Source organism: Lepidochelys olivacea (assembly GCF_965140295.1).
Source record: "Lepidochelys olivacea isolate rLepOli2 genome assembly, chromosome: 2".
NCBI classification, from domain to species: domain Eukaryota; kingdom Metazoa; phylum Chordata; order Testudines; family Cheloniidae; genus Lepidochelys; species Lepidochelys olivacea.
Genome location: NC_140412.1, coordinates 47,241,152 through 47,385,330, shown reverse-complemented (window position 1 = coordinate 47,385,330; position 144,179 = coordinate 47,241,152). Strand labels below are relative to the sequence as shown.

At 41.9% G+C, this 144,179-nt stretch overlaps 3 protein-coding genes across 4 annotated transcripts; 2 read left to right on the top strand and 1 right to left on the bottom strand.

The window, feature by feature from the left end:
• The first annotated feature begins 39,459 nt into the window (after positions 1-39,459).
• RIPK2 (receptor interacting serine/threonine kinase 2) lies at positions 39,460-78,022 on the top strand. The gene is made up of 11 exons (XM_084619822.1): positions 39,460-39,769; positions 45,140-45,293; positions 54,969-55,124; positions 59,633-59,790; positions 67,324-67,373; positions 67,577-67,738; positions 72,639-72,724; positions 72,883-72,978; positions 73,701-73,806; positions 76,036-76,215; positions 77,309-78,022. The coding sequence occupies exons 1-11, from the start codon at positions 39,591-39,593 to the stop codon at positions 77,659-77,661; spliced, it is 1,680 nt and encodes a 559-aa protein (XP_084475948.1). The 5' UTR covers positions 39,460-39,590; the 3' UTR covers positions 77,662-78,022.
• A 10,938-nt stretch (positions 78,023-88,960) lies between these two features.
• Positions 88,961-129,298, top strand: LOC311515872 (Y+L amino acid transporter 2-like). The gene is made up of 10 exons (XM_084619320.1): positions 88,961-89,044; positions 94,659-95,166; positions 100,582-100,707; positions 106,098-106,242; positions 107,142-107,265; positions 108,083-108,186; positions 117,463-117,559; positions 123,147-123,296; positions 125,897-126,080; positions 127,283-129,298. The coding sequence occupies exons 2-10, from the start codon at positions 94,662-94,664 to the stop codon at positions 127,372-127,374; spliced, it is 1,527 nt and encodes a 508-aa protein (XP_084475446.1). The 5' UTR covers positions 88,961-89,044; positions 94,659-94,661; the 3' UTR covers positions 127,375-129,298.
• LOC311515873 (uncharacterized protein) lies at positions 111,587-114,674 on the bottom strand. 2 transcript variants are annotated; one of them, XM_084619322.1, is made up of 5 exons: positions 114,500-114,674; positions 114,096-114,183; positions 113,252-113,350; positions 112,747-113,155; positions 111,587-112,165 (listed from the first exon to the last, which is right to left on the bottom strand). In XM_084619322.1, exons 2-5 carry the CDS (start codon positions 114,132-114,134, stop codon positions 112,083-112,085), a joined length of 630 nt encoding a protein of 209 aa, XP_084475448.1. In that variant the 5' UTR covers positions 114,135-114,183; positions 114,500-114,674; the 3' UTR covers positions 111,587-112,082. The 2 variants fall into 2 exon arrangements, with proteins under 2 accessions (XP_084475448.1, XP_084475447.1); XM_084619321.1 differs by lacking the exons at positions 114,096-114,183; positions 114,500-114,674 and having other exon boundaries at positions 112,747-113,762.
• Positions 129,299-144,179: the final 14,881 nt, after the last annotated feature.

Genomic DNA, 144,179 nt, shown 5'->3' with positions numbered 1-144,179 from the left:
CGAGCCTCTGATAGTGTGGCTGATGTTATTAGGCCCTGTGATGGTGTCCCCCGAATAGATATGTGGGCACAGTTGGCAACGGGCTTTGTTGCAAGGATAGGTTCGTGGGTTAGTGGTTCTGTTGTGTGGTATGTAGTTGCTGGTGAGTATTCGCTTCAGGTTGGGGGGCTGTCTGTAGGCAAGGACTGGCCTGTCTCCCAAGATTTGTGAGAGTGTTGGGTCATCCTTCAGGATAGGTTGTAGATCCTTGATAATGTGTTGGAGGGGTTTTAGTTGAGGGCTGAAGGTGACGGCTAGTGGCGTTCTGTTATTTTCTTTGTTAGGCCTGTCCTGTAGTAGGTGACTTCTGGGAACTCTTCTGGCTCTATCAATCTGTTTCTTCACTTCTGCAGGTGGGTATTGTAGTTGTAAGAATACTTGATAGAGATCTTGTAGGTGTTTGTCTCTGTCTGAGGGGTTGGAGCAAATGCGGTTGTATCGCAGATCTTGGCTGTAGACAATGGATCGTGTGGTGTGGTCAGGGTGAAAGCTGGAGGCATCGTGGTCAGTAGGTTTCCGGTATAGGGTGGTGTTCATGTGACCATTGTTTATTAGCACTGTAGTGTCCAGGAAGTGGATCTCTTGGGTGGACTGGACCAGGCTGCGGTTGATGGTGGGATGGAAATTGTTGAAATCATGGTGGAATTCCTCAAGAGCTTCTTTTCCATGGGTCCCGATGATGAAGATGTCATCAATATAGCGCAAATAGAATAGGGATATTAGGGGACGAAAGCTGAGGAAGCGTTGTTCTAAGTCAGCCATAAAAATGTTGGCATATTGTGGGGCCATGCGGGTACCCATAGCAGTGCTGCTGATTTGAAGGTATACATTGTCCCCAAATGTAAAATAGTTATGGGTAAGGACAAACTCACGAACTTCAGCCACCAGGTTAGCCGTGACATTATCAGGGATAGTGTTCTTGACGGCTTGTAGTCCATCTTTGTGTGGAATGTTGGTGTAGAGGGCTTCTACATCCATAGTGGCCAGGATGGTGTTATCAGGAAGATCACCGATGGATTGTAGTTTTCTCAGGAAGTCAGTGGTGTCTCGAAGGTAGCTGGGAGTGCTGGTAGCATAGGGCCTGAGGAGGGAGTCTACATAGCCAGACAATCCTGCTGTCAGGGTGCCAATGCCTGAGATGATGGGGCGCCCAGGATTTCCAGGTTTATGGATGTTGGGTAGTAGACAGAATATCCCAGGTCGGGGTTCCAGGGGTGTGACTGTGCGGATTTGATCTTGTACTTTTTCAGGGAGTTTCTTGAGCAAACGCTGTAGTTTCTTTTGGTAACTCTCAGTGGGATCAGAGGGTAATGGCTTGTATAAAGTGGTGTTGGAGAGCTGCCGAGCAGCTTCTTGTTCATATTCCGACCTATTCATGATGACAACAGCACCTCCTTTGTCAGCCTTTTTGATTATGATATCAGAGTTGTTTCTGGGGCTGTGGATGGCATTGTGTTCTGCATGGCTGAGATTGTGGGGCAAGTGATGCTGCTTTTCCACAATTTCTGCCCGTGCACATCGGCAGAAGCACTCTATGTAGAAGTCCAGTCTGCTGTCTCAACCTTCAGGAGGAGTCCACCTAGAATCCTTCTTTTTGTAGTGTTGGTAGGGAGGTCTCTGTGGATTAGTATGTTGTTCAGAGGTGTGTTGGAAATATTCCTTGAGTCGGAGACGTCGAAAATAGGATTCTAGGTCACCACAGAACTGTATCATGTTCGTGATGAGAGAAGGAGAGGCCCCGGGATAGGAAAGCTGCTTCTGCTGGGCTAAGAGTATAGTTGGATAGGTTAACAATATTGCTGGGTGGGTTGAGGGAACCACTGCTGTGGCCCCTTGTGGAATGTAGTAGTTTAGAAAGTTTAGTGTTGTTTTTCTTTTGTAGAGAAGCAAAGTGTGTGTTGTAAATGGCTTGTCTAGTTTTAGTAAAGTCCAGCCACGAGGAAGTTTGTGTGGAAGGTTGTTTTTTATGAGAGTATCCATTTTTGAGAGCTCATTCTTTATCTTTCCCTGTTTGCTGTAGAGGATGTTGATCAAGTGGTTCTGCAGTTTCTTTGCGAGCGTGTGGCACAAGTTGTCAGCATAGTCTGTGAATAGAGACTGGGAGTGGCTAAGTCATTACGCAAGGTAACCTATTTCCCCTTGTATTCCTAACCCCACACACACACACACACCCTCCTCAGATGTTTTGTTAAACCCTGGATTTGTGTTGGAAATGGCCCACCTTGATTATCATACACATTGTAAAGAGAGTGATCACTTTAGATAAGCTATTACCAACAGAAGAGTGGGTTTGTTTGGAGGGGGGGGGGGATAAAACCTGGATTTGTGCTGGAAATGGCCCACCTTGATTATCATACACATTGTAAGAAGAGTGATCACTTTAGATACGCTATTACCAGCAGGAGAGTGGGGTGGGGGGAGAGAAAACCTTTTGTAGTGATAAACACCCGTTTTTTCATGATTTGTGTGTATAAAAACAAACATCTTCTGTATTTTCCACAGCATGCATCCGATGAAGTGAGCTGTAGCTCACGAAAGCTTATGCTCAAATAAATTGGTTAGTCTCTAAGGTGCCACAAGGACTCCTTTTCTTTTTGCGAATACAGACTAACACGGCTGTTACTCTGAAACCTGTCATTATGCAAGGCACTGCATTTAGCCGAATGGAGTGGAAATCTATCAACTGCATGAAAAAACTTGTACAGATACAGACAGACATCATCTTCCTTTCCAAATGCAAACAGATGGACATCGTACCAAAAGGACTGAAGGTAAAAAATCCATTACAATCCACATACCACATAGACTATGCTGACAGGTTTTTCTAAGTAATCTAGCCATTCCCCTGTATAAAAACTAGTCTGCTCTGTAGCTACCATTCATGCTCTTCTATGCCTTGCATGACATCAGAACAGCACCCTACCTCCTCATAGGTTGAAACTTACTAAGAACATTTATTTGAAAATAAAACAAAAAAAGTATAATTTGCTGCTCTAAAATGTAGAAAAGAATCACTTTTATATAATAAATGTGTGTGAGAACCGTACTCCTATGGGTATCACATCCCTGACTTATGCTGGTATAACTGCGTTGCTCAGGGGTGTGCACCTAACTCCCAGTATAGACAGAACTATGTTGACAAGAGGGTTGGGGGGCGAGGAGAGGGTTTCTGGCTTTTCCCATCAACATAGGCAGCATCTTCACTAAGCACTACAGCAATTTAGAAAGGTTTTGAACTATCAAATTGCACATATAGCTAGCACATGATGTTGCTGTTCCCTTTATCTTCCGTTCCTCCTTTTGCTCCTATTCTTTGTCACTCTCACTTGTCTTAAATTAGATTGAGAGCACTTTAGGGAAGGGAGCATATCTTTCTCTGAGTTTTTTGTACTGTGTTGAGTATATAGGTCCGTAAGTCCAACTGGAGCCTTTGAATACTACAAATAATAAGTGTTTAGAAACATTTCAAAACTAGTAGCTGTAGAGAAAGATCAAAACAAACATGGAATCTGAAGTCCCATCACCCCAAGATTTCAGGGTGGAAGTTAGCTTCAAATGTCTGATCTGAATCCACCTCCTAAGGTTTTGGTCAAAATGCTAACTGTTTTCTGGTTCTAGTTCAGAAAGGGTCCCAGGTTGCCAAAAAAAAGTCTCATGAGAATTTCTGATCTTATAAGATTTAAAGCATTCCAAGATGAATGATGACATCAGCATTCTTTCAAGATCTATCATTTGGAGTGAACATCTCATGACACCAACTCACAGAATTTCAGTGTCACTGAATCAAAGCCATTGACCTTGAACCTGAACAATGGATTTAATTCTATTACAGATCTAACAGGTCCTAGGGAATTTTTTGTTGTGTTTTTTTAATTTGGAGGGATTTATACCTGCAGATTTTATCTGCTACTCCTTTCATGTTTTGCCTTTCTTTAACAGCACAAAGATTGCTATAGCATATCTTGTATCATGAGAATAGATTGCAGGTCTAAACTAATCCTGATTTGATATGGAAAACATCTAAGGTTTTAAGAATCTTGCTGGAATCTGACCATGTTTAAGTTTTTCACGTTTCATATGTCCCTAGATGTAATTTTTATTGCATAATCTTTCCTGTATGTCGAGTGTGATAAATGGAATATGCCTCATTTTAGTTAATAACCACAAGGTGGCATGCAATACGTATAGAAATACTTACCAGGAAGAACACAGTACAAATGGTTGATGGTATGTATTTCCCCTACAGTGACTGGAAGTTTAAAGAATTTTGTAATATTAAGTCTAAGTACGTCAAGCTAAGTATCTTGGGAGTGTCAGCCTATTCCAGTCCTACTTTCTCAAATAAGACAAGGAATAAAATGGACTGTATACCTCTTAGCATGGTTTTATATTCTCACTCACTTAATCACCACAGTCAGATCAGAAGTTTTAAAAAAACCTTTAAAAGTTTTAAAATACACAGAGAAACTGTTTCAAACAGAAACCAAGCTTCTACAGCAGCTCTTTGTATGTAGTGGAAATCCCTGTGGCAAACTTAGAACTTTTAAAAGCTTCCTTTTAATAAAAAATGGTACTTTGTGTATTCTAACCCAGCCACAGGGATTTGTTCTACTCAGATAGATGGAGTTCAGAACAGTCAATGGAAACCCCAGAAAATTTCTCCTGTATGGCCCACAGAACTACAACAATTTTAGCTGCCTTGCTCTGCATGATATATGCACCTGTGATTGGTGACCCTCCAATTTAGTTTAAACTACTAATCTCCATTGCAAACTTTTTAAATTAAACCTAAAGCATTCCCCTTTTTCATACAAATGTAGTTGATATGACAGGTGTGTACTATTGTTGCCTAGCATCTGAGGCCTGAGTCCATTCATGCTGAAGACCACACATGGAGAAAGTGAGTTTGAATATTTCTGCATTTTTTCAGTTGAAGGTGGTTACAGGAAAGCTTAACTTAAAGCCGATCTCTATTCTTATGAAGTATTCAATGACCCTATGACAGGAGGTTCGGGGCTTTGGTGGCCTAGTAGTTAACACACACAACTTCCAGGCCTTTGCCTCTCTGTCAGGGTTGTAGAGGCTTTGGCTTTCTACTTGCATCTAGGCCTTGGCCATCAAGGGGGTATTGTTGGGGACCTGGGCCTTCCCTCTCCATCAGGTCCCAGCCCAGGGACCTGTGGGAAGGAACACAGGCAGGGTCTTTCCTGCAGCAAATCTAAGTTTGTTTCTCTGGGCTACTTCCTACCTTTTCTGTTTGGGGCATGGTCCATATAGTCCAAACACTCAGTCACTCAACAACAACAAAGGGAGTCCAAAGGAGGTTCTCAAAGGGGGGACGATGGCTAGAGAAGGTACTGCCCAAGAGTCTTACTCACCCTGTAATCCCCTCTCAGGCATCAGCCTCCTGTCTGACTTCCTGGAGAAGGCTTCCTCTCTGCTGCAACCTGTCCACCACCCTTTTCCTGGACTTCTGAGCCCCCCCTTTAATCAGCTCCTCCAGTCAGAGCATGCTTGGCAGGCCCAGACAGGTGGAGCTATGTGGGCCTAGTATTGCCCCCTTACCGCTTGGGGCACCATGGGGTTTGTATACCCATCACAGATCTTACGATATCTCACCACTTAGTTGTGCGAGAGGTATGGGATCATAGTAGAAAATGTGTGGCCAGTGGTTTTAAATCTCTGAATGCAGCATTCTTCAGATTTTCTGAATCTGGGACCAGTTGGGGTCCACTTGTCCAAAAAATATCTAACCTCATATAGATAGTGACCTAGACTTATGTTTATTCCCTGCAATACTATTCACCAAAAAATATTCCTATTTCTACTTGTTTTTTCTCAGGATCTTTTATTGAATGTACCCTAATCAAAACAGTTATGCTGTAAATGCTGAAAACATCATCTACAGATGACAAGGCATTAATTATACTTGCATATGACAAGAAGAGATAACTATGCTTGTCTTTTGAAAACCAAAGAAACAGTTAACACCGTTGCTTAATGTCGGTTGACTGAAAATTCCTTAACATTAAGGAGAAGTGCTAATTGCTAAAATTCTTAGATGTATTACATATTATTAAAGTCCAAAATGACCTACATCTAAATTAATGAGGATGAACTACAATAAAAAGATAAAATTGCTAATGAGATTGTGAAAGGCAGGGTTATCAAAATATATGTTAATGCATAGGGTTGACAGCAAACACCTGTATAGTTGTCATGTTTAAAAAAGTAAATTTTGACACACAAACCTTATTATATATAGTGCAGCAACAGAGTAAATGATATCCCACTATATAAGAGGGTTTCTGTAGAGATGGCCCTGAGTCACAAAGTTGGGACCAGATCTGAACTTCCTTGAAGTTTGAAGGGGTACAAATCCAAAGTTCCAGTGTGAGACCCACAGTCTCATCAGGGGCTCAGTCCTGCAAGGTGCTAAGTACCCCCAACTCCCACAGAAGCAAACAGGCATTGAGGGTATTGAGTGCCTCACAGGATCAGTTCCAAGTAGTCTTACCCCTGCAGTTCATACTTGTTAATTTAGATGTAGGCCATATTGGAGTTTAACATCATGGCACATAGACCTATAGGTTTTGGTAACTAAACTCTAGTTTCTGATGACATTATAAATTATAAAATGAAGAATGAATAGTTTGTACATGTCACTAGATTTCAGCCTCCAATGATAAAAATATAGCGAGAGTTTGGTCGTGCTTTATTTTTTAAATAATTAAGTGCCAATATAAAACATGGAAAGCAAATATGAATGCTTATTAACATTTGTGTCCCATACCTCACCTTTTGTCTTAATGTACTTGTTTTATTATCTAGACATTTTCCCACTAGACTTGTGATAATATGGCAAAAAATAATGTTTTACATCACATCCACAACAATTCTGCTCCATTGGGGTAACAAATTAAGAGAGAGAGAGAGAGATTGGACTGAAAAGATGTTTTAGCGCATCCCTAATGGGAAATTTTCTGTCCAGGCTAATACTGGCTTAATTTAAAATCAAGTTATCAGCCTCCTCGGATGTGATGTTATAAAAGCAATGGCATTTTAGAGATTTAAAATATAGAGGGTCACATTACCCACCCCAGGTTGAACACTGTGGGGGGCGGGGGGACACCCCTGTGCACAGATCTAGTGGGGGGCCAATCTGGTCCATAGATATCAAAATGATTAAAATGCAGGATGGCTTTGTTATGAACTATCACAACTGATGAGACACAATTACTGGAGTTTCAGAGAGCCACCAACTAGCCATGATACTCTATTGTGATATTTGTATTATGATGTATCATCAGAACTTAGCATCATCACAGTGCAAAACAATGTAACCCAATGTTAGGATGTAGTACTGAGAATATTATGTGACTCAAGTCTGCTAAACACATTACCTTCTCCTTTTCTCCTCTCCTCCTCTCACTTCATCACTACTGGATAGGAGCCTGGCAACTTTGGCCTGTTTATTCAGTGCTTTCTGTGGTGCCGTTGTGTTGCAATAGTTGAATACATATATATTCATTCATGTCTGCTAACAATGTTTCAAATGTAAAAGAACACTCACCAAAACATTATGAAGACTTCAGGTAATTCCTAAAAGATCTTAGGTCTTTAAAAACCATGTAGTGATTTGGGACAAGTATAGTCTTGCTCCTATGTACCTCATGCTAATTAAAAAAGAAGCTGTACCAAGGAGTACTTTAGGCACACAGGTTAATGAGGCAGCCTCTTAGGGTTCCAATTTTCACCAAATTCCACTGTTGTAGCTGCCATTGTCCAAACAAACCAGATTTGTGTGTGTGTTTCCTCACGATACAACTGCTGAAGTTTAAGCCAGAGTTTAAGCCAGGGGATGAATGCGGCAAACATGGAGAGGTTACTCACCTTGTATAGTAACTTGAGATCTTCAAGATGTGTCCCTCTATAGGTGCTCTACCTGAGCAGGATATGCACTCACCTGAGCAATCTTAATCAAAATTTTTTTGTCAGCAGTGTACGTGGGTCCGCACCTGCACCCTAGACACCCTCGTAACCTTCATATCAGGTATATAGACAGGGGACGGACCCACCAGCACTCCAGTTCCTTCTCAACCTCAAAGTCCCATGAAAGAGACTCTGAGGCAGAGGGGAGGAAGGTGAGTAATGGAGGACCCATAGGGATACACACCTTGAAGAACTCCAGTTACTGTCCTTCTTTGAGTAGCGTCCCTATGGGCACTCCAGGTCAGGAGATGCACAAGCAGTACCTCTACCATGGAGGAGGGTGCCAAGGAGGCGGATTCTGTACAGATTGTAGGATAGTATCTCCGAAGGCCACATCAGTCCTGGAAGTGGGCATGCCGGTAAAACATGTGCAGCAAAACCAGGTGCCTACCCTGCAGATGTTTGAGATGGGTACATTTTTGAGAAGTGTTACTGAGATAGATTGATCCCTGGTGGAATAAGCAATAACTCTTGAAGGGGAATGAACCCCTGCCCTGAGGCTTCAAAGCATGGCAGGACACAACCTGCAATCCATTTGGACAGTCTGTGGGTGGAGATTGGATGTCCCTTCATTTGTTCTGCAATAAAGATGAAGAGTCTAAGGGAAACCCAAAAGGGCCTACACTCCTGTTGAGGTAAAAATCAAGAGCTCTTTTAATATCCAGTGCATGGAGGCTTGCTGTCAGGCTCTGTGTTCTAGATGGTCAGGCCTGGTGGTTGGATCAGTGGTCAAAGCCAGAGGTAGGGTTGGAGCGGGCCGAGGTGGGGGACAATGCTGAAACCAGGCTACATTTCATAACCAGGGTTAGACTCCATGGACAAGCCAAATCAGGATTGAATTCAGAATCAGGTAGAAGACAGGTTGGCATAAGTCCAAGAGTGCGGGGGTCAAGAGTTGGGTGCAAAGTTGGAGAGGGTCAGGAACAGGGCTGGGGCAGGAGCAGGATAGGGCAAAGACAAGGCAGAAGTGGGCTGGAACCAATCTTGGCCAAGGCTGGGGCAGGCACAGGAAATGGATCAAGGGCAGGCTGGAACCCTAGGAAGTCTGACACTGTTAGGCAGAAGGAGTATTTCTGGCCAAGCAGTGCTGTTGCTCAGACTAACTTGCAACTCTTGAAGGGTCAGTGAAATACCTGTACCTCAGGGTAATCTGATGCAGGCCCTGCTCAGGGATAGGCTGCTGCAGCATGACTGAGGACTGAGTCACTCAGACTCTGCTGGAGAGATGAGTCATGGCAGCTGAGTGAGCAGCCCTGGTCTAGCTGTGGTCCAACCTCACACTTCTTCTCTAGAAAAGGGAGGTGTGGGGTAAAATACTGGCAGGCGACTCTCCTGATTAATGTGGAATTCAGAAGATACTTTAGGAAGGAGGAAAGGATGTGGATGTAGAGTCTCAGAATCTCAGACTTTAAGGCCAGAAGGAAACATCGTGATCATCTAGTCTGACTTCCTGCACATCACAGACCACAGAACCTTACCCACGCTCTCCTGTAATAGACCCATAACCTCTGGCTGAGTAACTGAAGACCTCAAATCATGATTTAAAGACTTCAGGTTACAGAGACTCCACCATTTACACTAGTTTAAACCTGCAAGTGACCCAGGGTGCACATTATAGAGGAAGGTGAAAAATCCCCCAAAACAGGTTATCTGCCAATCTGACCTGGAGGAAAACTCCTTTCTGAACCCAAATATGGTAGCCAGCTGAACCTTGAGTATGTTAGCAAGAACCACCAGCCACACACCTGGGAAATAATTCTCTGTGGTAACTCTCAGCCCTCCCTATCTAGTTCCCCATCTACAGCCGTTGGGGATTTTTGCTACTAGCAGTCACAGATGGGCCACATGCCATGGTAGGCAGTCTCCTCATACCATCCTCTCCATAAACTTATCAAGCTCAGTCTTGAAACAAGTAAGGTTTTTTGCCCCCACTGCACCTCTTGGAAGGTTGTTCCAGAACTTCACTCTTCTGATGATTAGAAATCTTCATCTAATTTCATGCCTAAACTTGTTGATGGCTAGTTTATATCCATTTGTTCCCATGTCAACATTGGTACTTAACTTAAATAACTCTCCCTCCCTGGTATTTATCCCTCTTATGTATTTACAGAGAGCAATCATATCTCCCCTGAGCCTTCTTTTGGTTAAGTTAAACAAGCCAAACTCTCTGAGTCTCCTCTCAAAAGGTACGTTTTCTATTCCTCAGATCATCCTAGTAGCCCTTCTCTGCACCTGTTTCAGTTTGAATTCGTCTTTCTTAAACATGGGAGACCAGAACTGCATACAGTATTCCAGACGAGGTCTCACCAGTGCCTTGTATAATGGCAATAACAATTCCCTATTTTTACTGGAAATACCTCGCCTGATTCATCCGAGGATTGCATTAGCCTTTTTCATAGCCACATCACAGTGGCGGCTCATAGTCATCCTGAGATCAGTCGATACACCAATTCTTTCTCCTCCTCTGTTGCTTCCAACTGATACATCCCCAGCTTATATCAAATATTCTTTTTGATAATCCCTAAGTGAATGACCTTGCACTGTGCACTTGTCAGGGTTCCTTCCCCACTCTGAACTCTAGGGTACAGATGTGGGGACCCGCATGAAAGACCCCCTAAGCTTACTCTTACCAGCTTAGGTTAAAAACTTCTCCAAGGCACAAACTTTGCCTTGGCCTTGAACAGTATGCTGCCACCACCAACTGTTTTAAACGAAGAACAGGGAAAGAGACCACTTGGAGACGTCTTTCCCCAAAATATCCCCCCCCAAGCCCTACACACCCCCTTTCCTGGGGAGGCTTGAGAATAATCCTCACTACTTTGTACAGGTGAACACAGACCCAAACCCTTGGATCTTAAGAACAATGAAAAATCAATCAGGTTCTTAAAAGAAGAATTTTAATTACAGAAAAGGTAAAAGAATCGCCTTTGTAAAATCAGGATGAAAAATACTACAAGGTATTCAGATTCAAAACACAGAGAGTCCCCCTCTGGGCAAAACCTTAAAGTTACAAAAAAACAGGAATAAACCTCCCTCTTAACACAGGGAAAATTCACATAAAACAAAAGATAAACTAATCTGCCTGGCCTGGCTTACCTATACTGGTTGCAATATTGGAGACTTGGATTAGGATGGGTGGAAAAAGATGGATTTCAGTCTGGCCTCTCTCAGTCCCAAGAGAGAACAAAAATGTAAACAAAGAGCACAAACAAAAGCCTTTACCCCCCAAGATTTGAAAGTATCTTGTTCCCTTATTGGTCCTTTGGGTCAGGTGCCAGCCAGGTTAGCGGAGCTTCTTAACCTTTTACAGGTAACAGGATGTTGCCTCTGGCCAGGAGGGATTTTATAGCACTGTATACAGAAAGGTGGTTACCCTTCTCTTTATATTTATGATAGCACTATTAAATTTCATCCCATTTCTATTACTTCAGTTTTCAAGGTCTACCAGATCTTTTTCTATGATATTCCGGTCCTCCTCTGCATTGGTAATATATCCCAACTTTGTCGCATCTGCAGATTTTATAAACACACTCCCACTTTTTGTGCCAAGGTCACCTTATCTTGGTAGAACACAGTGTATGGTGGGTCCACCCTCAATGGTGCAAGCTCCCTTACTCTTCTGACTGAAGTAATGGCTACAAGGAATGATGTTTTAAGTGACAAATGAAGGAGGGAACAACACCCTATAAGTTTAAATGGGGGATTCCTCAGAGCACTGTGAACTAATGTGAGGTCCCATGGTGGAGTTCATTCCTTGATAAGAGGGAAGAGCTTGAATAAGCCTTTGGTAAATCTTGCAATAGTGTGGTGGGAAATGACTGAACCCCTCTGTGGAAGGGTAAAAATCTGTGAGGCAGCTAGTTGAACTTTGATGGAGCTCAGCAATAAGCCGGTGGTCTTTGAATTCAGCAGATAATTGAGGATGTGACCCAAAGAGGATTTGAGAGGAAACATAGCTTGATGGTTGCCCCAAGCCGGGAAGCATTTCCGCTTCTGCAGGTAAGTTTTCCTACTTGTTGTCTTTCTGCTATTGAGTAGTCCCCTTTGACCTTCTGGAGAACAGACTTGTTCTATACCACAGAGCCTTTGAGTAGCCATGCCTTGAAATGAAATACAGCAAGAGTTGGGTGGATGACTAATCCTGATACCTGGGTAAGCAGAGTCAGGGATCAGAGGAAGGTGGAGAGGAGGCTGCAGGGACATGCAAATCAGCTCTGGGAATCACGCCTATTTTAGCCGCAATGGTGCTATGAGAATAGCTATTAGCTCATCTTGTCTCAAGTTGATTAGAAACTTGAGCAGTAGAAGCACTGGGGGATAAGCATATACCAGGACTTAAGGCCATGCAATGATTAGGGCATCTCCCAAGGAGCTGAGGCCATGTCAAGGTTCCTCCCCCACTCTGAACTCTAGGGTACAGATGTGGGGACCTGCATGAAAAACCTCCTAAGCTTATCTTTACCAGCTTCGGTCAAAACTTCCCCAAGGTACAAAATATTACACCCGTTATCCTTGGACTGGCCGCTACCACCACCAAACTAATACTGGTTACTGGGGAAGAGCTGTTTGGACGCGTCCTTCCCCCCAAAATACTTCCCAAAACCTTGCACCCCACTTCCTGGACAAGGTTTGGTAAAAAGCCTCACCAATTTGCCTAGGTGACTACAGACCCAGACCCTTGGATCTTAAGAACAATGAACAATCCTCCCAACACTTGCACCCCCCCTTTCCTGGGAAATGTTGGATAAAAAGCCTCACCAATTTGCATAGGTGACCACAGACCCAAACCCTTGGATCTGAGAACAATGAAAAAGCATTCAGTGTTTTACAAGAAGACTTTTAATAAAAAATAGAAGTAAATAGAAATAAAGAAATCCCCCCTGTAAAATCAGGATGGTAGATATCTTACAGGGTAATTAGATTCAAAAACATAGAGAACCCCTCTAGGCAAAACCTTAAGTTAAAAAAAAGATACACAGACAGAAATAGTTATTCTATTCAGCACAATTCTTTTCTCAGCCATTTAAAGAAATCATAATCTAACACATACCTAGCTAGATTACTTACTAAAAGTTCTAAGACTCCATTCCTGCTCTATCCCCAACAAAAGCAGCATATGGACAGCCACATAGACCCTTTGTTTCTTTCCCTCCTCCCAGCTTTTGAAAGTATCTTGTCTCCTCATTGGTCATTTTGGTCAGGTGCCAGCGAGGTTACCTTTAGCTTCTTAACCCTTTACAAGTGAGAGGAGCTTTCCCCTGGCCAGGAGGGATTTCAAAGGGGTTTACCCTTCCCTTTATATTTATGACACGCCCCCCAAATCTCAGCTAGGGTGAAACACTGGCTGGGATTTCTTCCTGGAGCTCTAGGAAAACAGAGTTAATAAGACACATGCATCTCTAAATATACTACCAAGTACATAAAGACTAACAATATTTTCCACATCTCAAGGACGATTTTAACCAGTTGATTCTGGGAAACTTTCACGGGAGAGTGCATCAGCCACTTTGTTAGAAGCTCCTGAGATGTGTTGGATGTCGAAATCAAAATCTTGGAGAGCTAAACTCCACCGAAGAAGTTTTTTGTTAGTTTCTTTGACGGTGTGAAGCCACTTTAGTGCAGCATGGTCGGTTTGCAGGTGGAAACGCCGTCCCCAAACATATGGGCGTAGCTTTTCCAGAGCGTAGACAATGGCATAACATTCTTTTTCAGTGACTGACCAGTTGCTTTCCCTCTCAGACAGTTTTTTGCTGAGAAACACTACAGGGTGGAATTCTTGATCAGGTCCTTTCTGCATTAAAACTGCTCCCACACCACGCTCGGATGCATCTGTGGTTACTAGGAACGGTTTGTCAAAGTCTGGGGCCCTTAGTACAGGGTCAGACATGAGTGTCGCTTTAAGCTTGTTAAAGGCCTTCTGACACTTTCCGGTCCACTGAACAGCATTTGGCTGTTTCTTTTTGGTTAGGTCTGTCAGTGGGGCAGCGATTTGGCCGTAGTGCGGTACAAATCGTCTGTAATAACCAGCCAAGCCTAAGAAGGATTGAACCTGTTTCTTTGACTTTGGGACAGGCCACTTTTGGATAGCATCCACTTTGGCCTGTAGGGGGCTGATAGTTCCTTGACCCACCTGGTGTCCAAGGTAAGTCACTCTGTTTAGGCCTATTTGACACTTCTTAGCCTTAACAGTTAGTCCTGCCTCCCTTATGCGCTCAAGGACTTTTTGTAGATGTTCCAGGTGGTCTGCCCAGGAATCCGAAAATATGGCCACATCGTCAAGGTAGGCGACTGCATATTCTCCTAATCCCGCTAGGAGACCATCTACAAGTCTTTGGAAAGTGGCGGGTGCATTTCGCAGCCCGAAAGGGAGTACATTAAATTCATACAGCCCGAGATGTGTGATGAAGGCTGACCTTTCCTTGGAGATTCATCTAGCGGTACCTGCCAGTACCCCTTGGTTAAGTCCAAGGTAGAGATGAACTGGGCCCGTCCCAGTTTCTCTAATAGTTCATCTGTGCGTGGCATGGGATAGTTGTCTGGGCGAGTTACAGCATTTAGCTTACGGTAGTCCACGCAAAAACGTATTTCCCCATCTGGTTTGGGAACTAGAACCACTGGAGATGCCCATGCACTTTCAGAGGGGCGGATTACACCCATCTGTAACATATCCTGGATCTCCCGTTCTATAGCAGTTTTAGCTTGAGGAGACACCCGGTAAGGTTGGACCCTAATTGGGTGAGCATTACCTGTGTCAATGGAGTGGTATGCCCGTTCAGTCAGTCCTGGGGTGGCTGAGAACGTTGGCGCATAGCTAGTGCACAGCTCCTGGATCTGCTGTCGCTGCATACGCCCAAGGGTCATGGAGAGGTTCACCTCTTCCACACCACCAGCACATTTCCCTTCGTAGTAAACACCTTCAGGCCACTCAGCGTCGTCTCCTCCCTGGGCTGTAAACTGACAAACCTTTAATTCTCTGGAATAAAAGGGCTTTAGAGAATTAATATGGTACACCTTAGGCTTTCGGTTGGAGGTGGGGAATGCTACGAGATAATTAACAGCTCCCAGGCGCTCCTGGACCGTGAATGGCCCTTCCCACGATGCTTCCATTTTATGGACCTGGAGCGCCTTTAAGACCATGACCTGGTCCCCTACTTTGAAGGAATGCTCTCTGGCATGTTTATCATACCAGGCTTTTTGCTCTTTTTGAGCATCCTGTAAGTTTTCTTTAGCAAGGGCTAAAGAGGTTCAGAGGGTGTTTTGTAGGTTGGTTACAAAGTCCAGAATATTAGTTCCTGGAGAAGGTGTAAATCCCTCCCATTGCTGCTTTACCAACTGCAATGGCCCCTTAACCTCACGGCCATATACAAGTTCAAATGGGGAAAACCCTAAACTGGGATGTGGTACAGCTCTGTAGGCAAAGAGCAACTGCTGCAACACTAGGTCCCAATCATTGGAGTGCTCATTTACGAATTTACGTATCATGGCCCCCAAAGTTCCATTAAACTTCTCCACCATGCCATTTGTTTGATGGTGGTAAGGAGTGGCAACCAAGTGATTTACCCCATGAGCTTCCCAAAGGTTTTTCATAGTTCCTGCCAGGAAATTAGTCCCTGCATCTGTGAGGATGTCAGAGGGCCAACCTACCCTGGCAAAAATGTCTGCTAGTGCCTGGCACACACTTTTAGCCCTGGTGTTGCTTAGAGCTACTGCTTCCGGCCATCGGGTGGCAAAATCCATGAAAGTCAGTATGTACTGCTTTCCTCTGGGTGTCTTTTTCGGAAAAGGACCCAGAATATCCACAGCTACTCGCTGAAATGGAACTTCAATGATGGGGAGTGGCTGGAGAGGGGCTTTGACCTGGTCTTGGGGTTTTCCCACTCTTTGGCACACCTCACAAGACTGGACATAGGTAGAAACATCCTTGCCCATTCCCTCCCAGTGGAATGACCCCCCGAAACGGTCTTTGGTCCTGTTCACCCCAGCATGGCCACTAGGGTGATCGTGGGCTAAGCTCAAGAGCTTGGCCCGGTATTTAGTTGGAACTACCAACTGTCTCTGAGGATGCCAGTCTTCCTGGTGTCCACCAGAAAGAGTTTCCTTGTATAAAAGTCCTCTTTCTACAACAATCCTGGATCGATTAGAAGAGCTGAGAGGCGGTGGGTTGCTCCGTGCCGCCGTCCAAGCTCTCTGGAGGCTTTCATCTGCTTCCTGTTCGGTCTGGAACTGTTCCCTTGATGTTGGAGACATCAGTTCCTCATTGGATTGTGGACCTAGGCTTGGTCCCTCTGGAAGTGATATAGAGGATGGAGCTGTTTCTGTTGACTGTGAACCGCTCTCCGCTGGTGCACTATGTTGGGATTCAGGCTCCGGCTGAGCCTCTTGGGTAGGGTTATCGGCTGCTGCCAGTTCAGGTTCAGTGGGGCCCTCTGGTGTTGAGGTTGCAAGTACTGGATTCAGTGCTGACACGGGGTCTGGTGTTGGTTGTTCGGCTGGTTCCGGTTCTGGGACTGGTTCCGTCTGGGTCTCTGGGACTGGATCCACTACTGCTGTTGCAGACATTGGCCTGGGGTCCGGGTCCATCACCTCTGACCGGGCCCTGATAGAAGTTTCCGGAACAGAGCTAGGCCTCACGGCTTGTTTAGCCTGGCTGCGGGTGACCGTTCCCGCCCTCTTGGCCTGCTTCACATGCTTGGCCAAGTCTTCCCCCAACAGCATGGGGATGGGATAATCATCATAGACTGCAAAAGTCCACATTCCTGACCAGCCCTTGTACTGGACAGGCAACTTGGCTGTAGGCAAATTGAAAGAGTTGGACTTGAAGGGTTGAATCGTCACTTGGATCTCTGGGTTGATTAAATTGGGGTCCACTAAGGAAGCATGGATAGCTGACACTTGTGCTCCGGTGTCCCTCCACGCGGTGACCTTCTTCCCGCCCACACTCACAGTTTCCCTCCGCTCCAAGGGTATCTGGGAGGTATCTGGGCCTGTGGACCTCTGGTGTGATTCTGGTGCAATGAACTGTAATCTGTTGGGGTTCTTGGGGCAGTTGGCCTTTACATGCCCCAGCTCGTTACATTTAAAACATCGTCCAGCTGACGGGTCACCGGGGCGAGGTGGGTTGCTGGAGAACGGGGTGGTGGGACGATAAGGGGTCTGGAGGGTTCTTTGGGAGGTAGGTGGGGCTTTGGGCGGCCCCCGGTAATAGGGTGTGGTCTGGGGTGGTCCCTTCTGGTCTCCGCTCCAACTGCGACCAGTTTTCTTCTTCTCTGCCACCTCCACCCATCTGGCTCCAATCTCTCCTGCCTCGATTACAGTTTTGGGTTTCCCATCTAGGATGTATCTTTCTATTTCCTCAGGAACACCCTCTAAGAATTGTTCCATTTGCATTAGGAAGGGCAAATTTACTGGAGATTCAACACTTGCTCCTGATATCCAGGCATCCCAATGTTTCACAATGTGGTAGGCATGTCGGGTAAATGACATGTCTGGTTTCCACCTTAGGGCTCGGAACCTCCGATGAGACTGCTCGGGTGTTATCCCCATTCTGACTCTCACCTTGGATTTAAACAGTTCATACTTGTTCATGTGTTCTTTAGGCATTTCAGCTGCCACCTCAGCAAAGGGTCCACTGAGCTGCGGCCTCAGCTCTACCATGTATTGGTCAGTAGAGATGTTGTACCCAAGGCAGGCCCTTTCGAAGTTTTCTAAGAAGGCCTCAGTATCATCACCTGCCTTGTAGGTGGGGAACTTTCTGGGATGGGAAGTGGTACCTGGAGAAGGATTGCTAGGGTTTGTTGGTATATTCTGCTGGGCCTTTATCCTCTCCACCTCCTCCACATGCTTCCTCTCTTTTTCCTTCTCCTCCCCCACATGCTTCCTCTCTTTTTCCTTCTCCTCCCCCACATGCTTCCTCTCTTTTTCCTTCTCCTCCCCCACATGCTTCCTCTCTTTTTCCTTCTCCTCCCCCACATGCTTCCTTGCCTCCATTTCCCTCTTGTGGGCAGCCTCCTGTACCTCCTTCTCCAGCCGCATGAGTTCTATCTGTCTTTCATGTTCCCTTTGTTTTTCCTCAGCCTGAAATTTGGCTAATTCCAGCTGTAGTCGAGCTGAGGATTTGGTCATTCTAACCTCTCTGTTTTTAACTAACTTTACACCCGAGGTTTAGAAATAAACAAACAAAACTTGGCTGTAAAATTTTGCTGTGCTGGAATAGAATACCTATTCTCTGATAGTGATTGTCAGCCTACAGAAAAAGACAATTCCCTTGTCTCTGCTCTGGGCCCAAATTAAAGCAAAAAACCTCCAACTACTTGGAAACCTGCTTACCCAGCCCAAAGAAAAAGCAAATGGGTAGAACACACACCCCCTATTTACTTTTAGGAAGAAAAGAAAAAAAAAACCTCTGGGTTGGAAGACTGTGAATTTCCCTGCAGGAGTTAAGTACCCTGCCTCCAGGCAAAGAAAACCTGCAATTCACAAGATAATCCCCTTTTGTCTCTGCTTGGCCACAAAGCAAAGAGAAACCAAGCTGCTTTCAGTTTCAAAGCTGCTTTCTGGACTTCCTAAAAATTCCTTTTTAAAATCTGTATTTCTAGTTCAAAAAATCTCAACTGGATCTCAAAATGATTTCAGGTTAATCCCACCACTGTGCCACCATGTCAAGGTTCCTCCCCCACTCTGAACTCTAGGGTACAGATGTGGGGACCTGCATGAAAAACCTCCTAAGCTTATCTTTACCAGCTTAGGTCAAAACTTCCCCAAGGTACAAAATATTACACCCGTTATCCTTGGACTGGCCGCTACCACCACCAAACTAATACTGGTTACTGGGGAAGAGCTGTTTGGACGCGTCCTTCCCCCCAAAATACTTCCCAAAACCTTGCACCCCACTTCCTGGACAAGGTTTGGTAAAAAGCCTCACCAATTTGCCTAGGTGACTACAGACCCAGACCCTTGGATCTTAAGAACAATGAACAATCCTCCCAACACTTGCACCCCCCCCTTTCCTGGGAAATGTTGGATAAAAAGCCTCACCAATTTGCATAGGTGACCACAGACCCAAACCCTTGGATCTGAGAACAATGAAAAAGCATTCAGTGTTTTACAAGAAGACTTTTAATAAAAAATAGAAGTAAATAGAAATAAAGAAATCCCCCCTGTAAAATCAGGATGGTAGATATCTTACAGGGTAATTAGATTCAAAAACATAGAGAACCCCTCTAGGCAAAACCTTAAGTTACAAAAAAGATACACAGACAGAAATAGTTATTCTATTCAGCAAAATTCTTTTCTCAGCCATTTAAAGAAATCATAATCTAACACATACCTAGCTAGATTACTTACTAAAAGTTCTAAGACTCCATTCCTGTTCTGTCCCTGGCCAAGACGACTACAGACAGACACAGACCCTTTGTTTCTCTCCCTCCTCCCAGCTTTTGAAAGTATCTTGTCTCCTCATTGGTCATTTTGGTCAGGTGCCAGCGAGGTTACCTTTAGCTTCTTAACCCTTTACAGGTGAGAGGAGCTTTCCCCTGGCCAGGAGGGATTTCAAAGGGGTTTACCCTTCCCTTTATATTTATGACAGGCCATATTTTCCCCTCAAACAGAATCATCTGCACTTTGCACTGGATGGAGTTGTAAAGAGATCTACCTGTGCATGGCCCCAGGTAAGATATCTCTTAGAACACTTTGTTGTTCAATTCTCACTCATGGTCAATGCTGAAATGTCTGCTGGGGGAATCCGCCATTGTGTTCTATAGTCCCAGTAGATAAAACCACTGAGATCTATATGTGGTATGATATGCACCTGTTCCATAGTTTCATGGCTTCAGCACATAAGGACCAGGATCTTGCTCCTCCTTGTGGATTGATATAATACATTGTTGCTCTGTTGTCCAGAATTATTTTGATTGAGTGGTTCTGTTACCCGCACAAAATTCTCTGTTACTCACACACTCAGGGGCACCCACCTTTACCCAGTTCTTAGGGGTCAAGGCGTAACCCTCTTAATTTAGGCACCCCCACCCTTTCCCAGTTCCTAGGGCTGCAGGCGAAAAGCACCTAACTTTACCCCTCCGTGGGCTACGGGCTCTACTCCTCCGTGGGATCCAGGAAAATACCCTTTCCCTGTGGACTCAGGGCTTAATCTTTTGCAGATTTACTGGGTCTTTTCCCAGTGAAAGAGCCTTACACAGTAATATACTACGTAACCACTACTTATTAACATCACCAACCACAGAATGCACATGCTACACAAACAGTGCTCACCACTCCCAATAAGACAGATAAACTTTTCTTGATGGCCAGTCAGGATCAGGTCCATCTGGGGGACTCCAGTTTCTGCACGGTGTCATTGGCAGAGTGTTGAGGCCTGGCAGCTCTGATCTTTGGGGCTGTGTCCTGGAGTTGTTTCCCAAAGAACTCCCTTTTGGACCCCAGTTTATATAGTGAAATTTGAGTCCTTTTTAACTATACCTTAACCAATCGTTATACTAAAATTTTACTAACCAATCCTACGCTAGTTTAACAAAATTCTTTAACCAATCCTACCCCACCACCTTAATTAATTTACACCTAGCAAAATTAATTATGTAACAGACAAAAACAATTAAAGAACCAGAGACCATACAGATAAACAATTGGGAAATAGGGACCATAATGACAAAATAATGAAGAAATGAGGATTTCACATTATGATAAGTGATTTCTTGACAGACAGAATGCTATCAAACTAAGTTTTCTTTAACCATCTTAAGATCTGTTTCTTTATCTGGTGATAGTGGGTGCCATTAGGATGGGGTCTCCTTCTTAACAGCCTGATATTACATTGTTTTAATGTAATTTAGATGGAATGTGAGGATGTGACTTCCTGCTTCTCATAATGGCTACTGGTTGGTTGCTCTTTTAATCTGGCTGCACATGAAGGCCTTATCCTTACAGTTCTTGATGTGTGATAGGAAGTGTGGACAAGTGTCGCTGGCTGTTCTGAGCTCCAATATGTTGATATAAACATTGTCTCCTGAAGGGTCCATTTTCCCTGAGCTATGAAGTTTTGGAAGCATGCACCCCAACCTATTAGAAAGGCATCTGTAATCCTTGTGGGAAGAGGTTGTACAAATGGAACTCCCATGCACTTTGGGGGTCCTTCCACCAGTTCAGAAAGAATCGAGGCTCCTCAGAGGTACGGTTACCTGCTTGGATAGATAGCGTCTGTTAGGCGTGTAGAACTGTAGACTGTTCTCAACCATGTTTGAAGACTTCCAAGAGTGAAGTCTTGCTAGGGAAGTCACAAACGTACAGGCTGCCATATGGCCCATATGCCATATGGTTGTAGGCAAGCCCTTGCAGTGGCTTGTGGACTCTGTTGGTTGTTGAAACAGCGCTTGACACTGTGGTGAATCTATCCCTGTGCTGTGGCAGAAGAGGAATACCAGAGTGGCACCAATGAAGTCTATACACTGTGTGCATTTTAGGGTAAACTTCTCCACATTAATGTGGAGACCCAGAGAATGAAACAAAGACAAGACCTTATTGGTTGCTGGCTGTGCTTCAGAAGTGAGCAGCCTTGCAGGAGCAAGTCATCCAAGTAGGGAAAGATGATAATGCCAGTCTGGCAAAGATAAGCTGCTGCGGTTGACCAAACTTTGATAAAGACCCTTGGGGCAATGGAAATGGCTCTACTTGGCTTCTCAATGCACAACATGGTCTTCTTAGTTGGTACCATGGTTATGGTACCAAAAGGAATGGGAGCCTCAGCAGTACCCATATTAGGACATGAGGTCTCCTGAGACCCAGATCAAGGAGATGACTTTCCCTATTTCTTTTCTCATTCCAGCGAATGGGGTCTCTTCTTCTTGTAGGGGCTGGAGAGTACCCCAGAGCCTCCAGGTCGTTGCTTACCATGGAAGCAGAGGTGGTCAACAGAACCAAAGGGCCTCAGAGTGCACTCCACAAGTAGGAGTTCAACTCATATTTTTAGATCTTCTTTTAAATCCTAAGTAGATCTTACATCTAGAAGGAGTATGGGTTTCTTCTAAGCAGCAGAGGCAGTGTGAATGTCTGTTGCTGAGAGGAAAAGACCTGTGGCAGGTCTGGCAGGGTTTGAAGCCCAGGGTCTTGGGCATAACCTGCACTTGATGCTGCCACAAACCTGGGGTTAGCACAGCGGAATCCACAAGCCAAGAAGAAATAAAAGGGATAAACCTAATCACATCTTCCTAGACATTTCCTGATTTACTTACATATCTGGGGTTTTAAATGAGTAGTTTCTAGGTATGATACTGATGATATTTTTTTATACCTGGCCCAAGCTTCTTACAGCATCTTACAGGTGCTGCCCTGTCTGCCTCTCCCCAGGAGAAGAACAACAGACAGACAAAAGGGAGTCTTTTCTTAATTTTAAGAAGTTGTGGCCTTCCCACTGGCTTTTTTGGCAGGTGCCCACTCCCTTCCTTTTACCTATGCATAGCAATGAGACTTTTTAACCCTTTTCAGGTAGAACAATTAGAGAACAGCTACTAAGAGGGATTTTATAGCTACTGGCTGGCTGGGTTTCCATAAAAGGGAACTCCCCCCCCTTCATTTATCATAGTGTACATTTAGGGTGGGGCATAATGATTTCCCAAATATTCTTCCTTCAATTTAACAGAAAAAACAACTTTCATACTTTTAACAGAAAAAGAAGTCTTACCTCTAGAAAATTCAATATATGAAGCTAAACAGTCTTACAAATCAAAATGCATCATTCAGATGTAGCTTGATAATATCCAGGTGAGTATGCCAATATGTACATTTCACCAAACCAGTCTGGCTACTTCATCTGATCTGAGGTTTGTACAAATCTGAAACACATGCGTAGGCTGTTCCCTGGGAATTCCCTACACCAGCAGAAGTGGTATAAAAACTAGACGAAATATATGCACATACAAACTCTTGTCTTTCACTTGCTGTATAATCCCAACTGCACCCCATACAGGTAAGTAACTGAATAGCAAACAAAAAGCCACATGGTCCTCTTTGTAATAAAAAAAAGTACAGCAAGGGCAAAGAGCCCCAAAATTATATTGCAGAGAATAGCTGCATCTGTATCATATGATACAGTCATGAGAACAAAATGTAGCAAACAATGGGTGTGACTAAAAACACCCACTGAAGAAATTTTAAAGAAAACCTTTTAGACTATGTGTTGGAGAAGATACAGAGAACTGCTCTGGAACTGAGCATATAGTTCATAATATGACAAATAACTGGTTCAATTTCATATCTTTTTCTGTTCCCTTAACAGGCAGATTGTGAAATTCTTCAATTTCATTAACATTTTTGCCTATTTGATAGTCTAGCAAAACAGTTCATTGCAAATATTTAAACCCTGAAGAAATTTATGCTGTGTTAATTAGCTATATAAAGTATGTTCTATGATTGGATTATTATCTAACAGACATGAATTTTGATTATAACTGAAAATACAAATTGAAATTTGCTTACCATGAATTTTTGAACACTTAAACTTAACATTCTCTTTCCATTGATATGTGTTAGTTAAGCTCAAAAGTTCATGGAGAGCAAACACAAAAGAATTGCAGTCATGGTCAAACTTAACATATTTTCAGATTTAATAGATAAGAGTCAGGTCAGTCTTCCATCTACCAGTAAAATTGGTGTTATAAGCATCAGCAGCTTAATACAGAAGAGGGCTGTGTTCTGAGTGCTTGACATACTTTGGTGATGCCTCATATGCTCTTGTAAATAGTCTTATCTAGATGAGCTAGATTAGCTGCATTTAAGAATAACATTTGTTTATTCTTATGTTAGTCATAAGTCGTAAATCGTGATAAAGATTACTTGAGTTTACATATTTAATATAAAGTTTATTTAGCAGTAAATTATTTTAACAAAATACAACCACCTTTACCACTTGATTTTAATCACTGAGTCATGAAGTTCCTGAGTGATATGCCAAAACTGTAGCAGTTTACTATACGGTCTGCCACAAAATTCTACACACAAGCTAAAAATTCTCAGTTATTGTACTGTCATACCAAAGTCCAGCACAAAAATGATTCCACTCAGAATACTTCCAAAACATCTGCAAACTCCACAAAAGAAGGTGTGGTTCAAAGAAACGTGGGAGGAGTCAGGACAAAGCCAAAGTACTGAGAGCCTGATTCTGCTCATTATTTTGATAATTATAGTTTAGTTTTAATTATTTATAATATCTTTGTAGATTCATAGATTTTAAGGTCAGAAGGGACCTTTATGATCATCTGCTTTGACCTCTTGCATAACGTAGGCCACAGAATTTCAGTAAGTGATTACTTCATCAAGCTCACACCTTCTGGTGAAACTAGAGCATATTTTATAGAAAAACATCCAATCTTGTGTGCTGTAAAATTAATAAAATCTTGTCTGTGACATCCTTAAGTTTGCAGTTACTAAATTTTTGTGGAGAGGAGGAGCAAGGTTGTCAGTTCTGTGGGCTTATTAGTGAAGTATGGATCAGCAAAGTTTCTACCATGAATTATTAAAGGAAAGTGACAGCCTTGCTATCAGCAGAAAGATGTATGTCAGAGTGCCAAAATGTAAGTGTCAGTAGATGCCTAAGCATACAGATGACACCAGTGGACTGAAAGCATGTGTGTAACCAGTCTCCGACTTCAGGGTACTCAGAAAAGGACATTACACATTTCCATATTGTGTGCCCTCTTTCTACCATATGAGTAGTTACTTAATTAAATGGGAAACCTAACAGGTCTTTGAAGTTCACATTGCTCATAGGGAAGGATGTCAGGAGTGACACTGACCTGAATTCTTACTTATGTGACTGCAGTAATGGGAAACTTCTGAAAACCTTAGTTGTTATTATATTTATTAATGATCATGTAGAGAGAGATATAACGTGTGCACTCCATTTTGAATATTGATTTCATGACATACTGAGAATATAATAGCTGTCCTGCATGACCTCACAAGCTTAAGGCATGCCTAGGAACAGTGCTATATATTATTTATAATATGAACAACTGCCAGGTAAACAATCACAGAATAGGCGGGTAGTCAGCACAGGTGAAAGTGCTTCTCAGAATAGTTCATTTCTGTGATGGTTTGGGGAAACTGCCCAATTTATTAATTCTGGGTGGTGTTTATGAAGTTATGAAATACTGTATTTTTAGTGCTTCTGTGTGAATGCGGAATCCATGATTTGCTGACAAGACCTGTAGCATGTACCCATCAGACTAGGGACAACAGAGAGTGATTAAAATTGGCAACTGCGCTCTCCACCAAACAATGAGTATGCTAAGGAGGGTAACTGAGTTGGGAAACCAATGTGACCAAAAAGAAAAGGAGTACTTGTGGCACCTTAGAGACTAACCAATTTATTTGAGCATAAGCTTTTGTGCTCACGAAAGCTTATGCTCAAATAAATTGGTTAGTCTCTAAGGTGCCACAAGTACTCCTTTTCTTTTTGCGAATACAGACTAACACAGCTGTTACTCTGAAACCTGTGTGGTATGTGTTACACTTACATCATGCCCCTGAAGAGGAAACTGTAAACCCAAAGGCTGTGTTTAAGCTACAGGAGAGTTGAGGGGTCAGCACTAGTCTCAGAGGCTAGGCAATTGGACCATATGGTTTAAGATCTCAGGGGGTGATGCTCGAGAGAGGATCTAAGCTCGCAGGAAGGGGTGCTAGACAGAGGATCTGCACATTTATTAGTATAAAGGGTTAATTTACTGGATGTGGTTTATCTTCTCTACCGCAAAGTTTAATAGTCTGTGTTTTGCCAGAAGTTTTAGTTGGACATTTATAAAGCTGGGCTGCTCTAACTTGTGCTTGAGGCCAGGCCCAGGATCAGAGAGTGGACATAAAGCCACTTTTGTCCTTGTTCAGTTTTTGCACTCAGCATAATTCAACATAATCCAAGGATTGGGGACCAAGTCTCATGCTGCTGGGCTAAAAGCATGTGCATGTTCCCTTACATCAGAAATAATCAGGCGACGGTCAGATCCTACTGAAATGAGGGGTAGGGAAAGCTAAGCTTTTATTTTAAGTATTGAAATATTTCCAGAGGAAGTTTGTATGAGATCAAACATCTAACAAGTTGCTTGCTTGCAGCTTTAAGACCTTCTGAAACTTTAACTCCTCACTTTGATGTCTGAAAGCAGTTTCCTAAAATTAGGAAATTCCAGTTCCTTGAAACACAAATAAGTTTTAACTAAGAAAGCAAAATTTCTTATTAGCAATATCACATAGGCACCAAGTTACCCCAGGGATGGGAATTTGACTAGCTATCACCTCAAGCACTCACTAGCTCTTGTAATCCAGGCTGGTTACTTTGCACTTCTGATTAGAGCCATTGACTTGGGAAGTCTAATGCCTACTATCCACTCATAAGGTATTTATATTCCCGTACAGTGTGACCCAAGTTTGAAAACAAAGGCTGCACTGCTGCTGTTGAACAAAACGACAGAAGTATGGATTCTTGCATGCAAAGTTTTGGACAGGAACACCCAATTTTGCAGGTGTTCTTCAGCCTTTAAAATTCCAAAGAGCAGAATCATTTCTAGTCAGCTTAGTAAGAAAATCAGTTGTTACTGATCACCACTGAATCTAGTATTTACTTTTTGCTGCAGGTGGTTTTGCACCTACTATAGCTCAATGATCCTTCTTACAGTAAAAACAATCAAAGAGAATTTAAGTAAATCTGGGGGCCTTAAAAGCTAAGTGTTTCTCACATGTGAAATGTTTGAGACAGATAATGAATGAGGAAAGAACAAATGAATATCAATGGAATTCTCAATTGATGATCAAAAGAAGGAGGATTTTAAAAAGCCCCAACATTAACAGATGTTGTGATGTGGCATACCAGTCTTTCAGATCTTGTTGCAATTACTATTAGGAAAGACAGACAACATAGTCATCATAAATGTTTGGATAGCAGGGATTTGTTTGATTGGAGGATTGTTACGAAAGGCTGTAATATCCTGTATTAGCTATATGCAATTAAGTTTACTGGTATATACAAAAATATACAGGTGTGTGTATAATTCAGGGTTTTTCCCCTTTTGTGCCTTAAATTATACAGATACATAATTGAAAAAAAAATAACACAATGTATTATTTAATATGCCATAATCTTTCAATATAAGACCAGTATTTACCACTATTTATAAGTACAATATTTAAATACAAACTTAGCAACTTATCTTGTCCACTCCACTCAAATACATTTGTCAACACTTCCCCCCATCCACCCCTTATGCTCTGAGCCCTATCTTGTAATATGATATTTGAGGACACTCATCTCCTCATAAGATTAGGTCCTTGCTCAAAGTTTGTTTCTGCTCAACTTGCCCAAGACACTATTGCTTTCTCTGCACTTGCATTTTTCTTCTAATTTCCCATTGTTGCCCTGTCACCTGTGCAGCCAGTGATAGCAATGGTGGGAGCACCAGTGTAGACAGGCTGACAGTAGTTGCTGACATCATCAGACAGTCTAGACCTCTTTGAGCAGCATCATACAGGATGGTGGGTAACACATGGGACTGTCTATGCTGGTGCTCCCTCTATTTTTATCACAAGTAGTGCAGTGCTAGAAAATTTTGAGGAACAATACTCGGGTGGACACAGCCTATGGGCCCAATTCTGTCCTGATATACACTGTGCAATTCTGCTGAATTTGAATGGGTTCCATGAGCATAACTGCAGTCAAAATTTAGCAGTGTGCCACATTCCTGCATAATGTGAAATCCTGGCTCCATTGATGCTAATAGCAAAACTCATTGATTTTGATGAGTCCAGGATTTCACCTATTATTTTGAATGGTGACTCTCACAAAACTGACAATGTCCTTTAATATCACAGTCCACCCAGAACATATCCTCAATCTTTGCTGCTTAGACTTTGCAAAAATAGGTGTCAGCATTAATGGTGTCTTGAAACAAAATATTTTAAAAATTCAGTTTGCAGCATTCCGTAACTTCTTGGATGCAAAACTAATCACTTTGTTTTCCAGCAGCAGTTAATGCCACACATCTTAAATTTACAGTGATGTGAAACCCAAAGCCTTTCAAATTACTTGGTATGATGCCAAATAAAATACCAAAGAAGGATAGGATTTTCCACAGATTCACAGTTGCAGATTCTTCTAAATTTTCCCTGTGTAACCAGACATTACTCACTCCTGCCTGGGGAATTCCCACTACATTACAAAACTTTTTTTTTTCTCTTTTTAAAATACATTTAAATATGAATTGAACTGTTGGTTTCAGTTCATCAAATAAAATACATAGCTACTGCCACAGAACTTGAATCAAATGGAAAAACTGCTTTCCTTCCGTCTTATATTTTAACAAGCGGAAGTGCTATTTGGTTCAAGCCCGAATTGTCATTTAAAAAAAAAAAAAAAATTGTAGTCAGCAGCAACTGGCTACTGCTTCCTATCACCCATTTGTTTTCCTTTTATTTATTGTTACCAAAGTGGGGCAAATTCTGCTCACACCCAACAGGCAGGAGTTGGGAAGGCTATCATTGACTTCAGTGGATTTTGGATCAGGCTCTAAGTGTACTGTACTTCTGGAGTAAAATCCTGGCTCCTTTGAAGTCAATGGGAGTTTGACACCCAGGATAAAACTCTCATTGGCTTCAGCTTGGCCAAGATTTCATCTCTGGTTAACAAAACAGGTATGCAGCATGTTTTACACAGCCTTACAAACTGTGAAAATAATCTATAATATTAACAGACTTCAGACCATAGTGCTATTGTACAGTAAGTGCTGAGCCATTGTGAAGAATATTTTTCTGCTACTCTACTGTTTCTTTTTTGTTTGTTTGTTTTAAAATGTAATGCTCTTTTGCCACCTTTAATCTCTATCGTTTTGCAAGTTTACATTTTACATAACACAAAAATATCAATACAAAAAATACCAAGATATATAATATACTTTTTTGTATGGACTCCATAAATCTTCAAAAGTGATATTTATAATTTGTGGTGAACAGTTATAATGGGTGCCATTAAAACTGTACATTTACCACTTAGTGTGGTTAAATTTATCACAGTATTTGAAATAGTTCCCATTCTAAGTATAACAAGTATAACAAATACCAGCATAACAGTAAATACTGCAATGTAGTAAAGGCACATTTTTAATAGTTCCCACTGTATATTTTCATTATTAAAATATTACTCTTTTACATATTATGAGCCAGGTGAAACCTTGTTATGGGTAGAGTTAACACTGATGCATAAACACGCCCTTCAATTAACATAAATGTAAGGATAATTGCCCACCTAGAAACAAAAGGAGTATGTGAATCTGCCCTGGCTGAGTATTGTTTGTTTGTGTGTGAGAGAGAAGGCAGAACACAGAGGACCAGACAGAAACGCGAACAGCCAGAGGGAGCAGCTGAAAGCATGGAGTCTGACCCTGAAAAAAATTTGAAGGAGAGGTTTTTGGGTCAGGGCGCAGGATGAAAACATGCAAATAAGAAGGACTGTATATGCAAAAACATGCACACCTCATGGCAAATTGCATCCTTCTGGGAAAACCAAAGTGTTCTTAAACAACAGATGAAAGTGAAAGCTGAAATTAGGGGAAGCTCAGAATTACTCTATTACTTCTACAGGTTACTATGTACAATATAGTATTGAAACACGGGAAGTGAACCCTCTGAAACTCAAGAACAGCAAGGTTGCAGGTGGCAAATGCACAGAGTGAACAGAGATAGATCTAATATGGCATCTAAACAGAGAGCTGCAAATAACTGTCATGCATCACAATGTTGCAACAGTGTATAGTATAATTTTATTGCAATTTATCATCAAGTATAGATGCAATGTCAGTATCTGAAAATTTAGCATCCTCATCTTCTCTTCCGACCTCCACTGGCTGCTGGAAGTAAAGGGATGGACAGAAGGTATAATCACACTCCTTATTCTCTCTTGGCCATAGGTTCCATTTATGAAAGAAGGCTAGGCATTTCCCTTATTCACATTGTCCATTTGCTTAGCACTCCACTTTTTGATTAACTTGCATGAAGTCTTGCAAACACCAGTTTACTTGCTTTGTTCAGGATGAAGTAGAGCTAGTGGGACACAGAATGTATTGAAAAATTACATGTACAGCTTTGAAGAGTTGCATTCATAAGAACCACAGGTCCAGCATAATTGATCTGGACATTTTAGTCTTACTCCAATGTCCCCATCTACTTCTAGATTCTCTCTCATGAAATATAGAGTAGTTAATTCTTTCTAGATCATTAAGTTAATATAGTATGACTGAAAAAAGCACCTAAGGGGGTTAGGAGCATGAGCATCAGTGAAAGTTGACTTGCTCAAACCAAATTCTGATTGGCAAGTTGAGCCTTTTTGAATCGGTTACATCTTTGTAAGTCCCAATGGTACACTGCTGGGGCATTACTAAAGAACAAAGAAACCCGTTTATCTGTTAAGTAAAGTAAGTGTTAACGCGGAAGAAAGATAGTACAGTCTGAGAGGCCTTATCTACACTATAGAGTTTTGTCGACAAAACAGTGGATGCATATACACTACAATGTGACTTTGGGCATAAAAAATGCCCTGTTTTGGTGACAAAATAAAACCACCTCGATGAGAAACATAAGACTTTTTGCACAAAAGTTTTGTTGACAAAGTGCCAGTGTAGACTTTGTGCTTGATTTTATCACTTTAATTGGCCCCCAGAAGGCGTCCCACAATGCCCATCCTGACCTCTCTGGTCAGCAGTTTGAACTCTGCTGCCCTGCAGCCAGGTAAACAACCATCTGCCCCTCCCGCTTTAAAGCCCCAGGAATTTTTGAAATTCCATTTCCTGTTTGCTTGGCATGGAGAGGTCTCATCACATCTTCCCAGGTGACCATGGCAGCCTCACCCGCCAAACACTCTCACTTGGACCACTGTGGAGCTGTTGGCTCTGCTCAGTATTTGGGGACAGGAGACTGTGCAGTCCCAGCTGCACTTCAGCCATAGGAATTTCTATATCTACAGGCAGATTTCTCGAGATTTGTGCAAAAAGGGGTATGACTGGGACACAGTGCGGTACAGAGTGAAGATAAAGAAGCTGAGACTGGGGTACGAGAAAGTGAGGGAGGCAAACTGTGGCTCTGGTGCGGCACCGAAGACCTGCCAGTTTTATAAGGAGCTGGATGCTATCCTCAGCAGCGACCCCACCTCCACCACTAAAAATCCCATGGATATTTCGGCGGGCCTGGAGGTGGCTGCAGAAAGAAGACCTAACCCAGAGGACAAAGTTGTTGATGAAGAGTTGGAGTTAGACAATGATTTGGAGCCCATGGCGGGATCACCCAGTGGGGAAGACAGCCAGGAACTGTTCAGCACTCCAGAAGAGACTAGCCAGTCTCAGCAGTTGCTCTCCAGCAAGCAAGAAGCAGGAGAGGAGACACCAGGAAAGTGGCTTTGCTTTGTGTATTGCAGAGGTGGGTTCAGGGTATAGAAATATACAAGGCTTGCTGTGTTTCTGTGTGTTGGACATTTCCCTGTGCAGCTAATCAGCACAGTGGAACAGAGTGTTGATGCATGCCAAGAGCTGTAGAAAACTTTCTTGGAGGTACTTGGCAATCCTCTGCCGAAGGTTGCTGGGCAGAGCTGCTTTATTCCTTCTTTCATCATAGGAAACTTTCCCATGCCACTCAGCAATCACTTGTGCAGGGACCAAAGCAGCAAAGAGGCAAGCAACATACGGACCAGGGCGGAAACCACAAGCATGTAGTAGATAACCCTTGCTTCCCACAGCAGTGAGATATCTGCTACAATGAACCCCACCTGTGGAAAAGTGTGGGAGATTTAGAATTTTGTCCATAGTTGGCTGCACCATGACCCTTCCAGAGTGCTATTCCCCAGGTAGAGCGCCCCCACCCCAGCCAACTCGCACCGTGCTTGGGGTGTTCACCAAGATTTGTGCTTGCCAAAGGTCAGTGAGAAAGTGATTTGTTATGTTACCAGAGCTATATTTTACTGAAATGTTTCAATGCTGTGAGTGAACTTAACAATCATGCTTCTGTGTATTGTTTGTTGTGTTTATGCAGATGTGGCCTTCGGGGCACCCCCTACACACTGGCGGAGGGTCTCCGCCAGATAGAAAGCACCCAAGATGGAGCAAAGACAACCTGTTCAGGAGGTACTGCAGTGCTCCAATGCAGAGAAAAGGGAACACAGAGAGTGGAGGGAAGCTGAAAGGCAGGACAGAAAAGAAAATCAGGAGTTCATTAAGGATGCTACTGTGCAGATGATTAAAGTCATGGAGAAAACGCAAATGCTGAAGTCCTTAATAATGTTGCAGATACATGCCTGCCCACCCTCCCCTGCAGCACATTCAGAACTGTTTTCCGTGCCTGTCCCCAACCTCCACCCATACATTCCTTTCCACTTTTTGGAACTTCTCAGTTTCCCATTCACTCCACCCCTCGGACAACTTTCAAAACGATAGCTGGACCTACACACAGCTCTGAAGTCTGCCCTTCCCTGGTACCTCCTTTCCCACCACCCATGTTTGTGTGTTTTCTTTTTCTTTACTTATCATGCAAAAACTTTGCTTTTAATCTTTATCTGTTTCCTACAAATTGAGATAGCAGGCACTATCAAGACACACACAGGCAGTTTAATCATTTGTTTACTGGAATTTAAGGCCCCAAAACATACAATTGCTTTCTAGGATAACTAGAAGTAATATAACACTGCAGTACCAAGCGCAGGGATATACATTACTGGTTCTCATTTTCAAAGTGTTGCCTCAAAGCCTCTCTGATTCAAATTGCCCCCCTCTGTGCCCCTCTGATAACCCAGATATTTGGCTGCTCAAAATCAGCAGCCAGGCAGTCTGCCTCAGCATTCCACCCCTGAGCAAACCCTTAGCTTTACAAATATTATGCAATGTACAACACACGGCTATGACTATAGGAATATTATCCTTATTGAGGCCTAGCCTGCCATAAAAGCATCGCCAGCGCACCTTTAATCTGCCAAAGGCATATTCCATAGTCATCCGACATCTACTCAGCCTGTTGTTGAACCGCTCCTTACTGGTATCAAGGTTTCCCATGTAAGGTTTCATGAGCCATGGCTATAAAGGAGTAAGCTGGGTCTCCCAGGATCACTATGGGCATTTCAACAATCCCCACTGTAATCTTCTGGACTGGAAAGAAAATCCCCACTTGCAGCTTTCTGTACAGGCTGGAGTTACTGAAGATGCATGCATGCATGACTCATCCAGGACCACCACACGTTGATGTCAGTGAAACATCCATGGTGATCCACAAGTGCCTGCAACACCATGAAGAAGTACCCCCTTCCTATTGATGTACTCTGTCACAAAGTGGTCTGATGCCAAAATTGGAATGTGTGTGCCATCTATCACCCTGCTGCAGTTATGGAAACCCATTTCTGCAAAGCTGTCCACTATTTCACGCACATTTCCCAGAGTCATGGTCTTTCATAGCAGGATGTGATTAATGGCCCTGCACACTTGCATTAACGCAGACCCAACAGTTGACTTCCCAACTCCAAAGTGATTCACAACCGACTGGTAGTAGTCTGGAGTTGCCAACTTCCACACTGCGATCACCATGCGCTTCTCTACTGATAGGGCAGTTCTCATTTTGGTGTCCTTGCACTGCACTGCTGGGGTGAGCTCTGCACACAGTTCCTGAAAGGTGGCTTTCCACATCCGGAAGTTCTGTAGCCACTACTCTTCATCCCAGACCTGCATGACAATACAATCCCACCACTCAGTGCTTGTTTCCTGAGTCCAAAAGTGATGGTCCACCTTATGCAGCTGTTCCTTGAATATCAAAGGAAATCTAAAGTTCCTTCTATCCATATCATAGGAGGTCAGGCAACTGGGAGTCTGGGAGTCCTGTTCAGTTAGAAACTTTATAATTAACTGAACTGCCATCCATGATGTGTTAATGACAATAATCAGAGCATGGGAGAGCAGTGAGGGATCCATCCCTTCACACAGAGATGCCAGGGTGCCCAGCAAACAAGGGCAATTGAAAAATGCCACAAAAGAAAGCCGGAAGCCCGTGGAATCCTGGGATAGAAAATAATGCCTCATGGGACTTTGAACACAGTCCCAAGATGTGTCGCAATCTGCTCCGCCTTCCTACAAGATCTAGCGGCAGTAGGTGTTGAGCTGGACTGTGGGATAGGTACCCACAGTACACTGCTCACACTGTCAATGTTAGTGCTCCAAATGTGAATGGGCTCTGCCAACAGAGGAAGCATAGTGTGAACATGAAATACCGATTTTTATTACAGCACTTCTTGAGTGTTGACATAACATTAGTCAACAAAACTCTGTAGTATAGACAAGACCGGAAGGAGAGAGGGAAGAGAGGTAGCTGAGGCTGTCGGACTAGAAAAGAAAGCAATAGTTTTTAAACTGATTCTCTTCCTCCAAAGTGACACACTGCCTTTTCAGTAGCAGTTTGTAGCTCTACAGCCCCTTTTAGCTCACTTTCTGTTTTAAAGACTATAGTAGGGATTATTAAATATTCCAAATTTACTTCCTTTAATAGAAAATGAAAGCATTTATTACAAACTGTAGCTGAAAGGGCAGCCAAACTTCTTGGGGCACAGAAACACAACAAGGAGATACAAATAATCCAATGGATCAACAGAGGACCAGGGCGGTGGGGGGAGTTGAAAAATATTGAGCAGATATTAAAAACAGCACTTTTTGTCATCTATTTATTCGAAACCACTTTTCATAGGAGGACACTTAGAATCTCTCTCCTCTTCCTTTACCTCAACTTCCCAGCTTCTTGAAGTTTTAGGGATAGGGTTGCCAACTTTCTAACTGCAGAAAACCAAACACCCTTGCCCCTCCCTCTACCCCACCCCTTCCCCGAGGCCCTGTCTATTCTCCAAGGCCCTGCCCTTGCTCACTCCATACCCCCGCCCCCCGTTCCATCGCTTGCTCTCCCCCACCTTCACTCATTTTCACTGGGCTGGGTCACGGGGTTCGGGCATGTGATGGAGTGAGAGCTCTGAGTTGGGGCCAGGGATGAAGGGTTTGGGGTGTTGGATCATATTAAAGAAGTTCTGTATTAAAATCACAAATGAGTTTGATTCCCCATAGTTTCAATTCCAGGGTATTACTAATGAAGAGGTCTCTTGGTTTTTGGTGCTGTTTCTCTCCCTCTATGTGTGAAACTTGCAAGCTGCTAATTGCGTTAGTACATTCTAAGACAGAGTCTGTTCTCAAAGCAATTCACAGAGAGAGAGACTCAAAGCAATACTCTAACAACAGAAACAGCACCCAGAGACTCCCCGCCCTTTTGTTGTATTAACAATTGTGATTAAAATAGAGATAGAGGATGTATGTGGATGGATGCTTGGCATGGATAATAACTGAATGATCAGGGAGGTGCCAGCCTAAGAATCCAGTGTCCATCGGCTGAAGAAGGCGTCAAGTGGAAATAACCAGAGGACCCCCCGGAGGGCAGACTGGAACCCACCCAACAGCCTCAAGAATGGGAGAACCAAAGAACAAGATAACATCTTGGAGCCGTCAGGAATGTGCTATCTGCTGATTGATTCAGCAACAGCATGATGAAGCAATTCCCATAGACTGGCATAGGAAGAAATTCCTATAAAAATAGACTCTAAAAAGTGAGAACTTTGGGGTCTGACTCTGCAAACCAACTTCCAGGAGCATCAGATGAGCATCTGACAAGGCCCTGCTCCCTCCTCATGTCCAGGCCACCTGGCCAGTGGCTTGGCATGAGCAACTCTAAGGCTGGTAACTATGATAACAACCTTGCAGAACCTGTGTGTGTGGGTGTTTGTATGAATGAATGTGTGAATAAATATGAGATTGAATGGAATGTTATAGCTATAACTAACTGCTTACTATGATTCTTTCTGTATTCACAATAAATGTGGTATTTTGCCTTTTTCCCTTTAATAAGATCCTGCTGGTTTTTATTTTATTGGTACAACAGGGGTGCAAGAGGGGCTGAAGGGTTCAGAGTGTGGGAGGGCACTGCAGGCTGGGGCAGGAGGTTGCGAGGGTGAGACCTCTGTCTGCGGGTGTCGGTGCTGGGTGGGGCCAAGAATGAGGGACTTGGGGTGCAGGAGGGGGCTCCGGGCTGAGGAAGGGGGTTGGGGGTGCAGGCTCCTGGAGTTTAGGTGCAGAAGGGGTGCCAAGCTGGGACAGGGGGTTGGGGCACAGAAAGGGGTTCGGGGTGCAGGCTCCAGGGAGCACTGACCTCAGACGGCTCCCAGGAAGTGGCGAAATGTCCCTCCAGCTCCTAGGCAGAGAGGCAGCCAGGGGTCTTCGCATGCCGCCCCCACCCACAGGCACCATCCCCGTAGCTACCATTGGCCGTGGTTCCCAGCTGGCATTCAGGGTGGGGGCAGCATACACAGCCCCTGGCTCTGCCTAGGACCCAGACAGACATGCCAGCCACTTCCTGGGAGCTGTGCAGAGCCAGTCAGGGAGCCTGCCAGCCCCACTGCACTGCCAACTGGACTTTTAACGGCCCGGTCAGCGCTGCTGACTGGAGTCTCCAGGGTCCCTTTTTGACTGGGTGTTCTGGTAAAAACTGGATACCTGGCAACACTATGTAAGGATCTTTTTAAAATGAAATTGAAATATAATGGTCCTTTAATGGAAATAAAACCACAACAGGAGAAATGAAGTAAATAGTAGGCTAGTGCCATATTCTCCAGATGGTGTTGCATATGGCCTTCAGTTTCAACATGTGACAGATAGGCCTATGATCATGACTTAATTGAGTGTCTGTCAATTTTGTTTGAAAAATTATATTTTAAACTTTAAACTTCTTCATCACAATAGAAGAACTATATCTGGTAAATATGCAAATACTGGTCCTAATCCTACAATGATGTACACAGGAGTCAAGTTAAGCATCTGTATAAAGAGAATCAGGTAAATAAATTTTTGCAGAGTTGGGGCCACTGGGAGTTAACTAATTGCTACTTTTAAAATAGCAGTACAGAGAAAAATCCCTAAGAAACAAAAATCTAAATAATACAAGAGATGCCATATTGGCAAATATCATTTTAATCTGGTCTATCTACCCTGGTACTTTATGTCAGAGAGAAAAATATAAGTGGAAGTGAGATTCAGAAAAAGCCAACAACCCACAGCTTTCAATTACTGGATTCATTTCTCACTATTTACATAGTAGAAATGAAGATTCTATTCTGTTGATGTTCTTATACCACACCCATTACCATACCTGAGCAACTGAAGGGGGCAAAGGGAAGAACTTTTAGTATTAGGAAACTCAGCACATGTTACTTAGGGCTTGGCTACACTTGCAAGTTAAAGTGCATTACAGCAGTCCCGGGCGCTCTAGCTCACTGCCCATCCACACTGGCAAGACACATAGAGCACTCTGACTCCGTGGCTAGAGTGCTCCTGGTACTCCACCTCGGTGAGAAGATTAACGCTTGGTGTGCCTTGGCTGAAACACCCAGGCGTCAGTGTGAACGGGGTGTTGCATTACTGCACTCTGATCAGCCTCTGGAAACGTCCCATAATCCCCTTAAATCAAGTGGCCACTCTTGTCATGGTTTTGGAATCGCTGTAAGAATGCAGATATGCCCTTTGAAACCTCCATTTCTGACAGCTGGCTTATCTGCTCTGAGACAAAGCAACCATTAGTGTGGAATGCTATGTGTGTGTGTGTGAGAGAGAGAGAGAGGCGGGGGGGGGGAGAGGGAGTCTGCTGCTGTCTGAACTTACAAGATAGCATGCTGACATGCTCTCAGCCCCCCCAAAACCCACTCTCTCTCCCCCCACATACACACAACACACTCCCTGTCACACTCCACCCCATCCCCACCTCCCATTTGAAAAGCAGGTTGCAGCCACTTGCATGCAGGGATAGCTACCACAATGCATTGTTTTCTGTGGCCCTTGCAAGAGCTGCTAATGTGGCCAAGCCAGTGAACTTGCAGCAGGCAGTATGGACAGACTGCAGCGCCTTCCCTACTGCTCTCTATGAAGGCTGGTTTAACTCAAAGCACTCTACACCTGCAAGTGTAGCCATGCTCCTAATAAGGTTACTGAGCTTGATGTTTGCAGCAGCTCAACATGCAGGAAGTAGCTGAACGTTACAAGGAAGAGTTCACGCTCCTGGTTCCTGGATTCACTGACTCTTCCCAAACGCATCACCTCTAAAGTCACTTTGAAAGTAAGCACTTACCCGATTTTTCATGTTCTAAAGCCCACTTGCAAGGCAACAAGGGTAACAAAAAAAAAAAATCTGTCAAGGAAAAACGGCAAATTATGAACTGCGTTTATAGAGAAAGAAATGCGAAGTCTTTAAAAGCTTTATTTTAATGTTTCCTTCCAAACAGCGCACTCCTCCCTTGCTTGGCATTTACACGTGATCAAAACTCGTTACAAGACAGTAACACCCTTGCCACTGAGACTTGTGACAGTTACCAAAGCGTTGCTACTATAATGACGCACTCGAGCTGCAGTGCTCACCTCGCTTGTACTCCGAGAAAGGACGTGGGAAAGCAGAGACACCACCAGCGAACACTCTGCGGACACTGCTCCCCTCCCGCAAGCCACCGCTCCCAGCCCCAGCCCGCCGGGGTTTCACGCACCGCTCTGCTTCGGACTTTCCTGATTGCAAGCTGCGATTTCCCGGAAGGGGTGGGTGAGGTCTGACGCCTCCACGTCCGCCAGGAGCAGCTGAGATTGGACGCTGCCTGTGCGTGCGGCTCCCTGGAGGAGGCGGCTAGGCTGGGCGCGGCGCTCTTGGCAGGAGCTGGGCTCTGCTTACTTTTGATCTTTGAGGCTCGGGTGTGCGCGCCTGCCCCCCTCCCTCACCCCAGGCTGGTAGGAGGCTCCCCGAGGGGAGCGGGGCGGGAGGCCCGTCCGCCGCCGCGTGCGACGATGCTTCCGGGGGGCTCTTTTGGCTGCAAGACCAAGCGCCCGGAGACGGGGAAGCGGGGGGACGAGTCCTAGCCTCTGGCGGCTAAGCCCGGAGCCGGGAAGGAGCTGAAACCGCAGCCGCGCTTTGTCGCTGGACGCGGGTTTAGCGGGCTGTGGGGAGATCCCGGCGGCTGGAGGGGGGGCTTAGGGGGGTGTGGGGGTCCACGTGGCTGGAGGGGGGGCTGGAGGGAGGTCCACGTGGCTGGAAGGGGGGTTCAAGGGGCTGGGGGAGATCCCGGCGGCTGGAGGGGGGGTGTGGGGGTCCACGTGGCTGGAGGGGGGGCTGGAGGGAGGTCCACGTGGCTGGAAGGGGGGTTCAAGGGGCTGGGGGAGGTCCCGGTGGCTGGAGGGGGGGTTAAGGAGCTGGGGGGGAGGTCCTGGCGGCTGGAGGGAGGCGGTCCCTAGACAGGGATTTTAGGGGGACCCCCTGACGAGGCTGGTGACGCGGGGCTAGGGGTGGGGGGGGAGAGGCGAGGCCGGCCGGGGGGCGCTCTGGACACGTCCCCCCGCCCTTCGCCGGTGCGTGGGGGTAGGGAGAGGCCGGAGCCAGCCAACGCGGAACCCGGCTTCCTGCGAGTCCCTCGGGCGGCCTCCCAGAGCGCCAGCATGAGCAGCGGCGGCTTGTCCGGCAGCATTAACTGCGCGCTGCCCACCATCCCCTCCAGCAAGCTGCCCGACCTGCGCTTCCTCAGCCGGGGCGCCTACGGCACCGTGTCCTCAGCGCGACACGCCGACTGGAGGGTCCCGGTGGCCGTCAAGTGCCTGCAGGGGCCGCTGCTAGACAGGTAACTGGGGGGCGCGGGCCGGGCCGGCTCCAGGGGAGTTTTGCTCCTGACTCTTCAGCCCCCGGAACGGGGCCTTCCCGCCCCCCACAGGGATCCCCTCCCCCCCCCCCCAGTCTGGTCCAGGGAGCTTCGCTGGGGCTGCCAGTCCCCCTGCACCCATGGCCCTCCTGATCCTTCTCCCGGGCTCGGGGTGCCCATGGGGTACCAGCAGGTGCTGCTCGCAGACTCGCCCCTGGCAGCTGATCCTATCTTAATCTTTCCGTGGCTTTGGCCCACTTCAAAGGTCTGGCTTGTTGCCCAGGTTCCCTGTGAAGGGCAATGGGAGCTAGTGGCTACTCTTCGAGGGCCCAGGTCTGTTAGGTGATGAGCGCTTTTTCGGCCCCAGTGAGGTCCAGAGCAAGGATCAGGGTGAGATGGAGGGTGTATAGTGCGAGCAGATGATCCTGCCAGTGTGCCCAGTCTGACCTACAGAACCCCAGCTTCTTTCAGCCCTCCACTTTTTCTTAATAATTACCATGTACAGAGAAGTAGCACATGGAGGCCTACGTCTTCCCCATTGTTCCAAGCACTGTCAAACACACAGTGACAAGCAAAGAAAGCCCTGCCCCAAATCGATTACAGTCTGGTTTAATCAGAAGTGAGTATGCTGGCTGTATTGAATTTATTGGTGGAGTTTGTGATTTGAAGTTTCAGAGTGATAGCTGTGTTAGTCTACAGCAGCAAAAATAACAAGGAATCCTTGTGGCACCTTAGAGCCTAACACATTTATTTGGGCATAAGCTTCTGTGGGCTAACACCCACTTCATCAGATGCATGGAGTGAAAAATACAGAAAGAAGAACATATATGATAGCACATGAAAAGATGGGAGTTGCCTTACCAAGTGGGGGGTCAGTGCTAACAAGCCAATTCAATTAAGGTGGAAGTGGCCTATTCTCAATAGTTGACAAGAAGGGGTGAATACCAAGGGAGGTAAAATTACTTTTGTAGTGCTAACGAGGCCAATGCAATCAAGGTGGCCCATTTCCAGAAGTTGACAAGAAGGTGTGAGTATCAGCAGTGGGAAAATTACTTTTTGTAGTGACCCATCCACTCCCAGCCTTTATTCAGGCCAAATTTGATGGTGTCCAGTTTGCAAATTAACTCCAGTTCTGCAGTTTCTCATTGGAGTCTGTTTTTGAAGTTTTTTTGTTGAAGAATTGCCACTTTTAAGTCTGTTATTGCGTGTCCAGAGAGATTGAAGTGTTCTCCTACCGGTTTTTGAACATTACAATTCTTGATGTCTCATTTGTGTCCATTTATTCTTTTGCGTAGAGACCGTTTGGCCAATGTACATGGCACAGGGGCATTGCTGGCACATTGGTAGATGTGCAGGTGAACGTGCTCCTGATGGTGTGGCTGATGTGGTTAGGTCCTATTATGGTGTCCCTTGAATAGATATGTGGACAGAGTTGGCAATGGGGTTTGTTGCAGGGATTGGTTCCTGGGTTAGTGTTTTTTTTATGTGGTGTGTGGTTGCTGGTGAGTATTTGCTTCAGGTTGGGGGGCTGTCTGTAAGCAAGGACTGGCCTGTCTCCCAAGATCTCTGAGAGTGAGGGATCGTCCTTCAGGATAGATTGTAGATCCTTGATGATGCGCTGGAGAGGTTTTGGTTGGGGACTGTAGGTGACAGCTAATGGCATTCTGTTACTTTCTCTGTTGGGCCTGTCCTGTAGTAGATGACTTCTGGGTACCCTTCTGGCTCTGTCAATCTGTTTCTTCACTTCAGCAGGTGGGTATTGTAGTTTTAAGAACGCTTGATAGAGATCCTGTAGGTGTTTGTCTCTGTCTGAGGGATTGGAGCAAATGTGGTTGTATCTTAGAGCTTGGCTATAGACAATGGATCATACGATGTGGTCTGGATGAAAGCTGGAGGCATGTAGGTAAGTATAGCAGTTAGTAGGTTTCCAGTGTCGGGTGGTGTTTATGTGACCATCGCTTATTTGCACTGTAGTGTCCAGGAAGTGGATCTCTTGTGTGGACTGGTCAAGGCTGAGGTTGATGGTGGGGTGGAAATTGTTGAAATCCTGGTGGAATTCCTCAAGGGCCCTCCTTCTCATGGGTCCAGATGATAAGATGTAATCTATGTAGTGCAAGTAGAGTAGGGGCACTAGGGGACGAGAGCTGAGGAAGTGGTGTTCAAAGTCAGCCATAAAAATGTTGGCATACTCTGGGGCCATGCAGGTACCCAGAGCAGTGCCGCTGACTTGAAGGTATAAATTGTTCCCAAATCTGAAATAGTTGTGGGTGAGGACAAAGTTCAGCCACCAGGTTTGCTGTGACATTATTGGGGATACTGTTCCTGACGGCTTGTAGTCCATCTTTGTGTGGAATGTTGGTGTAGAGAGCTTCTACATCCATAGTGGTTAGGATTGTGTTTTCTGGAAGATCACCAATGATGACACAGTTACTTGCTAATAGGAGGTCATCAAATCCATTTTCATTTGTATATCAACCTCCCCTGTGTTCCAGATGCATTCATAGGCTGACAGTATATCCTCATGAACTTTTAAGATAGTGTTTTCACATACGATGAAGTTGTGATTTTTAGCACTGGAAAACAAATTCCAAAGGGTGACAACCCCGAATATTTCAGGGTAGCTCTCTTAATCAGAAGTTGATCGGAGTAATGATCATTGTCTTTGACAACAGAACTTTGACCAAGATATGGCAAAAAAGCCAGTCGGTTTATTATTTTTTAAAATTGAATTGCCAAATTCAAAATATTGATCTTTGAGTTTTTCCTATTTCAGCTACTGAAGAGTAGTGGCTACCAAGAGAAGGTGTTTACTGGTGTTAGTCTTAGCATCCGCAAGAGTAAATGTAAGGCTTTCAAAAAGATGAGAAATCCTTCTGCTGAAATTAGATAAAATTTAGCAAAGAAGGGAACTCCAAATGCTGCTAAGTAATATGGTAAATTTTAAAATATAAGGACAAGTTGTTTAGTGTCTTTTGCTTCTCATCCACCAGGTGTAAATATGTTTTATTGTTGCCTTGGAAAACTTACCGCCATGAAGCATCAGATTCTCAACCAATTTTGTGGCAGACTCTTATTCATGTCTTCATCCTTTCTACCTGACCACTACAATTCTCTTCTTTTTAATGTCTTCTTCAATTCCAGATCATCCAGAATGAGCTGTCTCATCCTGTCAACTTTCCTAGAAAAAAGTACACATCACTTCCTCCCTCTAGAAATTTACACTGATTTCCTGTTTACATCAGAGTGCAGTAAGGCATGAATATTCCTTATGGAGTTAGGCTGGGTAAACCCCTACTCATATCGCTCTCAGATTTAGTCATTTATGGATTTTCCAGATTTTTCCCCATACTTCAAACTGCTTTTTAATTCTCATTTTCTGTAGTGTCTAGTAGCAAGATCCTGCCTTCTTGCAACATCAGGAACAACTCCTCCTTCTCTATACCTATTTGACTTCAAGGTCTGATGGCTACACTTCTTTTCTAAAGACCCTATTTTGTCTCACAGGCCTATAGAGTCTAACCTTCTCTGTAATAAAATAAAATAAACTAATCTTAGTTTCCAAAACACTCCCTTCTCCCCACCTCCACCCCCGAACCTAATGGGCTCTTACCCTTTAGTTCTCTCAACCTTTCCAGACTACTGTACCCCTTTCAGGAGTCTGATTTGTCTTGCATACCCCCAAATTTCACCACACTTAAACTAGTTGCTTTCAAAATTAGACATAAAAATACAAAAGTGTCCCATCACACTATTACTGAAAAATTGCTTACTTTCTCATTTTTACCATATAATTATAAAATAAATGAATTAGAATGTAAATATTTTACTTACATTTCAGCATATAGTATATAGAGGAGTATAAACAAGTCATTATCTGTATGAAATTTTCATTTCTACTGACTTTGCTAGTACTTTTTATGTAGCCTGTTGTAAAACTAGGCAAATATCTAGATGAGTTGATGTATCCCCTGGAAGATCTCTGCATATGCCCAACAATACACTTACCCCTGGTTGAGAACCATTGCTTTAGGGTTCCAAATCCTGCAGTCAGATATCATGGGAAGATCCTTGCGCTTGTGCAGAGCCCCATTGACCTAGAGTCTGGGTTTAGTTTCTTTTCATTGCTCTAGCTATGTAAACACTACAGTTTACGTTGGTATAAGTTATGTCTCAGTCAGTGTTGCCACAGGTTTTTTAATATTTTAATACTTTTTTAAAGAGATCAGCCTCCAAAAATTGATTTGTTTTAAATATTATGATATTGAAAACAACCTCCTCCCATATTTTGGGTTTTTTACCCTCTACCTCTTTTTTTTAAAAAAATGTAGGTCCACTCAGATCACATTATCAAGCTTTTCCCTGCAATCTTGAAGGCAAGAAACTTAGTTTTCTTAATATTGTTCCCTGGAATTAAAAACCAATATTAAACTGTAATGCCTCTTCCAAACAGCACAGACAGTATATCTCCAGCCTAAAAACGTATCTTCACATACAGCTGAAAAGTGTCTCCTGTGCGGGGTGTTGCTTTTGATGTCTTTCAGGGCCATAACCAGTCTTGAGTGATATTTTTTTATTTGATAAGCAAGATTGGAAGACTTTTCTTGATAATCAAAAATAGTTAATTTGAGCCATTTCTCTTTCCCCTCTTTGGATAATTATATTTTCACTGGATGTATTTATCTTAACTTGTATTTTCCTAGGGTGCACTGGTGTCTGCTCAGTCAAAGACGCTAGAAACCTTTTGAATGCCATTAGCTCTGGCTCATGAGATGGATATGGAAATTCCCCACTTTACACTAAACAAGGAGTGGATATAATTGAAAATTCCCATTTGTAGTTATGGTGGTATCACAATATACCAAAAATACAAGGAGATACTAATTGTCACTAGAGTGATAAATTTGGAAATGTTAATGGCACCCATTATATTACCCATGTTTCAAGTATTCTAGTAATATGCCCAAGAGTATAAATACCAGAAAAACAACCTGCCACAGCAAGGCCCAATTATTCTTGCTGAAAAATTGAATTCCTGTTGTGGCATATCTATCAATGCTACTGTGTAGTAAAACGTAACCTGTGTGGTTTACATGTGTTTGCATCTATATATAGTAAGTAATCTGTTGTGAAGCATTTCGTGATAATTGTATAAAACAGTCCAGTAAAAAATAAATTGTAGTGTTGTCAATGTTTTCGTATAGTGAGATCTTAATTTTGTGAAGCTAATTCAGTGCACCTTTCATCTGTGTTTCTTTTCTTACCTTAAAAGTAAACATAATACATTTAAATGAACTAAATCATAATTGCAGGCTTCTTAGCACTGATTTAGTCATTTAATTTTTTTTCTTGCAGTGAAAGAACCAATCTCTTAAAAGAAGCAGAGATTTTACACAAAGCCAGGTTCAGTTACATTCTACCAATTTTGGGAATTTGCAATGAGCCTGAGTTTCTGGGAATAGTGACTGAATACATGACAAATGGATCATTAAACCAACTTTTACATGGGGTAAGTATATAGTGTTTTTCTAAAGCCTTTTGTTTGTCACTTCTAGTTGTTGCCGTTAAATGGTCTGTTTTGCGTGCATGAGGAAATCAAGTAGTAACCATTTTTTTAATGGAAAAAAGTATTGGGCCCTAGCCTGCAATTTACTCTGCTCAGGCAGACTGCTATATCTTTGAAGAGCCTCTTTGAAGTCAGTGGGGCCTTGTCTGGGAGCAGCAGCCTACCCCCATTAAGACCGTTGCAATATTTGGGGCTTTAGAGAAATTACAGGGAAATGTTTTTAACTCACCATTCAATCAGCTGTGATTTGCAAATAATTAGAAACTCAATGAGAGCTCAAATAGTTGAACTCATTTCTGTACTGGTTTCAGAATCTTTGGTCTTTACTGTGCATGCATGCATTTATTCATTACTCCTAGGGGAATCCTGCGCCACTGCGCATGTGCAGAATTCATGCCCTCGTCTCCCCTCCCTCCCCCCATCAGATTTTTTATCTCCGCAGAATATAGATTCTGCCGGAGAGGCTCTGCAGTTATGCCTTTTGCCCACCAGGCGCTGCTTCGGCACCAGAAGAGAGGGCAATCGGCTGGCAGGTGAGGGCAGTTCTTTACCGCGACGCCAGGAGGCACGGGCAGGACAGAGCACGGCACACAGGGTTGCTGGAGGTCACAGACTGGGGTTCAGAAGGGCTAATGGGGCGGGGTAGGAAACAGACTGGGACGCAGGCTTAGGAGCTAGTATAGTGACAGCTTTGAGCCAGGGAATGAATGGGAGGGAGGCTGCAGGGCCACATGAGGATGAGGCATGGGGATTGCATGGCCACATGGGGACAGGACGTAGGGGACGTACAGGGACAGGCAGATGTGCCTGACTGATTGGGAGAGGCTAGGGGTCAGCCAGGGTCTGCATGGGGGAGGCTCCTAACAATCTCCCCCCCCCCCCCCCCCCGGCAAAAAAAACAGTACTTCTACCACCACACCCAACAACCTTCCAGGTTCACTCCCAGGCTCTTTCCCACTCTCTCAGCTCCTCCATTACCCCTGACTTCTTTGTCAACCCTTTGCACTGCTTCAGAGGGATGTGGGAAATACGTTTCTGTAGTCTAGTTTAAATGAATTACTCAAAGTTCTGTTTTTATATGCCTAGTAAGGAATCTACTGGTAAAAAAAAAACATTTCCTAAATTTTGTTGTTGTTGTCTGTATTGTTACAGACATGCTTCCTGAGAGGTATTTTGACATAAATTACCAAAATAATTGAAACCGGTGTAGTTATATTGTGTTGTTTTGACAAAATAAAATATCCAGAATTTTAAAATATTGTGCGCAGAGTTTAATTTTTCGGTGTGGAATTTAATTAATTTTTTGACAGGAGTAATTCATTCATGTGAATAATTTGCATTCATTTTCTTTTTACTGTGAATAGTCTTTTAAAAGAAGATTATGACTCAAACTGATAAGTCAGAAATTGCAAAACTAAAACAGGCACGCAGTTGTGCTTTTTTAAAATGAAGGACTGAACTTTCATATTCAGTTTGTGAAACATACCCACAAAAGCTGAGAAATTCAATCATAACATTTTTAAAAGATAGTGTTTGTGTTTAGTTTTAGTGTAATCTAGCATCACTGGGAGGCAGTATTGTCTGGTGGACAGGGCATTCGATTGGGACTTAGAGGACCTTGATTCTCTTTTTGCAACTGCCAGTGGACTGCTGGGTGACCTTGGACATGTCATTTTGTCTGTGTGTTCCTCTGTTTTCCCATTTGTAAAATGGGGATATTATGCTTGCCTTTACGAGGAGGACATCTCTTCTTGGGATATTATGTATTATTTTCTGTAGCCACAAGTAGAAATTTTCTTTTTCCTCTTGGCTAGCTTGATTTGTTGGAACACAAAACATTGAATAATGGACACTTTCTGGAACTTTGGTGTAAATAGTACTGTTATCATCCTTTCCAGAACTTGTGCCCATTCTGTCATGCTTTTGGTTGCCTTCTTTTGATAATATAAAACCTTTGCCATCTCTGTGTATGTCACTGGCATTTGGTAGCTCAGAATGTAATAAGATGTGTTCAATTGACAAAAGATATTTGTCCTAATGTTGCCTAACTCATTTCCCTTAGACCTAGTATATCTAGTTTATATCTGTCAAGTTCTGTTATTTGGATCACTTTTCTAGGCTTATATAGTGTCCACATATAGGAGGGGTAGCACTCCCTAGACACATTTTCCCTCCTCCTCCAGGTCCCACTGTCCTTCGTTTACTCTCTCTACTTCCCCCAGTGGATGCACTTAGGGGAGTTTTCTGGGAGTAATTGCTCCCTGGCAGAGGGCTGGTTCTTCTTTCTCCCTGCCCCTTGTTAGAGGAGGGTCTGGCTGAAACAGTGGTCAGCCTCTCAGACCGTCCCTGGATAGGTCTTTACAGGCTCAGTTTCTGAAAGTTTATTGCGCCTACATAGGGTTTACATCCCCCTTCCTTCTTTCTGGAGTGAGTTACTTGGCTGTCAGCTGGGGCTGCTCTGGAAGCAGTGTGTTCTGTGGCTGTCTGTTCCTCACCTGGCCTGCCTCAGTTATTCATAGCCTCTTCCTGGTCACCGCCCCTTCTTATGGTATGCTTCCCCAAATAAGCTCCTTCTCCTCTAGGAGGAACAGGGGTACCTCATTAGTGCTGCACAGGCCCAGAGTAGCTTGTTAGCCTCCTTGCAGCTGGTGGAAGGGCATGTCCCTTCACACCGCATATTCTGCATACCAATTTAGGAGACAGCAAATTCATCAGCAGAGTAGCTTCCTTGTGTGTTTGGCCATTTCCCATCATCATCTCTCATAAGTCTATTTGAATGGAGTTGAGTTGGATTGAGTTTTTGAACTGCGGGGTAGTGCAGATTTCCCTAACAACTTTGTTTCTTACAGTAGTGGCTTACTAGCAGGTGGGCCAGTGGACTGCCTTAAGTCTGGCTCCTACCCTTTGACCTAGACATGGATGCTAAAGTAGGGAGCAATAACACTGTCAGGGAAACTATTATAGGGAAACAAGGCATCAATGGAAAGAAAGTGGTAAAATGTTTGCTGATTTTTGTGGAACAAATGGCCTGATCATTGGAGGAAATATCTTCCTTCACCGTAGTATTCCTAAGATAACTTGGAGGTCACCAGGTCACAGAACAGGAAAACAAATGTATCACATCATAGTGTGGCTCAAATGAAGAAGAACATTTGAAGATGTACATAGAAGGAACGGGGCAGATATAGGGACAGACAGTGCATTAATGGTAGATATTTTGAGAATAAAAATAAAGATGACTGAACAACAGAGATGCCTACATTGTAACATCACCAATCTAACACAGATGACAATGCAATCAGAGTTTAGAATTGCATTTACAGGTGCTTGAAGATGATGGAACAGTAGAAGGCAAATGGAAATGGGAAAAGGAAGCTATCACTAAAACTTCTGAAGAAATGCTGGGATTCAGGAAGAAACACCACAGTGAATGGTTATTTGAGGATATATGACAGGAAATAAAAGATACCAAATTAAATAAACTAAATCAAGCAAGACCAAGAAAACAGACACATTCTCTCTCTCTCTCTCTCTCTCTCTCTCTCTCTCTGTCTGTCTCTCTCTCTCTGTCTCTCTCAGGAATATACCATAAAGAGTACAGGGGCCAAAATGAGTGCTATGAAAGACCAATCAGAACTTATAGATAAAGTGGCAATTGATGCACAGACCACTACAGCAGAAAATGATATGAAGACAGTATACCAACCGACCAATTCAAGACAGCAAGGGCAACATAATGATAAAGACATCAAAACAATTAAATATATAGAGGCAGTATTTTATTCAACTACTGAATGGAAAGCCAGTGGACATTCCCCCCGGATATAAAGGAAGGAGAAGATCTGGACATCAAACTAGAACCTGTCACCAGTGTAGAAGTAGAGAGGGCAGTCAATCAGTTAAAAACGGAAAAGCACCAGGTCCAGGTAACATTCCAACAGAGGTTCTTAAGGCAGACTTGAGGAAAACAGTAGACATTTTGATAGGCCCTTTACAAAATATATGGAAAGAAGAAAAGTTACCAAATCAGTGGAAAAGGAGTCATGTAGTGAAGCTGCCAAAGAAAGAAGACTTCAGTCAGTGTAAAAACTGGAGGGGCATAGAACAGATGTCTCTTGCAGGTAAGGTGTTTACAAGTATTATTCTAGGCAAAATCAAGAAATCCGTGCATAAGAACAGCCATACTGGGTTAGACCAATGGTTCATCTAGCTTAGTATCCTGTTTTCCAACAGTGGCCAATGCCAGATGTTTAAGAGGGAATGAACAGAACAGGCAATAATTCATCCCCTGTCATCCACTCCCTCCTTCTGACAATCAGATGCTAATAATACCCAGAGCATGGGATTGCATCATTGGCCATCTTGGCTAATAGCCATTGATGGACCCATACTCCATGAATTTATCTAGTTCTTTTTGAACTTAATTATAGTTTTAGACTTCACAACGTCCCCTGGCAAGGAGTTCCACAGGTTGATTCTGTGTTGTGTGAAGTACTTCCTTGTTTGTTTGTTTTTAAACCTCCTGCTTATCAATTTCATTGGGTGACCGCTGGTTTTTGTGTTATGTGAAGGGATAAATAACATTTCGTTATTCACTTTCTCCACAGTCACGATTTCATAGACCTTGATCATATCCCCCCTCAGTCGTCTCTTTTCCGAGCTAAAAAGTCCCAGTCTTTTTAATCTCTCTTCATATGGAAACTGTTCCATACCCCTCATCATTTTTGTTGCCTTTCTCTGTACCTTTTCCAATTCTAATATATCTTTTTGAGATGGGGTGACCAGAACTACAGGCAGTATTCAAGGACTGGATGTATCATGGATTTAAATAGTGGCATTATGATTTCGTGTTTTATTATCTGTCCCTTTCGCAATGGTCCCTAACATTCTGTTAGTTTTTTGTTTTGTTTTGTTTTTTTTGACTGAGGCTGCCATTAAGCAGATGTTTTCAGAGAACTATCCACGATGGCTCCAAGATCTTTATTGAGTGTAACAGCTAATTTAGACACCACCGTTTTGTATGTGTTCTTAGGGTTGTTTTCTAATGTTCATTATTTTGCATTTATCAATGCTGAATTTCATCTGCCATTTTGTTACCCAGTCACCCAGTTCTGTGAGGTCCCTTTATAACTCTTCACAGTCTGCTTTGGACTTGAGTAATTTTGTATCATCTGCAAAATTTGCCACCTCCCCGTTTTACCACCTTTTCCAGATCATTTATGAATATGTTGAGCAGCGCTGGATCCTTAGAGAACACTTCTATTTACCTCTCTCCATTCTGACATCTGTCCATTTATTCCTACCCTTTGTTTTCTATATTTTAACCAGTTACTGATCCATAAGAGGACCTTCCCTCTTATCCCATGACTGCTTACTTTGCTTAAGAGCCTTTGGTGAGGGGCCTTGTCAAAGGCTTTCTGAAAATCTAAATGCACTATATCCACTAGATCCCTCTTGTCCACATGCTTGATGACCCCCTCAAAGAGTTCTAGTTGATTGGTGAGGCATGACTTCCCTTTACAAAAGCCATGTTGACTCTCCTCAACAAAGTGTATTTATGTATGTCTGATAATTCGGTTATTTACTATAGTTTCACTCAATTTGTGAGATACTGAATTTAGACTTACCGGCTTGTAATTGCCAGGATAGCCTCTGGAGCCTTTTTTTTTAAAATTGGTGTAACGTTACTATCCTCCTGTCATCTGGTACAGAAACTGATTTAAATGATAGGTTACATCCCACAGTTAGTAGTTCTGCAATTTCGTATTTCAGTTCCTTCAAAACTTTTGGGTGAATACTATCTCATTCTGGCAACTTACTATTTTATAGAGCTATCCATTAATCACAGTTAACTCAAGCAATTAATTCAAAACAAATTAACTCACTGAAAAATTTAATCGCACTATTAAACCATAATAGAATGCCAACTGGTTTTTTATAAATATTTTTCTACATTTTCAAATATATTGATTTCAGTTACAACACAGAATACAAAGTGTACAGTGATAATTTTATATTTTTAATCATAAATATTTGCACTGTAAAAGAAACAAATTATATTTTTGAATTCACCTCATACAAGTACTCTAGTGCAATCTCTATCGTGAATGTGCAATTTACAAATGTAGAATTGTTACATAACTGCACTCAAAAACTCCTAAAATTTTAGAGTTTACAAGTCCTCTCAATCCTGCTTCTTGTTCAGTCAATCACTAAGACAAACAAGATTGTTTATATTTATGGGAGATAATGCTGCCTGCTTCTTATTTACAATGTCACCTGAAAGTGAGAACAGGTATTCACATGGCACTTTTGTAGCCGGTATTGAAAGGTATTTACATGTCAGATATGCTAAACGTTTGTATGCCCTTTCATGCTTTGACCACCATTCCAAAGGACATGCTTCCATGCTGATGACTCTCATTAAAAAAATAATGCATTAATTAAATTTGTGACTGAACTCTTTGGGGGAGAATTGTATGTCTCCTACTCCATGATTTTGCCTGCATTCTGCCATATATTTCATGTTATGCCAGTCTCGGGTGATGACCCAACGTATGTTGTTCGATTTAAGAACACTTTCATTGCAGATTTGACAAAACGCAAAGATGGTATCAATATGAGATTTCTAAAGATAGCTATAGCACTCAACCCAAAGTTTAAGAATCTGAAGTGCCTTCCAAAAATCTGAGAGAGACGAAGTGCAGAACATGCTGTCAGAAGTCTTAAAAGAGCAACACTTCGATTTGGAAACTACAAAACCAGAACTACCAAAAAAGAAAAATCAACCTTCAATTGGTGGCATTTGATTCAGATGATGAAAATGAACGTGCATTGGTCCGTACTGCTTTGGATTGTTATCAAGCAGAACCTGTCAACAGCATGGTAGTGTCCTCTGGAATGGTAGTTGAAGCAGGAAGGGGCATGGGACTGTTTAGCAAATCTGGCATGTAAATACCTTGCAATGCTGGCTACAATAATACACTTTGTATTCTGTGTTGTAATTTAAATCGATATATTTGAAAATGCAGAAAACATCCACAAATATTTAAATAAATGATATTCTATTATTTAACAGTGTGATTAAAACTGCGATTAATCACAATTTTGTTTTAATCTTGGTTAATTGAGATTTTTTTAAATCATTTGACAGCTCTACTATTTAATTTATCAATCTGTTCCAAAACCTCCTCTATTGACATCTGGGACAGTTCTGCAGATTTGTCACCTAAAAGCTGACATCCTCTGTAGATTCAAGATATAGGCACGGTTCAGACAGGATAAATCAGTTACATATCAAATAATAATCTTATGTATCAACATAGAACTGTTGATTGTATGACAGTCACCACTTTATATGAATTTTTTAGATTTCCAAAAATCTTTTGGTATAATGGATAGAACTGTTTTATGAACATGATTACACCACTATGGAATCCTTCCAAAATTTGTGGGGATCGTTCAGAGCTTCTATGAAAATATGAGGTGCCAAGTAGTACGTAATAGTGAACTGACTAAACCATTCAAAGTCACTCTGGGCATCAGGCGAGGATTTCTTATGTCACCCAGGATCTTTTTACAGATAGTGGATTGGGTAGTGAGAGGGAGCACAGAACAATGAAAGGACGTACAGTGAATTTTCAAACAGAAATTAGACCAACTTGACTTTGTGCATGACATCAACATGCTATCACTTACCCATAGAGACATGAAAGCCAAAACAAATGATCTCCAGGCTTATGCACAATTAATAAGGTTGAAAATCAACACTAAGAAAACTTCAACCGTAAGAATCAACACACAACACCAATAACATTTTCTGGGCCTGACACAAAAGAGGTCCGATATTTCACATATCTTGACAGCATTGTAAATACAACATGCGACGGACTGACAGTATCCTGCACAATCCTTATGGAATTAGGATAAGGTTTAACTTAATTCTGTAAACTTTATTGAATTAGGTTTAATACTTTGGGGGTCCATTGTATTAAAAATGCAGTTGTGCATGTTTATTATGTAATTGTAGGTCACTCCTCTAGGAGGATGGGGATGCTATTGTAATTCCTCAGGTTATGAGCCCCTTTGAAGTCGCCCCTTAGTGAGATCTGTATATATTAGTTCAAAATGGATTCTCCATGGACTAACAGACAAAGAAAAGACTTTTGGATGACTATCCTGGTGCAGGTCCTTCTTGCTGGCCCAGCAGATGGACAGGATCTCTGGTCCATAGAGGCCCCGTCCTTTATGGAAGGATTAGATGGACTTCGCCTACTGAGGTCCCATAAGACTGTGGGCTTGTTCTGAGCTGAAGCTATGATGAACTTGAAACAAAAGGGAAACCGCTTTGGGGGGTTGGTGAATGCCAGAACCCATGTTAGGGTGATCTCTGGTAATTGTATTAGCATGCATGTAGTTGTATTATTAACATATTCTCTGTAATGTTTTTTTACCTTAAGAATAAAATATCCTTGCTTAAAAAGAACTGTGTGGTAAATTACAACCACGGGCAGTCACTCTGCTGGGAATAACACAGCTAAGGCAGGGAACTTCTCAGCGTGGAAATACCCAAGTGAGAAGAGAGTGAGATATAGGTCTCCACCCAAGAAAGGCAGTGGCTGGGGAGCTGCAAGCCTGACAGTGGGTACCCTGGCTGGACCACTGAGAGGGAACAGGGAAATGCCCTGATCTGTGACACAACAAAGTAGAGCAGATGAAAACATTAAAATCAGAGTACCAAAAGCCAGACATGCCTTTGAAACTCTAAAGCCAATCTGGAGAAACAGAAATCTTGCTTCCAAACTAAAAACTTTGAATATTTAACACTGTTCTAAAGTTGGTCTTACTATATTGTGCTGAAACTTGGAGACTCAAGACTTCACTATCTAAACTCCAAGTTTTAATAAACAGCTGACAGAATAATCCTCAGTATGTGATGGCTGGGGGAAAAAGAGTCACAAATAAAGAATTCTGGAGAAGGATAAAACAGAAGCCACTAGGACAAGAAATTCTGGAACGAAAGTGGAGATAGCTAGTAGTATATAGAGTTAGAAAACTAAATGACGTAAGACAGGAATTGGATTGGAACCCCTAGGGCAAGAGGCAGGCAATAAGGTAGACCAACGATAACACTGAACTACATAATATAAGCAGAATTGAAAACTAAGACTGCAGGAGAAGACCAGCAAAGATGAAAGGTAGTGGTGAAGACCCTGTGTTCTGCAATGGAATAGACAGGGTTAAGAAGATACTTGCCCGCTTTTGTAAAGCACTCTGAGTCTGTTGATGATAATAACTAAATCTTATCTAGAACTTTATCATCACAAGGTCATAAAGTATGTGTATTAGTAACAGCCTATATAATGATCATGAATTGATAGAGTATAATTGCTAAAGAACAGGAGCATAGTAATGAGTGATTAAACAGTTCGTAATGTTAAAACAAATACATAAATTAACACCAATCACAATGATTTGTCACTTTTTAAATTTGTGAATACAAGATGTAAAAAAACCTCTTCTCAAACTATGTCTCCTCTAACTCATAGATTTTTGTTAGAATATTTAAATGGATGATGATATTGTGATTTTTTTCTGGTTTTCTTTTTTCTTTGGTAGAAAAATGTGTATCCTGACATTGCGTGGTCACTGCGATTCCGGGTTTTGTATGAAATTGCTTTGGGAGTGAATTATCTGCACAACATGAGTCCTCCATTGCTGCACCATGATTTGAAGACCCAAAATATTTTACTGGATAGCGAGTTTCATGTTAAGGTAAGGTCCTGGTTATTTTAGTCCCTATATTCCTCTTCAGCGAGCACATGTAAGCAGGGGAATGGTTTCACCATTGTGGGGAACTTTCCTAGCTTATACACTATCCTGGTGAACTGGGCTAGCGAAAGGATCTGAGTCCTCACTCCCACTTCCTTTACCTGGAGGTCTGCCTGACCTCAAGGGCTCCCCTCCACTCTCCTGTCTGGCAGAGTCCTCGTAACCCCAACAAGGCTGGGCCTAGGATTCCTGGGGGGCTCAACCCCCAACCTTGTTGTGGTCACTTAGGGCAGGAGCTGGGTGTCCCCACTCCGGGGTGCTCTCTCTGCACTGGATGCTTCCCTAACCCATAGATCATTACATACAGTTCAAAGCAAATACAATGTATTAAACAGCAATCAATTTAAAAAAATAAGGAAAAAATGGGAAAGGTTAAAGGAAAACACATCACCCCACTCTGTGGGATGGGGACACACAACCAGCATCTCTGGAATGTAAGGGAAGTTCAGTCTGTTCCTCACAAGTCCCAGGCCTCCTTGTGAGGCCTGGCTGTGCTACAGGAATGCTGCGGGTCGGACACTTGTTTTGGCGGTGGCCGCAGCTCAGGCTTTAGGTGGCAGGACCCTTCTTCCTAGCGTTGCCCCCGGCCCGTCAGGGTTACGATCCCCCTCCAAGTCTGTCCTGTAAGGCGTCTTGGCTGGGGGCGTCTCCCTGCGCTGGGCCCGCTGCCCAGGGTCCCGCTCGCTCTCTGCAGCTACTCGCTGTATCTTGCTCCAGACTGTTCCAGCTCCACTCTGTCTGACCCAGGCAATTCCAGCTCACACAAAGGATGGGATCCCCTGGCTTCCTGACTCCCTGATTAGCCTGCCCGCCCTGTCGATCAGGCTGACCTGGAGCACTGGCCTCTCCCCATTGTTCCTGGGGACTGTCAGTCTCAGGGTCCTGATTTCCCATCGACCCTTCCCCTTACCTTTAGTACTGGGAGCTAGCCAACCAAAACACTCCCACTGAGTTCTAGTAAGGGGACAAGAGTCCCCTTACACATTGCAGAACTGAAGTGTGTTTAATATTTCAGACAAGGAGTGGGGATAGGAAGGGACAAACTTATACTTCTGTTCTGCAGTTGTGTCTTTGCAGGCAGAGCCCCATCTTCTTCAGTGAGGTTCCACACAGAAACAGGGATTGACTTGCACCAATCCAATTGCAGATTCCTGGCCTTTAGCAGCATACTGGCTTTTCATAATGTTGACCTATGCAGTATGCCATACAGATGAAATAAATCAAAGTTAGTAGATAAGAAATTCAACTGAGATGAACCTGTGGATATCTGAAGGCATTATACCTAGGGAAGAAAACCAAATTCTCAGCAAAATTAACATAAAAGTAGTTGTGATTTCACAGGTTTAGTTACAGAGAAGGGGGGTTAGAGGTACTATGATAAGATAGTGTTAAGATAAGCATAATGTTAGTTCATGGTAACAAAATAGAGAGGAATTAGAGAAGTAATTAGGCAGTGCAAGAAATAAAAGCAGTGGCTAATATTCAGAAGTGGCAAAACTTTCTTATGAAAGTCCTTGAGGATAACCCTTAATGTGGTCCTTTCAGAGTAGAAACTCCTTCTAAAAACTACTCAAGCTCTGAAATCAGAGGAACTCAAGTAGGCCCTGGTGGGTTTCCCATTCCCAACAACAGTGTAATATATGATGTACTGTCTTGCATCCAAATTGTCATTCTTCACTCAGCAATACTTAATGTAGCCTTAGAACATCTCTTCAAATATGCACGCTCTGGGTTTGGATAGTATGGGAAGGCAAGAAACCTACCTGGCAGATAATTCCTGAAGGAGAATTGATGAGGGAATTATCAAAGCCTTGGTTGCCTGTTAGGCTTTATATTCACCTTAAAATAGAACAAAACACACGTGAAATTGTTTCTCAGCCATCTTAACTTTAATGGTTTATTATGGACCTTTAATTCAGAGGCAAAGAAGAGGAAGTATTGGTGATGAAGAATCCATTTGTTAAGAAAACTGTTAGTCACTTTTAGAATTTGAATAGAAATAAAAACAGTTTGATAAAGTTTTGTTTCCTTTCATCAACAGTTTTAAAATTTGAAATGGAGGTTATGGAATATTTAGTATTACAGTAGTTGAGGGAGATGCTTTGCATTAAATTTGGATGGTTAATGCTTTAAGATTAATTTTTTACAGATGCTTTACATGGGGGTTAATTGCTCATTGCTTATTAACTAGCTCTCTAATTATTTGAGCTGCCTTTGGGTGGAGTGAAATGAAGATTTTGATAACTGGCAAAAAATGGAAGGAGCAATATTGGATACATCTGCTGTGTATTATAAAAAAGGAAGCAGTGAATATATGTAAAATATGCAGTCATACAGTGTGTCTGATTGCATCAGAAATCTGCTAAATGAGTAAGATTTCTAAAGGGTTGAATTACAATGAGACCAAACACACACAAGTGCAGTATGCAGATTGGTTTTAAAAGCAGTCCCTCCTCCCCCAATGACCTCAAAAGCTAGTCAGGAGAAAGCACTTGCAGACAGGCCATGTACTCCATGACACAATGAAATCAAGTGCATTACAAGCACCTTATTTTATTCTGTTCTCATGAAATATTCTTCCTTCACTTCCACCTGTCCTACGTAAATACACACAACTATGGCCCAGTCAGTGACATAACATGAGTCAATAATTATTTTTGACTTTTGTTTTCATGTATTCTCCAGGAGGCTCATATCCATAGATCTTAATTGTTGCAATGTTGTCCAGGCAGCCTTGCTCAGAACCCTTTTTTCCTCTCTTGTGTGTACCAGGAAAGTGGAGAGTTTATAGTTCGCTTCATCTCCTTGGATTCCCACCCATTGGCCACTGTGAGGAATTCTAGGCATCCCAACTGGCCAGCCTACACTTCTGGTTCCCTCTCCCCCATTCTGGAAGCTAGATTCCAGCTTTTGCTCCCTGATCCCCTGCTGCCTGGTTCCATGGAACAGTGTGGGATGCTGTGACAGGTTGCTATACTCACTGCTGGATGATGCCACCTCTTAGCGGTTCTGGGGATTACCTTGGTCACTGAAACGCCCATTCTAGTGGTTAAACCCCATCAGTTTCTCCTCTGCAGCTGTTCTTGCTCTCAAGAGCTGCAGCTGTCCTCTCTGTGATTCGGCCTCTGACCAGGTCGCTCAGCATTCCCCCCTTCTGGGGTATAGTCCTTCAAAGTCTCTGTTACTCCCATAGTGACCAAGGCAGTCTTCCATTTCAGTACCCTGCCAGTGCCACTTTCCCAGTGTCAGGTAGAAGAACATGGGCCTACTCTCTACTCCGGGTTCCAGCCTAGGGACCCTACAACATGCAGCCAAGGTCTGTTCAGTCCCCAACCTTGCTGCTTATTCCCTGAGCTGCTTCCAATCCTGGCATTCCCCCACTCTCTGGGGTTTGTCAGTCTCTCTACTCCCTCTCCCTCCTCCCAGGGAACAATAGTGGGCTACTTGTCCCACTTGTCGATAGCCCCCCAACACATCTCCCTTCTCCCATGGAGTGACTGTAGACTCCCTCCCTGCAGTCCTTCCTGCTATCAGCTCCCTGGCTTTAGAACCCCTGCCTGTTCCCACACAGGTTCACTTTCCTCTCAGACTAAAAGGTTATTTGGCCCATCTGGCTTCCATTAACCCCTTCAGGGAAAGTGTGGAGGGTAGAAACCCCATCACAGGTGCATGCATTGCAAACCAATTAACTCTTAGCTTGTAGGGAAGGACAGAGAGTAAGAAGCAATTTCAGACACATCCCAGCCAGACATGGAAACAGCAAACAAAATATTGGATGCCTGTCTGCAGCAAAATGGCAAATTTCACAGCCAAAATTATGAATTCTATGGCATCTTGGAAAAACACTAGATTCCATAGCTGGGGAATTGTAAGGTCCAAGGAGCTCTGATTGAGATGATATGAACTGCATCAGTCTCTGAGTTGTTGTTTTTGGATAGTGCTGCATCGTTTTACACTTAATTAATGTTTTCAAGATTTTTGTTCCCAACCATAAGGGCTAGAAACATAAGTGTTTGGTCTTTGGAAATGAAAGCTAATATTCTGAAATGCGGTTTTTTTAGCAAGGGTGAATCCACAGCCAAATCTCAGACTACATGGGGGTGTTTCCCACAGGGAGCAATGGGAGGGAACATCTTTTTATTCTATTTATTTTGTACACCACCTATCACAGTGAGGTCCTGGTCCATAACTAGGGCCATTAAGTGCTATGTTAATTCAAATAATAATAATAATGTGCGTGACAACATGAACCCTGATTTGGGAACATTTTCTGAATCAAGGTTGATGTTTTTTGTAGCTAGCAGAACACCATAGCTGCTTTCATTTCAAGTGGGATGGAGGGTTTTAAACAAACTCTTCATTCAGTTCTATTTTTGACAACTTGCACTAACATCAGTGCATAGATGGGACCTGTTGTTTTCTCAGAATGACAGATTTTTGTTCTTTACCAGATTGCGGATTTTGGTTTATCGAAATGGCGCATGGTGTCCACATCACAATCACGAGGTGACAAATCCCTGCCAGAGGGAGGGACTATTATCTACATGCCACCCGAAGACTATAATCCCAATCAGAAAACCCGTGCAAGTATAAAGCATGATATATACAGGTACTGCCTGTTATCCTACAGTGAGCATTGCAAACTGAAAAGTAAAAATTGTCAAAGAAACTCGATTATAATGAATCAGAACACGTTATTTTGGGGCACTAAATGGATAAAGTAAAATTTTTGAAAACCTCTTTCCCTAGCAAACATTAGGACAAATATAATGCCCTAGAAATTAGGGGAAAACCAGGATAACTAGACAAAGGGGATTGGTTGGAGTTAACCCAACGTTGTTTAATTTTGTGAACATCCCACAAATCAGGCTTGCAGGGAATAGAATTACCCTGCTGAAAACAGGATGGATGGGGGGAGAGAGAGAATAGGTAGCAAAACAAAGTGCAAGCATCCAGATGAACAAACTGTACACACCTACTTGAAAGATCTCTGTTGCTAATGTCCAGAGATTAATGTAATTTGCAAGACAAACATGGAGTGAGAGAAGAAGCATTAACTTAGAAAAGGTCAGGAGAAAAGACAGGCAAAAACAGAGTATACATCAAATAGAAATTAATATAGGAGTATACATCAAATAGGGACAGGCAAAAACAGAGTATACATCATATAGAAATCCAGGGAGAGCTACTCCAGTAAGCTCTTGAATGGCACATATAGAGGAATGGCACATATAGAGTAATAGTACCTATAAAAGAAACAACAGAAGTTGCTATCTACGTGTAAGAGATACAGTAACTCCTCGCTTAACATTGTAGTTATGTTCCTGAAAAGTGTGACTTTAAGCGAAATGATATTAAGCAAATCCAATTTCCCCATAAGAATTAATGTAAATGGGGGGGTTAGGTTCCAGGAAAAAAATTTTCACCAGACAAAAGATTATATATGTATGTATATACGCAATATAAGTTTTAAATAAACAATTTAATATTGTACACAGTAATGATGATTGTGCAGCTTGGTTGAGGTGGTGAAGTAAGAGGGTGGGATGTTTCCCAGGGAATGCCTTTCTGCGAAATGATGAACTAGCACTCAGCTGAGCCCTCAAGGGTTAACACGTTGTTAATGTAGCCTCACACTCTACAAGGCAACACAAATGGAGGGAGGGGAGACAGCGTGGCAGACAGAGACACACACCCTGTGTGTGAGAGAGATGTGCATTGCTCCTTTAAGTACGCTGACCGACTCAAGTACATTGCCTCTTTAAGTAGATCAGCAAGTTGAGACAGAAGGTGCTGCCAGCAAGCTCTCTCCTTCCTGAGCCCTGTTGTGTCTTGGTTGTTCGTCCCTCCCCCCCCGCCCCCCTTCCCCGCTCTATGGAGATGGAGTAAGTGGGGAGGCAGGAGCAGAGGGGAGGGGGACACCTTGACATTAGCCCCCCTCTTCCCCCACCCCTGCACAGCAAGCAGGAGCGTCCCAGGAGCAGCACATGGCTGTGCGGGGGAGGGACAGCTGAACTGCCAGCAACTGATAGCCTGCTGGGCAGCTGCTGCACAGGGAACTTACATGAGCGGGGAGCTGATAGGGGGGCTGCCGGTCCAAGCTCCCACCAGCTAGCTCCAATGGACTGTTTTTTCTGTGAGCAGTGGACAAAGCAGGCAGTTGCCAAACAATGTTATAAGGGAGCATTGTGCGACTTTAAACGAGCGTGTTCTTTAATTGATCAGCAATGTAACAATGTTAACCAGGACAACTTTAAGTGAGGAGTTACTGTACGGAACAAGCTAGCAGAGAAGGGTACCACCTTAAAACCTGCCTAAACAATCAAGGAGGGGATTGAGTGGAGGAAGTGGATGGATAACAGTTGACAGAAGGCCTATTACAGTCAAGCGTAGTTTTTAAAAATATCTATTAAGGTTGCATTTTTGCTACTTGAGTCATGGATTCCATGATTTTCATATATTTTAAAAATATCTAGGAGTTCTGACACTTTGGGACTCCTACATGTAGGTGTCAGAGTAGCAGCCATGTTAGTCTATATCCGCAAAAAGAACAGGAGTACTTGTGTCACCTTAAAGACTAACAAATTTATTTGAGCATAAGCTTTTGTGGGCTGCAGCCCACTTCATCGGATGCATAGAATGGAACATAAAAGAAAAAGATTGATATATATATATACACACACACATACAGAGAAGGTGGAAGTTGCCATACAAACTGTAAGAGACTAATTAAGATCAGCTATTATCAGCAGGAGAAAAAAACTTTTGTAGTGATAATCAAGATGGCCCATTTGGACAGTAGACAAAAAGACAGTAGACAAAATTGAGGATACTTAACTTAGGGAAATAGATTCAATATGTGTAATGACCCAGCCACTCTGTCTCTATTCAAACCCAAGTTAATGGTATCTAGTTTGCATATTAATTCAAGCTCTGCAGTTTCTCGCTGGAGTCTGTTTTGGGGGCTTTTCTGTTGCAAAATTGCCACTCTTAAATCTTTTACTGAGTGGCCAGAGAGGTTGAAGTGTTCTCCTACCAGTTTTTGAATGTTACAATTCTTGCTGTCAGATTTGTGTCTATTTATTCTTTTGCGTAGAGATGGTTTGGCCAATGTACACGGCAGAGGGGCATTGCTGGCACATGATGGCATATATCACATTGGTAGATGTGCAGGTGAACGAGCCCCTGATGGCGTGGCTAATGTGATGAGGCCCTATGATGGTGTCATTTGAATAAATATGTGGACAGAGTTGGCATTAGGCTTTGTTTCAAAGATAGGTTCCTGGGTTAGTGTTTTTGTTCTGTGGTGTGTGGTTGCTGGAGACTATTTGCTTCAGGTTGTGGAGCTGTCTATAAGCAAGGACTGGTCTGTCTCGCAAGATCTCTGAGAGAGTGAGGGATCATTTTTCAGGATAGGTTGTAGATCTTTGATGATGCGCTGGAGAGGTTTTAGTTGGGGACTGAAGGTGACAGGTAGTGGCGTTCTGTTATTTTCTTTGTTGGGCCTGTCCTGTAGTAGGTGACTTCTGGGTACTCTTCTGGCTCTGTCAATCTGTTTTTTCACTTTGACGGTGGTGTCAAGGTTCCTTCCCCACTCTGAACTCTAGGGTACAAATGCGGGGACCTGCATGAAAACCCCCTAAGCTTATTTTTACCAGCTTAGATTAAAATTTCCCCAAGGAACAAACTATTTTCCTTTTTTCCTTGGACTTTATTGCCGCTACCACCAAGCGTCTAACAGATCTATAACTGGGAAAGAACCCGCTTGGAAATGTCTTTCCCCAAACCCTACACCCCCTTTCCTGGAGAAGGCTAAATAAAAATCCTCACCAATTTGCATAGGTGAACACAGACCCAAACCCTTGGATCTTAAGAACAATGAAAAAGCAATCAGGTTCTTAAAGGAAGAATTTTAATTGAAGAAAAAAAGTAAAAGAATCACCTCTGTAAAATCAGGATGGTAAATACCTTACAGGGTAATCAGATTCAAAACATAGAGAATCCCTCTCGGCAAAACCTTAAGTTACAAAAAGTCACAAAAACAGGAATCTACATTCCATTCAGCACAGCTTATTTTTTTAGCCATTTAAACAAAACAGAATGTAACGCATATCTAGCTAGATTACTTTCTAAGCTTTAAGATTCCATTTCTGTTCTGTCCCCAGCAAAAGCATCACACAGACACAGAGAACCTTTGTTTCTTCACCCCCCCCACCCCCCACCAGCTTTGAAAGTATCTTGTCTCCTCATTGGTCATTTTGGTCAGGTGCCAGGGAGGTTATCCTAGCTTCTTAACCCTTTACAGGTGAAAAGGTTTTTCCTCTGGCCAGGAGGGATTTTAAAGGTGTTTACCCTTCCCTTTATATTTATGACAGGTGGGTATTGTAGTTTTAAGAATGCTTGATAGAGATCTTGTAGGTGTTTGTCTCTGTCTGAGGGATTGGAGCAAATGCAGTTGTATCTTAGAGCTTGGCTATAGACAATGGATCGTGCAGTGTGTCCTGGATGGAAGCTGGAGGCATGTAGGTAAGTATAGTGGTCAGTAGATTTCTGGTATAGGGTGGTGGTTATGTGACCATCGCTTATTAGCACAGTAGTGTCCAGGAAATGGACCGCTTGTGTGGATTGGTCCAGGCGGAGGTTGATGGTAGGATGGAAATGCTATGGGTACCCGCATGGCCTCACAGTATGCCAACATTTTTATGGCTGACTTAGAACAACGCTTCCTCAGCTCTCATCCCCTAATGCCCCTACTCTACTTGCGCTACATTTATGACATCTTCATCATCTGGACCCATGGAAAAGAAGCCCTTGAGGAATTCAACCATGATTTCAACAATTTCCATCCCACCATCAGCCTGTCCTTGCAACAAAGCCCGATGTCTCTACGCAAAAGAATAAATGGACACAAATCTGACATCAAGAATTGTAACATTCAAAAACCGGTAGGAGAACACTTCAACCTCTCTGGCCACTCAGTAAAAGACATAAGGGTGGCAATTTTGCAACAGAAAAGCTTCAAAAACAGACCAGCGAGAAACTGCAGAGCTTGAATTAATATGCAAACTAGATACCATTACCTTGGGTTTGAACAGAGACTGGGAATGGCTGGGTCATTACACATATTGAATCTATTTCCCCATGTTAAGTATCCTCACACCTTCTTGTCAACTGTCTGAATGGGCCATCTTGATTATCACTACAAAAGTTTTTTTCTCCTGCTGATAATAGCTCATCTTAATTAATTAGCCTCTTGCAGTTTGTATGGAAACTTCCAACTTCCACCTTCCCTCTGTGTGTGTGTGTATACACACACACACACACACACATCTTCTTACTATATGTTCCATTCTATGCATCCGATGAAGTGGGCTGAAGCCCACAAAAGCTTATGCGCTAATAAATTTGTTAGTCTCTAAGGTGCCACAAGTACTCCTGTTCTTATTACATATAGGTGTATGGATGCAGTGGTAGGAAATGAACCAGTTTCAGAGACTTAGATGCCAAGCCGAAGCCTGGGCTTCCAGGAAGAGAGAAAGCACTAACTTCTATAATTAGCTCTTCCCCTTGAGGTGCAGAGGAAGCACCTGGCATTCCTAGCAAGAGGTCAGGGAGAGAGAATGTCCCTGTGACTCTCACCTTTTGAGAGGTGTGACTGGGTGGGGCAAGAAAGAAAAATCAGGAGCTCCTCCATTGGAGGAGCAGGAGAGGGAGTGAATATTGCAGCAGGCCCAATCTATGCCTATGGTTTTTAGAAGGATGTGGCAGTATTGGTTAGGAGTGGGGAAGAGCCGGAAGAAGTTGGTTAGGAGAGATAGGAGAGAGAGAGAAAGAAAGAGTAAGTTTAGAGGGAAACTGGACTGAAAAAGAGGTTTGGAATGAGGGAACAAGGAAAGAGGGAGAGATTGTCCAGAAAGAAAGGAAGAAGAAATTGAGAACATGGGTGGAAAGAAGGGAGAGAACCCAAAGCAAAGGAGGAGAGAAGAAGACAGATGAAGGGAGAAAGAAGACAGGAGAAGAGAACATCCATTGAAAAAGAGAGGCAAGGTGGAGGAAGTAATATTTTATTGGACCAACTTCTGCTGGTGAGAGAGACAAGTTTTCCAACTACAAAGAGCTCTTCTTTGGGTCTGAGAAAGGTCCTCTGAGCGTCACAGCTAAATAAATAAACAAACAACAGATTGTTTAGCATAGGTAGGTAGTAGTTAAACAATCTGTTCCACTTTGTATTTAGCTATGATGCTCAGAGTACCTTTTCCAGACATGAAGAAGAGCTCTGTGTAGCTCGAAAGCTTGTCTCTCTCACCAACAGAAGTTGGTCCAATAAAAGATATTCCCTCACACACCTTATCTTTCTAATATCCTGGGCCCAACACAGCTACAACGCTGCATACTAAAGAAGAAAACAGAAGCAAATCAAGCTATACAATGGAAGGAAAGAGAAAGGTGTGGTGAGGGAAAGAAGAACATGAGCCAAAGGAAAACAAATAAGAAGTTGCAGACTACAATGTCACAGAAGAGATGATAGTGTTTAATTATATCATATCTCAGATTGAATGGGAGAGTGATGTTGGGGGTTTCCCAGGCTCTGGCAGAGTTCATTCACCTCTGTGAATGCTCTTAGGCCTTCCTGTCAGGGATGAGTCTTTGTGACTTCTGTACCAGTTTGACTCAGTTACTCTTGTTGAAAAGCAGAATTTTTGCCTTTAAAATCCACTGCTTTGTACCAAATGTCCGGGACAGCGAACTCTCTCTTAAGTCACTACTCAGGGGACCAACAACAAAGGGTTGCTGCATATAAGTAGTGTTCTGCTCCACCTTTATTAAAACTGTAGTTATGAACCTATTTCTGCTCCCATTGAGATTAGTGGGAAAAGACCCATTGATTTATATATTAACACGATTAGGTTTAGTAAATTTGGAGTTATTTCCACATGGTCTCCTGAAGATTCTTCTCTGCAGAGTGAATATGGCATGTATGACACCTAACCCAACCAATCTCTGTTTATGTTCAGAGTCCCAACAGCCATACTTTATGGACAAAAATATTTATTGAATTACTTTTCACTCCTGTTAGCGCTGCACCGGTAACACAGCTCTGGAGAGGGAGCTAGATTCTATTTTGACTTACCCATAATTAATAGAATTATTAACTGAGTTCCAATTGCAGGACCACATTTTTTCCCTTGTTTACCCTTCACAGTCTGTTTAAAGGCTTTGCACAGATGTAACTAAGGATAGATGGTGGCCTGCTGAACTAATATTACTTTAGGCATGTCTGTGCTACAAAATTAAGTCAACTTATGTTAGGTCAGCCTACAGCCACCGTGGTAATTAAATCTGCTCTTCCTGTCCACACTATACTCCTTCTGTTGGTGTGCATCCTCGCCAGCAGCGCATGCACCAACTTAAGTGGAGCACTGTGGGGCAATGAAAGCCAGATCCCCAGTCCCGCCGCCCCGAGGCCTGACCCCCCAAGCTGTGAGCCCCACCACCCTGGGGCAGCAGGACTCTGACAGTCAGCCCTGGGTCGGCGGGGATCCAGCTACCAAAGACAGCAACAAGCGATGTAAGCAACTCAGTGTCTACATGGACACTGCGTCGATCTAACTACATCAGCCTAATCACTATGCCTCTCCTGGAGGTGAAGTTATTAGGTTGGCCTAGTGCGTGAGTTAAATCAGCAGGAGGAACATTGTAGTGTAGACGCTTCTTTAGTTAGGTTGACGTAAGCTGGCTTATGTGGACCTACTCAGAGGTGTAGACCGGGCCTGTGAAAGAAAGCCCTCTTAACACTGAGAGCCCAGGATGAGAAGGGCTAGCCGTTAGAAAAAAACTCTCGACTTATAAACGGATTTTTTTTATGTGAAATCAGTGAGGTCCTTAACATAGAACCCCAGTTCTTTGGTTTTTCAAAGGCACATATGGCCACCATAAATAAAGTTAGCTCTAGCACGTTGTTCTTTACTCAGTACTTTCCCTGTTGTTGGTTTTCATAACATGTATGAAGGGGCACATCACTATAGTCAGCCGTTTAAGTTGGTGTTGTGCAAGTTTATTTTAATGTTTTGTATGATGCTGAGTGCATTGTCAGCATAAATCATAAAGTGTTCTAAAGTAATGCACATTTTTACTTTAATAGCTATGCCATTATTATGTGGGAAGTGATGTCAAGAAAACAGCCCTTTGAAGGTGAGAATGTGTTCTTTAGTTTTCTTTTATAGCCTTATTTACATTTAGCTAAAGCCTATGTACAGTAATCTGAAAACAATTATTTTGGCATAATTACAACATCCCTAATTATTGTCTGCGATTTTAATGTATCCTCCTATAGTAAACAATAACTATTTATAGTACATATATTTATAATAAATGCTTGATATCTATTTTGACAGAAGTTATAAACCCCTTGCAGATTATGTATAGTGTGTCACAAGGACAGCGACCAGACACTAGTGAAGAAACTTTATCAATAGACATACCCCACCGAGTGCTGATAGTAAAATTAATGGCAAGTGGATGGGCACAAAATCCAGATGAAAGACCTTCTTTTTCAAGTGAGTTTACTTGCTTTGTATAGATTAAGTGAAAAACCATACCCCCAAAAATACCTGTATGTTAATACAATATTGAGATTGCTTAGTTGCAAACACAAAAAGGAAATGTGAACAGCTGTATCCAAAACAGCTTTAACTCAGCCTTGTCAAATATCCTATAGAATTTACAGTTTACATTTAACAGCATATACAGTAACGTTAAGCTACTCATGCGAGAAGTCAAACTGTAATAAAAAATGGAACATGTACAATGCTGCCAGGTTTATATAGTAGTTGGAATCTTCAATTTTATATTTCCTGTCTTTTTGTGATTAATTGTACAACCTTAATATTTATTTGCACTTAATTTACTGTTTGTTTTTGAAGGGGTGGGAGTTTTAAAGAGGAAAATAATTAGAGAAAAACAGATAAAATAAGGCTAGTGGAACTTGTAAGCAATCAGAGGTGTTTTGTTTGCTGAACTAACAGTGAGCCCTGGATTATAAATTCCTCTTGAACAAAACTGAACCAGCCTTTTACAAATAAACTTTTAACCTTTCATAAACAAATGTGTGTGTGCCTGGAACACACCCATGTTCGGGGGAAGCCATGTGAAAACACTGCCCCACCTTCCAGAATGAGGGGCTGCTGTTGCAAAAACCTGTTCAGCCCACTTCACATCTAGCTCATCAGCTCCATTGCACAGTAGTTCTGCTGCCAGTGGGATTTCATGGCTGTGGAATTGGCAGCTGGTTCTGCCCCTAAGTGCACCCATAGAATTAAAAATGTCTATTATGCAGGCTCAGTACACAACTCCCAAAGTCTTAGTTTTTGCTAAATGTAAACCAGTTTGTTACAGTTCATGCAAGACACTAGTGCCAACTTTCAGACCACCAGCATATTGCTACGGCAGTGTTCAAAAAGTTGTGGCTAGATTTATTATATTTTTAAAACACTGGAAACAATGCTTTCTGGGTTTCCCCCCTCCTCCCTCACTCATTTTGCTTATACATTTCCCTCCAAATCACCATTAGGTAGAGAGCTGAGACTAAGTGCAAATGAGCCTAAAAGGTGAATATTATGTGGAGAAATATAGGAAACTGTAATGTAAAAACATGTTGTAGTCTTTACTAGATCAGTCCCTACCACCAATTGCAGTGATAATCGGAAACTAATTGTATATTTAAGACTTAAAGTGGCATTTGACAGATGTTAAATGTTTATCAAACTGACTAGATGACTCACTCTAGTTATAAATATCTTCTATGCTTCTCCCTATAATGCTGTCAGGTTTTACTATGAAATCCTATCTTAATGCTTTTAGCTCTTTTACAGTGAGTCCTATAACCTGGAACACTGCATTCAGAAGGCAAACATGACATTAAACATCTATCTATCTATCTATCTATCTATCTATCTATATATATATATTAGAGAGGGACAAAGCGAGGAGGAGTTTGGTTTTGATTTTGCAAATCCTTGTTTATCAGGCTTCTATCTTACAAAAAAAAAAAAGGTCAGGGGGATGGGGGGAGTTATACCTGGGTCCCATTTTATCCATTATCATCTCAGTTCAACATAGAGTTCTTCCCCCACACACATTTTTAGTTTTAGCCCATTCCTAACATTGATTACAGCCAGATTGTGTAATTACATGCGTACTTGTATCACCTGACTGTCCATCTTGTGAATGTGAAAGCTGAGGGCACACTTTTAACTCCCATCTTTGGAAAATCTGATCCTAAATGTCCAAGGGAGATGCCAGATTATCTTGTAAAAGCTTAAAAGTAGCAATCTTTAATTGTTCAAAATTTAAAAGCCTTGATGCTTTTCTTCTCCCCTCCCAATTGGTGTTGTAGAATGAAGACGGTAAGATTGTGCTGGGGTAGAAAATTGTGTTTTAGAGGCTCTGTGACAGTTTACATGCCTAGACTTGCAGTTTTCCTTTAAAAAAAAAAAAAAGTGCTTTCTTTTTTAAAACTTCCCCAATATGAAACTCTAAACCTTTCTCTCTCAAACTGAGGGTTGCAGCAAATTTAACATTTCAATTTCTAGGGTGGTTGGGTTGCACAGTTGCTTCATTTCTCTAAAAGTGTTGCTGGTTCTGTTCTTTTGAGCTGGAAAGTGTTTAGAAAGTTCCTTTCCAAAGAGCTCAGAAAGCAGACTGTTTTGACAATTTCAGTTCCTTCATTGAAGCTGGCAGGAGAGAAAAATGAGGCATACTTATGTCCTTAATCTGAACACACACACGCAGCATACTAGTGGATGGTTCAATGGGTAACTCAGTCTAGTATTTGGGATTTACAACCCTTTGTTTGGATTATAGACAAGTCTTTGAATGGTCTTTTAATATTGGTGGATGTTTTGAAATTAAATGTCTGTTTTAGACAGAGTCCAGTTTGGGGCCTGTGAACTTTTACCTTGTCTCTTGTTTTAACCCAAAACAAGAAATACGTCATATCACAGCTTTTTATAAAAGCAGAGAAATGTTTCTGTGCTTTTATACTACTTGGGTATTCTTATTTTGTAATGAATTGCATCAGCTAAAATGTAGTTTGTAGTGTTAGCACAATGTTAGAACTGTAAGGGTTGTTTAATTAATGTTATAATTATATTTATCTAGGTTACATAATCAAAGTAGTATGTATCTTATGTGCCTTCATAACAATAAGTAACCTCACTTTGTTTTGTAATAAAAGGAAGAAAACAGGTGGTTTTATTTAAGGGGAAAGCTTTTTCTGCTGTCTTATGGTAAAAGCAGAATTTTCTGCCCAGTTTACTTTTACTTCCCTTCATTTTGGATTGATCCTTGTAAGTGTTGAAATGTCTACTTTTTTACTTCCTCTTTATATTTCTGTCATACTCATTGATAGTAAATTTGGAGAATTAGTGATGCCTAGATAATTGGTTACCTTTTCTCTGACTGCATCCTCACCATTTTTAAAGTATCTTGCTCGGTTTCTGGAAAGTGCTTTTCAGTTTGAAAGAGAAAATTGAGAAGCAATTTTGCTCATAATCTATCTGTAATATGTGGGGATGTATTTTTTGTTCACTCATTATGTTTTCCTCTTAGTGCATCCTTGTAATGCTCACTATTGTTCATAGGAATTGTGTGTGCATCAAATATCATATCTCTTTGTTTCTACAAATTCCTGCCTTAAAACACAGTGTGCATGATCAGAAATAGCTTCTTATCTTCCTTATTTTAACTTTTAAATGATTCTATGGATCATTTTGCAAGTTTTCTGTAAAATATTTTTCTCTATTGATCTATAATTGTTTTGAAATATTGATAATTATATGCTGTCAAATGGACTCTGAGTTTTGACATGTTATATCATGAATGCCCTGAAGGGATACAGTAGTTTAAACTCAAAATTTGACCCACCTTGAAGCTTTTGATAAGGAATATCTCCAAATTCTAAATATCTTTGTTGTTCTAGATTAGAGAGTTCACCACACTATTGCAAAGGAGGTGAAGGGTTGTTTTGTTTTAAACCAGCTACTGTTTACATTATGTTGGCCTTATACCAGAGAGGCACTTCATGATGTTTTACTCCCTCTGGCGACTGTTCAGAAGCAGTCAACTACAGAACGTTATTCTTGAGAGTGCCATTGCTCAAGGAAGGAAATATTTTTTTAAAAAATGTAAATTTGGTCTCCATTAGAAAAGCCGGGGGGAAAGTAAAAGACATAATAATTAGAGGGGAAAATTGGTTGTAAGCTTTCAACAAGTATCACCAAAAAAATAGAGACTAAATTAGAAAAGACAAAGAGCTAGATTATCAGTGTAAATCAGCACAGCAGTGTCAGTTAGGTTTTGCTTAGTCATGCCAGTTGAGGATCTGGTTCCAAGTATTTAATAGTTCCCTTTTAACAAAATTATGCAGAATATTGTAAGATGGTTGTAGAAGTTGTGGGGTTTCTCAGGCCCTTCTGTTTGCTTTTTGTAGCCGAGCTCAACTTAAATTAGACATTTCTACAAGTAACAGTCATCCAGAAATTTTAAAAATAAGTTACGTAAGCCTTACATCAACACACACATGCTGGGATGGAGTAGTTGAACTTCCTGCCATTTAATTATTAAAATGACACAAAATCACTAGATAAATAGGTGGCATTAATCTCCTAGGGATGTCAATCTACCACTTTTTAATGAGCATGAGAAAAATAGCAGATGGATATGTTGGATGTTGTGGGACGTTACATTCATTATGTTACATTCCTTTCTGGTCTGGCTTCAGAGCCACCAATCTCTGCATAGGGGAAAGAAAAGGTAACGGTGGGGAAAGAATCAGCATTTTGTTGTGGGTGATGTGCCAACCCTAAAACTTTCACCCTTTAGAATCTGATCATTGTTTCTTCCTTCTTGCACCTCACCCACTCTCTATATTATTGTAAATAGGGTCTCCCTTCATAGGATCTCCTAACTTATTTTGGATACTGCTGATTTCATTCTAGACTTCTCAGTGGTGGTCTAAGGATAGAGTTGTTTCTCCAGTGGAGTGGGGAGGCAGCATTCTTCTCCAAGGCCAGTGCTGCTTCATGGCCCAGCTAGTAAATTATGCCCTGGGATGAACGCTCCACGCTAGAACTATGTCTTGTTTTTAAGGGTGTGATCTCCACATTCCAGGGATCCCAAGACTCTGTCTCTCTCTGAGTCAGGTCTCCCTTGATAGAGCATTCAGTGTTGGTGCTGCCAATCCTCTAGGCCACACTGAAAATTGTTTTTAATAGATTAACTTTTTTTTTTTTTAATGATTGCAAGAAGTGTTTCTTTAGCAGCCTAAATTCTCTAATTACTGTGTGTTGGTGGAAGCAATATTTTCATAATTGCAAGATAAGTAGCTCAAACAACTTAAAAATTGTAATTACTGTTATTAAAAGTTAATGTTTAATTGAGTATTCTTTTCTTATTTAGAATGCTTAATAGATCTTGAACCAGTGCTGAGAACATTTGATGAGATATCTATGCTTGAAGCCGTAATGCTCTTGAAGAGAGATAAGGTAAATAGCTTTTATTACAATATGAATGTAATATGAAAATACACTGAAATGGCAACTTGTGCTTGTCCCAGTGTAACTAACCTAAGAATTAAGTCCCTACTGTCCTGGCCTGGTAGATTTATAATGCACAACTAATAAGAATACCAATGTTTTTTCAGTCACGATATGAGTCACAGTGTATTCGCGTCAGTCACAAGACATCCGATGTGGAGCTGACATCTGTAAATATACCTCTGAATCTTAGTCCACAGGAGGTAAATCTTTTTCTTTTTAATTTTGAATTCAAGTTCTTTTCCAAATGTGTTGGGATAACTAAAACATTTTGAAACAGTTTTTAGTTCAGGATGGGGAAAACTTTTCTCCCGCTCCTCTTCTGCAGTTGCACAGCCATGAATGCAATGGAATGAGCAGTGGGGCACACAGCAGCAGGGAAGTCTGTTTCTATCTTCTGCACATCAGAGTGCAGTGCTTTTCAGCATTTGCATAAAAGTATGGATGGAGTTAGTTGTGGGTGGCCCACATGAGCTGGATGACATGACCATATTATCTACTGAATACAGGGAGCACACACATACCTGTACAGAGAGTGTAGCAGACCACAAATGCTGCAGCAGACTGTTGTTTGCCACACAATGGGTGCTTTCGGGGTTGGAAGAGAGGATTTCATCCCCCACTCCCACTGATGTTGCTTATGGAAAGTACTGTGGATTTTTTTTTTTTTTAAATTACTGTGTCCCTTAGTGCTGCTGCTTTTCATTCTCTCTACTAATAATTAAAATAGCACATAAAATCTTGGTCAGATGGTGGAATAACATTTTCATTTGGTTTTTAACTTTTTAATGTCTGTCTTATTTTAATTGTGAAGTAACTTGAGCATCTTAGTAACAAGGAAAAGACAACAAAAGGAAAGAACTTTAGAAATTACTAACCCATTCCAAAAATGTACATCTTCACTATATAACTGAATTCATTTCAGGAAACGTGTGCTCCCTTCCTACAAAGTCATGTACTCCCACTCCGGAGCATGTCACCTGAATTATCAAGACTCAAGTCTATACCAAAGTATAATATCCTCTCAACAGGTATGTAACCTTGCTGCACAGTATTGATTCACGATACTTAGTTATTATTGAACTGCAGCTTTACTCTCTATTTGTGGTACTACATTTGTACAGGAGTACTCACCCTACACTGAGATTCCCTCTCTATTTAAGTAGTCCTCTGCAGCAGGAGTAAATCACTCTAACTCCATGACACCCCATAGGGACAACTAATTGCCCTCTACGTGGCCGGATCATGGGCAAGGGTGAGGAATAGCTGCTAGGTCACTGGCCATACTGAGCCACGACAGTCCATTTATGAATACTTTCAGAGTAGAAACAAAAGAGATGGAGAAGGATTGTTTAGAGTGATACAAAGTAGTTTAGCTAGAAGTATGTGGTGAAACTGACATGGGAAAATTAGGCTGAGTATGAAGGATGGGTATGAATGTGACTGGATAAGACACCGGTGAGTCTCAAAACCTCTTGACATTGACTATGTACTACCATGTATAGAATCTCCCACTGTGGGGAATGTTCATTGGTGATGGTATGTGGAGTCTTCTGTCAGACTTCAAGCTTCCATCTATAGGACGGAAGCTCTGCTGTTTACATTGGCCAATGATATTCATCTAGCCATGAAGATTAAATGCCAGTAATGATTCCTTTGGCTCTGTTCTCTGTCACACAGCTGACTGTGTTCTCTTTGGGGTGTGTATGAAGTCTTCCAAGTGGCTCTGATCCTTTCTTTGTGAAAAGTCACAGAAGATAGTTTTGAACAATTATTATTTATTCTGTTAGTACCCAGAGGCACTGGTCTGGATCAGAGTCGGATTGTGTTAGGTACCAGGCAAACATAGAAGTAGGAACAGTGTCAGGCGTGAAAATCTGACAATCTACGAAGACAAGAAACGTGGTGGGGAGACAATCAAATATACTTTATAAACACATCAAAAATAAAAATTGACTTCCACCAGCTGCCCTTAAATGTTAGCTGATCTATTTTAGGAAGCACAGCAGAAAGATGATGTTAGTCCTTGGCTGCCATGAGCAAGTAATTCTGCCAATGTGGTTTTTGTTTTTGTTTTTTTTAAGTGTTGCACATAAAACATGCAGCTATTTTACTGCTTTCCCCTGATTGAGTAGTCAATACAGACTGTGTTTTAACCTTTTCTATGTGATCAATTTCAACTCTCAGGTTTTCATGCACTGGCACAATGTTGCAAGTATTTGGGTTTTGTTCTATTTGTACAGTGCCTAGCAAAAGGGGACCCTGGTCCATAACTAGAGTTCCTAGGCACTGTGTATATTATTATACAAATAATAAAATACAAACACTGCAGGCAATGTTTGTGTTAAGACTGTTTCTTTTTGAAATTACACTTTCGTTAAAAAATGGAAACCTATCTGTTGTTTTGGGTTTTGTCAAAATGTGTCTGGGTACAAACTTGGCCAAAAGGGTCTTTTAGGTGACATACAGTTTTAGGCTTACACTGTTAATGTGTCCATATAAATTCTATGATTTTATTGTCTATCAGGCCCTGTATCAAGGTAAATCTATTACCATACTGCTGCATCTCTTTCACAATGTCATTTGTTCTTCTATTCAGTCAGTTCTGCAGTTGAATGAATTGTCTATCCATGAATTAAGTTAGACATAGTTAGTATTCAAACCTCTATTGCCACATAAGAAGATTTCATTTGAAATTTTTATTAAAGCTATAGGGAATCCTCACAAGAGATAGCTAATAGAACAGATAAGAAAGCAGCATTTTCCATTGGACTTCCAATAAAGATCACTATTAGTCTTCGAGATGCTTCCGTTCTACTTGAGTCTCTTTTAGGAAGATTTAGCCCCTTCACATTTGTTGTGCTAAAATAAATAAAAGGCACTAAAATAAATTTGATAAGAAATAATTGACAACATGAAAGTTGGAAGTCAGAGCTCTGGTTGGTCCTGCCACTTTGGAATTTTCTTTTGCTTAAGACTTTTTAAAGTTGGAACAGACCAAACCTGGTTTTCTCAACCATGTTTTGCCAAAAAATAAATAAATAAATAAAAAATCCTCCAAAGCTGACAGAAAATAAGAAAAAATGTAAAAGTGCTGTGAACCTCACCTTCATGAGAAATCTGCATGTTGTTTGTACAGAGCAGACATGAAAGGCATGCAACTAACAACTTTTTTGTAAAGGTGCTGTAAATAATTTCTAACATGTTTTTGTTTCTTTCCTGAACCCGAAAGTAATGTGATTCTTCATCTTTTATTTAAGGTAAAGACAACAGTTCTGAAGGACCATGCTCTCTTGTTAGCATGGATGAAAATATCTCTCCAACCCAGAGTGCTAAATTGTATGTGCCCTACCACAGCTACCCTTCCTCATTTGGTGCAGATCATTCAGATGCATCAAATCCTATGACACACATGCTGCAGTCATCAGCACTTACTTCAGGTACAACATAAACTGATGGAGTTTTCCATCACAGGGAAACAATGAATGGTCATTGAGATGCCTACTGTTAGGTTTATTCACAATCTTGATATATGTGCAACTACCAATTTGTGTGTGTGTCTGAAGGGAAGACTAGGCCTATTTTTATTTACTAAGCACTAACAAAGCAATACAAAACACCAATATGTAGGCAATAGTGCTCTGAAGAATTTACAGTTTAGGGTAAGGAATATTGCACATACAGTGTGACTGTGGTGTGTATGATGGTTCTGCTTCGGTGTGGTATTCGTTAAAGAGGTATTACGATGCAGAATGGTACAATTACAAACACTTACCAGGGATGGTCAAGGTATAACTAATCCTGTCTTTCTCCTACAGACATAGGGTAGGAGAAAGGAAATGTTATATTTCTATTCTGCAAATGAGGAATTGAGGCACTGAGAAATTGTGTCTTGCCCAAGATTACACAGGAAGTCTGTGGCAGAGCTTGAGTTTGAACGCTGGTCTTGAATCCCAGTCCAGTGCCTTAACCAAATATTATTCTTCTGTCTGTAGTGTGGTAGTTTTGATCCTAATATAGCCGTGTTAATTGTAAGCAAAGCCAACTTTGAGTATAAGAAACATAAGAAGGGGATAAGAGGGCAAGCCAGAAAAGGTGAGAGGAATGACATTGTTTTAATAGGGAAAAAAAGCATCATCACAGCTTGTGATCCATGCCTGCAGCTGTTTCCGAAGGAGGTGGGTTTGTGTGGGACGGAAGCATTGATGGTGGGGATGGTTGAAAGGATTGAGTTTGTTTCAGAATAATGGCATTTTAGGGAGAGCAGCTGTATTTGTAATTTTTATTTCCCCTAAGAAATAAAGACCCAGCATTAGAATAACTAAAGAGAAATATTTTAAATAATAATTAGTACAGTTAACAGAGTTTTAATCTGGATTAATGTAGCAACATTTTGGCAGAGTGTTACGAGGCTGTCATTTTAACTACAGGTATGGTTTTGGACCATTCTTTCTCAACTCACTCTTCATTTTATAGCACTATAAATTCACTTTAACTATGATACTAGATTTTTTAATCTTTCTTCAATTCTAGATTTTGCTGTGGAATCCATACAACAGGATGTAGCTCACCAGTGGATCCAAATTAGGAGAGAGGACATTGTCAGCCAGATGACTGAAGCATGTCTGAACCAGTCTCTGGATGCCCTCCTATCAAGGGATTTAATCATGAAAGAAGACTATGAACTTATCAGCACCAAACCTACAAGGACATCAAAAGTCCGACAACTGCTTGATACTACTGACAGCCAAGGAGAGGAGTTTGCTAAAGTTATAATACAAAAGTTGAAAGACAATAAACAGATGGGCCTTCAGCCTTACCCAGATATGTCATCTGCTTCTAAGACTGCATCTTTAAATTTATCATATCAATATAAAGCCATGTAAATGTTTCCTTACTAGTAGGTTCCTGTTTCTGAAAGGTTACTTTATATCTTTATTGCTTTGGTCTTTATTGCACTTATATAAGGCTGGTAAGCCAAAGAATTAGATGTAACTAAGGTTACATTGTAAGGTTAAAACTAGTCATTTTGAAGAGCAACTGGAAAGTCAAATACTTCATTAGAGTGTATTTAAGTATTTTGTTTATACATAGAAAGAGAAAATGTTCCCTATTTTCTATTTTAAATAATCATAATTATTCCATTTATAAATATCCTTTAAGTTGTAACTGTCTTAAAATGATGGGGATGCTGCTTACTCACTGTCATGGTAGGATTGATATAAAAGGAAAAACCCTACAACAAAACCTGTAGAGTTGTGCCAATGTTTATTTCTGTTGTAAGCTATTTTCACATTACCCTTCTGGGTAGATTTGTTCCTTCCTAAAGAACATGCCATATGCCTGTATTTAGATTTTAATTTTGCCTCTCCACTCAAGTAGCTAGTAGTGGTAAATGTAATGATACAAGAACTGCACCTGCTCCCATTTCAGTCAAAGGGAGTGTGACGGGATCCACAGACCAGCATGTGATCTGGTACAACATTGCTGTCTAACTCATCTCTTACCTCCACAAGCTTGATACACAATCACATCTGAAATGTAAAATGTTGCATTTGATCCATCAAGCTTCTAATTCCAGTTCATTTTTAATGTCTACATAACCTGCAGTAAGCACTGATTTTATGTGGTGTATAAAGATCAAGTATATGCTGCCCAGGTGAGTTAGCAGTAACACAAAAAACACACATGACCTCCTTTGACACGCAAGCACTGAGAGAGCTAATGTCCTTACTTCCTGGAGGAAAAGTGTGGTGTGCTGATCTGTAGCAATCCCCTTTGGACAGAGTAAATATCAGCACTGAAAACAGTGGCGTTCAGCACTTCTGTAGCTGAGAGGGCAGCTCCAGTCAGGCCAATGGGGCCGTGCGGGTGGTGGTGGGGATTCTGTGCCTGCTTGAGGCTTTCAGTTTGGCGGGCAATGCCCCTTCTTACCCCCATTTCCCCTCAAACAACACCCTTGATGTTCTGCCTTTCTTGTCTGAGGGAAGGCCATTGTTGAGGGAGTGTGGCCAGTCTGACAGGAGGAATCTGATTTTTGTTTTAATTCTCTTTAGCACATTTAATACAGTGAACAGTTATAAATCCAATTTATAGCTTTTTAATTTTCTTGGGTGCAGCATATACACACCATCTACATTTTACAGCAGTAAGAAGTTGAGTTCAGTTATGCTGTGCACTGAATGCCATTGGCACTAATAAGAATTTTGCAATTGAAAATCCCACCTCCCCATCCACGAGGGTTACAAGTATCATGAGTAGTTTCCTGCCCTTGTCATAAAAGCCAAATCAATTAAGAATCCAAATTATTGATATTTGAAAATCTTGGAGGATGAGCCAGGGACTGATCCATTTCAAACTAGTTCAAGGTTTAAATTGCACATCACTGCTTGCCTATGTGTTTAAACATTGCAGTGATATTTTAGTATCTGTCTTAACTTGTTTTGTGAACTCAGTCACTAGAATGTGATGCATAATTTACTGTAAGCTTTTGCAGACTTTACTAGGTAAATTCACATTTTTGCAGTAAATTGGAATTTTGCATTTCAACCCTGTTTCTGTGCAGATATTTAAACTTGTTACCAATGTAAAAGTTCTAACTGGCGCACAGACAGCACATCACAGGACAATGCCAAGCTCCCATGTGCATGCTTTTTATAGAATAGATTTGAAGATGACCTGGTGGAATATGGCCATAGTGAGCTCTGCCAGTCTTGCGTAGTGATGCCAGACGTACATAATGTCCATGCAATGTGCTTTTTTTTAAATGCAAGACAGTTGTACTAATAATTGCAAATCCTCTTTTTTTAGGTTCATCCTATACCAGGGGTAGGCAACCTATGGCACGCATGCCAAAGGCGGCACGTGAGCAGATTTTCAGTGGCACTCTCACTGCCCGGGTCCTGGCCACCGGTCTGGGGGGCTCTGCATTTTAATTTAATTTTAAATGAAGCCTCTTAAACATTTTAAAAACCTTATTTACTTTACATACAATAATAGTTTAGTTATATATTACAGACTTATAGAAAGAGACCTTCTAAAAACTTTAAAATGTATTACTGGCACGCGAAACCTTAAATTAGAGTGAAAAAATGAAGACTTGGCACACCACTTCTGAAAGACTGCCAACCCCTGTCCTATACTATAAAATTGTGATAGGGACCCAGCAGCACTTCAGACACAGAGATGAGCAGTGCCAAATATCTAGAAAAATCAGTAATTGACTGTACCGGATATATTGCATTCAAATTCAAGAGCAAGGTTGAGGACAGTGCTAAATGATAATGAGTAAATTCAAAGTGGACTGGAACAGTAAAGTGAGAAAAGAAATATTGTAACCCTAGGTGTCACCTGCATGCCTGGATATTGCTTCCATTTTTCCATCCCCGGCTCCTTCCCATTCATTCGTTAATGGTTTTACCTCTGGGTCTCAGTCTTGTCCTCTGAAATGATGCAGGATGTCTTGATTTTTATAAAATAAATTCCATGAATGGGCATTGCTAAATAAATGGTAAAAACAGTATCTGCTTATGGGATTGTGTTCTCTTGTGGCACATTAATACAGAAGTACCTTAATGTACCTTTTACAATACTATATAAGTATTCACTGTGAAAATATGGATGACATGTTCATATTTGGGGGAGAGGAAAAGAATTTAATTTATAACTACCCATTTATGGCAGATTCTACTTGTGTGGGTCTGTGGATCTACATTCATCTTGTTCATGGGTTTTGCTGAAAGGGAATAAATGGGGAAGAGTCTTAAAAACCCTGCTGGGCACATTTCCTGACAAAGGAACTAGTCCTGGCCCCTGTGACAGACAAGAACTTCACTCTAGGGCATTTCTAGAACCAAAGTAAACTAGGGTGCCACTTGCAAACTTTGTAACTTTTTCCCCCTTTTAATTCTTAACTATATATTTTAATGCATAAAAGGAAATGAATTGCACAGAGTAGCTAGGAGTCTATGATCTTGTAATCAGTAGTCTGATATACTATGTGACACATGGACAGGAGAAGTTTCAGGTACAGCTCTTGTCCTACTGTGAAGTTATACTGGAGCAGCCTGAGTGTACCAAACTGGGAAGTAGGTACTCATTTATTGCTGCTGACCTGTTCTTTCAAATGTCAGCTTCTTTTCATGAGAAGGCTGGTAACTAATGAGTCATCAAAAGTAACCAATACAAAATTTCCAGCTCTTGACTGAAAATTGAATATGCAAAGAGAGGCATGTAGTCAGCTGTGCAGTGATGAAATAACTGGTAATCCAGTTAACCATCCAAATAGGAATCCAAATAACCATCTTCCTGATGCTCCCAAAATCCCAGGCCTGGCCCTGTGCAAATGGGATTCTGTTGTCTAGAATATAAAGGTCCTAAAAAATAATTAAACACCAAGACCAGCTCTTCAGGTGAGCATTTGTCAGCCTCAAGGACAACAAAGAGGACAGAGGGCTGTGAGGAAAGCTCCTAGGAGTTTGGAAAGCATCCAGAACAAGGGTAGTACTGCCATAAACTCTGCAAATGATCATTTTAATTGAGGTTTGTAAAATAGATTTTTCTCATAAACCAAAGCCGGAGCTGTGATGGAATTAGAGCTGCTCTGTAAAAAAAAAAAAAAATTATGAATTCGGTATGTTGACCTGGTTATTGGTATGTTTATTGTATGAGTATATTGATTTGGTTTAATAGGGGCCTATAAGGAAAAATAAGCAGGAAGGGGAAAAGCATGGCTCAAGATAAGCCACTTCTCCACAGACACTTGAGGATTGTTAAGAGACAATGTCAGGATAGGAAAAAGCGTAGGCAGAGAACTGTCAAGTTTAAAAAGAAACCCCTCTCAAGGTTAGGGCAGTTGTTAGGAGGAATAAGTCTGAGATACAGGCACTCATTGTGGGGGGGTCTGAAGAAGTCTGGCCTGTCTAGGGTATCATTAAGGAATGGTAAGTCTTTGGGTAAGATAGACATGTAAACTCTGGTGTGGAAGTCCTTTTTTCTCTAAATGTTTTTTTCCTACTGTGAAAATAAACAATACTTTGGTTTGAAGAAGGCTGTTTTGTCACTGGATACCACTGGTCACAGACTCCCAAAGGGAAGAATTGCAGATGCTGAACTCAGTTGGACCCACTAGGTAAGCATGATTATTGCCCAGGGGCTGTGCAGAGAGTGGCAGGATTGTGAACCCTGCTCCAGGAGAGGTAAAAGCCCAAGACGTGACACATGAGGGGGTGTCCTCAGAGACGCACAGGAGCTCTCAGTTGGCATCACCTATTGCTCAGCATCTTGAAAATAAGAGACCATTAGGCTATGCCACACTTATGCTGAGGGGTAAAGTACAGGTACATGGCTACATGCTGCAGTGTAAAGCAGGCTGCATGCTCACTTGTCACTACGGGGTGTGGCTACATGTGGCAGTGAAAGACTCCAGCAGCTCCATGGTGCCAGAGTCTTTCCTCGCTACCTCACCTCCTGCTTGGGCCTTTACCTGCAGCAGAGAAAGGCTTGGTTAGTGGGGAGACAGCCTGATGCTGCGCTGCTAAAAATAGTACTGTTTACCTGGGAGCTACTGCTTGGGCTGTAGAGAGCCATAGCCTGGGCAGTCAGACATGTAGGGCACTCTGTTCTACTCTACTCAAGCTGTGCTTCACTGTCTACCCTGCTGTGTGTACCCATGCTAGCTGGGTGAGCAGTGCCTGTACTCTATACGCTGCCACCAGGGTAGACCTATTTTAAGATGCTGTTGCAATGCTTCCTGGGGTATCCAGGGCTTTGAGGCACTCATTACCATCTGCCCTCAGAGGAAGCTGTGTCTGTGCCTGCCAGGGGTTGGCTCCCCAACACCACTGGCCACAGGCAGCCCAAGCACTCCCATCTAGCCCTATACAGGTCCCGCCCTCTCTACAAGTTAGTCATATTGGGATCCAGGAAGTGGGCGGGCAAAGCCCGCCCACTGCTAAAGGATCCCCCCCCCCCCGTCTAAGGGGAGGTCCACAGGACCTGGAAAGCCAAATAATTACGTGGGACAACTAATGAACAACAGGGACAGGAGTGCGGTCAAAGGGTCAAACGAAGGGAACCGGACGGGGACACTGAGCAGAGAACCCCGGACAGTGCCCACTGCTCCTCAAAGGCATCAAGGGAGTCAGTGGACGCCGCCCAGAGGAACCTTGCCCGGAGGCGTGAACGGACGGAGGATCAGAAATAGGCCCCACAGTCACAGGAGATTCCATTGGCCAACCTCCTCACCCTGCTTTTATAGATGGCCACTTTAGCCAGGGCCAGGAGGAGGTTGACCAGGAGGTCCCGCGACTTAGTGGGGCCACAGACAGGGAGTGCATAGATAAAGAGGTGAGGGGAAAAGTGCAACCAAAATCTTAACAAAATACTCGTGAGGAGCTGGAGTAGGGGCTGCAGCCTGGCACACTCCAGGTAGATGAGCGCCAGGGTTTCCCTCACGCTGCAGAAGGGGCAAGTGTCCAGGATTGGGGTGAACAGCGCCAAGTACACGTCCATGCTCACGGCCCCGTGAAGGAGCCACCAACTGATATCCCCGGAGGGCCTCGGAGCCAAGGTGGAATATAGGCCAGCCCATCGGGGCTCCTCACCCTCTAGAGGTGGCAGGAGGTCCTGCCACTTTGTGTCAGGGCGGGATGCGAGGGTGAGGATGTGAAGGGTGTGGAGCACAAGCATATATAGATGTTTCCTTGGCACGGTCTGAAAACGGACCGGCTGCAGCTTGTGTAGCCGGCTCACGGTGAAGGGGCGGGGGGTCTACAAGTTAGCAATAGGCACGCTCCAACGCCCAAGTCCTCCAATCATCTCCCTGAAGGCCACTGTATTTGCAGATTCACTGCTGCCAAAGAAGCCGTACTTCCCAGCTTACCAGTTACACCTGTGATGGGGCAAGGCCAGATGGCTATAGAAAAGTAGTGGGAGATAAATATATTAGCTCCAGGCTAAACAAATCCTTGGTACCAGGATAAGTGAAATGGCAGATGCTCCAGGTCAATTAAGACACCTGGGGCCAATTAAGAACTTTCCAGAAGGAAGGGAGAATACTAGGTTGATTGGGACACCTGAAGTCAATCAGGGGCTGGCTGAAACTAGTTAAAAGCCTCCCAGTTAGTCAGGTGGGTGTGCATGTCAGGAACTGTGGGAGGAAGTTGTGCTGTTGGAGAGACTGAGTAGTACACACCATATCAGGCACAAAAAAGGAGGCCCTGAGGTAAGGGTGAAGTGGAGCTTGAGGAAGTGAGGGCTGCTGTGGGGGAAGTAGCCCAGGGAATTGTACATGTCATGTTTTTAAAAGGTCAGCTACCATAGCTGATACTATTAGGGTCCCTGGGCTGGAGCCCGGAGTAGAGGGTAGGCCTGGGCTCCCACCCCTTTGCCCCCTGATTAATCACTGAGACTGGGAGACAACAGAGACTGTGCAAGGAAGGATAGCTTCTCCTCACCTCCCTCGCTTATGATGAAAATGGCTCAGTTGACTGTGACCCTTGTCTCTAGAGAGAGAAGGGTTACGTAGAAGATCACAGTGAGCCTCTGAAGTTAGTGAAATCTGCCAGGAAACGCGGGACCCACAGAGGCAAGGACAGAGCTTTGTCACAAACCTCAGATCACTGCTCCACTTAACACATAGCACTTAGATATGTTTATAGTGAAACAAGTGAAAGTTTCCTTAAAGTACAGATATTCAAGTAATGGCAAGTAAAAATATTGTAAACAAATAATTACATATAAAATCATAAGATGCATTCTAGAACCTAGACTTATTTAACTTGATGCTTTCATATTTTAGTAGAGCAATGCTCACCCAAAGTCCCTCCAATGTTTGACAGCCAGGCAGTGACCCTCCATTCATAAGACAGATGCATAGATACTAAGGTCAGAAGGGACCATTATGATCATCTAGTCTGACCTGCACAACACAAGCCACAGAATCTCACCCACCCACTCCTGCGAAAAACCTCTCACCTATGTCTGAGCTATTGAAGTCCTCAAATTGTGATTTAAAGACTTCAAGGAGCAGAGAATCCTCCAGCAAGTGACCCGTGCCCCATGCTACAGAGGAAGGTGAAAAACCTCCAGGGCTTCTTCCAATCTGCCCTGGAGGAAAATTCCTTCCCTACCCCAAATATGGCGATCAGCTAAACCCTGAACATATGGGCAAGATTCACCACCCAGATACCCAGGAAAGAATTTTCTGTAGCAACTCCGATCCCCTCCCATCACAGGCCATTGGGCCTATTTACCATGAATATTTAAAGATCAATTAATTACCAAAATTATGTTATCCCATCATATCATCTCCTCCATAAACTTATCGAGTTTAATCTTAAAGCCAGATAGGTCTTTTGCCCCCACTGCTTCCCTTGGAAGGCCTCCTCAGTGAAGGAGCTGGGCGTAGGGGGGGGACGTGAGCCCCCAGATATACCCCAAAAATCCATTGTCTTTAAACAGAACCCCAGATATACCCCAACGATCCATCGTTTTTACTCTAAAGGCAGGATCCCCTCCGGCTGTTCATTTCTTCCTGTAAATGTCCTCTTTTGAAGATTTCACAAACACTTTATTAGTATTTGGCTCACTGTGCAAACAGGCATCTGCTGAGTCAGACAATGCCCGATGCCCCCATGATCAGACAGAGCAATAAACTTCTATTACCTCCTGCTTGAAAGGAACCTGTCCAAGATACGTCACCTTCTGGTTACTTGCCTTAAGGATATAATTTTCAGTATAAACATGTAACTTCTTAAATATTATATGTACATGTATTTTTGCAGTAATTATGATGGGATACTGGCTCTAGGTAGCGACCTCATCCTTTAGTGAATTATTATGCATACATCCAGTCCAAGGAATTCCTGTAAAATGCTATGCACCTCTGTGCTCTCTGCCAGTTGGCACAAAGAGGTTCGTGAGTCACAGCTGTCTTGAAAATGTAACATTTTAAAAAATATTGCTCATGTAACAAAGCCAGCACAGTATAATGTAAGATAGGTGAGGGGTTACCTTTTTGTTATATATTTTGAAAATACCTGGGAGAACAAGTTGATAGCAGGTTTTTAGCTTGGATATTCAATGTCTTATATTTCTCCTGGCTCTTAAATTAAAAATCCTGAATAACCTGGAAGAGATACTAGGATTTTATTCCCCCTCCTCTTCTTCCTTGGAATGTGCTCTCGTAATGTTCTAGCACGAAACAGTACCAGATAACATTTGGTGACTTTCCTAAATGAAGATCTGAAATCTCTGGTAACTAACTGCTCTGGAGCCAAACCCTGATATTCTCACTAAAACAAAACTTCTATTGACATCTGTGGGTGCTTGCTATGAGATATTGTTGATTCAGTGGGACTGGGATCAAAAGAACAACTTATTCCTGCACTTTTCATTCAGACCACTACCACTAACATCCTGGGGAGATAGGCCTTGTCTGCTCCATTGGGGCTAATCCTGAATGCAGTTGGCACAGCTGCAGTGGTGCTGACCCCGAAGGTAAACAAGGACATCTTGATAAATGCAATCCCTGGCTTGCTGTTGTCTACACTTTAGACGTAAGCACTGGTGCAAATACATCACTTGCACCAAAGCTCTGATTCAGCATAGGGACAAGGCCATAGACACACAAGGAGAGCAATGTGACCTGAGAACTCTTGGCTCCAGAAGCAGAGTATAAAAAGAGCCCTTCTGAGTAGTACAAGGAGGAGAATAGAAAATGTGGGGGCAGGGGGGAATAGTTTTTAATTCAGACAGGTATTATTCTCTCCCTCATCCCTCCAAAATCAAATACATATTTGTGTAGCTATAACGCACAGAAGAATAGCGAAGTGCATTCTTCTGGCATGGGAGAAACGTGTTCTAGAACTATCAGTTTATCCATCAAATTCTGCAGACCTGTAAACGAATGAGGAAAACATATACATTATTAAGGAACTCTACATACTGATTTACAATCTCCTTTCTAACCCCCACACTCCTTATGTCTGTGGGGGGATGGAGAAATACAGAAAATGAGTATGAGCTAAACAAAATGTCAAATAAACCCTCTCCCCCTTTTTTCAAATGAATTATAAATGGATTCTTGTTCCTTGGCAAACTGTGAACAATTGCTTAAGATTTTGAGATCGTGCAGCATCACAGACCCCTATGATATTAGTATGATCATCAACTGTGTGTCTGACTGAACTTGCTGGATTATTGCTGGTTGCAAATACAAGGGAAATAGTCTTGTCTTACATTCTTTATTGTTTGATTTTATTTTCTCTCCATGTTGACCTAAGCACTTTTCCTTGTAGATATTTGTGAAATTTTGACTACTGTTTGAGCTGGAATGTTCTAATAGTAATATAAAAGACATTTTTACTGAGTCAAAATGGAAGGCAGAATTTGGCTCATGGTATTGATATTTGGCTCATGGTATGGTATGAGCAATTAATATTTTCCAGCTAAATATGCAAAAAGTACCTACACAGGAATAAGAATCTGATAATAGAGGGCTCTTTAACCTAGCAGACAGTGGCATAACAAGATCCAGGGGCTGCAAGCTAAAGTTAGACAAATTCAAAGTGGAAATTAGGTGCAATTTAAAAAAAAATAATAAGAATAGTTAATTGTTCTTTAAATCAAGAACAGGGGGCCTGTTTCTCAGTTACACTTAGGCCCATTTACACTTGTACTATGGAGTACAACAGCATGGAAAGGCCTTTAAGTGACCATAAGGGTCTGTCTGGAGTCCAGGCTCTGGGGTTCTTCCCCATTGCAGGGTACCAGAGTTCAGGCTCCAGCCTGAGCCCAAAGGGCTACACTGCAATTTTACAGCCCCACAGCCGGAGCCAGCTGACATGGGCCAGTTGCAGGTGTTTAACTGCAGTATAGGCATACCGTAAATATAACAAGAGTTTTGCCTGATTGAGGCATGCAAGGCAGGACCTATCGTACTTTCAAACAGAGTAACATGCCTTCAGAACAATTTTGTTGCCAAGAAGCTTCTTGATATGTTATAATTTACCTAATCACAGATTTGTGTAACTCTAAAGAGATGCAGCCAGCTAACGTTGTACAGTGACATTTTAATACTATGTTGCAACTTGCTTTCCTTGGGTCTGGGATCAGTGGAGGAATGGGAAAACATCCATATTAATTAAACATATTTTTATCTTTTTGACTAGTTGCTTTCCTATTAAGTCCCATTGTCAGATGTCTTGACACAGTCCAGTGGCCAAAGACTCTTGACCTGCTTGATCAGATCTTTCGACACACCCTTTGATTTCTGAGCGTAAACTCTTTTACTCACAATGGCCTCTTATTTCATTTCATTGCACATCATGGAAAACAAGGATGCTAAATTAGTGTTCTTGCATTCATTAACTTATTTTTATGCTCTCCAGAGATTATTTCCTAGTTTGCCCTCTTTGGCTCGATATTGTACCTTGCTTCATCCTGGCCTTTGTTTTCCAAGAGCACTTTATAAAGAGGGTACTATATAATTTCAGAAGTCAAATTCAAGCACCTTGGTAAGTCCTCCTTTGCTTTACTTATTTTTAAATCTTAGTTGAAACAAAAGCACATACAATTGAAATAAGATTTACACAGATTGCCAGCATGTTTTTCAAATAATGAATAACTGTTATAAACTGTTAGGTGGACTACAGAGATACTTTTCTGCATCAGAAAAGTAACAGGATAGCTAAATATAAATAAATGTACTTGGAGTAAAGTGAGATCTGTTGTTTTCATTTAACCAGCTGTCTTGTGCTAGTTAGCAAAGTGGCTCATGTTGTGATCATTGCAGTGATGTGGAGATTACATTTGTTTTGAAAATGTTTACTTGTCACCTGGGACACTATCTTTGAGTTCAATAGTGGCTGTGGATAAATGCATTAAAATAAGTAAACAAACTTCCATTGGTCTAGACAAACATGCCTTTCTAAGATATTGTAATAGGGCTTCTGACTTTTGCACTGTCTCTTCCAGTTCACTTGGGTTGTTTGGAGACACCCGATTTCACGGAAGCCTCAGATCCTCTTTTTTGGTAGCTGCTGTTGGTTTTTATATTCCTACTAAAAATAGCAGCTGACAGCAAAGCTAAATTGAACCTCTGGGAGACAGAGAGAGAGAGAGGGTTATGCATATTCATATTCATATCACTTACCATTCCTAGTGAACCAGCTGCTTGTTTATCTAGACACAGAAGGAAGTTAAAGGGTCACTGTTCAGCTGCTTAAGTTACGGCAGCCTTTCTCCTAAAAGAAGCAGTGTCAACTGGTAAGCTTCTACTTTCTCTTTTTAATACCACTCTTAAATTTGGAGTACAGTAGCTTCTTCTTTTATTTCATCAGTAATGACATGCTTTATGGTGGTAACGATAAACTGTGGGACTGAGTGTGTCTGTAATATAGGAACCCACAAACATTTTGAGCACAGTAACCAAGCAGACCAACACTAGGTATTATTTTGCTGCATATTTTTAAAAACATAAAAGTAAGAACAACAATCTGTGGGACTGATAAGTTTCTGTTGAATAATTATTTATTCCCTTCACAGAAGATAAAGTTTTGCTTCACAGCAAAGTGTTTTCATTGCTGTTGCTTCTTCACAGTGCATAATCTTGTTTTGGTCGCCTGGCCCGTTCTTGCACTGGAATGTGTTCAGTGGCATGATCATGCCATAAGTGCTCTATTTAGAGTCTGCTGTAGCTCCTGATCAGTGTCAGTCTTCTGAAGCTTGAGCCACACAGCAGGATTTCCTAAGGTACAATGGTGACCTTCGGCTCATTTGTTCTTTGCACATCCAACCAAGCATATTCATCTAAATGTGTGTGCCTTAAAGATGCGTTGCTATTTTTTTCAATCATTGCCTCTACTGTAAATATGTTGTTACTGTTTGTTTACTTTAAGGACAGAATGTGATGGATGATAGTCCTTAAAACAGCTTTTTAAACTTGCATTTGTTCCTGATCATCACAGGGGAAATGTGAAAATAGATTTCTTTTTTAAATGGCATTTGTCTTCATTGACACCACTCCCTTTATGTGTGAAACTGGAAAGCCCTTGTTTACAATGATTCTAGTTCATGGGCGCTGGATTCAGTGATGATGACATAGCAGAAGTCTCTGATCTGGGACTCCATGATGGTGGGCAGCTGATCGTCCCATGTAAGAGATTTTTCCCCCAAATGGCCTAAAATACAAGAATAAGACTGATGCATGTTCGATGCATTTCATCTGTATTTCATCTTTATTAAGGTCTGACCTTCCAAGGTGCTTGTGCTCTCAATTTCCACTAAAGTCAATAGGAGCTGGGGGTTCTCAACACCTCATAGGAAGTACTCAGCATCTTAATCTTTATTTAGTATTGTCTGCATAAAAGGCTGGGGATTTCGAAGGTCCCTAAGGAGTTAAGTTAGTAACTCCCATTGAACCAAACTTTCAAGGCCCTTTGAAAATTCCAGGCTGAATGATTAGCTCTTAGCTGAAAAGTTCACACCTTTTAAACCCCCTGGCCGAGCATTGCTTATCACTTGGCACTTGTTGAATATGTCTCCATGATGCAAGTTATAATTTATTGTTATATAGGGTAAATCTACACAACAAAGAGAGGCGTGACTGCATCACATGTAGACATACCTTTGGATTGAGCTAGCTCAGACAACAATGGGTATGTCTACCCTGGAGTTGGAGGTGTAATTTCCAGATCCAGTACACCCAGCTGTACTAGTTGTGATCAAGCTAATACATTAAAAGAAAATGTGAGGACCGCTCCAAGTGTATATCTAGGGTTTCAGGTGGGATTGTACTCAGGCTAGTCCATTCCACCACCCATGCAGCTGTGGCTACATAGCTATTTTTAGATTGCTAGCTCAATCAAAGCTAGCATGGGTATTTCTCCTGGAGATGGAATTCCACCTCCTGGATTGCACTGTAGAGAGAGTCAGTAGGATGATAACCTTAGCGTTGGGGTGTCCAGCATTTAGAGATGAGGGGGAATCATTCACACCTGGTCAAAGATGAAAACTGGCCCACCCCAAACTGAAATGTCCTGGAACAAATTAGGCCAGGCACAGCAAGAAGGGTAAAGACAGTGAGGGAATGCGTATTTAGCCCTTGATACACCTAATATAAAATATTACATCCATAAAAGCTACAGTAAAAGAACATTAAGTTTGCAAAGTCAAGCATTCAAATGTTAGGAGATGCCAGAATTAAGGTTGCCTGTGCAACCTCAATTTGATGCTCTTGTGCATATACATTATGAGGCTTTTTTTTAAACAACTAACAAAATCATCCAAAGCTCAGGACTTGGTGGTGATGGGGGATTTCAACTGCCCAGACATCTGTTGGGAAAATAACACAACAGGGCACAGATTATCCAACAAGTTCTTGGAATATATTGGAGACAATTTTTTGTTTCAGAAGGTGGAGAAAACTACTAGGGGGGCTGTTCTAGATTTGACAAATAGGGAAGAACTGGTTGAGAATTTGAAAGTGGAAGGCAACTTGGGTGAAAGTGATCATAAAATGGTAGAGTTCACGATTCTAAGGAGGGAGAACAGCACAATAAAAACAATGGATTTCAAGAAGGCAGACTTCAGCAAACTCAGGGAGTTGGTAGATAAAATCCCATGGGAAGCAAGTCTAAGGGGAAAAACAATTGAAGACAGTTGGCAGTTTTTCAAAGAGACATTATTAAGGGCACAAGAGTAAACTATCCCACTGTGTAGGAAAGATAGGAAGTATGGCAAGAGACCACCCTGGCTTAACCAGGAGATCTTCAGTGATCTAAAACTCAAAAAAAGAGTCCTACAAAAAGTAGAAACTCAGTCAAATTACAAAGGATGGATATAAACAAATATGTAGGGACAAAATTAGAAAAGTCAAGGCACAAAATGAAATCAAACTAGCTAGGGACATAAAAGGAAACAAGAAAACATTCTACAAATACATTAGAAGCAAGAGAAAGACCAAGGACAGAGTAGGCCCATTACTCAATGATGGGGGGGGGGGAACAATAACAGAAAATGTGGAAATGACAGAGGTGCTTAATGACTTCTTTGCTTCGGTTTTCACCAAGAAGGTTGGTGACGAGTGGATGTCTAACATAGTGAATGCCAGTGAAAATCTGATAAGATCAGAGTCTAAAATAGGGAAAGAACAAATCAAAAATTACTTAGACAAGTTAGACATCTTCAAATCACCACGGCCTGATAAAATGCATGCTACTCAACTCAACTCAAGGAGCTGACTGATGAATTATCTTTGAAAACTCATGGAAGATGGGAGACCTTCCAGAAGACTGGAAAAGGGCAAATATAGTGCCCAACTATAAAAAGGGAAATAAGGACAACCCAGGAAATTACAGACCAGTCAGCTTAACTTCTATACCCGGAAAGATAATGGAGCAAATAATAAAGCAATCAATTTGCAAACACCAAGAAGATAATAAGGTGAAAAATAACAGTCAGCATGGAATTGTCAAGAACAAATCGTGTCAAACCAAACTGATAGCTTTTTTTGACAGGGTAACAAGCCTTGTGGATGGGGGGAAGCAGTAAATATGGTATATCTTGACTTTAGTAAGGCTTTTGATACTGTCTCGCATAACCTTCTCATAAACAAACTACAGGTTTCAGAGTAGCAGCCGTGTTAGTCTGTATCTGCAAAAAGAACAGGAGTACTTGTGGCACCTTAGAGACGAACAAATTTATTAGAGAATAAGCTTTCATGGGCTACAGCCCACTTCATCGGATGCATAGAATGGAACATAAAGTAAGAAGATCTATCTATCTATCTATATCTATATCTATATACGTACAAATAAGTTGGAAGTAGCCATACAAATTGTGAGAAGCTAATTAGTTAAGATGAGCTATTATCAGCAGGAGAAAAAAACTTTTGTAGTGATAATCAAGATGGCCCATTTAGACAGTTGACAAGAAGGTGTGAGGATACTTAACATGGGGAAATAGATTCAATATGTGTAATGACCCAGTCACTCCCAGTCTGTATTCAAACCCAAGTTAACGGTATCTAGTTTGCATATTAATTCAAGCTCAGCAGTTTCTCGTTGGAGTCTGTTTTTGAAGCTTTTCTGTTGCAAAATTGCCACCCTTAAATCTTTTACTGAGTGGCCAGAGAGGTTGAAGTGTTCTCCTACCGGTTTTTGAATGCTATGATTCCTGATGTCAGATTTGTATCCATTTATTCTTTTGCATAGAGACTGTCCGGTTTGGCCAATGTACATGGCAGAGGATAATTGCTGGCACATGATGGCATATACCACGCTGGTAGATCTGCAGGTGAACGAGCCCCTGATGGCATAGCTAATGTGATTAGGTCCTATGATGGTGTCATTTAAATAAATATGTGGACAGAGTTGGCACTGGGCTTTGTTACAAGGATAGATTCCTGGGTTAGTGTTTTTGTTGTGTGATGTGTGGTTGTTGGAGAGTATTTGCTTCAGGTTGGGGGACTGTCTGTAAGCAAGGACTGGCCTGTCTCCCAAGATCTGGGAGAGTGAGGGATCATTTTTCAGGATAGGTTGTAAATCTTTGATGATGCTCTGGAGAGGTTTTAGTTGGGGGCTGAAGGTGATGGCTAGTGGCGTTCTGTTATTTTCTTTGTTGGGCCTGTCCTGTAGTAGGTGACTTCTGGATACTCTTCTGGCTCTGTCAATCTGTTTTTTCACTTCAGCAGGTGGGTATTGTAGTTTTAAGAATGCTTGATAGAGATCTTGTAGGTGTTTGTCTCTGTCTGAGGGATTGGAGCAAAAGTGGTTGTATCGTAGAGCTTGGCAGTAGACAATGGATCGTGTGGTGTGTCCTGGATGGAAGCTGGAGGCATGTAGGTAAGTATAGTCATCAGTAGGTTTCCTGTATAGGGTGGTGTTTATGTGACCATTGCTTATTAGCACAGTAGTGTCCAGGAAATGGACCGCTTGTGTGGATTGGTCCAGGCTGAGGTTGATGGTGAGATGCAAATTGTTGAAATCATGGTGGAGTTCCTCAAGGGCTTCTTTTCCATGGGGCTCGTTCACCTGCACATCTACCAATGTGATATATGCCATCATGTGCCAGCAATGATCCTCTGCCATGTTTATTGGCCAAACCGGACAGTCTCTATGCAAAAGAATAAATGGACACAAATCTGACATCAGGAATCATAACATTGAAAAACCGGTAGGAGAACACTTCAACCTCTCTGGCCACTCAGTAAAAGATTTAAGGGTGGCAATTTTATTTTAACACAGGCCAAACAATTGTTTGTTTTTTGTTTACTTAATTTCATTCTCAGAAACAATTGTACTTTTTAGCTGAAACTTTCCAGAAATCAGAGTGAGTCAGGCACCCGACATGGAAAATTTTAGCCCAAATGTTTGAAGTTTGACAAAATTATAAGCAACTGAAGATAGGATCTTATAACAGAAAGTGTTTAGGCATCTTCAGTATAGGCAAAGCAACCCTCTCCACCTATATTTGTCAACTTACAAGTCAATAGACATTGACAGTCTTGAGCAGCATAACACGTATATATGTAATTAAATCTTGGTGGGAGCACTTTCAAAAAAGCCAGGAGCTCTGCATTTTCTGATAGCAATCAAAAGCTCTGGTCATTTTATCAGATTATGCTGTGCAAAACTAGTAAATATATTATTGAAGTGGCACTGTGTTGCTGATGGAAGAGAGACAGAATCTGAAATTTCACAGTGTTGTAATTGTTGGAGTCCTACCAATAAGGTAGATTTTGTTTTTTAATCAAAATTAGCCAACCAATAAGGCCCTATCAATCAGTACTGATCATGATGGTGGAGTCTGTTAATCACACAGTTAATCCCATATGTGATAGGCATTAAAAAACTGTCTCTTTCTCATTACACATTTTCAGGTAATGTCAGGCTCCTGCATCATATGCTGTAATAAAAAAAACTCATCCAAGAATGGAGTACATGAAACGGACACAGCGGCTGAAAATGTGCAAGAAAAAATGAAGATGAAACAACAAATTACTTTGCTTAATGGCGTTTCTTTAATAGTAGGGAACATGATTGGTTCTGGGATATTTGTGTCACCCAAAGGTGTTTTGATGTATAGTGCCTCCTATGGACTCTCACTATTCATTTGGGCCCTTGGTGGGATCTTTTCGTTGTTTGGAGCTTTGTGTTATGCTGAACTTGGAACATCCATTATTAAATCAGGAGCTAGCTATGCCTATATACTGGAAGCTTTTGGTGGATTCACAGCCTTTATCAGACTGTGGTCTTCCTTGCTAATTATTGAACCAACAACTCAGGCTGTAATAGCAATTACATTTGCTAATTATATTGTTCAACCAATTTTTCCATCCTGTGAGCCGCCATATGAAGCAGTCAGGTTAATTGCAGCTGGTTGCATCTGTAAGTAAAGTTGTGATTGGTAGAAATTAATTAATTTAATGCATGTACTCATAAAAGCCTTGTCAGATTACCCTCCCCCTTAATTTTCTGTGAAAATAACAATTTTTTACCTACGACAAATTCATAAGAATGTATTCTCTCTCTTCCAGATTGCATTTTTGTGGGATGAGGGAGTGGTAGTGGGAGCTGGAGGGTGGGGAGGGAGGGTTTCCAACATTTTGACTGAGAGACACTATGATTGGTGATAGAAAAGAAAACATTTTTCTATGGATCAAGAGCCTAACCCAAAGCCTGCATTGAAGTCCATGGGAAAATTCCCTTTGGCTTCAATGGGCTTTTAAATGTTCACATATCCTCAGATAAATCAGTAACTGCTTGTGAGTGAAAACTGCTGAAACACTGACATTCCTTCCTTAACCCCTATCAACCAACCAAAGAAATAATAAAATGTTAAAAAAAGAAAAAATCAAAACCAAAAGCTCTACCTCAAGCAGAGTTTTGACCCCCAAAAGGTAGAAGTGCCGGACACTCCATGAAGTCCACTAGGGCCTTTGCTGTTGCTATGGATTTTACGTGGAAGCCTGGAAGGTAAATGTAAGTACATAGGGCTGGAAGGGACCAGCATTGAGTCCTGTCCTCTGCTATCCAGGTGCTCAGATACTACAGTGGTGGATGGCGGTATAAAACCTAATGACCCACATACACAGAACTGTGTATAATCTTTGTGCTGTTCTTGGTATATGCAACAGCATGATTAATTGTCCATGAGGCAAGATATAGCATTCCCTAAAAGACACCTGACACAGCTAGTGTATCCTGAGTAGTGAGTATAACAGAGTAGTATATACTGTGAATTCTGAGAAAATGTCTCCTCTGTAATTAATCCTGTTTATACTTCTAACATTCCCCACTGAGGCAGACAGGAAGTTAACTTCTGAAAAACAGAGACCATGATTTAAACTGCCGTCCTCATCATTCTGCAGTATTCTAAACATCTAATGTATTAAAAAGTAGATCAATTCTAATATATTTTAGTAGCTTAACTGTGATTTAGATCATCTCCCTACTTGCATATACATGGAATCTATTTCTCTCTCCCCAGCTGACCTGGTATTGTTCCATAAACTACTAAACTTCGGAGGGAATGGCGTTTAATTACAGCAGTTTCTTTAAGCATTCATTTTGGAGTCTGTCTGAGTGATTTTTGCTGTGTTCCTCATGTGGATCAGTTGCTTTGTTTTGTAACACCATTAGTTACAATGTGCTGCTATCTCACACTCTGCATGGGTTTTAAATAAAATATAAGATCCTGAAAGTGAAAGGATACATCAACAATCCAAAATCAAATATTTTTCAGTGGTAAAATAATTTCAAGTCGGGGGGTGGGGGGTGGGCGGAGAAGACTCTTTAGTCACTTGAGCTAACTCAAAAAGCTACAATTTTTCACCTAGAGCAGCCTCCTTTTTCCTTTTTGGGCAATTACGTTCATAGGAATCTACAGCTCTGCCTCTCAGTGCTAGAGGGTATTAAAAGAATGAGAAGGCTCTAATTGTTTTCTCTGCTGAAACAAAGGGAGATGGTAAAGGAATAAAATTTATTTTCTAGATCTTTCCCAAAACAGTTGTATTAGAGTAGGTGGCTTTCACAGTATTTAATCTGTCCATATGCAAATATAGGACCCTGGAATTTAAATTATGTCCCAGATACTAAGGCCCTGTTGCAATGCCCATTGAAGCCAATGGGAGTTCATCCATTCACTTCATCCAACATTGGATCAGTTCAAAATGAGGAATTCATTTTTTAAAATAGCAAAACTTTGGGGGTTCAGTTCCTTACTCTGAAAATTTTCATACCCTGATCAAGTAGAGTTTCTGATTCCACTCATTTACAGACATAAAAAGGGAGAACATAATGTGTGAAAGCGTTATATTTGGATCTAAAATACGGGACAGTTGAGAGGGATGTTTGGTTTGGCAGTTGAAATATATAATTTGACGCTTGGCATTGTCATGGTCTTAGCTACAAACTCTGACAAAGCAAATGTTCTCTTCTAGGAATAAGGAATACTGTAAGTTACCAGTGCCTAGATGGTGATTTTAGATTATAGAGAATGGAATCTTATTTTAATGTGCACACCACATTTGTTAATAGAGTGGGCTTTATAGAAATCACTCAGATAGCAGATACATTTCAAATGAGACCCTACTCTGATATTAAAAAGGTGTTTGTCTTAGAACAATTCACTGTAAAATCTAATATTTTTTAGACCAAGAGCCTGTTACCACTGCATTACTCCAGTTGTGTGCTAATGTGTAACACCACTGATTTCATTGATATCACAGTGGTATATAAAAGAGAAATGCCATGGTGTATCAAGCCTCAAAGGGCACAGTAGTCCCACTGAAATCAACGGGACTACTCACAGTAATAAAGGTAAGCATGTGTGTAAGTGTTTGCAGGATTGGAGTCTTATATATTGGATACTATTTTCACCATTGTAAAGAATAATTTTTAAGTTGCAGTATAATTTAAATGGCTGTAATAGCTTTTTCCCCATTTAAAACTAAAGAAAAGTGAGGTGTGGATGAAAGGGTAAAACCCTGGAGCAAAGCCCAAATGAGAGAGATTTTCTGTGAGCAAATTGTGTCAAAAAAGGCCTACTAAAGGCTACAGAGAAAGGAGTCCTTGTCCCTAGCCAGTGCTCAGGGCACTTTACACCTCATAGCCAGCCGCTGTTGAGTTGAGGAAAGAGTCAGTTAGCCCTGCTGCTTTGCTGATTTATGCAGTGTGCCCACATCCCCTACTGGTCTCCATTTTGCAGCACTGAGTTGTACAGTGCGACCACCTCTATTTCTGTGCGTTCTCTTGGGGGTAAGTTATGTTGGCAGAGTCCCCCCTCCACTGCGTGAGCTTCTAGTGCTGCTGACATGTGGCAGCTGATGGACTAGTCTATCACCTCATTAGGTTTTAACTTCCCTGACTAAACGGGCTATTTTCATCAGCACAAGGGTATCAAGGCTCAGTGGAGATCCAGTTTAGCAATAAAAAGAAAAGGAGTACTTGTGGCACCTTAGAGACTAACCAATTTATTTGAGCATGAGCTTTCGTGAGCTACAGCTCACTTCATCGGATGCATGCCGTGGAAACTGCAGCAGGCTTTATTTATACACAGAGAATATGAAAAAATACCTCCTCCCACCCCGCTGTCCTGCTGGTAATAGCTTATCTAAAGTGATCATCAGGTGGGCCATTTCCATTTCCATTTCCGTTTAAACCTGGATTTGTGCTGGAAATGGCCCACCTGATGATCACTTTAGATAAGCTATTACCAGCAGGACAGCGGGGTGGGAGGAGGTATTTTTTCATATTCTCTGTGTATAAGTAAAGCCTGCTGCAGTTTCCACGGCATGCATCCGATGAAGTGAGCTGTAGCTCACGAAAGCTCATGCTCAAATAAATTGGTTAGTCTCTAAGGTGCCACAAGTACTCCTTTTCTTTTTGCGAATACAGACTAACACGGCTGTTACTCTGGAACCTGTCATTTAGCAATAAAGTGACTTTACACTGTGTCAGGGACAGGAACAGACCAGGGAACAAAGTGTGACCCAAGGAGTCACACACTGTTCCTTGTTCTGAGAAGAAAGTAGGTTACTAAGTTTCTAATAGGACTTGCCAGCTAATAGCTTCTAAATGATCTTTGGATATTGCTACAGCAGGTTACTCCTTCCTGAGATCCAGTCTGAAGTTCTAAGGACCAAATGCTTTGCTGACTTGCAACTTCAGACACTCCCCACACAGTCCATGTGGTTGCACAAGTCAGTGTAGAATCTGACCCCAAAGGAGAAGCATTTCCATGTTGTAGTTTCTTTTTTCCTTCCCTCTGTAAATGTAAGGTGAGCATTAGGAAAAGCATCCTAACAGTGCGATCTGTTATATTATGAAAATCTCTCTCAAAGGAAGTGAGGGCAGTCCCATTGTTCATCTAATTTTAAATGTCTCAAGCAAAGAATTGGAGAACATACTGCAGTGGAAAATTCTGCATTGACAAGCACCGACTGGATGAGTTAAATGGATGACCTAATAGGTAACTGCACATCCACCCACCCACCTCACAAATATTGTGTCTCTGATCTCTGCCTCCTTCCTAGATCATTGTCCCAGATGGTAGGTTGGCCATAGTGCTGAGGTCAAGCTGGAGGGTTGGAGGAAAGATGGTCAGGGCTGAATAAGGCAGGACAAGGGGATGTTTCCCAAAAAGGAGTGTGCACATTCGCTCTCCATCTGAAATTCCTAGGCACTGGCGAGTAGAGCTGACAGGAGGACAGTTCCATTTCCTGGCAACATTTGAGATTTCAAATTTTGTTTTTGTTCTGCATTGGAATGAAAACAAAACCTTCTGAATGTTTTCACAAAAACCACTGGAGTACACGTGTAGGCTGGTGGTTAAGGCCCTGTTCTGGGAGACCAAACTCACTGTTTAGAGTAGAGTTTTTCATCCCAGATCACTCCAAACAGGTAGAGTAAAGACTTAAACCCCCTTCTTTCCGCTTCAAGGCTAATACCCTAGCCAACAGGCTACTGAGTCTCTCTCTTTGCTCAGCCTCAACTTGGACCAGGAATGTTTTGGCTTTGACAAAACAGCATATTTTGGGGTGAAAATGTTCCAACCAGCCCTACTGGCTAGCAACAAAGAAATACAAAGTGAGGGCCCAAAAGAAGAAAATTGGACTTGTGATTAAGGATGAGTTAAATGGATGACCTAATAGAGGAGTGGATGTGGAATGTGGATTCAAATCCACTCAGGGAATGTGGATTCAAATCCCAACTCTGCTACAGGCTTTCTTGTATGACCATGGAACAGCAACATAATTTCAGTTCTCCTTGTGCAAAATGTAGTTTCCTTTCTTGCATTCTTTGTCTATTTAGACTGCAAAGTCTTTGAGGCAGGGACTGTCTCAGAGCCTATCACAATGGAGCCTTAATCTCCATTGTGGACTTTAGGCACTACTGTAATCCAAATAAATAATATTAAGAATCCTGCCTGCCTTATATGAGTAGCCCCACTGAAATCAATGAGATTACTCAAATATAATAAACACTGGTTGGTCCTAAAATCAAAACCCAGTGCTTTCCACTGATTTCAAAGCAGAATGTCTTCCTTCCTCTCCTAATTTCTCTTTCTTCCAGCCTATTACCAGAAAATGGCAGCCTCCATGCAGTAAGTTTTACTTCATTTTAAAATATAAAAAATAAAAACTGACAAAAATTAATGATAGAGTCAATTTCTATTGCTTTCAGTAAAAGTCTAGATAATTCTGAAGTATTGACAGAGTTTTTCTGTACTGGTAACTTTCATTTTCTTGAAAGATGTATTTAAGAAAGCACCTATCTCATTTGTATTCCTTTTCTCAATAGGCACCTTAACATTTATTAACTGTGTCAATGTGAAGTGGGGAACCAGAGTACAAGATCTGTTCACATATGCAAAAGTTATGGCCCTTATCATGATCATCTCGGTGGGTCTTTACAGAATTAGTAAAGGTAAGAATATAGTTCATTTTACAGACTTTTTTTAAAAAACTGAACAGTATCTGAGAGTCAAAATACAGAAGTATCAGAATCCACAGCACTTTAATATAAAATGTTATGCACTGGGAAATAGCTGTTAACGTCCTGAAAAAGAGGTGACAGCTATATTGCTTTGTAGGACGCTTTAAGCTCCATCTACACTGCAATAAAAGACCCTCGGCACACCTGGACACTGGTCTGCAGGGCTATAAAATGTCAGTGTAGACATTTGCGCCACCCAAATGTAAACCCAGGGTTCAAACTCAAGTTCAAGGCTAGCCCCCTTCCTTCTACACACAAATCACACTAACCCAGGGCTTGGACCCAGTGTCTCAATAGTTCGCAATAAGGGGCCAAATATTTTCATGAGAACAGGACATGTTTTCAGTGCCCGCAAATCTGAACCCTAGTCTTCATACAACCTTGAAACCACACCTTAGCCTAAACTGCCTTAGTCTACCCTTGTCCATTTTTAGCTGTAGAGGATGAATAGGGGTTACAACATGGTTATACTCTAATAAATTAGGTTTCAGAGTAACAGCCGTGTTAGTCTGTATTCGCAAAAAGAAAAGGAGTACTTGTGGCACCTTAGAGACTAACCAATTTATTTGAGCATGAGCTTTCGTGAGCTACAGCTCACTTCATCGGATGCATACACACACACAAACCCACTCTCTTGCTAGCGAGTGGGTTTGTGTGGGGGGGGGGAGAAAACCTGGATTTGTGCTGGAAATGGCCCAACTTAATTATCATACACATTGTAAGGAGAGTGATCACTTTAGATAAGCTATTACCAGCAGGAGAGTGGGGTGGGGGGAGGTATTTTTTCATGCTTTGTGTGTATAAAAGGATCTTCTACACTTTCCACAGTATGCATCCAATGAAGTGAGCTGTAGCTCACGAAAGTTTATACTCAAATAAATTGGTTAGTCTTTAAGGTGCCACAAGTACTTCTTTTCTTTTAACTAAATGCTGTTTGCAGAATCTTTACTGCTAGTGATGATGTGTGAATCAGAAAGAGGACTGCTCAAATTTCAGATCCCAGGTTCATTTTGCAGACTTGCTGTCACACAGATAAAACTCTACAATGCTAACAAATGTAAAAAAAAATAGTAAAAATTATTTTTGTCAGAAAAGTAAGCAGCCATAAATTTGTCAATATTAGGGCTGTCAAGTGATTAAAAAAATTAATCGTGATTAATTGCACAATTAAAAAACTTAATTGCAATTAATTGTGTGATTAATCCACTGTTAAACAATAATAGAATACCATTTATTTAACTATTTTTGAGTGTTTTCTACATTTTCAAATATATTGATTTCAATTACAACACAGAATACAAAGTGTACAGTTCTCACTTTATATTTATTTTTGATTACAAGTATTTGCCCTGTAAAAAAACCAAACAAATGTATTTTTAAATTCACCTAATACAAGTACTGTAGTTCAATTGATTTATCATGAAAGTTTAACTTACAAATATAGAATTATGTAAAAAAAAACTGCATTCAAAAATAAAACAATGTAAAATTTTAGAGCCTGCAAGTCCACTCAGTCCCATTTCTTGTTCAGCCAAATTGCTCAGACAAACAAGTTTGTTTATATTTGTGGGAGTTAATGCTGCCCTCTTCTTGTTTACAATGACACCTGAAAGTGAGAACAGCCATTCTCATGGCACTGCTGTAGCCAGTGTTGCAAGATATTTACATGCCAGATGTGCTAAAGATTCATATGTCCCTTCATGCTGATGATGGGTTCTGCTCAATAACAATCCAAAGCAGTGCAGACCAACACGTGTTCACTTTCATTATCTGAGTCAGATGCCACCAGCAGAAGGTTGATTTTCTTTTTTGATGGTTTGGGTTCAGTAGTTTCCACATTGGAAAGTTGTTCTTTTAAGATTTCTGAAAGCATGCTCCACACCTCATCCCACTCAGATTTTGGAAGGCACTTCAGGTTCTTAATCCTTGGATTGAGTGCTGTAGCTATCTTTAGAAATCTTACACTGGTACCTTCTTTGCGTTTTGTCAAATCTGCTGTGAAAATGTTCTTAAAACGAACAACATGTGCTGGGTCATCATCCGAGACTGCTATAACATGAAATATATGGCAGAATGCACGTAAAATAGCAGGGGACATACAGTTCTCCCCCAAGGAGTTCAGTCATAAATTTAATTACCTCATTATATTTTAGCATTATTTTTTTAACAAACGTCATCAGCATGGAAGCATGTCCTCTGGAATGGTGGCCAAAGCATGAAGGGGCATATGAATGTTTAGCATATCTGGCTCTTAAATACCTTGCAGTGCCAGCTACAAAAGTGCTATGTGAACGTCTGTTCTCACTTTCAGGTGACACTGTAAATAAGAAGCGGGCAGCATTATCTCCTATAAATGTAAACTTAGCAATTGGCTAAACAAGAAGTAGGACTACGTGGACTTGTAGGCTTTGAAGTTTTACATTGTTTTGTTTTTGAGTGCAGGTATGTAACAAAATTCTACATTTGTAAATTGCACTTTCATGAGAAAGAGACTGCGCTATATTTCTTGTATGAGGTGAATTGAAAAATCCTATTTCTTTTGTTTATCATGTTTGCAGTGCAAATATTTGTAATAAAAATAATATACACTTTGATTTCAATTACAACACAGAATACAATATATATGAAAATGTAGAAAAACATCCAAAATATTTAACAAATTTCAAGTGGTATGCTACTGTTTGACAGTGCAATTCAAACTGTGATTAATTGTGATGAAATTTTTTAATCATAATTAACCTTTTTGAGTTAATTGCATGAGTTAACTGCGATTAATCGACAGCCCTAGTCAATATGTACAAGGAACAATCTTGTGGGATATATAGGGACCATTTTATGTGGTCACTTTTTTGACCATAATGTAGTTAGGACTGAGGAGTTTCAGTTTAATAGAAGAGAAAATGCTATTGGAGAGAAGCCTATAGTAAAGACAGGGTTTAGGATGGTATTTTATTGTCTGTATTCTGGGAGAACCAGGGTCCAACCAGGATTATAAACTCCATTGTGCTCGCCACTGCATTACCACATAATAAAAGACAGTCTCACTCTTGAAGAGCTAGTACTCTAAAAGACAAGGCAGACTAATAAAAATAGATAGGCAATAAATAAGTAATTCATTGTTCCTGTTCATAAATAAGCTACACTGGCATAAACACCTTTATACTGATATTACTGTGCCCATCCTCAGGGAGCTATACTATTTATACCAGTATAGGAAAAATAGTATAGCTTTTGTGTGTAAACAGGCCTTAGTAGGTCAGATCATGTGAGTTGTCTGTGACCTGTCAGCTCTGATCAGAAGCAAACTGCTGAACATAGCGATAAGGACAAGGAGTGAGAATGGGGGAGTAGAACATTGCTGATTGTCATTCTCTATTATATTTTCTAATCTGGCTAGGAAAACAGAGATGGAGGGGTGGCAAATGTTTATATTGTGAATGAAGACTGCTAAGAGCTTTCAGTGGGAGTCAAGTCATCTGATAAGCCCTAGTCTATGCTATGAACTTATGTCTGTATAACTATGGTCGCTCAAGGGTATGGAAAATCCACACACCTGAGCGATGCATTATACCGGCCAAACTCCCAGTGTAGACAGCGCTATGTCGATGGAAGGGCGTATCCTGTCGATATAGCTACTGCCTCTCAGGAAGGTGGAGTACCTACACCAACAGGAGATACTCCCATAGGAGTAGGTAGCATCTTCACTAATCACTGCAACTGCTGCAGTGCTGTAAGTGTAGACAAGCCCTAAACTAGTAGGGGATAAGCGCAACCTAATCTGTATTATATTTAAATAGATTCAGGGTATTAAAATGGGGAAGCAATAGGAAGCTGGGGAGAAGGATGAAGGAAACTCAGAGGAATTTTTGATCGGGTTAGGGTGACCAGATGTCCTGATTTTATAGGGACCGTCCCAATTTTTGCGTCTTTTTCTTATGTAGGCTCCTATTACCCTCCACTCCCTGTCCTGATTTTTCTCATTTGCTGTCTGGTCACCCTAGATCGGGTCAACACTCTTTCACTCAGCAGTTATTTTACTGAGAACAGTTATGTTTTTCCCTAGCTTCAGTATTCCTGATATAGTCAAATGTGTTTATTTTTTGGACATTATGAATGCTTGTGATTTTGAAACCATGCTGTTTTTAGAAGGTAAGTTTCTCAGCCCTGTCACTCTGTTTTGATACCACTAAAGTCAGAGGTGTCTCTCTTTGTCAGCACAGACCCCCATCTGCAGTCCCTCTCCATGGAGTGTAGATGGATCCTATGATTTAACTTCACCTATCCCAATTCTAACAGTAACTGGGTATGAGATTTTGTTACAAAGGTGAAACACTAGTAGCTGCAAACTTTACGCTGTCAGTCTCCATAGCTTACTGCTTGTGTGTAACCCATGAATTCCCCATATTTAACTACCTTCTTCATGTCCAGGGTGACTTTATAAAGAAGTCCTCCCTTTGTTCATAACTGAGTAAAGTGTCTGAATGCTCATCTCACTCATAATACATAATTCCATTTCTATTTATAAGTGATTTTTCAATTTCCTTCTGCATATCTGGTCATTTTAAAAGTCTTTCCTCCACTTCCACTTTCCTTGCATATTTGAGGTAAACATTTTTATTCAAATCAGTTTCTTTAGCATGCTAATGAAAACCTGGATCCCAGGAGTTCTTCCCCTGCTGGATACTTAAAGAAATCTACACAGATACCTGTAGATAATTAGAATTACATCATATCAGATTTCACATTAATAAATGCATTACAGAAATTAACTTATAAAAATGACAATATTATGCTTTTATATAGCAATTTTATCCCTAGAATTCAAAGTGCTTTAAAAAAGAAAGTAACTATAATTAACCCCATTTTATAAATGGGGAAACTGCCATGACGTGAGTTGCACAGCAAGTCAGAGAAGGAGCCAGGAATAGAACTCTAGCCTCCTGATTCCCATCCAATCCACTGGTCACACTCTCCTGGGCTTTTAACAGAGGGTGTGGATGGTCCCACTGAAGTCAATGGCAGTACCTTATTAATCAAGTCAGAACTAGTCCCATAATAGTCAGACAACAAATATGGAAAAACATTACTTACATGTGTAGTTCCATATCACAATTTGTGAATGTACTGATGTCTCTAACTGACTAAGCTTTTTTATATCTCCAATGCTATGAAAATATCTATATATTTTAAAAAGGTTTTATTATGGTCTGAGAACAGTAGCTTTTGTTTTATTTTGTTTAGCTGAAGTGTATATACTTAAATTAGATAAGACCGAAAAACATTTAAACATAACTTATAACTGCGTTATAATATTTACATAGGAGAAACAGAAAATCTTAAAACTCCATTTGAAGGTTCAACAACTGATATAGGATGTATAGCACTTGCTCTGTATTCAGCCCTCTTTTCCTACTCTGGATGGGATACCCTGAATTATGTCACTGAGGAGATGAGGAATCCTGAAAGGTTTGTGCATACTCTCAAATCCTCCAAAGTGTTACAAAGATTATGAAAACATGACCATGTGACAAGATAGATTGTTCAATGACCCACTGGATGAGTTCAGTTTGTTGTGGGGGTCGGGGTTGTCCTAATTTTGAAATTAATCAAACTACTATCCATAAAAAAATTCTAGCTTTTGAAAAGACCTACTAAGCACCTTACCCCTATGTGATTTCCCTTTTTCTCTTCAGATTATTATATCAAAAAGTCAATAGCTCCATATGTGACATTATTTTCTTTACTTTTTAGGATGGGATTTTCAAAGGCACCTAAGGAATTAGGGCATCCAACTTCCACTGAAAATGAATAGGATCTGGGTGCCTAACTTCCACAGGCCCTTTCAAATTCCCACTTTTTTTTTTTTTTTTTTTGTGGTCAGCCAGTGCTGTATTTTACCTTCGAGGAAATGAGCCAAAATCAAGGGTAATAATAAACTGGGGCAAAAGTGAGAGACAAGGGAGTTATACTAGTGTTCTGGAAACATGTTCATTTCCAAGGCCTGGTCTACACCTAACAGTTAAAAGGTTCAAATTCTTAGGGGTAATATTCGATACTAAATTACTTTGGAAAGTGTAGATGTAGCCTCAATCAGCATGGAGAGGCACATACATTGACAGGAGCCAAATTTAAGTGAAGGCACTTCCGGAGCTAGGTTGACAGCTTATATCGACCTAACCCTGTAATGTAGAGCAGGCCTGAATAAGTTCCCACACCTGCAGAAAAGTTCTGTGTAAGCACGAAAGCTTGTCCCCTTCACCAACAGAAGCTGGGCCAATAAAAGATATTACCCCACGCACTTGTATTTGGGAGGAGCATTTCTCATTTCAATATGATGCAATACCATTTTCTCTCTCTCTTTGTAGGAATCTACCCCTCTCAATTGCAATTTCAATGCCTATTGTGACCATTATTTACTTGCTGACTAACATAGCATACTATGTAGTGTTGGACATGCCAGCTCTCCTAACAAGCAACGCAGTGGCAGTGGTAAGTTGTGTGAAGTTTATTAAGGCAAATGTTTACAATATATATAATTCTGTGGAAGATTCTCATGTAGTCCCTTTACAGCAGATTTCTTACCCTACCAATTAAAGTATTTCCTCTGTATGTGTGTTTAATAGCAATAACTACTTGTTCCTGTGTAATACCACCAGTACACTGTGATGACTCAGGCATAATGCATATCTCTGTGAACTGATGCTTATTAAACCATTTAATAATCTCTGCAAATACTGATCCTAACAATGACCTAGATGTAGCGTTTTTTTTAAATAAACCCAGAGAATAAGGAGTAGAAAGTTTGGATTGCTTTAGGGTCCAATTTTGCTGTAGTTCTACTTCATGGTGTTCAGTATTGTCACTGCACACTCTATACTGACAAAAATAGGTTTGAGACAAATTTTTGCTGAACCCTGCTCAAACTTTTATTAGCATTTCACCCCCCCAAAATACAAACAAATATAGTCAGCATATTATACAATATGGAAAGTCTATAGTTATTAACACACAATTCAACCATAGATTTATATATCCTAATCTGCATGACAACCACTATTTCAAACCCAATTTACAGAAATTAACAAAAATCCAGTTTTGATTTAATGCAAATGTAGGACTTATCTTAGCATTGATCAGCCTTTCAAAATTCCAATCACCCGCTCAGCAGGAGTAATTTTCATTATCATCATGGTAAAGAATGGGCTAAGAGACTCTGTGCTTGGACTGATAAATTTTCCTGACAGTTTTGCAGACTGTCATTGTATATTTAATGTAATTAGCCTCATGCTCTTTCTTTCTATTGCAGACATTTGGTAATGAAACCCTTAGTTATGCTAAGTGGATAATTCCTATTGCAGTGGCCATGTCTTGTTATGGTGGCTTAAACTCATCAACTATTGCAGCTTCCAGGTATGAAACATCAAATATGTCAAAAGCAGCCGGTACTCCAAGGGCAATCAATAGCACTTCGTAGTAAGTGGCATCATTTAATAATACATTGCAGTGGGACTTGCTGAAGTTAAGAATCTGTGACTATCTCCCTTTCAGGTGTTTAGTATTGTAGGATAAATAATACATTCTATAATGTTAAGAATGCAGTCTAAAGGTAGCAGTAGAATGTTAACAGGAGTGACTGTTGAGTTTCTTTGGTCTAACTTGACTGGCAGACTTGCTACAAGAAGATGTGGCTGGTCTAGGAAGTGAGGGTCTAAGACGCCCATGCATGGTTGACACGGATTGCATTCCTGGTGCACAAAGAATGTTCCCTATTAGTGCCACCTGGGGAATGAACCATCCCAAAAGAAATGAGGAATGATAGGGAGAAGGCCTTGTAAAATTGTAGATCTGTGTATACTGCCCCTCCTAGTTAGTGACACAGCAGATTCACTACCCCTTCCTGGTGGGGTGCTTTGGGAGGCATTGTATGAGGTACACTTGTGTCTTGGCACAATGTTTCCAGAACAGCTCAGCACGGCCTCCTTTGCCAAGCAGTAATTAGCTGCCATAGTGTGGCCCTATGATTGTAGGCCACTCAGGGCTTGCGCCTCGCTTCTTTTATTTGTAGGTAAAACCCAATGCAAAACTCTGTGCCTCAGAAAGCTTGTAGGGTAAAATCTGAGTAAATAAAACAAAGGGTATGTCTACACTACGAAATTAGGTCGAATTTATAGAAGTTGGTTTTTTTAGAAATTGGTTTTATATATTCAAATGTGTGTCCCCCCACAGAAAATGCTCTAAGTGCATTAACTTGGCGGAGTGCTTCCACAGTACCAAGGCTAGAGTCGACTTCCGGGGTGTTGCACTGTGGGTAGCTATCCCACAGTTCCCGCAGTCTCCACCGCCCACTGGAATTCTGGGTTGAGATCCCAATGCCTGATGGGGCTAAAACATTGTCGCAGGTGGTTCTGGGTACATATCGTCAGGCCCCCGTTCCCTCCCCCCGTCCATGAAAGCAAGGGCAGACAATCGTTCCGCGCCTTTTTTCCTGAGTTACCTGTGCAGACGCCATACCACGGCAAGCATGGAGCCCGCTCAGGTAACCATCACTGTATATCTCCTGGGTGCTGGCAGACGTGGTACTGCATTGCTACACAGCAGCAGCAACCCATTGCCTTGTGGCAGCAGATGGTACAGTACGACTGGTAGCCATCATCATCATGTCCAAGGTGCTCCTGGCCGCAGGGACTAAATTTGGAGTGACTTGACCAGGTCATTCTCTTTAGTCCTGCAGTCAGTCCTATTGAACCATCTTATGGTGAGCAGGCAGGCGATACGGATTTCTAGCAGTCCTACTGTACCATCTTCTGCCAGGCAGGCAAGAGATAAGGATGGCTAGCAGTCCTACTGCACCGTCTTCTGCCAAGCAGCCATGAGATGTGGATGGCTTGCAGTCCTTCTGCACCGTCTGCTGCCAGCCAAAGATGTAAAAGATTGATGGAGTGGATCAAAACAAGAAATAGACCAGATTTGTTTTGTACTCATTTTCTTCCCCCTCTCCCCCGTCTAGGGGACTCATTCCTCTAGGTCACACTGCAGTCACTCACAGAGAAGGTGCAGTGAGGTAAATCTAGCCACGTATCAATCAGAGGCCAGACCAACCTGCTTGTTCCAATAAGAACAATTACTTAGGTGCACCATTTCTTATTTGAACCCTCCGTGAAGTCCTGCCTGAAATACTCCTTGATGTAAAGCCACCCCCTTTGTTGATTTTAATTCCCTGTAAGCCAACCCTGTAAGCCATGTCGTCAGTCGCCCCTCGCTCCGTCAGAGCAACGGCAGACAATCGTTCCGCCCCTTTTTTCTGTGCGGAGCCATACCAAGGCAAGCATGGAGGCCGCTCAGCTCACTTTGGCAATTAGGAGCACATTAAACACCACACGCATTATCCAGCAGTATATGCAGCACCAGAACCTGGCAGAGCGATACCGGGCGAGGAGGCGACGTCAGTGAGGTCACGTGAGTGATCAGGACATGGACACAGATTTCTCTGAAAGCATGGGCCCTGCCAATGCATGCATCATGGTGCTAATAGGGCAGGTTCATGCCATGGAACGCCGATTCTGGGCTCGGGAAACAAGCACAGACTGGTGGGACCGCATAGTGTTGCAGGTCTGGGACGATTCCCAGTGGCTGCGAAACTTTCGCATGCGTAAGGGCACTTTCATGGAACTTTGTGACTTGATTTCCCCTGCCCTGAAGCACATGAATACCAAGATGAGAGCAGCCCTCATAGTTGAGAAGCGAGTGGTGATAGCCCTGGGGAAGCTTGTAACACCAGACAGCTACCGGTCAGTTGAGAATCAATTTGGAGTGGGCAAATCTACTGTGGGGGCTGCTGTGATGCAAGTAGCCCACGCAATCAAAGATCTGCTGATATCAAGGATAGTGACCCTGGGAAATGTGCAGGTCATAGTGGATGGCTTTGCTGCAATGGGATTCTCTAACTGTGGTGGGGCCATAGACGGAACCCATATCCCTATCTTGGCACCGGAGCACCAAGCCGGCGAGTACATAAACCGCAAGGGGTACTTTTCAATAGTGCTGCAAGCTCTGGTGGATCACAAGGGACGTTTCACCAACATCAACGTGGGATGGCCGGGAAAGGTACATGACGCTCGCATCTTCAGGAACTCTGGTCTGTTTCAAAAGCTGCAGGAAGGGACTTTATTCCGAGACCAGAAAATAACTGTTGGGGATGTTGAAATGCCTATAGTTATCCTTGGGGACCCAGCCTACCCCTTAATGCCATGGCTCATGAAGCCGTACACAGGCACCCTGGACAGTAGTCAGGAGCTGTTCAACTACAGGCTGAGCAAGTGCAGAATGGTGGTAGAATGTGCATTTGGACATTTAAAGGCACGCTGGCGCAGTTTACTGACTCGCTTAGAACTCAGCGAAACCAATATTCCCACTGTTATTACTGTTTGCTGTGCACTCCACAATATCTGTGAGAGTAAGGGGGAGATGTTTATGGCGGGGTGGGAGGTTGAGGCAAATCGTCTGGCTGCTGGTTACGCGCAGCCAGACACCAGGGCGGTTAGAAGAGCACAGGAGGGCGTGGTACGCATCAGAGAAGCTTTGAAAACCAGTTTCATGACTGCCCAGGCTACGGTGTGAAAGTTCTGTTTGTTTCTCCTTGATGAAACCCCCCCGCCCCTTGGTTCACTCTACTTTCCTGTAAGCTAACCACCCTCCCCTCCTCCCTTCGATCACCGCTTGCAGAGGCAATAAAGTCATTGTTGCTTCACATTCATGCATTCTTTATTCATTCATCACACAAATAGGGGGATGACTACCAAGGTAGCCCAGGAGGGGTGGTGGAGGAGGGAAGGAAAATGCCACACAGCACTTTAAAAGTTTACAACTTTAAAATGTATTGAATGCCAGCCTTCTGTTTTTTGGGCAATCCTCTGTGGTGGAGTGGCTGGTTGGCCAGAGGCCCCCCCCACCGTGTTCTTGGGCGTCTGGGTGTGGAGGCTATGGAACTTGGGGAGGAGGGCGGTTGGTTACAGAGGGGCTGCAGTGGCAGTCTGTGCTCCAGCTGCCTTTGCTGCAGCTCAACCATACACTGGAGCGTACTGGTTTGATCCTCCAGCAGCCTCAGCATTGAATCCTGCCTCCTCTCATCACGCTGCTGCCACATTTGAGCTTCAGCCCTCTCTTCAGCCTGCCACTTACTCTCTTCAGCCCGCCACCTCTCCTCCCAGTCATTTTGTGCTTTCCTGCACTCTGACATTATTTGCCTCCACGCATTTGTCTGTGCTCTGTCAGTGTGGGAGGACAGCATGAGCTCAGAGAACATTTCATCACGAGTGCGTTTTTTTTTTCTTTCTAATCTTCACTAGCCTCTGGGAAGGAGAAGATCCTGTGATCATTGAAACACATGCAGCTGGTGGAGAAAAAAAAAGGGACAGCGGTATTTAAAAAGACACATTTTATAAAACAGTGGCTACACTCTTTCAGGATAAACCTTGCTGTTAACATTACATACATAGCACATGTGCTTTCATTACAAGGTTGCATTTTGCCTCCCTCCACCGCGTGGCTACCCCCTCAACTGTCCCCGTGGCTAACAGCGGGGAATATTTCTGTTCAGCCACAGGCAAACAGCCCAGCAGGAACGGGCACCTCTGAATGTCCCCTGAAGAAAAACACGCTATTTCAACCAGGTGACCATGAATGATATCTCACTCTCCTGAGGATAACACAGAGAGATAAAGAACGGATGTTGTTTGAACGCCAGCAAACATACACTGCAATGCTTTGCTCTACAATGATTCCCGAGTACATGCTACTGGCCTGGAGTGGTAAAGTGTCCTACCATGGTGGACCGAATAAGGCTGCCCTCTCCAGAAACCTTTTGCAAAGTCTTTGGGAGTACATCCAGGAGAGCCGCGAATGCCAGGGCAAATTAATCCTTTCACATGCTTGCCTTTAAACCATGTATAGTATTTTAAAAGGTACACTCACCGGAGGTCCCTTCTCCGCCTGCTGGGTCCAGGAGGCAGCCTTGGGTGGGTTTCGGGGGTACTGGCTCCAGGTCCAGGGTGAGAAACAGTTCCTGGCTGTCGGGAAAACCGGTTTCTCTGCTTGCTTGCTGTGAGCTATCTACAACCTCATCATCGTCATCATCTTCTTCGTCCCCAAAACCTGCTTCCGTGTTGCCTCCATCTCCATTGAAGGAGTCAAACAACACGGCTGGGGTAGTGGTGGCTGAACCCCCTAAAATGGCATGCAGCTCATCATAGAAGCGGCATGTTTGGGGCTCTAACCCGGAGCAGCCGTTCGCCTCTCTGGTTTTCTGGTAGGCTTGCCTCAGCTCCTTAAGTTTCATGCAGCACTGCTTCGGGTCCCTGTTATGGCCTCTGTCCTTCGTGCCCTGGGAGATTTTGACAAAGGTTTTGGCATTTCGAAAACTGGAACGGAGTTCTGATAGCACGGATTCCTCTCCCCATATAGCGATCAGATCCCGTACCTCCCGTTCAGTCCATGCTGGAGCTCTTTTGCGATTCTGGGACTCCATCATGGTCACCTCTGCTGATGAGCTCTGCATGGTCACCTGCAGCTTGCCACACTGGCCAAACAGGAAATGAGATTCAAAAGTTTGCGGTTCTTTTCCTGTCTACCTGGCCAGTGCATCTGAGTTGAGAGTGCTGTCCAGAGCAGTCACAATGGAGCACTCTGGGATAGCTCCCGGAGGCCAATACCGTCAAATTGTGTCCACAATACCCCAAATTCAACCCGGCAAGGCCGATTTAAGCGCTAATCCACTTGTCAGGGGTGGAGTAAGAAGATTGATTTTAAGAGCCCTTTAAGTCAGAAAAAAGGGCTTCATTATGTGGACGGGTGCAGGTTTACATCGATTTAATGCTGCTAAATCCGACCTAAAGTCCTTGTGTACACCAGGGCAAAGAGATCTCTGAGCACACCTCCAGATTCCAATGAGAAATAACACAACTGGATAGAGGTGTTATTTTAGAGTCAATTAATAGTCCAATTTTATTTGCATTACACTGAAGAATATTTGTGTTCTTCCTTTTTCATCTGTCAAAGAATATTGCTATACTGTGATATTTGAAACTGATCCAATAATAGTTCCTGTTGATAACTCATAAATAATAAACAGAATTGGAACTGCTTTAAACAGAAAAACAAGGCCCAACAAAGGGAAAAAAAAATTCCTTTCAGTCAAGCCAGAATTGAACTTTCATAGATATAAACCATCAATCTCACCATAAATTTGACATAGATCCTATTCAACAGAATTGAAAGTCTGCTAATGTTGCCATGTGCTTATGAATACATTAGAAGTACCAAACCTGAAGGAATGCCACAATCCGAGGATAAACGGTCATCATTTAGCACCATCTTTGTCCTATAATATCATATAGTTCCATGGTTATCTTTCTGTAATGCCAAAGCAAAATAATTCAGAATATGCAAGTGCAGTGTGGAGTTATTATTCGTTTGTGGGGAGCAACACTGCCCTTGGCCTATCAAATGTGGTGAATTTGCTGTATATAGCTGCAAGTTAATCTGAATCTAAATAAAGCTTTTAATATTTTGGGTTAATAAATATTTATTTCAGTGCTAATAGTTCATGCTTTATAGCTAAGTATTTAGCATAATTTCATGTTGTCTGTGGACAGGTATATACTTGAGACACTGGAAGAAAACCAAAACACTTAAAACCAAGATGCAGCTATAATCCTGTAGGTCTCACCTTCTGTGTCTACAGCTATAAGTATGAAAGAACCAAATTCAGGAGAAAAGTCCAGCACATTCCAGTACTGTTTGTTTGAGGCTTACATTATCCCTCCCACTGCAATCCACAGTGCATTATTTAGTTAATTACGGTAGTTAGTTAAAAGAAAAGGAGTACTTGTGGCACCGTAGAGACTAACAAATTTATCTGAGCATAAGCTTTTGTGAGCTACAGCTCACTTCATCGGATGCATTCAGTGGAAAATACAGTGTGGAGATTTATATACATAGAGAACATGAAACAATGGGTGTTACCATACACACTGTAACCAGAGTGATCACTTAAGGTGAGCTATTACCAGCAGGAGAGCCGGGGGGAGAGGGAAACCTTTTGTAGGGATAACCAAGGTGGGCCATTTCCAGCAGTTGACAAGAACGTCTGAGGAACAGTGGAGGGTGGGTGTGTGAGGGGGCGATAAACATGGGGAAATAATTTTCCTTTGTGTAATGATCCATCCACTCCCAGTCTCTATTCAAGCCTAAGTTAATTGTATCCAGTTTGCAGATTAATTCCAATTCAGCAGTCTCTCATTGGAGTCTGTGGCTGACTTAGAACAACGCTTCCTCAGCTCTCATCCCCTAATGCCCCTGCTCTACTTGTGCTACATTGATGACATCTTCATCATCTGGACCCATGGAAAAGAAGCCCTTGAGGAATTCCACTATGATTTCAACAATTTCCATCCCAACATCAACCTCAGCCTGGACCAGTCCACACAAGAGATCCACTTCTTGGACACTACAGTGCTCATAAGTGGTGGTCACATAAACACCACCCTATACCGGAAACCTAATGACTGCTATTCCTAGCTACATGCCTCCAACTTTCATCCAGACCACACCACGCGATCCATTGTCTACAGCCAAGCTCTACGATACAACCGCATTTGCGCCAACCCCTCAGACAGAGACAAACACCTATAAGATCTCTATCAAGCATTCTTACAACTACAATGCCCACCTGCTGAAGTGAAGAAACAGATTGACAGAGCCAGAAGACTACCCTGAAGCTACCTACTACGGGACAAAGCCCTGGCTGGGATGATTTAGTCGGGGATCGGTCCTGCTTTGAGCAGGGGGTTGGACTAGATGACCTCCTGAGGTCCCTTCCAATCCTGATATTCTGTGATTCTATGATTCTATGACAGGCCCAACAAAGAAAATAACAGAACGCCACTAGCCATCACCTTCAGCCCCCAATTAAAACCTCTCCAATGCATCATCAAGGATCTACAACCTATCCTGAAGGATGACCCATCACTCTCACAGATCTTGGGAGACAGGCCAGTCCTTGCTTACAGACAGCCCCCCAACCTGAAGCAAATACTCACCAGCAACCACACACCACACAACAGAACCACTAACCCAGGAACCTATCCTTGCAACAAAGCCCATTGCCAACTGTGTCCACATATCTATTCAGGGGACACCATCATAGGGCCTAATCACATCAGCCACACTATCAGAGGCTTGTTCACCTGCACATCTACCAATGTGATATATGCCAACATGTGCCAGCAATGCCCCTCTGCCATGTACATTGGTCAAACTGGACAGGCTCTACGTAAAAGAATAAATGGACACAAATCAGACTTCAAGAATTATAACATTCAAAAACCAGTTGGAGAACACTTCAATCTCTCTGGTCACTCGATTACAAACCTAAAAAAGGCAATACTTCAACAAAAAAACTTCAGAAACAGACTCCAACGAGAGACTGCTGAATTGGAATTAATTTGCAAACTGGATACAATTAACTTAGGCTTGAATAGAGACTGGGAATGGATGGGTCATTACACAAAGTAAAACTATTTCCCCATGTTTATCCCCCCCGCTATCTCCACCCCCCACTGTTCCTCAGACGTTCTTGTCAACTGCTGGAAATGGCCCACCTTGATTATCACTACAAAAGGTCCCCCCCCACACACACACTCGCCTGCTGGTAATAGCTTACCTTAAGTGATCACTCTGGTTACAGTTGTATGGTAACACCCATTGTTTCATGTTCTCTATGTATATAAATCTCCCCACTGTATTTTCCCCTGAATGCATCCGATGAAGTGAGCTGTAGCTCACGAAAGCTTATGCTCAGATAAATTGGTTAGTCTCTAAGGTGCCACAAGTCCTCCTGTTCTTTTTGCGAATACAGACTAAGACGGCTGCTACCCTGAAACCAGCAGATAGTTAGTTAAACGTTGTGCTCGTGACTAGAGGCAAACAAGGTCAAAGCTCCTTTGTGCTAGTGCTGTGCAAACATATAGTAAATGATTATTCCAGTCCCAAAGAGCTTATAATCTAAAAGACTGCATGGAGCTTCTCCAGCTATGCAAAGGTGCAGATATGGCTCCTCTCCCCTAAAAAGAAAGCGTGCTCAGCACAGAGGATTGGACTGGACTATATACTTTTTTGCTGTCAAATTGCCCCCTCTCTAAGCATTGTGGTGGCTTTTGATAGTCCTGGTAGGGACTTTTGACATTTTAGGAGCAATAGCATTCAGTATATTTCAGGCTACAGGAAGTTCTTTCAATGAAATGTGCAATGTTTCTACAGTAAACATATGCTTGCAGTGAAGTACGATTGTCAGTAGTACAGATTTTATTATAGGAACTCTCAAATGAAGAGCTACTTAAAATGGGGCAAGTGCAGTCTTCTGATTACCTAGTAGTCTGATCTACATTTGTCACATTAAGTCAAATCATTTCTTAATGATGGAGGTGTTTTTGTGCCCTGGCATGTACATTAGCGCTGTCTATTATTCAGTGAAAGGCAAAGGTGGACAAAAGAATGGTACTTACAACAGAAAAGCATTTTTCTCCATAAATGTTTACAACAACAAAAAATAAGATAATTGGTTCTGCCTTTGTGGAAAAGCAGAAGGACTCTGCTTGGCTAATTAGACTTTTTTCTCTCCTTTTGTGTTAGGCTTTTTTATGTTGGAGCCAGAGAAGGACACCTTCCTGACAGTTTGAGTTTGATTCATATAAAGTGTTTCACACCAATCCCTGCTCTTTTCTTTAATGTAAGTAATAGTACTTCCCCACTTCTTCCCTCACTATTTTAGGAATCGCAAAATGGTAAAGTATTAAAAATCCCCTTTACACTCAATTTCTCCAGGCCTGTCCCCAAAATGGCTAGTTGAACTAAATTGTTTTTTAAAACAGTTGGAGCCACACGGCCTGATTCTCATTTACACTAAGGCCACCCAGGTAAAGTGATCTCAGTGTGAATGAGAATTAGGCCCAGAGGACAGGGTTAATCAGCCCAAACTAGTTATAAAATCATCTGTAGGGGTTTATCTGAATCAGTTTTAAAAATAGTTTGAATTTTTGTTGCAATATCCCCAGTTTATACCAGATTTAACGTTAATTAGTCTGTGTATTCTGATCGAGGTTAGAAAAAAGAGAAGGTTTAAAATGCATAACAACATAGAGAGCAGTTGTTCTAGAGCTGCACCACAGCGCTTACAGCTGCGCAACTGCAGCACGGCTAGTGCAGACGCTCTATGGCGGCAGGAGGGAGATCTCCCATTGACTGAATTACTCCAGGGCCTGCAAACGGCGGTAGCTACGTTGGCGAGTGAAACTCTCCCGCCGACATTGCGCTGTCCACTCCAGTGCTTAGGTCGGTGTAACTTGCACCGCTCAGGGAGGTGGCTTATTCACACTTTTGACAAAACTAATATGGACGTAAGCTGTAGTACGTACATAGCCTAAGTCTTTGTGTGGATTTGCATATTCACAAAGCCACATACCTGAAATTCTTAGGTGAATACCACACGCTAAAAAGAGAATGAGTTTAGTTAGCTTTGAGTAAGAGGAAGATTGACTCACAATGAAATGCTACCAGCTTCCCAATGAAGAACATTTTATGTAGTCATGGGCTAAAGTATATAAGAATTTTAAAACAATATATACACACATTTGTCACAGCACTTAAAGTACTTGGATCAAAGTATTTAAAATTGGGTTCCTAAAGCTAGACTTTTACATCCATATTTACTTTGTTCTTCTCTAATTGCACAAAGGAATCTTCTTTGTGATGAGCACTTGTAGATATTTTTAAAATCTTATTTAGAAATTAAAATGAGATGTTATGGAGCAAGATTGACATTTCCTTGTAAATGAGATTGTGGGACACAGGGACAAGGAGCTGTAAGATACAAAATTAGAACAAATGATTGCAAGTACTAATCCAGAAATCGAATAGATTAAAGTGAAGGGGCACAAGCCAATATAAAGCATTTATTGTTGTTTATTAAAGTATTCATTTCACTTGGTGAAATTCTTTAGCCTGTCTTATGCAGATGATCAAAGTGCCTTTTTGCCTTAATGTAGGAATCTAGGAATGAGTCATTTGAGTCTGAATATTCCCACTAGTGGGAATTACACTTGTATCAGAGGGAAGGGTTTGTTCTCTTAACATGTGAACATAATTCCCATTTATCAGAATAGAAGTTTTCTGTGTTTATTAAGGGAAGAATGCACTCCTTCAGTTGAGCTCTTTAATAAATCAGTGGTTAAGATTCAGAGATTTTAGGCTTAATCACATCTGGACTCAGTTCTGCAGTCTTTTGGGCTAAATACCATAACTTTCATTGAAGTCCAATTGTTTGTAGAAAGCTCAAAAAGAGGAGCATTCTAGTACAAGGAAGAGAATCTTTGCTTAATTGTTCTCAGTGCACAGGAATACAATGTACTATACAGTGTTTGTTCCAAGGCAGATATTTAAAAGTTAAAATTGTTGTATTGTGTTGTCCGGTGGACTTGAGCCCAAGAATGTGAGCTAGGAGTTCCTCAGTTCTAATTATGGCTCTGATATTGACTCCTCTTCTAGCTTTGGGCAAATCAGTTGAACATCTCCGCCTCAGTTTCCTCATCCGTAAAGGAGGAAAACAATACATATTTGCCTACCTTACCAGAGAGATGTGAAGACTGACTAATATTTGTAAAGTGCTTTGAACACAAAATAATTATATAAATATTGGTGGTGTTATTATTGTTACTATTAAACTTAACTCATGTCATAACTCCCATTGACTTCTGTGGGGCAGGATCAAGCCCTAGATAAATAAAGTACATTAGATAAAATGAGTAAAGTTTGCAAATTTGACAAATCTAACAGTCCAAAGGAGAAAAGAAAGAAAGAATGAGTGATGACATTGAACTCTGTGTTCAGTAGCCACCCAGAGGACTGACTAAGTTTTTTCATAAAGGTTGCCTTACAGTTCACTTGAACAATTCCATGACAAAGCTCCTGGGGTAACTTCAAGCCCAGGCTATTCCTCAGAGAAGCATTCATGAAGGGGAGCAAGGGGCGTGACAGAAAGATACTGTAGGAAGTTGTAGGTGTGCTCATGTGAGTACAGGCCTGCCTGGGTAGCCTATTTTAATATGCTCTTAAAATATACCCAAGGCCAGTAGCACTGACTGTTACTGAGGTTGCCTAACGGTCCCGATTATGACGCTTTGTTTAGTATTGCTTATAACTTTGCCAAAATGTAACCACTTGGGCTGAAATTTTACATGCCAGATGTCTGCCTCAGGCATCAATATTTTGGAAAATTTCCACCAAAACAGTCCAGCAACCTCTGAGAATGAGGCTAGGGAATGATAATGTTTTGCCCAATTTAAAAAATCATGGTGATTTTTAAAAAAATTTATTTTGAACAGCTCTGGTGCCCATGTGCTTTGGAGTAATTATCTGAAATTCAGAAGAGGAGTGAGTGGCCTTTGTGTCAGGGATGTGCCTTTTGCTGACCTTGTGAAAATCTGCCCAAATTTGGCCAAGAGACAAGCCTTTTCAGAGTCTCCATTAACACATGCTTAGGAGAGACTTCTTCAGTTTTTAGCTGCTAAAATCTCTGAAAATTCAGTACTCACTGTGCATGCTCCATCCCTTCAGAGCTCCTACTGTTGATCAAATTGACTGTCCCCATTGAGCAATTGCCCATGCTTCCACCAGCCCAGAGCAACAGGGATGAAGCAGAACGTTCCTCTTAGTGGCTGCTCCCAGCTGTTCTGGGCTGGGGTTGGACTAGACACTAGAACAGAGAGCAGGGAGCGTCTCTCTCCTGTGCTCGAAGGGTACATCTACACAGGGATAAAAGACCCACGCCGTGGCCGTGGCCGTCCTGGATCAGCTGACTTGGGCTTGTAGGACTCAGACTGTGGGGCTAAAAAAAAAAAAAAAAAAATTGCTGTGTAGACGATCAGGGTCAGCCTGAAGCCCAAGCTCCCGTGTCTCCACTCTTGCAGCCCAAGGCCAAGTGTCTTTTAGTCCTGTGTAGACATAGCCTCAATGACCCCCCCGCCCCCTCAAACTGCTGGCACCCAGGCAGAATGGAGGTGGAAGCCTCCGGACTCAAATGCAGAGAGGACAAGAGGTGGGCCTGGGAGCAGGTTGTTGTTTGTTGGGTCCTTGCCTAATTTAGAAGTTGGAAGGGGAGTCATGAATGAGCCAGGGAATTTCAGGAAGAGAAAGGATGGCCTCATCGTTAAGGCAGCTGAATGTCACCCTGGAGAACTGGATTCTGGGGGGGAGGGAACAGATTGGATAAGGAGTCTCATGAGACTGGGGCTGGAGGGCAGAAGAGGGGAGAGGAAAGAGAAAATAGGATTAGCTGGGCCAGGAGACTTGGACAGTGAACCAGTGGGGTGGAGAGGCTGGGAATGATTGGGAGCCAAGAAGAGACTGGGACGAGAAGCCTGAGGAGTGGAGACTGGGACTGGATAGGCAAAGAGAAGGATCCAGAGACAAGGACTGGAACAGTTAAAGATTGGAGGGGCTGGGAAAACAGGAGTCAAGCTTGGCAGTGTGGGGGAGGGCAGGCAGAAGGCTCTGTGACCACTAGAGTACACTCCCTTCCATCACCTAGAATGGAACTCAAGATTCCTGAGTCTCACCATTCCTCTGCTGGCAGCATATCTGTAAAATCCACTGGCAAAGTGGATGTCTCATCCATAGGGGCCAACTTTTCCCAGTGCTGGTGGAAGCTCGCGCCTCCTCCCGCCCCTGCCCTGCCCCAACTCCACCCCCTCCCTGCCCCTATTGGAATCCTTCCCCAAATCCCCGCCCCGGCCCTGCCTCTTCCCCAAGCGCGCCGCATTCCCTCTCCTCCCCCTTCCCTCCCAGCACTTGCCGCCACAAAACAGCTGTTTTGCGGTGGGAAGAGGTGGGAGCTAAGGGAAGAAGCAGTGCGCTCAGAGGAGGAGGCGGAGGTGCGCTGGGATGGGGTGGGGCGGGGAGTTGCCGGTGTGTGCAGAGCACCCACCGATTTTTCCCCGGGGGTGCTTCAGCCCCGGAGCACTCACGGAGTCGGCACCTATGGGCTCATCCCCCTCTAGTGCTGGTCTACAGAGAAAATGACAAACTACTATTGCTACCAGTTACTCTGCTAGTTCAAGGGGCAGAGGTCTGTGAAGTGGGTCCAAAGATTCCAATGTGGCTGATGAACCATGTGGGTGTCAGTATGATGCCACATGATGGAATTTTTTTTCAGTTTGCTTCTTTTAAAAATGAGGAAATTACACATAAAGTACATCAAAAGAACATTATTAAGGTTGCATAGTCAAGTACTCAAAAGCCAGGCCAAGCCAGAAAAACTGGCTGTGCCCCTTTGTGTGCATTATGAAACAGTCATTAATTGCATGATCACATACTATTTTTAACTACTGGACCCTACCTAATTCAGTGCCCACAATGGATCTGCTCTGGGGATAGATCAGGGCTGTGTTCTGAATGAGGTTGTTGTTTGTTGGGTCCTTGCCTAATTTAGAAGTTGGAAGGGGAGTCATGAATGAGCCAGAGAATTTCAGGAAGAGAAAGGATGGCCTCATCGTTAAGGCAGCTGAATGTCACCCTGAAGAACTGGATTCTGTCCCTGCCTCTCTCAGATATTCCACTGTGATGCTAGGCAAGTCCCTAGACCATACTATTCACAGGTGGTCACTAATTATCTGTTCTTCTTTTTCTGGGTTCCTGACTTGAGACCCTGGATGTGATTTGCAGTAGTGTTGAGCACTCACTGATATAACTGAAGTCAATGAGAGCCATGCTTTATATAGAGCACTGTATAATGTTCAGAACTCTGTCAACACAGGTTCTAGGTGTCTCAAGTTAGACACCACATAGGTGGAAATTTTTGACCTGTAGTCCCTCTATGCCTCAGTTTCCCATATGTAAAATGGGGATATGACCTCCTCACCTCACGTGGGTGTTGTGAGGATAAACTAATGTTTGTGAAGCACTCAGATAGTATGCTGATGAGCACCATAGACAAGCCCATGAGGAAATCAATGGTTCTGTCTTCAGAGCAGGATTTGACTGGTGTAAGGTAAATAAGGTATGGGACCACACTTTGAGCAGTGAGGAGAAAACGAAATACAGAACAGCTGCTGATTCCCTGAGCACTGTCCACCCGTGCACTTATAGATTTCTTAGCGGTTCTGAGACCACAGCTCCCAGTGATTTCAGTTGGAACTTAAGAGCTCACCACCACTAAAAATCAGGCCTTTGATATATAGTAATTAATATATAGTATGTTTTTGTTTCATAAGAAAACTATTTTGTTACTTAAAAAGGCTCCCCCCCCCTTTTTATGTCTGTAGGGTTTCATGACTTTGCTCTACCTCCTTGTGGAAGATGTCTTTGTCCTCATTAATTACTACAGCTTCAACTACTGGCTGTATGTTGGGCTGTCTATTGCAGGATTAATATACCTGAGACATACTCAGCCTGATAGGCCACGGCCTATTAAAGTAAGTACATTACAGAAGGAAATAAAACATAATATACAGTCAATGCATCTGTTTGTATATACATTACAGTATATATCCTTAGTACTAAGGATGTGTCAGCACTTCCCTTATATGCTACTCTTTTTAGCCACATAAGTCCTTTTAACATACATTGTCACAAGTTAAGGAGCAAATTGTATTCCAGCTTTCAGAAGGATATCTATTATGGCATTTTTGCTATATACAGTATAAAAATTGACATTTATTGATTTTGTGACTCATTTTTGCTTCTTTCAGAGTAGCAGCCGTGTTAGTCTGTATTCGCAAAAAGAAAAGGAGGACTTGTGGTACCTTAGAGACTAACCAATTTATTTGAGCATAAGCTTTCGTGAGCTACAGCTCACTTCATCAGATAAAACCCTCTTTGCTTTTAAAATGAAATTGTCTAGGCTCCTTAATCCATCGTGTGTAAGCTGGATGGGCCCTTATTTTTGTTTAATAATTTTTTCTCATAGTGGATCTCTACATTGCCATAGTTACAGCCAGGGTGCCTAGGACTCTGACACAGTTCGATATTCAGGTTGGATTATACCTCTCATAGTTTGGGAAATTCTGAGCTGCCAGACAATAGTTCCACCTCTCCTTCTTTTGTAGGACTAGTACTTTACTTCCTCTTCCCTCATCCATATATATTTTGCCATCCAAGATACATATGGTAGTGGGGGAGTGAGGTATATTAATGCTACTTGGGTCCTCCAGGAAATGGTATCCTGTACACTCTTCAAGTACAGAGGAGTGTTACCCAGTAACATTCAGTCAGACAAGTGAATATAGAATACAAATTAATACCCCTTCATGAGCTTTTCCAAAGACCTTTTTATTTTTGACTCTGTCTTGTCACAGTCTCCTGCACCATCCTTACCAGCATCAGTTTTTGTCTCTGTGTTATTAAAGAGCGCAATGTTTTGATTCCTATCCAGCATCTACCACAAAAATAGAACTCTTGTGTACAATCAGCATTGAAGTACATTCTCTAAAGCTAGTCAACTTTCTAATTCTCCAAAGCTAGTCAATTTTTTTAATGTCAAGTTTGAAAATTTCATTCAAATTTTGAATGTAAAAAACACAACAAAAAACCACACATCACAACAAGCAACAGGGGAAACTTTTGCTCAAATTTTTCCTGTTTTTTGACCAGCCAGCTCTGCTTTCTGTTGGATATCAGACCGACAAAACATAAGCTGCTCATCGGTCTGCTGCAGCCCACAAAAAGTTGTAAAAATGAACTATTGGATTCCACACTTTACTATATGCAGCCCTGCTTGACAACAAATAGCCTTGATAAAATTTATTGTCTTCACACTTAATTTACAAACTCTCCAGCTAATAGGCAGAAGAGAGGAGAGAGAGTGAAATCCTGACCGTATTTAAATCAATGGGAATTTTGCCATAGACTTCAGTACACCCAAGAGTGCATGCAGAGAGTTTATCTAAGCTGACTATGGGTGCCAATTTATCAATTTCTGTTACTCTTTGCCTGCTTAGCTGACCTCATATTTTTGCATGGAATTTTGTGCACTCACAGTGTATTGTTTTCCTCAATTTACATTTTATTTACATAAAAATAATATTTATACAAAACCTCTTTCTCTGTCTTATACATTACAGCTAGCTCTTAAAATGTCATGATGTTGTGAAAGGCTGTTCTTGAGAACAGTGGCGAGGTATCAGTGTGGTTCTACTTTGAGAAATGAATCTGTAAAAAAGTTTATTATGGACTTCCCTATTTGTTTTCCAGTTATTTCCATATCAGATTTGCTGATTTTACAAGCAAAATTTTGTGTTTCTAACTGTCAACTCTGCAAACTCTAGACTCTTGAAAGTCAAGCTGGGTTCATTCAAGTTCTGACATACAAATGATAAAAATTCTGTACTCAAAGCTTAGAGAAAAAATTCCCTACATGGTAGTGCTCAGCTTCAGTGCTCTGCTCTTACTGCATTTGTGGATCTCTCATAAATGGCAATTGGAGCTGAGTTTGTGCCATCCTGGAAACAGAATGGACAGATACAGACACACACATGCATTTACACCTGGGGGGCAGAGGTGATCCCCCAATTCTCCTCCAGACTCTTCAAGTCATTTATAATGTCCTTCCCCCCACTTTGTAGTATATGAAGGGTCCTCAAGTTAAACCAAAAAAGAGGCAAAAGAAAGGTCCTTCCAAGTGAAGGGAAAGGTGGCCTGTCTCTAGCCCATCTTTCTAGATTCAGCTTTTTGGGCTTGGCCTATTAATAGGTCTATTGTCTTTTATTAGGATCTAACTCCAGCCCATCCTCTTGGGGCATCTTGCTTCACAGCTGGTCGGTACAGCTTTAGGGACAGTGTCTTCCTTTTGGCTGATGTGTCTCTGTTGTCAGTAGTCTATGAGGTGAAGCAACCCACCTCTTCTTCACCGCTCCTTCCTGTAACAGCTTTCCCTTTTTTAGCTTCCCTCCCTCTTCCAGGCCAAGCAAGCCTTACAGGCAAGCCTCATTAGCATTTCAGTGTGTAAGGCCTCACATTTTTCAACAGTATGTTTGATTGCTTCTTTTAATTCACATTGATCTTTTTGTATCTGCAGCTCAGCCTCTTCTTTCCTGTAGTATACTGTTTATGTTCCATCTTCCTCGTCATGGTTCCTCTCTATAGCAATACAATCCATGCTCTCATTGGAATTGGCATAGCCCTCTCTGGAATTCCTGCATATTATTTGGGAGTCTATTTACCATCTGAAAAGAAACCTAAATGTCTTCAGTGGCTCTCTGGTAAGCAATGTAGGTTTACATTAGTATGTGAATATGTACATCTCTACGTGCAGGCACCTGTAAATATAAATTGTGAGAATCTTGTCAGAAAACATAAAAAAAAAACTTAGCTATTTTTTCTGGATTTTTGTAAAATTTGTTCCCTCTGAGATTTTTAATATATATCACATAACATGTCTAGGAAGTTTTGCTGAGTTTGTGAAATGTTTTAGAGGAAAAAATAACCTGAACCATGCAACTTTACAGAATTTTCCTTCATGTAGATACAATAAAAATATTACAATACATTAATTATAAGTCATTATGAAGGAATAATTTACGTTGGCTCAGTCAAAAGTCCTCCTAGTGTTGAAGACAGAAGAAGAGCTCTGTGTAAGCTCAAAAGCTTGTGTCTCTCACCAACAGAAGTTGGTCCAGCAAGATATTACCTCACCCACCTTGTCTCTAAAGACTAAACTCATTCATGTTTGGTCTCCTGGAGGGCTGAAAGTACCACATCACTGTATTGTTTCACTGACTGACCAATTAGTATAGTATCTGAGTTAGAGGAGACCACCTTTTTTGGTACCCAGTTAAAATGTGAATTCTGCTATAATGATGGATATTTGAGATTGGTAAGGGGCTAACATTTGCATTGGGGAAAAAATTGGTGGTCCTGTAGGGCTGTACATATACTTATTTCTGGGTGTTCTCTTCCAGGAACAATTGAAAAAGTGGTTGTGTGTGTGTGTGTGTGTGTGTAGGATGGGACAGATGCCATAACTTGTATAAATAAGCTGATGTGAGGTTTTGAGCTTGTAGACATCAGCAGAAAGTTTCCTAAATTATTAAATCATTAATTTAGTGGACTCAGGTTCAGAAACTAGTGGCTGCAGAGGATTATGCATATCTCTGCTACTGACTCACAGACTAGTTTTGAAAGGCTCAGTCCTGAGCTCCTTGTTCAGTTTGATCCCAGCTCTTACAAATTTCCATTAAATTCAGTGAAGGGCTGATTAAAAAGTAAGAATTTCAAAGTTGGGCTTTGATGTCTCTGTGAATGATTTACCCATTGGAAACATGGATTTAATCCGCTTCACAGAGGGGTTGCAAAGCTTAACTAATGTTTGTACAGTGCTTTGATATCCTTGGACACAAAGTTTATAAAAGATCAAAGTTCTATTGTAACTTTGTCTCATTAATGTGTTTTTTTTATCTTGCAGCCACAACAACAAAATATGTTCAGATGTTGTTCTACTGTTGTCTGACAGACTTGGACACTCAAGTGGATCAGACAGAAGCTAAAGCCAGATAGGGTTGTCTGGACATTTTCATACTTGAAGCATTTTTAGAGTCTGAAATTCTTTGTGTAGCACAAAAGCACCAACAATTACACTGTGCATCAGTTTGATGTTAATTATTTCTGTGCTTATTTTATTAGCCCCTTCACTGCCAAGGGTATTTACCAATCCCTGTTCAACAGGATTTTTTTCTAACTTTGTTCATTAATGCTGATGATTAGCTGATGATTGTGAAGTGCTTTGAAAATATAAAGCACTGTATGAATAAGCACTTCATGTTACATAAGTGTTAGTTTTTGTAAGCCTTTTGGAATAAATCTATCCAGTGTAAAGCAGAAGCTTGAGAAATAAAAAGACAAATGAAAGAATATAATGCAAATCAGACACTTACTAGATTTACATTTCTAAAGCTGAGGTGGGAGAATAATAGAATCATAGAATATCAGGGTTGGAAGGGACCTCAGGAGGTCATCTAGTACAACCCCCTGCTCAAAGCAGGCACAATCCCCAATATTGTTTTTGGTTTTTTGCCCCAGATCCCTAAATGGCCCCCTCAAGGATTGAACTCACAACCCTGGGTTTAGCAGGCCAATGCTCAGAAAGTCACAATATAAATTTAAGAATTGTATTGCAGTTAGAAAATTTGTTTCTCAGCAAAAAAGTTTAAATAGGCAGGCAAGCATTTTCAAAGTATAAATGCATCTCTAGAACAAAAAAAATAATCTAATCCATGTTCCCCTAAGTAGATCCCAGCAGACACATTTAATTTGGTTACAAGAAGAACACAAGGGAAGTGGACTATCTGAAAAATAAAAGCTCTGTGCTATACCTTGTGTGAGGACATGCAACAATTATCATCTTTTTGCAGTAGAAGCATTTCAGGTGACAAATTAGTTCACATAGTTGTTGTCACAGGTATGCTAGATCTCTTGCAGGTCAACTCGTTGTGGAATAGTTCAACTTTTCCTTGTCTTTCAACTCCTGCATCCACACTTTAACTCAAATGGCATGTGGAGTTCCAACATCATGATGCTATAGTTCTCTTATCTAATTCCCAACAATCCTCATATATATATATTTGATACTTTCATCATTGCAGTTCCAGAAAGATAGATCCAATAGTTTTGTTCATAGCTTTTAGTGACATGCCACTTACACTATCTGTAGCACTTATAGGTGTTGTAATAAATGCACCACACAGAAGTCATAGCACCTGGGCTTGTATTAAATCTCTTTTCTGTAAGTTCTGATTTTGATGCTGACCCAGAAGCATGGCAGATATAATCAACAACTGGTTCTGATTACCACCAACAGTGTTTTCTTATCCACCCCGCAATTAGTCATACAAAGACTTTTTTTAACCGGTTAATCCTTCCTGTACATTTGTCTGTAACATAGCTTATATGATCTTTCCAAAGTAATTTAGTATCCGATAAAAAGAAAAGGAGTACTTGTGGCACCTTAGAGACTAACCAATTTATTTGAGCGAGCATCCGATGAAGTGAGCTGTAGCTCACGAAAGCTCATGCTCAAATAAATTGGTTAGTCTCTAAGGTGCCACAAGTACTCCTTTTCTTTTTGCAAATACAGACTAACACGGCTGTTACTCTGAAACCTGTTAGTATCCGATATTATCCCTAAGAATTCAAACCTTTTAACCATATCTATTTACTGTATTCTCCATACGGACACAGTTTACATTCCTTTGTAACTTTCCTTTTTGTAAAGCTCAATCCTTTACAGTTTTAGCAGTGGAGAATTTGAAACTCCATGCATTTCCTCAGTCAGAGGTCTCCGATAATGCTTTGTTGATTCTCTTTTCTGCCACCTCAGTATTCCTGCTCCTAACCCACAGAGCACAATCATCTGTGAATAGAGTGACACCTACCCCAGCACTTATGTGTTTTGGGAGATCATTTATCATAATAGTAAATAAAGTTGGGCTGATAACACTTCTCTGTGGTGTACCATTTTTAATATTATATATATTCAACATAACTTTCCCAACTCTGACCTGCATGGTCCTTTACTCAAAAATTCTCTAATACACTCATACATTCTTCCCCTGATGCTAGTGCCCCTACTTTGTACAATAAGCCTTTTCTCCATGGCATGGCATATGCCTTTTCAATATCTGGAAAGACAGCTATCATGAAACCCTTGTGTCTCATACTTTTTTGTATTTCAGCTTCTAATTTAGCAATGTGATACATGGTGCATCTTCCTTGCCTAAAACCACTGTGCACCTTATCTATAATGCCATTGTTTTCCAAATAGGCAGCCAATCTTTTATTCACCCTTCTGTCCATAATTTTACCAGACAGGATGTAAGGGCAATTGGTCTATAGGCATCCACTTTTGTGGATAGTTTGCCTAGTTTTCATATTGGAATTATTATTGCATGTTTCCACCCTTCCAGTATCACTCCTTTCTCCCATATAATTGGTTCCAAGATAGCACTCAAAGTGCTTTCAGAGAGATATATGAATATTATCTTACATAATAGATCATGACTCTCTTCAGTGAATTGTCTTTTAATCTTGAGGAAAACTTCACTTTGATCATTACTCATCCCTTGGTAAGTTTCTGCTAAAACTCCTCTTTTCTCATTATCAGAACTTCTAACTATGTTGTCACTCCCCATAAGACCTGGGATGTGGCTACTCTCAGTCTGAATTCCATTCATTGTAATTTGCCTGTATACTTCTGATATCTTGGTATCTTTGTTCATCTACCCACAGTACTTCCTTCAACACTCTTTCTTTGCTTTTTTATAATTATTTGTACTATTGCCTTACTACTTTTATACTTCATTAGATCTTCACTATTCATTGTATTTTTGTTGGGTTTTTTTAATAGGCTTTTTTCCTTCCTTTAAATGCCATTTTGCACTTCTCGTTCCACCTGGAAATGAGTTTGAAGTTTTGGGATACTTCAATATCCTAGATATGGCTACAGTAGCAGTAGCTATTAATCCCTTTATTATATTACCATTGAAATTGTCTATGTCATCACTCACAAATTCAGTACATTTACATGTAAACAGCTCTCAGTTAGCTTTCTTAAAATTACAGGTAGGTACTTTTCCACTACCTTCAACCTTACCTTGCCCTTGAAAAGTAATAAGTAAGTCCCTACTTGAATTGCAGGATGATCTTCAAATAATTGCAGCTGAGTTGCAGACAAGACATAGAAAATCAGGGGAAAATAATAATGGACTTTTATTAATAATGGTAATTTGGAAAAGCCAAAGCAGACCTATTTGTTTAAGAAAAATTTCCTGGAATGATATAAATACTCAAGTATGTTATGCTTGCTAAAAAAAATTTCTATAACCATATATTTTTGCTGCAACTATTCTCTAAAACAAAAAAAGTGAGTGGTACAATATAAAATTCAGAAGACTAAAAGTCTTAACACAACTGCTGTAGAAATTGAGTCCAGCCACTTTAGCCTTTTACATCTTACAGGCATTGAATGTTAGTGCAGTACTAATTGCATACTCAACATGTATGCAAAATTATGGACTGTGCAAAGTAAGCCAATTTAAATAAAAATTGCAGTGGAAGCCTAATATTGTGGGATCTGCAATTTTGCAATATCATGAATGAGGTAGAGCCTTAGTAATAAGTATAGGGAAATGATTACTGCCCATTCCTTCTTCCTTATATATTTCCCAGTTGCATTTCTTTGCAATAACTGCTATTATAATTCCCAGCTCTAAGCAGGAAAAACTACCATCTGCTGCATTTAATTTAGTTGGGGTGCCATTGTTTAAACCACTAGATTGTTTTCATCAGTGAACTTTTCTAAACACGCACCATTTTTATCAGCTGTCTTACTTCCCCATAATTTATTATGACAGTTTAGGTCATCATATGATATATGGTATTTTAGCATTCTTCACTATTTCTTGTCACTCTAGACTTTCTAGATTCCCACATGGATTACAGCTATCATAAATCCTTAAAGAAGTATTACTCTTCCGCATTGAGATCTCACCAGCATTATATTCTAGGCTTCTTCATTCATTTCTTCATTCTCTACTGCTATGTAGTTTAATTTTTTCCTTATGAAATTATAAATGTCTCCTCCTCTTCCTAGTTTTCAGTTTTGCCTAAAGACAATATACCCTGGAATTTTAAAAGTAAGCTTTTCAACCAACCCTGTGTCCTAGATACATATGACATCTGATTTAGTTTTCATTTTCAGACTATTTTCTTTTAGTTCTTGACTATGTGCTATCAAAAAGTGTGCATTCCAACAAAAGATTGAGATCCCCATACTAGTCATATATCACCATTAATTTCATTCAAAATTGCATGAATATAGTCCACTGCCAAGTTGATGATGTATAGGTATTTTCCCCACTGCCCTTCTTATACTTTTCATTGTTTCTGATTTTTCCCCAGTTTGTGATGTAAAATTTATCATTATCATAAATGAAACAAACCTTTCTTTTTTCATTACTAGTATATAATTGGCTATTCCTAGTATATCATTGGCTATTCCTTCTACCATCTTACAGTCTCCTAACTCTTACAATAACCCCTATGGGTTTTTTTTAATCCAGTCAGCTATTTTCATAGGGGTAACATCACCTACTCTTATTTCTTTGGCTAGGGATCTTACAATTATAACATTTTGGTTTATTTCCTTCCTTGGCTTTGTTTTTTTTGCTGAAATCATCATCTACTTCTGCTTCTACTCTTTTTTCCCTCTACTTTGTATCCATTCTCCCTCTCTAACAGACTCTTCTTCAGTTTCCAGAGTGACTTCACTGGGGACCAGAAAATCTTCCAGCCATCCCAGCCCCGCTCTGCTGCCAACTTCCTCGCTTTATCATAGCATTGTCTGTCCCTTCTCAGATGGGCTCTACTCCTAATCAGAGGTTGCTTAGCCAGCATAATTCACCTCAGGTGTGGCCTATCAAGTTAATTGGCCCCCTTCTCAGCTTCATTAACCCTTTCAAGGCTGGTATGCAGTGAACATCCCATCACAGGGGGTAAGGGGAGTGACTGGTAGCTTATTCCACTCAACCTCCGTCCTCCCCCACTATGCCAAGGCCACTGGTATATTCTGATTAGTGCAACTCCTGGACAGCCTTTGCTGACAGGGCTCCTATGGAGCCTTAGGCAGAGGCTAGTGCTGCACTTGCCCAGCAAAAACTCCAAGGGAGAGCAATCATGATATTGCTCCCTGCCCTCATCTGTGACTGAGTCTCCTTTCCCCTCTGATTTACTGTGGGCAAAGAGGTGTGACAATAAAAATACACTACATTTAGGTAAATAAGAACGTCAGAAGTGGATATTGATCTGCCTAGCAGTGGCAGCATTAAAGTCTGCACATTACTAAATTCACTTAAATATACTAAACACCTTTTTTGATCATTTGGTCCAGCCAGCCCAGAGTGCCCCAACATCTCTGGATATGTAGAAGGTGACACAAAGTCTAGAACAGTGGTTCTCAAACTTTTGTACTGGTGACCCCTTTCACATAGCAAGCCTCTGAGTGTGCCCCCCCCTTATAAATTAAAAACACTTTTTAATATATTTAACACCATTATAGATGCTGGAATCAAAGTGGGGTTTGGTGTGGAGGCTGACAGCTCACGACCCCCCCCATGTAATAACCTCATGACCCCTGAGGGGTCCCGACCCCCAGTTTGAGAACCCCTGGTTTACAATGTGTGTCCTCAAAGCCCTGCTCTGCTATCACACATCAGGATGTTGTTCACGCCTCCAACTTCAGCTATAACAGGTCATCTGTAACCTACAGAGAGCCCAAGTCCCCAGACATTTTGAGCTGGACCCTAGGCTTAACCACAACCAACAGGCACAATTTAAATTATGACAGGCCCTGCCTACACAGAGTGCTATGTCATGTTTGATGTTAAGCTGTATGTCCTTGTCATGGTTCCTTCCCCACTCTGAACTCTAGGGTACAGATGTGGGGATCTGCATGAAAGACCCCCTAAGCTCATTCTTACTAGCTTAAATTAAATTTCCCTGAGGTACAAACTATTTTACCTTTTGTGCCTGGACCTTTTGCTGCCACCACCAAAGTGTCTAACAAAAATAACAGGGGAAGTGTGCACTTGGAAACGTCTCCCCCCAAAAAATATCCCCCCAAGCATTACACCCCCTGGTGAAGGCTTGATAAAAATCCTCACCAATTTGCATAGGTGAACACAGACCCAAACCCTTGGATCTTAAGAACAATGAAAAGCAATCAGGTTCTTAAAAGAGAATTTTAAAGTAAAAGAAAAACCTCTGTAAAATCAGTAATGGTAAATACCTTACCATTCAAAACATAGAGAATCCCTCTAGGCAAAACCTTAAGTTACAAAAAGACACAGAAACAGGAATATACATCCCATTCAGCACAACTTATTTTATCAGCAATTTAAACAAAACAGAATCTAACGCATATCTAACTAGATTGCTTATTAACTCTGTACAGGAGTTCTGACCTGCATTCCTGCTCTGGTCCCAGCAAAGGCAACACACAGACAGAGAGGACCTTTGTTCCCTCCCCAGCTTTGAAACTATCTTGTCTCCTCATTGGTCATTTTGGTCAGGTGCCAGAGAGGTTATCTTAGCTTCTTAACCTTTTACAGGTGAAAGGGTTTTTCCTCTGGCCAGGAGGGATTTAAAGGTGGTTACCCTTCCCTTTGTATTTATGACAGTCCTGCAGAACACATTATGCCAGTGCTCTGTAGTGGTTACCTGGCAGCTCCCTATAAACTGTTTCCCTATGGTAATACAAACACAAGGAAGCACTAAATGGTTTGAAACTTGGGTACCTGAGATACCGTCTCAGCAGTGGAGATGGCAAAGCTAAAGGCATCTTGGCAGGATGATTCCTGCAAAGGATCCTTAACTACAAAACTTGCTTCCCTCCCATTGTCTGGTAAGAGCCTGAATTTGTTAAACTTCTGGATGTTCTGCAAAGAAGCTCATCTTTTCTTTCAGAATTTTTGGCAGGAGCTGGGTTGAGGTATGTAAGTGATCAGATATGAAGTTATGAGGACAGGCAATATTTCTGAGCTATATGGACAGTTGACTCTCTATTTTGTTAATATTTACTTTGTTGATATTATTCCTTGAAATTTTTATATTTTACTTATTGTATAGAACCTAGGGCTAAGCATAATTGTCTAAATAAATAATATTTGATCTTTGCAAAGTGCTAGGGAGTTGTTTGTATGTTTAGTCTACATGCAGAACAGATAACAAACCACACCACCTTCTACTCCAAGTGTAAGGTGCTCTTTTTTACTCTTTCTTCTCAAACATGAATACATTGCAACATGTGTATTTATTTATTTTTTAAATATAAAAACAAAACATTCCACTGCACATGCATCTCCCCCAGGAGAGAACAAACAACACATGAAATATATTAGTCATTTTACTTATGTACTACTAGGCGCTTGGATACTGTGGCGATGAGCACAGTACATGAGCACAGTACAAGAACCTATCTAGAACAGAATAGGGTCAGAACATTGCAAGCCAAATTTGCATTTTTAGACTACCCTGACATGTGTCTGTTTTCTACAACTTGACAAAATGAGAATGTATGGGATAAAAGGGATACCTGCTTCAGATTAAAGCCCTTTCTCAATCCAGTAATGAGCATTCCACTTTCTGAATACTTCCTCATGCTACCTAAAATCACATTTCCCTACAGCACGTAGGCTACCAAACACATTCAATTTTTCAGAAAAAGTCCTGGGGCCGAAGACAACAAGCACCATTTGCTTTTTTCACACAAAAATGTGGAGTAGGATACTTGCCACCCAGTCCCACATGCCACATCAGTGGCTGAACAGTGAGAGAGAATGACATGTATAGCAGTGCTCAAAGGTGTAGCAAATTACAATTCTAGGGATGCACATTCTTTTTTCAAGGCCCTTTAAGGCCAAGGATTCGGGAACATGCAGCTTCTGGGAATTGTAGGCAAGGCTGCAATGCATGATGGGAGATGAAATAGCATATAACGCAGTCTTTCATCATTCTGTAAGATGCTCTGGAGGTAGCAGCTACTTCTTAGGGGAAGGTCTTCAGAAATCTTAGATCTGTTGTGATGGCTCTCTGTCACGCTGGAGAGCACTGAGCCCAGTGGGTGCTATGAAAAGGTGTGTCAAGAGGCAGGTGGGAAGCAAAAGGCTTGGGGCAGTATAATACTGCTATGCGCTGGAGGCCCAGTGTCAGTAGTGGTTCTTGTTTAGAATCTCTGACTGGAGCTTCTGAAGAGGGAGGGAGGAAGCATCCCCTTCAGCCCATGCAGCAACAGAGAAGAAAAGCAGGCAGACCCTGGTGGGGAAAGGACTATTTGATTTTCTGCCTAGGATGGCAGCAGAAACTGTTGGATTGAGTCTTGTATGAACAGGGCCAGCGAGTGAACCTGGCTTCACCATTCTTTTCAATCTGCGCATCCTGTCAGGTTGTATATGTCAGGCCTTGGTCTCCCCTTTGTGTCCCCTCTTCACTGCTTCAGGATTCTGTCATGACAGAGTGGAGCAGGAGATGGAGACCCAGGCCCTCACCCTCCATCAGGTGCCATCAGGGCCCTAAAGGGGAGTTGCAGTGTGTGGACAACACAATGTTCCACCCCAAGTTACACAGTTCCAGGCATCAGCCTCACTCCTTGGTGCAGCCTGTAACTCCTTCCCCCTTCTGACTTGGCTACCATTGCCCTTTTAAACCGTCCCTTCCCATGGAGCATGCCCTGCAGCTGTTGAGGGGCAGGGCCCCCATGGCGAGGCTCAGTACTGCTCCATGACTTGCTCTGATTTAGTGTTGGGCCTGAAAAGCCCATCACACATCCTCCCCTTTAGCTCCAGAGTCGCCAAGTGGACTTGTGTTGACAGACCCCACCCCTAGTCATTTTTATGATCTCTGCTAGTTCAGTGTAGGTTCAGGAGTTTTGGTCTTTCATGGACTGTAGCCATTGTAGGGGTGTTTAGTCAGTCACCAGCCAGACCAGGTGACCCCATAGGTAGTAGGATAGGGCATCTATAGCCCCCTTTACTGCTTGGGCCTCCTTCTTGATCACCAAATAGGCAACTTCCTGGGGGAACAACTTCCTGCTAAGATAAAGGACAGGATATTCCTCTCCCCGCACTTCTTGTGACAGTGTGACTCCAAGGCCAGGATCAGATGCAAAATAAAAGGCCTCAGGAAGTCAGGGTGAAACAAAACAGGTTCCTGAATCAGTCACCTAGAAGGTTTTAATACCTAGAAGGCTTTGTCATGGGCTTCAGTTCAGTGGATCCTCCTTGGTGAGGCATCTTTCACCAGAGCTGTTAAAGGGGCAGCAATTGTGGCAAAGTCAGGGATTAAACGTCTATAATATCCTGCAAGCCCCAAGAAGCGGTGTACCTGTTCTTCTGCAGAGGGAATCAGCCATTCTGATCAGGTCTTCATCTTTGGCCTTCACCAGTGGGCATAACAGTCTCCCTGACAACGGTGTATCCCAGCTAGTTCACTTCATGGTTGGCCAAATGACATTTAGCGGGGTTGGCTGTCAGTCCAGCTTTCTGGAGTGCCTGTAGGGCTATTGTGAGGTGTTTTATGTGGTCAGCCTTGGTCTCCCTATAAATGACAATGTAATTGAAATAAATTGCCACAAATGCCTGTGTGGTGGTAACACTTTGTCCATTAACATCTGGAATGTGGCAGTGGTCCCATGCCACCCGAGGGCATGGTTTTAAATGAATAAGCCTATGGGTATACAGAAGGCAGTCTTCTCCTGGGATTTGGGAGTGAGGGGGATCTGCCAGTAATCCGTTGGTCAGATCAAGGGTGAATAAATACCTGGCAGCTCCCAACCTCTTCAGCAATTCATTCACTCGAAGAATGAGATAAGTGTCAAACTTGGATACTGCATTCAGTTTTCAAAAGTCAATGCACAACCTTGTTGAACCTTCTGGCTTGGGCACGATAACGATTGGACTTCACCACTTGCTGTGTGACTCCTCAGTGACACCCATACTCAACATGCTCTGCAGTTCATGCTGCGCCGTCTCCCACGTTTTCCTGGTTGCTGTCGCACATTCTCTCACCCTTTTCATCCAGGTTCAGTTTCTATAGGGTGGGACACCAGACAAATCCAGCCTGGGTTTGCCGAAAATATGGATGGGAAGGTGCTGATGAGTTAATGTAACTGCCAGTCTGTTCTGGTTGTATCCCTTCTTTGATTGGCACTATCTCTGGGTTGGGAACCAACATAGCCTGGGCCAGGCTGTGCTGAGCTCAGGCTCAGGACGGAACAGAGTGAGGAGTGACAAGGAGTCCTGCCTGTTCTTTCCACACTGTCAGAAGGTTAACATGATCTATCTAAGCAGCCTTTCTCTTCCCTGGCTGGCAAATTTTCTGAAACTGGGGTCGTGGGCCCTGCTTATCAACTCCTCCTCCTCCCTCCCTCTCTCCCCCTCCCTCCCAGCTCCTTCTGCACACTAAAAGTCCAGTGGTGCAGCAGGGCTAAGGCAGGCTTCCTACCTGGCTCCGTGCCGCTCCTGGAAGCAGACAGCATGTCCCTGCAGCCCCCGGGGGGGATAGCAGGTCTGTGCACGCTGTCCCTGCCCTGAGTGCTGAGTCCATAGCTCACATTGGCCAGGAACTGTGGCCAATGGGAGCTGCGGGGCGGTGCCTGCAGGCAGGGCCACCATGTGGAGCTCCCTGGCCCTCCCCTGCCTAGGAGCCACTGCCAGAGGGATGTGCCTGGTCGCTTTCAAGAGTTGCTCGAGGTAAATGCTACCCAGCCGGAGCCCACACCCCTCACCCCCTCCTGCACCGCAACCCACAGCCCAGAGCCCGCACCCCGCACCCAAACTCCCTCCCCCTCTTGTACCCAAACTCCCTCTCAGAGCCCGCTCCCTGCCCCAGCCTGGTGAAAGTGAGTGAGGGTGGGGGAGAGTGAGTGATGGAGGGAGGGGAGTGGAGTGAGCAGGGCCAGGGCCTCAGAGAAGTGGTGGAGCAGGGGCATGGCCTCAGGGAAGGGGGCAGGGCAAAGGCTGAGCGGGGAGGTTGGGGTTCCCTGAAAAATTTTAAATCAAAATGGCGGTCCTCAGTTTGCTAAAGTTTGAGAACTGCTGTCATAATCTACAGTCCTAACCCATTTTATTATTTAGAAGGGACCTTGGCACCAGGCAAGTCTGGTATGCAAGTTGCTAACAATGCTACTGAGTTTATTGGAACTATGTACCCTAAAAAGTAACACTTTGTTGGCTCTGCAGACAACTTTTAGTAATGTAGCTGCTGCTCCTCATGTATCAACTCAACCAGATGCAGTCTCCAGGTCCTCAGCTGGTGTAAATGTATATAGCTCCAGCATAGTCAATAAAGCTATTGAGATTTACAGCAGCTGAGACACTGGTCACTCGCTTCTTTTTTGTCTTTGTCCTGCTTAAGTATTTGTCCTCTTTTTAGCCTTTGCTCACTCTCTCTGTTCCTGCCTTCTTACTTTCTAGGGTACATTGGTAGAACAAGAACTACAAGCTTACTAACTGCACTCTCACAGTACATGTTCTTTTTATAAAGAGTCAGTGAATTTCTAATCGGTACCAGTCTGTGACTTGACTGTGCCCTGGATTATGACTTGCCAGCAATGACAAATTCTGCTTTTTTCCGAAATGAGATACCATTCAAAGAAGCAGACTGAGTTTATTTACTGAAGATTTTTTTCAAGGTGGTCTTCAAGGCTCCCTTTTCTTCTTTCTACTCTCCTCAAGCCCACACCTTGTCATAGGCCTGCTCCAGTGAAGATGGACTGAATACATCACCCTGTGAAGTCCATCAGTACTAATCTTAACTGTTGATCAGAGGGAATTACTTGAATTGTTGTCTTTCTTTTGCTCTTTACATAATAGTAACAGCTGGATCCAAAATAATCCTGTTTACTGACTGTATACAAACATGAAAAGTCTAGCTGTACATACTGCTGATTTGACTAGGTTCTAGCAGCTTCTCAAATATCTAACACGGTGAGTGCACAAGCAGACTCAATTTATTTCAAGGGATACCCCTACACCACAAGAACAATACAAAGCATGCCACTTTTTGACTAATAGGATCTGATCATACCATCTCTGCTTCATGCACAGCCTTGGCTGACCTGAAAGCTCAACACCTAAACTCAGATGTCTGAACAGCAGTATGTTGCACTGATTGCCAAGCTAGAGCAAGGAAAGTAAAACATTATTATATTTGGGCCAGCAGGAAATGCCTTGACCAGAAATACACAAATTAGGTCACATTTGATTTAATGGAGAAAGAGAATATAATGTTCCTGGTTTGGGTATTGGATTCATGGGCAGCTAATGGAGAGACACTGCCAAGGAGGTTCCAACAAAGACCTTAATTGCATTTTACCTGGAGATTCCTCGGTATGCAGACTGATTGGATCCAGCCAGTTGTACTTTCCAATGTGGGTCATTAATAGTTCTCTTAAAGACAGCCTGTTACAGGGAAAATGTCATTGTTTTCTTGTCCATTCTCCCTCTTCCCCGCCCCCTTTATCCCCACCACAAGTCTGTCTGTATCAACCTGGTGTCTATACTTAAACTTTACTTCTTCGGGGCATGGGTCATTCTTTGTTATGCTTGTTCTAGAGTACAAGGATGGTTTAGTGGTTAGGTGCTAACTTAGCTGGGACTTGTGAGAGCTAGGTTCAGTACCCTGCTCCACCACAGATGGTCTGTGTACCCTTGGGCAAGTCATCAAATCTCTCTGTGCCTCCATTTCCCTAATCTGTAAAATGGGGATAGACACACTTCCGTATGTCATGGGCAGTTGTGAAGATAAATGCAATAAAGATTCTGTGGAGAGCTCAGATACTTCTGTAATGGAAGCCATTTAAGTACATTAGCTAAATTTGTACAGCCCCTAACACACTGGTGCCCTGGCCTCTAGATTCTACTGTGATACAACTAATAGCCCATTCTAAACCTGCCTATACAAGTCTATAGTAAGGATATACTTTTTATTACATTCCACAGGATGGCTGAACAATTTTACAGAAAGGTTATCATTTTTTGTTTAGTTCCAAATGTTTTAGAGTAACTTCTATAAAAACCTATTAGCCTTATCCCTATTAAGTTCTCTAGAATGATTCAAGAAGGTGCATGAGTTCTTGGCTGCTTGTAATGCATGCGTAATTTAGCACGCATGCTTTTGAAAGTTTGATCCTTTCTGTCTTTAAGCCAGTTGATCAAGAGGACATTGCAGAGTATGTAGACTTTGTGCAAAATAAGTACACAGCATCTCAAGATTTGTAAGGTATGAAAATTACTTACCAGAAAAGGAGCCTCAGCACTTAAGGATCAGTTCTAGAGCCAAACTTCCCCAAATCCCAATGGAATTTGGATCCAAATGTCTGCTTCAGCCCATTTCTACTGATGGATTAAAAGCAAATGCCCTCCTCCCCCAAAGCGCACACACACACACACACACAAGAGAGAGAGCTACTGCTATTTTTTCAACCACTGGAAAAACTAAATAATTAACTGTTAAAATACTGTGTCCTTCAAATTTATGCCCAGATTGTTTGTTTATTTATTGACAAATTTATTACATATATACTATATAGAAGCCTTATAAAGAAGGATAACTACTGTAAATGGTGCAGTATGTAAACTGAAAGCAGTTCATGTGATAATGTCCTGAATCATTATCCGATGAAGTGAGCTGTAGCTCACGAAAGCTTATGCTCAAATAAATTGGTTAGTCTCTAAGGTGCCACAAGTCCTTCTTTTCTTTTTGCGAATACAGACTAACACGGCTGCTACGCTGAAACCTGAATCATAGTGTAATCAATCTACCACAAGAGGGAGCCAAGCGCTCTTTCGTTTTGCACTGAAGGAATATGTATTCACTAAACCACCAGTACACTGTACCGAACATTCCTTTCCACCCTTTAGCATTCATTAATGGAGAGCTCTGCAGGCAGACATAGCCACATTTGCCATAGTGAAGGCTGGCTTGTGCTGTTGCTCTTAACATCTATGAGGCATTGTGTGAAGTTTAGTAAACTGTCCAAACTTGTCCATATCATACGAGTGGGTGGGGTGGCACCAGCACAATTCCTGGAGGGCAGATACCCATATTGCAGGCACTAAGTGGCACTTGGGAGAGGCTAGGGATCAAAAGACAGTTGGAGACTGAACTACCTCCTGGAAGTGATTCCTTCATAGGAGGGCTCAGGCAGGTTGGAGGAGAGATGCAATGAAGTCTGTGCTGCCATTGCCTATGTTGTTCCCACTGGACAGAAAGCTGAATTCAGTCTCCAACAGCAGCAGGAATTTTAAGGTAATTTGAGGTATCATTTTATTAGAGGACCTGCCCAACTCCTGCTGTAATTTAGAGAAATCCTCAGGCTGCTCTAACTTATACTCAGCCGCTTCACAGACATTCTGCCAACCCCAAGCATTAATTATCATGGGTTTGGCCTCAGAAAAATATAAGACTGACTTAAAAATCAGGAGATTTTTTAGAAAATAATGAATTTCTGAGTTCTTTTTATTTTTCTTTGGGTTTCTAGATCTTTAGGTCACACTTGGGTCACATTTTCAAGCTTTCCTCTGCAAAAGAAAAGGGATAGAAACTTTTTTTAAAAAATGAAAACTGAGATTCTCATATAATCCCAAGATTTCAAAACTGGGCTTCAGACAGCATAAAAGCAGCCAAAAAAATTTCAACACATCTGCTTCTGGCCTCAGTATGCAAATCATGCTAGTGTAAAATGCTGAAAACATGATAAAATAAAGTTAGCCAAACATTTTGGAACCTCAAAAAAGGCCTTAGTTCAAGTTTTGATGATTAGTTCTTCCTTTATTTGACCTCTTCTTCTTTCTTGCTACTTCCCTATTCAGGGTAGGTGACTTCTTTAACCTTTCTCCAAAACTCGTGATCGTATCTAGGTTGTTATATAGACTGGTCTCTCCGATGTGCACTGATATCTGGTCCATCTATCAAGCCTTTGGTCTCCCCCTTGGTTATCTTCCATCCACTATCACTGCAAGAGGCATTCTAACAATATAGCTCTTAGATCTCCACTACATATGTCCTTACCAACATATCTTAGCCTACCTCTACCTGTCTTCAATTGAAGCAACTTGCATTAGGTCCCTTACAACCTTATTTTGTGTCCTATCTAACCATTGGTTAGAGATTGTCTAACCATTTGACCATCTCAGAAACTTTGTCTATTATGGAGAGCATAACACAATTTCCTTTCTTGTGTCTAGCCAAGACTCTCTTCTGTACGTTATGGGTCAAATTACCATTTTATACACTCTAACTTTTAACTTTATTGGCATATTTTTGTCACAGATAACTGGGATCAGCTCCCAACATTTGCATCCAGGTTTAGAATGATTGTAGCCCCCCTTGTCAGCAACAATCTGTCCTAGGTATTTAAATTATTTCACTCTTCTAAGCTCTCTGCCTGTGATATTCTTTATGGTGAGTCCTCCCTTAGTTATCACAGCCTCCGTCTTACCACCCTTCACTCTAAGTCCAGCCCCCTCAAAACTATGTTGCCACTGTTCAGAATTGGCTTCCAGGGTCTCCAGATCTTCCACATATATCAAGTCATCCGCAAACAGCATGTTCCCAGGGACTGCTTTTTGTATGCTCTCGCTTATCACATCCATGACTCCTGCAAACAAAAGGGGGCACAACACTGACCCCTGATCCAGGCCAGTGTTTACTGGAAAGTCATATAGTGGCCCCATTTAGTTTTGACTACAGCAGTCACTTCATCATATATTTCCTGGATATTTCTGGCACACAACTTCATTGCAAACTTGGTCAAACTTGTTCTCTTGGTGCACAATTGTATGCCTTCTCCAGGTCCATAAAGCCCATCCCCCATTGCCATCTATTTTCTCGGAACTACTTTTCCATGAGGGTTTAGGGCACACACATGACATTAATTGTACTCCTTTCTGGCATGAATCCATATTGACACTTCAAAATTCCAATCATTCCATGCAGATGCTTTTCTTCTCCCATACAGTCTTAGAATGTGACAATAGCTTAATTGGGCAATAATTAGCACACATTGTGTGTGCTACTTTTTGTTTAAAAGCAGGCACCACACATTTTTTATGACATTCATCCAGCATTTTCTCTTGCTTATGAATATCATGAAATAGATTTGTAAGACACTTGATGCCTTCCCTTCCCAATAATTTCACGGTATTCACTGATACTTTGTGGCCCAGGTGCTTTCTCCTTTGGTTAGGGTCTCTAGTCACGACTGTAATACTCCTTCTGCTAATGTGTAGAAGCTAAAACACACTATTTTAAAATGTATTAGTTCTTTTATTCATTTGCATATTAATTAATTTTCTGTTAGAAAACATTTCTGATCATTAGCCTAGCTGTGACTGCTCACACTGGAACTAAGCAATGACCACAGCTGCGCTGCAGCAGAATAACTGTTTCTTTTTGTGATTATGCTATTTCAAAGAACAGAGAGACCCTGCTGTGATACACAGTATGTTATGGTTAGATAAACTTAGCATAGTAATACTATAGCCAATGCCAAACATCTCACAATGGACATAGTACTAAAATAATAAAAATAAGATACTGGAGCATGAGGTCTGCTGAAAAGGTTATTTTAGCTGTTGTTATCAAAGTAGCAGCCTAAGTACAGGAATCAGTAACCCTCAGTGGCTCTGGTGAAATTTCTCCCACAAACACTGGCAAAAGTGCTGAAAGTTCCCGTTGTAATAGAGGAGAGGTTAACTACTGGGAAAAGATGAAAGGCAACTGTTGGCAGAGAGCTGGCTGGAAAGAGTTCA

Bases quoted from the DNA above. Each gene is read 5' to 3' on its own strand.
- RIPK2 (XM_084619822.1), top strand. From the start codon at position 39,591: ATGAGCAGCGGCGGCTTGTCCGGCAGCATTAACTGCGCGCTGCCCACC. The intron at 39,770-45,139 runs GTAACTGGGGGG...TTTTTCTTGCAG, and splicing joins CAGGGGCCGCTGCTAGACAG to TGAAAGAACCAATCTCTTAA. The intron at 73,807-76,035 runs GTATGTAACCTT...CTTTTATTTAAG, and splicing joins GTATAATATCCTCTCAACAG to GTAAAGACAACAGTTCTGAA.
- LOC311515872 (XM_084619320.1), top strand. From the start codon at position 94,662: ATGTCAGGCTCCTGCATCATATGCTGTAATAAAAAAAACTCATCCAAG. The intron at 95,167-100,581 runs GTAAGTAAAGTT...TTTTCTCAATAG, and splicing joins AATTGCAGCTGGTTGCATCT to GCACCTTAACATTTATTAAC. The intron at 107,266-108,082 runs GTAAGTTGTGTG...TTTCTATTGCAG, and splicing joins CAAGCAACGCAGTGGCAGTG to ACATTTGGTAATGAAACCCT.
- LOC311515873 (XM_084619321.1), bottom strand. From the start codon at position 113,329: ATGCAGAGCTCATCAGCAGAGGTGACCATGATGGAGTCCCAGAATCGC. The intron at 112,166-112,746 runs GTGAGTGTACCT...TTTCTCCACCAG, and splicing joins AGGCGGAGAAGGGACCTCCG to CTGCATGTGTTTCAATGATC.